The 139,981-nt window shown below is 47.2% G+C and overlaps 5 protein-coding genes across 14 annotated transcripts; 4 read left to right on the top strand and 1 right to left on the bottom strand.

The window, feature by feature from the left end:
* Window positions 1-7,748: 7,748 nt before the first annotated feature.
* On the bottom strand, window positions 7,749-10,317 carry CRYAA (crystallin alpha A). The gene is made up of 3 exons (XM_049834969.1): window positions 10,111-10,317; window positions 9,047-9,169; window positions 7,749-7,958 (listed from the first exon to the last, which is right to left on the bottom strand). Exons 1-3 carry the CDS (start codon window positions 10,297-10,299, stop codon window positions 7,749-7,751), a joined length of 522 nt encoding a protein of 173 aa, XP_049690926.1. The 5' UTR covers window positions 10,300-10,317.
* Window positions 10,318-34,262: 23,945 nt separating this feature from the next.
* Window positions 34,263-52,203, top strand: U2AF1 (U2 small nuclear RNA auxiliary factor 1). Of its 9 annotated transcripts, XM_049834772.1 has the most exons (11): window positions 34,277-34,359; window positions 35,357-35,901; window positions 36,998-37,085; window positions 37,295-37,351; window positions 39,257-39,287; window positions 39,874-39,940; window positions 44,151-44,200; window positions 44,822-44,920; window positions 46,015-46,148; window positions 46,482-46,574; window positions 49,162-52,203. In XM_049834772.1, the coding sequence occupies exons 3-11, from the start codon at window positions 37,039-37,041 to the stop codon at window positions 49,298-49,300; spliced, it is 717 nt and encodes a 238-aa protein (XP_049690729.1). In that variant the 5' UTR covers window positions 34,277-34,359; window positions 35,357-35,901; window positions 36,998-37,038; the 3' UTR covers window positions 49,301-52,203. The 9 variants fall into 9 exon arrangements, with proteins under 9 accessions (XP_049690732.1, XP_049690731.1, XP_049690730.1 ...); XM_049834773.1 differs by lacking the exon at window positions 35,357-35,901 and having other exon boundaries at window positions 34,264-34,359; XM_049834776.1 differs by lacking the exon at window positions 37,295-37,351.
* Window positions 52,204-60,982: 8,779 nt separating this feature from the next.
* On the top strand, window positions 60,983-91,774 carry LOC126053265 (cystathionine beta-synthase-like protein). Its single transcript, XM_049835234.1, has 17 exons — window positions 60,983-61,026; window positions 67,316-67,446; window positions 68,538-68,749; window positions 69,353-69,459; window positions 70,409-70,543; window positions 73,165-73,244; window positions 74,586-74,720; window positions 75,273-75,342; window positions 77,710-77,801; window positions 78,651-78,776; window positions 79,452-79,536; window positions 79,733-79,838; window positions 80,670-80,744; window positions 81,458-81,592; window positions 82,527-82,635; window positions 86,045-86,129; window positions 87,804-91,774. Exons 2-17 carry the CDS (start codon window positions 67,405-67,407, stop codon window positions 87,911-87,913), a joined length of 1,704 nt encoding a protein of 567 aa, XP_049691191.1. The 5' UTR covers window positions 60,983-61,026; window positions 67,316-67,404; the 3' UTR covers window positions 87,914-91,774.
* Window positions 91,775-100,974: 9,200 nt separating this feature from the next.
* Window positions 100,975-125,479, top strand: LOC126053264 (cystathionine beta-synthase-like). 2 transcript variants are annotated; one of them, XM_049835233.1, is made up of 16 exons: window positions 100,975-101,078; window positions 102,829-102,983; window positions 106,867-106,973; window positions 109,315-109,449; window positions 110,806-110,885; window positions 112,122-112,253; window positions 113,555-113,624; window positions 114,899-114,990; window positions 116,068-116,193; window positions 117,234-117,318; window positions 118,933-119,038; window positions 119,644-119,715; window positions 120,958-121,092; window positions 121,658-121,766; window positions 122,509-122,593; window positions 125,107-125,479. In XM_049835233.1, exons 1-16 carry the CDS (start codon window positions 101,067-101,069, stop codon window positions 125,202-125,204), a joined length of 1,599 nt encoding a protein of 532 aa, XP_049691190.1. In that variant the 5' UTR covers window positions 100,975-101,066; the 3' UTR covers window positions 125,205-125,479. The 2 variants fall into 2 exon arrangements, with proteins under 2 accessions (XP_049691190.1, XP_049691189.1); XM_049835232.1 differs by lacking the exon at window positions 100,975-101,078 and adding an exon at window positions 101,256-101,447.
* A 3,514-nt stretch (window positions 125,480-128,993) lies between these two features.
* LOC126053271 (fibulin-2-like) lies at window positions 128,994-132,710 on the top strand. The gene is made up of 2 exons (XM_049835253.1): window positions 128,994-129,532; window positions 131,281-132,710. Exon 2 carries the CDS (start codon window positions 131,285-131,287, stop codon window positions 131,783-131,785), a length of 501 nt encoding a protein of 166 aa, XP_049691210.1. The 5' UTR covers window positions 128,994-129,532; window positions 131,281-131,284; the 3' UTR covers window positions 131,786-132,710.
* The last annotated feature ends 7,271 nt before the right edge of the window (window positions 132,711-139,981 follow it).

Genomic DNA, 139,981 nt, shown 5'->3' with positions numbered 1-139,981 from the left:
AGCATCTTTGGGAAGGATTTGACACGCTTTGTTTACAGTGCGAGAGAGTTCAGCATACAAATCCTCTGAAACGCCCAAGGAGCCTTCCAGCAAAACCAGTGGAGACAAGGCTAGACATCCCAAATATTTCTCCTTAAGTAAAAACAAACAATCAAAAAGCAGGAAATTAAACCCCAGACCTTCCTTGGTCAGCACCAAAAACTATTAAGCAGGCTTCTTTTGAAGGTCTTTATAGCTCACCTCCGAGCTCTGGCGACAGACGCCTGGTGAGTTATCTCAATATAAACACCGTCGGAGCCAAATGTCGCTCCGGTGTGAGACCTCAGCCAGGCGTCCCAGGCTCATGCAGGGGACAAGGGAGGATGAGAAGGGACCCCTTTGACCTGAGCCCCCTGTATGGCAACAGCCTGCATGTGGGCAGGGCAAAACCGTTTGGGGGGCATTTTGCCCCTCAGCTTCCCCTTGTTTCCACCCCGGTGGCTCGGTGGCTCGGTGACATTGTGCGCCCCATCCTCCCCGTACTGGCACAGCTCAGTGTGGCTCAGCACCGGGAAGGCTCAACGGGGAGGAAAAGGGCTGTCAAAGGTGGGAGCGAGGCTTTGGCTCTAAGCAACTTGTCCAGCAGGGGAAAAAAAAAAAAAGGCGTTGCAATTAGTAATTTGGAGGGGAGACAGCAGTGCATTAAGTCCTGCGGCGAGGGGCTGACATCAGCCTGAGTGGGTGGAAAACTGAGCCAGCGTGGACAATGGTGCTGCTCTGCTTCCTTTTGAGCATATTGTCAAAGAGAAAAAGGAAAAAGAAAACTGAAATAATTGCTGCCGGGGAGGGGAGGAGGAGGAAAGAAAAAAAAAAAAAATTTTTCGGAGGAGCACAGAGGAGATGCTTAGCAAAATACCGAGCGTGATCTTTCAGTCGGGTGTTTCCTTCGACGCAGGGGAGGCCACTCGGTCCCAAAGACGAGGGGCTGCTGCCACCTCTCGGTTCTCCCGGCCGCGGGGGCTCCCGCAGCCCCGGGGTTGCGGAGCGGAGCGGTGCCGGGAACCGGCCGCCCCGCCGGGACGTGCCGGGAGCGGCCGCGGGGGTGTGGGAAGGGAAGGGAAGGGAAGGGAAGGGAAGGGAAGGGAAGGGAAGGGAAGGGAAAGGAAGGGAAGGGAAGGGAAGGGAAGGGAAGGGAAGGGAAGGGAAGGGAAGGGAAGGGAAGGGAAGGGAAGGGAAGGGAAGGGAAGGGAAGGGAAGGGAAGGGAAGGGAAGGGAAGGGAAGGGAAGGGAAGGGAAGGGAAGGGAAGGGAAGGGAAGGGAAGGGAAGGGAAGGGAAGGGAAGGGAAGGGAAGGGAAGGGAAGCATCAGCCCGCCGAGGAAGGGCCGAGGGGCCGTTTTTTTGGAAAGAAAGCAGGAATGGTTGGCTGAGTATGGAAAAATCCTTTGGTACGGCACCTCTGAGCACAGCATTTAAGGCACCAAGGAAATAGAAGTGCATGTTTGCAAACACTGTGTTAGATAGGCAACGTTTTGTGTACACTGAAATGCATAAGCATTCCGATCTTTACTACACTGATGTCCTTAAAGGCAGAGCAGAGACGCTGAATTAAGCTGTGTGCCTTTTTCCCTGATTAGCGGCTAATGAAATGATCAGCCAGCTATGAAATCTTGACAGAGAAAGCACTGCAAGCAAAGCATGGAAATTCCCTTTTTCCCAACAGGGACCCGGCTGCCAGCTGCATTGTTGGTTCCCCTGGGACATGCCAGTCCACCCCACGCTGTCCATGAGCCCCTCGAGAGGTCGTGTGCTGTACCTACCCCACGCTGGACCCTTACACAGGCTGAGTAGCCATCCCCAAATAGCTCCAGCAAGATGTGGCAGCACGCTCTGGAAGCAAGGAGTGCTTTAAGGAGGAGACTCCCTGCGCTGGTCTCCAGGGACTTGCAGATCAGGCTCTGCCTATACCCCGGTGTAGCTGTGTCTCTCCCATGAACCCAAAGCAGCCGATTGACATGGATGGGCCCGTGGCCATTGGACATCCTCATTACTGTCACTGCAGTTTAGGCAGATCACCTCTTTGCACGCTGTGGTTTGAGAGCGGGGAATGGGCACAGCAGGAGGCATTGCTCCTTTGTGTCAGGATCTCCAAGAGCTCCTGTGCTCAACCCCTGTCATCTTCTGTGCCTGCCCAGCCAAGGACACATATCTCCTAGAGCTGTATGCTCCACAGAAGGCTGAAGGTGGCAGCCACCCTGCCAAGGCGTGCCAGACATCTGCAGGTGGTGGCCGATGGCTCTCCCAGCAGCCCTGAGCTGGTGGGATGCCTGTGTCCCCCACTCTGCCCCTTCCCTCGGTGGCACCCCCCTGATTTACAGCTCCCCAGCACAGCAGTAGTGGCAGCACCCACCGGTGCCCCGTCCCCACAGCAGCCTGGGAGAACGTGGGCTGTGAAAGGGCAAGCTGGGCAGGACGTCAGGCAGAGCCACGGGATGATGCGCGGTGGCTGGCACGGATTTTTCCCCAGCAGCGCCGGGTTTTGCTGAGCCCCTGCCCAGCTGCCAGCACCTCTGCTGAGGCAGGGCAGCTTCTCCAGGCTGGGCTGAGCCCACTCTTGCTGAGTAGAAGGATGATTTTCTGAAGAGTTCAGGGCCCTCATGGGGGGTGGTAGGTCTCTGCAAGACAGCTGGAGGATGGCCTTCGAGGCATGGAAAGGTCTCCTGAGTTTTGGTCGACTTATATCACTCCATCTTGCCTCAGTCTCTCTGACCAAGATTTCATTTTTACTCTGCTTGTGCTACACTCTTAAGATACGCCACAAACATCTGCGCCACGTCCTAACCTTGCATTTTTCCTTAAAAGTGCCAGTTAATTGCAAGCTGAGCTCCAGCCACGTAACGCGGCTCCAGCTCTGCTGCGTGGGCAGTGTACGGACCCGACTGCACTTCCCCTGGGAAAGCCCCGCGGCTGGATCTGGAGCTGGGAAATGAGGGACTCGGCACTTACCTGCTCTTCTCATGTGAGCTGGTGTTTTTCCAGTCACATGCCAGTCCTGACAAGAGGTCACACCGGAGGGACAAAGTCTGGGTTGGGGGGGGCAGAGACCACGTCATCGCACGTCTGGCTGTGTCTCCCAAATCTACGTGCCTGACACAGCAGCGATAAACTGCAGAGGTGTGCCCAGTGTGTCCACGTTACGTGGTTTTGAGAGAATACTGGGATTTTTTGGATGAGTTTGGAGCCCTTTTTGTTGCCAACGGAAGCAGTTACTGCTTTTTTAACCTCAGATTGTAGAGACCTGTGTGGCAGAGCCCAAATCTTGATGACAGTGCCAAGGAGATGAGAGGTTATAGTGGTTGCATGCAACAGAATTTGCTTTAAAGAAAAAAAAAAAAGGGGGGAAATGCTGGAAAACTTTCAGACTATTCCAGATCTTTATGTAACACTGGCTAACTTGCAAATCAATCAGAAACCAAGAAACGCCGGAGTTGTGCAACCCTCGTTGGGTCCGTGTGCCTGCTAGCCTTGTGCCCTGGATTTCTGTCTCCCTGGGGAGATGCTGAAACCCGGGGCGGGGGAGGTGGGGGGCCAAAGGGAGCCCTTTGGAGTGCCAGAGCGCATGAAAGGTTGCCGCCCTGTGGGGACACAGCTTTGCCGGGAAATGCCTCTCTCTCCCCAGCTGTCCTTCTGCCAGAAGCCAGGAGACAAAAGTCCAAAACTAACGGATAAACCGGGGGCGAGATGGGGGGAATGCGGCATCTGCTGATTGCCCAAGCCCATGCAGAGAGGGCTGTGTGAACTCTGTGCGCCTTCTCCTGAAAAGGATGAGGAGGGTCCTCCTTATCCCCCTGCCAAGAGAGGCGATAAGGGGCGAGCCCTGGCCCGGGATGCTCAGGGACAGCTTCCCGGTGGGTGGCCTCCAGGTGGGATCCTGCCAACCCTTGCTCCCAGCTTTTTCTTAGAGGAAACGGGATGCTGGCAGAGGTGACGTACCCTGCCTGTGCCCTGCAGTGCTGAGGGAGGGGAGGGGGCAGGTACAGCAGCAGGAGCTGCTGCCGTCCCCCAGGTCACTGCCACCACCGCCGGGTCATTGGGGGCTGTGGGAGGAGGGAGAGTCACCTGGAGGAGGACGCATGCCCCTGGACCACCCTCTGGTGCATCCCCCTCAGGACCCTCAGGCTAACGCTTGAATGATTTCTCCAGAGGGGAAGCTAAAGTCATTTCTGCTTTGCTGTAGGCAAGCAAGGTTAGCATTCCGAGCAGAAACGGACAGCGGGTAATAAAAGCACGGTGCAATAAGGATGAATAATCACCCTGAGCAGAAACCCCTGGTTACAGGCCACCCTACACCAAACTGCTGGGACGCTGGAAGGTGCCATCAGTGCCCTGTGGGCAGGGACCTCCACTGCCTTTCTCTCTGTGATAAAATCATCAACTGAGTTTCTAACCAAAAAACTTCCAAGAAATTTTGTTAATCCTGGAAGAGAGTTAGCAACACCTTGTTAACAGGTAAATTTGTGTAAAAAGGTGTGGTGAAGAGCTCCTTCTTGAAACCATGATCATAGGTTATGAATGACAAGACTTTCTTTAAATGAAAATTAATTTCAGCAAAGGGAAAACAATAATTTTTACAGAGCCAAGTGCACAGAAGAGGAGGAGGCGGAGTATCCCGGAGTGATGTGACTAGGAAGACTTTGGGGTGAAAAATGTGAAATATTTTGAGTGATACATAGGCACTAGTAAGCAGGGAGGAATTATTGCCCATTCTCAAGCTCTTCTGTGGGCAAACAAACCCCTTGGGGCCAGGGGAGGGGGCTCTGGCCCTGGGGTCAGGCAGGGCAGCCTTCAGTGACACGTTCCCCCCTCCTCCACAAAACACCACCCGCCACGCGGCGTGTCCTCGCACAGAGGCTTTTAGCAGCCGCTCGTGTTTTTAATTAGCTGATGGATTGCAAAGGGCTTTAAAACCAGCCCTTCTCAGAGCGGTGGGACAGTCATGGTCTGGTGTCCCCAGGATTTGCCGCAAAAGCGAGGGGCTGCACGGGTCCCTCGGCACCCGCTGCGTTGCAGCACCAGAGCAGCTGCAAGAGCCGCTGCCCGCTCTGCACGGCTCCCGGCTTGCCCCAAACCTGCCCTGATTTCCTATCGTCAAAACTTTCACTTTCTGCCATCCAGACAGAAAAAGGGGCCCCAAAATGGTTCAAATGTCATTTCATGGGACAGGCAGAGACACATGCTGCTCAAACAGCTGCAGGTAACGTCTGCACGCAGATCACGCTCAAAATATGTTTCCCTGTTTTTACATCTCTGAGAGTTTTGAATGGGAGCTAAATGTTTGGGGCTGGGTTTTGGGTTGGGTTTTTTTTCCTCCTGGTTTTGCTGAGTTTGTGTCAGGAAGGAGAGAGATGTCAGCACACAGCGGGGAGGTGCGGAAGCTCTGGCGGGGAGATGCCTTCGAGGGGAAAGGAGCAGAGGCCAGGGCCCTGTTAGCGCCAGGCAAAGCAGTGAGAGGCAGTTTCTGCCAAAACGCCCTTTCTCTGCCGGTAGTAACAGCTCCCTCCTGGTATGAAATTGCCCTTTCCCCAAATGCGTCCATTCACGCCTTTCCCCTGGAGATGAAAATGCAACAGGCTGCACATTTTTTGGTAGAAAGCTTGGGGATTGCCCAATAATTAATCTCAGTAAAAAATAGGTTTAAAATAATGTCAGACACCGAGGGGATTCCTTGCTTTCTAATTACCAGACGGTAATCCCCCTCCTTTCCCTCTTGCCCCTGCTTCTGCAGCACTTCCCTCCTCCTGCACCTTGCCCCTCTCCCTGGCTCTCCCCCAGCCACCCCACGCAGGGCACAGTCACTTTCTCCGGATAAGGGGCAATGTCCTTGCTCCTGACTCCCAGCCGTCCCCGGGTTTTGGCCTAGATGTGGCAGAAGAACGTACTTTTTAATTTTAAATAGGCCCAGAGCTTCTGTATTTATGGCTCATATTAATATTTAAACCCATGCCATGAGGAAAAAAAAACCCCAGCTTATATTTTCTCTCTTTTTCACAGTTAATCAGCAGCAAAGGGGAGGAGGTTGGCGGGCTCATCTTTTTGGCAGAGCAACACTTTCTCCAGCTGTCCTCACCTCCCAGTGAGGGTATGGACCTGCGCTCTTTCCTGGGAAGAATGCTGTCACCCTGCCTTGTTTTGTAGGCGTGATCCGGGAGCACCCAGAGACATGTTGATCGAGACAAACTTGCGTCTGCTCCCGGGGAAGCAGTGACCTTCTCTACTTAGGAGCCGAGGTGGACCTCAGAAACTCCACCTCACGTTGGAGGTCTTGGATGTGAAGACCTCTACTACGAGAAAAAGCACTCACTGTCCAAGCTGATCTTACCTATGGGGTTAATTGTGGGGGTTGCGGGGTTATCAGTGATGCTATGCTTTTGCTAAACAGCCCAGATCTCTGTCTGCTTGGAAAGCTATTTGAGTCAAGCATGAGTGCTGAAACCTTCAGGCTTGAGCGCTCTCATCTACGCAGGCTTGGGAGCTATGGATTTCATGCGTGGCAATTGCAGGGAGAGACAGCACCTACGCCCTACCCACCCTGCCACCAAACAGCTTTAATCATTCATTTCAGATGAAATTCTTCACGTCGTATCACGGAAACAAGGTCTGCATTGCCGTCTTTACTGATGCAATGAACTTAAGAAATGGCATGGCTGTTGGGCTGTTGAATTTTGTTCTTTTCTTGATCCTTTTGTTTTGCTTGCATGAAGGATAACAGGAGCACGAAAGAAAGGGCAAGTCATCATCACAAAATGTACTTCCAGCGGTGGAAAGCGCGTCCTCAAAGCAGTGTTAGGCACCGCACTAGCCTTTCAATTTCAAAAGCCTTAGAAAGGAACAAACGAAACCCCAAAGCCAATTGCGTGTTTCCTATATCTCTTTATTGACCGCCACTGACCGCGTTCTCAGGTTGAGTGCCAGATACCAGTGGAAGAGGTGGAGCTACCCTAGAATTAACAGTGAGAGCAAGGGAGACGGTGTGTTACGCACAGGCTGGGGAGAGCTGGCTGGGGATGTGAAGCCTCTGCACAGCGGTGAGCCCCCCTCTCTCCCCCGAGGGCCTACTAAGACAGTGGAAAGACGTGCTTGTCCTCGTGTCAGTTGCCCCTAAGGGAAACGACAAGGTAGTGGTATGAACAGATACACTTAAACACTTTGCTGAATAAAAATACACGTTGCAACCCCCGAAGGTAGGATGTTATGATTTCTCCTGTGGTTGCAAGGAACTCCTGGCACATTCATCACATGTACGCAGGATCTCAGGTGTGGGGCTTGGCTCTGTTGCTTTTTTTAAGAGTAACCAGTTTAACTCTGCGTGGGGTAGAGCAAGTCTGCAGGGCTTTTCACCTGCTCCAAGCCTCACCTCAAGACTTGGTGCACCAGGAGCCAGTGTTACTTCTGCACTCCCTCCTACCTGATGGTGGTTATGGACTACAGCACTGGACGAAGACCCTTTCAGCAAGTACAACAGCGTGGCAGCACACGCCATCCATGCCATCCCCACAGCACAGCTCGCAGGTTTAAGCTTCAAAGTCCACCAGCCGCTCACCCAGCCCCTCGTCCCATCCAAGAGAAAGGGGGAGGGAAAAAAAGAAACACAGGGGAGGGGGGGGGAACCAACGAAAGAAACCCCTCTAGATATTCACTGATATCTATGCAATGGCTCTGGGAATGAGACCTGCAGACGGTGGCAGCCTGCATACCGCAGCGGCAGGCGGGTTTAGGAGGAAGGCGCGGAGGTGGGCTTCTCCTCCCGGGACACGGGGATGGGCCTCTCGCTGTGGCTGGCGTCCATGTTGGAGGGGACCTTGGGGCCCGAGAAGGTCAGCATGCCGTCGTTGGACAGGGAGCAGGTGATGGCAGCCTGGTCCACGTTGGCGGGCAGGCGGTACCGGCGGTGAAATTCGCGGGAGATATAGCCGTGGTCGTCCTGAGAGGCAGTGGGGAAAGGGGGCAAGGCCCGTCAGAAACCCCCCAGTACCACGCCGTGCCTCCCTCCGCCCGACCCCGTGGCTCCATAGGAGGGGGGTCCACATTTGGCCTGGCTTATCGTGACGCTGTACTGCTGGTATCGCCGGGCGATCTCCGCTCTTTACTCTATTTCACGGGTTTGTAGGGGCAGGTGTCCCCCCATGATGTCCCTGAAGCTGCAAGAGCTGAACAGAGCAGCAGGGTGTGATTTTGGCCATATTGCAGGTTGGGATCTGATCTGGACAGGGGCCCTGCCATAGTCTCCAATTTCAAAGGATGGTTGGAGAGAAAGTCTGGGGTTCTGTGAAGGTAAAAACAAGGCGCGCGTGTGCGGCCATGTATTTCCTTACTAGGCAGCAACGCTGTGTCAGCCAAAGTACACAACCCTGGCCCCCTTATTTTTGGCCAAAAGAATGAGAAATGCAAATTTTTTTTTTAAGTCAGCCGTGAAAATGGCTGCTCTTTTCCTCTGGAAAAAATAACTATATTAAAAAATACATACTGTTTCCAGGCTAGAGCTTTGTCTGGCCAAAAAAATGTATGAGAAGAATTAAACCCCTGCTGGTATAATTCACTTTTAGACCCCCACGGATATTTCCATGACATACGTGTTAAAAGTTTCCAAGCCTCAGGCATTTGGTTGTTTTTCTTTTGTTTTGTTTGCTCTTGCTTTTCTCTCCTAGATCAGCATATGAAAACTCTGTTTTCACTAATGATTCTGGCTTATGAAAACTCAGCCATGCTTTGGCAGCGCCAGATGATGTTCTTTGTCTGGTCCAATGTTATTAGTGAACAATGGACATCGTCATCTGACGGTTATGGAAGGTGATGATTGAAAATAAACAAAAGAGGAGTGGATCAGCTCATTATTGTCAGATATCTGGTTGGGGCTCTATGGGAATAGGCCATGCCAATAATGACAATCAATAAATAACTCCTTCTTCTGATATATTCTTTTTTTTTCTCCTTCAGCTGAGGACCATTGGAAAGAAAGAAAATGGACCTTTACTCCCTAGCTTCTCCGCCATCACCATCACTTCCACTTACCTGTCTTTCACTGTGCTTGCCATGGATTTCCACAAAGTCATCGATAATCTTCACACTCAGGTCTTCAGGAGAGAAGTGTTTTACATCCAGCATGATTGTAAACTTGTCCCGGTCAGACCTCACCTGCAACGAACATTGTTAGACAGTAAGACCCTAGCTCTAAGCACAGAGGTAGCACCAGCATCGTGACAGATTAAAAGGCAGAGAAGGGGTGGTCTGGTGGCGGCACGGTTTCTCTTTCTGTGACTATGGGCCTCAGTGGGGGTCTTCTTCCCATCACAGGGACCCGGTGACACTGGGAGGCCACGGTAGGCATCTGCACCATTGCTACTGCTCTGGGGCAGAGGCGTCACTTCTCACCGCTGTTCTTCTGCTGGGGACCCCTTTGCACTCGGCGATCTGCCAGATGCACCAGGCATTTGTACTCAGCAGCGAGAGAGGACAGAAACCAGTGCAATATTCTCTGATAGCACCCATTTCGTCCTTTCAGTGATTTATGGTTTCTTTGTGGTCTTAGCTCTGGGAGGAAACCAGTATGAGAGGGCTAGAGAAAGCACCAGTCCCTGAGCTTCGGAGCACAGCCCCCATGGCTACACACTCCTCCTACACGGAATTGCTCCTGGGTCTTCCAGCGTGGGCTTGCAACAACCACTGAGCTCCTGAGGTGGAGGAGGGGGCCGGAGGAAGCTCCCACTCACCGGCGTCCTCTCCCATGCCGAGCTGCCCTCGTGGGCGCTTACTCCGGGAGCAGCCTAGCTCTTCCCTCACCATATGGCTGGCGGGCGCGAGGGCAGCAAAGGCAGCCTTTTACGTGTTGGAAACAACCGTCAGGAGCCAGAATAGTTTCCGTTTCTCAAAGGGAAGCCTTCTCCCCAGCGAGGGTTTCCCTCCGTGCCCGAGAAGGGGCAAGCGGGCTGTGCTTGGCGGTGGGCCGGAGGTCCTCCTCGCCCCCCTCACACCCCAACATGGGGCTGCAGCCACCGGTGTGCCGCGGGTGGGGTGGAGCAGGCAGAGGCGTAAGGAGGGAGAGGAAGGAAAAGGAGAGGAAGCCGAAGGGCCCTTACCTCTGAAATGCCCGACTCCAGCACGCTGCGGAAGAGGGACTGCCTGTAGTAGGGGCTGATAGTGGAAGAGAACAAAGGCAGGAGGTCATACTCGAGGAGACCCTCTCCGAAAAACTGGTCGAACAAACGGCTTGGAATGAGGGGTCCCAGAGCACGCTTGAACCAGGGGTGCTGGATGGTAATGTCCATGCTTGCTGCTGCTGCGACCTGTGGCTGCAAGGGGAGAGCGGAGGGGGCAGTGCAGCTGCTGGGAAGACAGCGATGCCTTGGCTGGACTGCACACTGCAGCCCCAGGGAAGCTCCCCCTATATATACCGGTCTCGCAGAATGAAGGCATTAGCGGGATTTCTCTGGAAAGACATGATCTCATGATGGAGTCAACATGGTCAGCAGAAATGTGGAGACTGACCTGGAAATGACAGTCTGGTTGGAATCGGTGCCAGATCTCCCGGAGGGATGATGCCAGGCAGCAGGCTGTGAGACACGGGGTGCCCAAGGGTACTGGCAGGTCTTCTACGGGATCAAGCGGGCTAAACAGGACACCCTGGTGGGTGTCTCAAGGACGCTTCTGAAGGAGGTCTGCTCTGTAGGTCTTTGTAACCTGCCCTTGGCTTTTCATTAGTTTGCTTCCGTTTTTGCCCCTCCTTGAAACAGAGACACAAAGTCTCTTCCAAATAAATGAGACAACTTTCTTCCAAGCGAGGAAAAAGGGGTTGATTCAGGTTGAAGAAAAGGAAACTTTTTTTTGTGACATGCTATAAAGTGTCTCTGCCACTTGAGAGGGGCCTGACACCCCTGGCATGGGGATCCTGGCGGGGCTGGCAGGGAAGCAGGACTAATGCATGATGCAGAGCATGAACACAGGTTTGACTTAACAGAAACTTTTAACAAACAAATACTTTGCCAAAAGAAAGAAGGAAAAATACATTTGGTCACCCACCATAACAGCAGTCCCAAAGCTGCTCTTGAGAGTGTTGTGGGAGATTCATCTCCTGGTGTCACGACACAGATCTTGCTTAACATGTGTGTCTGGTTACGGCTGGTTTGCATTTCTGTTTCACTTAAAGCCACCTTTAAGGGGTCATCCACCATCCTGGACAGATTGGGGAAGGGGCACACAGACAGCCCACCGCGGGAGCAGCAAGCTCTGCCAGAGAGCTGAGGTGGCTAGCCGGCGTAATGGTGGCCAGTCTGCCCAGCTCCACAGCAAGGCTCGACACGAGGCTGTGGCGACAGCCAAAATCCCATTTCCACTGGAGCCAGCGGTGTAGTGATTGCATCCTAGAGGCCTTCTGGACAGCAGAAGCACCTACGTCAGGAGTCTTGTGCATCTTGGCATGTTTTGCAGTGAGCGGAGAGCGAGGGAGAGAGGAGAGGGCACTTCAGAGATGAGGGGTTGAATCATCCTCTCATGGTGCCAGGGACTAAAGAAACTGAGGGTGGTTGAGATCCTGGCATCAGTGCTTTGGGAGAAATGGGATCATTCCAGGCCAGAAGAGTTAAATTCAGAAAAGCATGGAGGCAAAGTGACATTCAGCTGTGCATCGCCTGCCATCTAGGTGCCACGTGGCCTTGGAAAGTCCTTGGCCTTGAGTCCCACACGTGACCCCTCCCCACACAGTGCATGGAGGCAAGTTGAGGAAAAGTAGGAGCCAGAATATCCCGTTACAGAGGCTTTCCTTCATGGAAAGCAAAAAGTGGAGCAGAAAAACACCCTAAAAGGCAGTAGAGACTGCTAAGAAGACAGACAAGAGTTTAAGTTCAACCTCACCTAGCTCCAGCAAGAAAAGGCCCTGTGGTCTGGCCATGGCTCTTGGGTATGAAGGCTTTTTTTAAATCAGGTGCCAAAATGAGCTCAAACCCTCTTCAAGACATGGAGGGAAAAAACCGCAATACACAGACCTAATCCCCCATTCAGTTCCATTGTCCCAAATCTGTCATTTTGCTTGAGAAAATGAAGGGAAAGCAAACGAGTCACAAAGCGCTACCAAGATTTTTCTTCAAGAGCTCTGTGAGATTTAGGTCTTTGTCCCAGGAGAAAAGAAAATCTCTCCTCAGCCACTCAGTACCAGAGAGCTGCTAACCTGTATTTAACCAAATGGCAGCAGTGACCTGATATATGCAGAATGAAAGGACAGATACAGGAACAGGTTCAAACCCCAAGCCACTCACTGGAGCGCACAAAGCAAATTATTTATTTGGCTGGTAGAGGAGCAGGTGGGAACTGTGCCCTGACACAGAAAGTGAGACAGATTTTCGAGTCTGACATACCGTTTGGGTCCCAGCCATGCATGAGGGGTGGATGCAATCCCTGCAGTGTGTTGGGAACATCCCCTTTGTGTTTCCCAAACCAGGGATTATAGCAGGAGCACAGGGAGCAACGCACACAATGGCAGGCTCCTCTCTGGGCATCTTTCAGTCCTTAAGAAACTGCCAAACCCTTGAGCTCTGACCTCCAGCATGTTCCCCATGCAGGAATGGGGGCGGATTATTGGGGCAGGGAGGAAGAAGGGAGCCCAGGTGGGCTGTACTTCTCTCAGCAACACCGACCAGCAGCACATCGGTGCTCTTAGTTAAGCACCAGGAAAGCAGCCGCTTGCCTACACACCACCACTTATCTCACAGGGAAGCCCAACAAAATCTATCATCTACCCACGGCTTGAAGCTTGCTCCACGATTGGAGCATGTGTGTGTTCAACATGTGATCGGAGCACCCCATATGTTCAGCGGGATGATGGGAATAGGCTGTTGAGAGAAAAATGACAAATATGTCTTCACCTAAATTTCATCTAAAATTATGTATTTTACCACACATTCAAATACTTGAAAAGTGGCAGCCAACTTTATGGTTTCATGTCATTAGTTTCTTCTGGACCCACATTTACATGGCTCTCCCTACAATTAATCGTATCCATTTTGTCTTTGACAAGCATTTTTGTCTTTTATGGGCAAAATATTTCACTGAAATGTAAATTTCATTTACAGAAGTTTTTCCTGATACAAACTTCATACTGCCTGCACACCTCTGGGCAGCAAGCAATCTCCTGAGGCTCATCACGTCTAACTTCCAACGGTCTAAAACTTAGGTGTCCAGTCCAAATGAGTTGTCCAGGCTCCCTGTCCAGTCAGTGCAGAGAAACAGATGCTTCCAGAAGGCTCACATTATAATGTAGGCGGGAAGGAAAGGTGAAATGAGACACCTTTCAGCAGTGCCTCCATCTCGACTGATAAGGAGGGAGCCTGGACAGCTGCCTTAGGGGAGGCACTTCTAATTTTAACCTCCTTCTGGACAAGCAGAGCTGGTGAGATGAATCCCATCCAGTGGGAATTTGGTATGAGAGGAGAAAGCAATCATTTTGCACCAGTTCAGGGGACCAGACTTCTCACAGAATGCACAACATTTGTTCCTATAAAAAGAAGAAAAACTAGTGCATGTGCTCATGAGTGCACCCAAAAGCAATGCATCAAAGGCAGATTTTCCCAAAGACTCGCTGCAAATTTAGAATGTGAGCCCAACTCAAAATGTCTAGCTTACCTTTGAAAGAATCCCTTCCTAAACTATCACACATAATTGCCAGCACACGAGACATTTAGTAAAAGATGTTGCCCAGGACAAACTGCAGAAATCCTAGACCACGTTTCTGAGTAAAGCAGGCATCAGTGATCAAGCACAGCCCTTGCTTGTTTTTAGCTGCTCTTAGTTTGTCCGCATGACTGACTCTCACCTGCCAACTTCTAGGTGAGTCGGGCACTGTTTCCAACCCCCAAGCCAAGCTCTGTACAAGCCCAATGTGAAGAGAAAAGCAAGTATTTATGTGGAGCAGTGACTGGTCAGGTGTAACTGTGGAGGGTTTGTATGTGGTTCTGTAGTGCTAATATAACAGGCATTACTGTTTCCAACCGTGTGTTGCAGCCCCAGGAGAGCCAAGGAAGGCAACCCCTCTGCTCTGATCTGCATGTCCTCTGTCAAGTGGTCTCTCTTAACCTGCAGAGGGTGCAACTCCACAGATAGTTCTTACAGAAAGCAGGAATGCGTTCCAGTGCTTTTTCTTTTGAATAGACCTGTCAACCCAAAAAAGGTATGACTGTACTCATTTAGATGGTCCTCTGCATTTAGACGTAAGCTGTTTAGTGACAATATAAGGGAGTGAATAATCTCTGCCAATATTTAATGATAAAATTGTTGCAGCATGCTAATCAAACTAAGTTTTCCCTTTGGAGGAATATTTCTATGAGGTACAAAAAGGAGTTCATGACAGCCACACAGGGCTAGGGCAGCTTGCAAGTTGATTGTAAGTTTTCTTCCTACCAGTCTCGATGTGGTGGAAAATACTACATAATGTGTGTGAAGGAGCTGGTGAGTGGGAAAAAACGACCATGCTTTTCTTAATCTTACATAGACCTAGCTTTGGAAATGTTGCAAGAAGTCAATAGAAGTCAGTATGCAAGCAGTCAAGCTAAAAGTGGAGGCTCACTAAGGAGCCAGCATCATCAGTTTTGGTTCATGAGCTGCTAAGCGCTTACTAAAAGCTCTCCCTGGAAATGAACACACCGCATTTCTTTCTAAGGGAAGAGTCCTTTCTTTAGAAGACCTATTTCCTGTTCCTCAAACATATGCATGCTACCCAGGGCAGTGCCATGATCAGGAGCTCCAAACCTTTCTACCATGTCTGACCTGGGATGCTGATGGAAGAAGGAGCAACTGATTATAACAGCAGCTAGGCTCCTTTTCCTCTGCACTCAACCCCCACCAAGTACCATGGAAAGCACTAAAGTAGCAATTTTGTTGAGTTTTGAATGCTGTTGATATCTCACTAAAGTTTAAAATGGATGGGAGGAGGTGAGGCCATGTTATCAGTGCAATTTGCACACCATGCTTAACTGTGGTTGGGGCTGCAGGGCTAATGCCATGGGAGGGCTGACATGGGAGAAGGCAGGTGTTATATTCTTTTTTATTAGATGAATAAGTGTTTCTTGTTAAAAGCAAAGAGAACACTTGAAAACCCCTCTGAGGATAGTTCATAGCAAGAAAGAAGCCAGTTAGTAGGAGGGTTGCGTCATGCTAAGCACCTTTGAAAATCAGGCCACGTATTAAGAAGTTTAAATACAGATCTAGGAGCCTAACTTTCTGCAAGTGTATTTAAATAAATAAATACAAACCCCCCCAAACTTGGCTTGTTTTTCTTTTAAAGAGAGATCAGTGTGTCCCTAGAGAACTCTGCAAATTCCCATGCTTCCCAAACAGCCATCAGCTGCCCAACTGGGACCAGGTGAGCAATGCCCTGCACTCCAGCAGCTTGGCTTAAAGAGTAAGGGGCTAAGCCTGTCCTGGTACAAATCATCATACTTCTTCCTTCCCTTGACTCTGCAACTCTTGCTTGATGAATGGCCAAGCCCTGTACCACAAGTTTTGTCCCAGGTGGTCTCCACTCCTAAGCACAATAGTTTTTGTCCCACAGGGACCATGGTTGCAAAGTTGCTGAACACCGCCACCAGGGAGAGCACAATAACTGAGGGACAACTCAGGTCTACAACCAACAAGTTGTGGAAGTGACATTTCTAGTTTTCTACCTAAAAAGAAATCTTTGTCTCACTGTTTTTAAGGCACAATCCTCTGTTTTATTGCTGGCCTTCAGGATTCTTTTTCCACTCCAACATCTGCTTCCTCCCTATTTTAGAGGGATGGGGCGATTTTTATTTCCTGGCTCATAGCGATCCACAGTCAGATCTACTATTCAGCTGTATACTGGAAAAGTTAAATATCCACTCTCCTCATACAAAGACTGATATTTATTTTATCTAAAGAATTTATATAATACCAACAGTCTGCCTTGGCGCAGCCAAAGAGGCTTAAAAAATTACTAGCAATCCCTTTTTTCCACCTCAGAGCCCACATCCTAAATACTGAACAAATCCCATCAGTGTTTAGGGCACATAACATCATTGTTGTCAAATCAATGGCGAATTTACGTGCTGTTAATCCTTGGCATTTATTCAAACAAGCTCAGCAAGTTTTAGCAGCACAATGCATTTTATGTTTTCATCAATGGATTTGCATAGGGAATGAGAGATGCTCTTTTCTTCCCAGTCTGCAGCAGCGCGCCCAGAGAGTGGGAGATGCGAAGAGAGCATCTAGCACGCCCAGAGAGCAGGAGAACTGGAACAGGAGCAGGTTTGGAAATTTACAGCTGCTAAGCAATGATGCTTCTCCCCATCTGTAGATCTCAGAGCACTTTCCCGAGGAGGTAAGTATCATCATGGTGACTGGGAACAACAAGTAAAATGACTTCTGACCCGGAAAGGCAGAGGTACAATTTGAGCCCTTTTCACTCGCCTAGTCTTTTCTGTTAATAAAACCGCCTCTCTTGCAGCTCCACAGAGCTTGCTGCTGAGAGTTCCTCTGCCTTGCAGCCAGATCTCATCTCCATGAGCCTTCCATGGCCCCTCTTCCTGCAGTATAAAATATTCCCTTTGCTCTAGAAATTACACCCACTTTTTTTCAGACCAGAGAATTTGAGAGTGTAGGGTTGTTTTGTGAAATGTTGTTTACTCATTGAAAGCAAATAATTATGCTAAGTCATATAACAGTTTTAGGAACTAAAAACTTGACTATTTTTCAGAGGAAAGGAGAAATTATGTCCATTGGTTTTTGGTATGAACCTCTACCAAATAATTAAATAACTAAATACATAAAAAAGATATATCTTCAGATTGAGACGTCTTCTAAGAAAAAAAAAAAAGAAAATCAAAATTTGCTATATGGTTCTTTGATTTTATAATTTTTTTTTCTTGCAGTGCTCTTGACAGTTTAGATGCGAGTTACTTCTGCATGGTCAACATGAGCATTCTTGCATTGAGCGGATCATCCTACAGAGCCTGTAGCAGAGCGATCCTATAGATTTTTTTTCTTCAAAGGATAGATATCCAGCCTCTGCACTGGGAAGATGGGGCATACAGGGAGGAGCAGGGGTATCACAGGGAATGTTCTACCACAGATATTTACTCAGCAAATAGGCAATGTGAAAAATTTGGGAAGCAGACGAGACTAGGGGCGGTGTCTGGAGAGGGAGAAAAGGGATTGCACGAGGGGTTAGCCAGAAAGAAAAGTGGCTTTATCTGCAGAGAGAGAGGGAAATTGAACGAGCGGTGCTGATGTAGTGGGGTAGGAGAGGCAGGAGGAGGAGGTCTGTAGGAGCACTGGAAGAAAACTGGAAGAGAAGAGATGATATCATGGAAGGAGGGTGGTCTGTCCGGGACGAGCAGCTCTGTAAAGGGCGTTCTGCAAACCTGCAGACACTTGGTAATCCTTCAGTGAGCCACACAGTCCTGATTTAAGTCTGCCTCTCAGTGTCTGAGCAGGGCTTGGAGGGAAAACACTAGACACTGAAGGTAGATGTCATTGCATGAATTGTTAAACCACCCAGTAAAGCTCCAAAAATTGCCTAGTCACAGGTGATGCTGCAGTAGGTTTTTTAGTACTCAGGTGTAACCTGGCACTGGGTGGGAATTGAGCTGTTTGTCGGTGCTAAAGGGACCGTGGAGATGGGCTTACAGAGAAGACAGGAGGTGGACAGGGCAAGAAGGCAGTATCAGATCTAAAAGGGACACTGATGTAAGGGGGTTTGGGCAGGCAAGTCTTATTATTGATTCAGGTTAGAGAGTGAGAGGCATTGAGAGACCTGTCGGTACTACAGAGGCTGAAACCAACACGATTCTCCATCAGGTACTGTGTGTTCACAGGCTGCGTGTATAATTAGGTTATTTAAAGTTAACCTAGATAACTTACCACGGTTGCACAATGCAAACAGCATCCAGACACTACTGCAGGGAGCACGTCCTTTAACAAGCAACCACGGGGCTGAACCTCTCTGAACCTCCACCAGGTTCAGAAGTATCTGTGCAGTGCCGTAGGATCTGCAAATCTCCCTGTGCTGAGGAGAAACACAAAATAATCACAGCTTTCATCTGGCTCAAAGGGATTCACTCTGTTCATCCAGCAGCCTAAGCGAGAGCAAAAAAGCTAACTCTTGATGGGATAACGATCCCCATCCCTTATGCCCGGATGCCAGACGAGTCTGTTACGGTGGCAGCTGTCTGGTGACTTGGAGAATTTATTTTTACAGTAGCTTGCTGATGGGAACCTTAGAAAAAAACATCACGTGGCAGAGAAAGACCCTAATGAACCGTTTGTCTAAGCTGCTCCCAAATCCTCTTGCTGGGTTTATGTGCACTCATGTGAGGATGAGCATTAGTATGAGGGTGGTGGAGGTTAGCGGCAAAAAGATTAGCGCGATCGGCTGGTGAACAAAATGCTGAGACCGGCTCTGCGTGCGTCACTGTGTGCGTGCACTAACAACGCCAAGGCCTGCTCTCAGCAGTTCTTCTCAGCTGTTACGCGCCGCAGGTTTACGGCTGCTTTGCATCACAGGAGGAGGGGAAGGAGTCAGTATGAGCCAGCGATCCCCTGGATGTCTCTTATGATCTTGCAAGGTAAATAGAGCACACAGGCCGGGGACTGGAGCACACTGCTGGGGGGAAGACCGCAAACTAAGGGATAATCAAGCCGATGAGCATCACATTTCCCAGACTTTAATGCACAGGAAAGTGTTACGCTCAGGCACTGCAGATGGGATAAGACTTCAGAGAGTTGATGCAACACCAAGGACCATGGCTCTTCTGTGCATAATTAAGGTTAAATGATAAAGATCATCACAGCATCTCCAGTCTAAAACAACCCTTCTTTTCCCTTTCCTGTTTTTTCTCCCCAGTTGCTTTACGCATTTTGTCAAAAGGTCATAGCCAGGGGACCAAACACAGTGAGGGAAAACAAGCAAACAGAAAAATCCCCACTGCAGCTGTTGAGTAAAAGAAATAAAGGAATTTTGTATGTTACAGCTGGGAAGAGCAGTGCAGAGGAGGGGAGTTGCAGCTGTGGGTGCAATAATAGGAGGGAAATTTAGAGCAATCATTTTTGAATGCAGGCCCCCAAATCTAAACTCACAGCACGCGAACACAAAAGTACTTGCGTAACATTTCTCACTTACAAGGGTGACACAATGACCTGTAGATCACAGAGGAGCTTTTCAGTGACCCAGTGAGGATGCTCTCAGTTATAAAGGTTTAAATAATGCACTTTATGAGCAGCTGTGGATGTAGGAGAGCAGTTCTGGAGGCTTCTGATAGCATTTGGGCAGATGAGCAAATAAAAATTTGTACTAAGTAATGTTGCCCAACACTTGGTGTTCTTTCTCCACCTACTGCATGACAAGAGGAATGCTCTACAGCCTCACTGAGCTACCTGAGAAGTGACTCTTCTAGTACCTTGCACTGTTTTGCCACTGAGTGCATCCCACCTTCCTTTCTCACTCCGAAGTCTTGTCCAGCTCTCCCCTCTGACTCCCCAATTTTATTCACCAGGATACCTCTTTGTATTTCTGTGCTGCTCTGTCAATGCTGTTCAGTCTTCCTCTGGGCCTGTGTTGCTTTACAGTTCTGTTCCAGAGTACCTAAAAAAGTTGTTGCTTCCAAAAAGCTGCTTGCTCTTCACAACCCCCCTGCAAAAAGCAGGCCATCATCCTCCAAAGGGCATGAAGATTTGACTGCTTTTATGGCCCTGTTGTGGCCATCCTCTTTCAGTGCTCCAGCCTATGTTAGAAGCTGGCTCCCACTGCAGGGATGACCTGAGGGGAAGTGGGTTAAGAGAAAGAGGCCAGCCACTAAGTCTTCCCTGTGGTAACAAAATGTGGTCCTGGGGGCTCCATCAGCTCTGCTCCTCTCTAGGATGGGCAGTACTTCCCAGCTGGGAAGGTCTTACCTCCAAGGAGACATTCAGACATTGGTACTAATTACCCTGGAAAGGGAAAAAAGGGAACTAGGCACGACCACATTGGCTATAGTACTGGACCTGCTTATTGCCCACTGTGCTCCCCCTAGGAGGGGTGTGAAGAAAGCATCCACAGAGGGCAAAGACATGTTTCCTGATGGGAAAAGTATTCCCAAGAGCCTCACAGCTCAGCCTTCAGCACATAGCACCCTTCCCCCTGCTCTTCCAACCCACACTGCTAACACCAGCCATCACGCCAGTCCCTGTGTATTCTGTTCCTCCTCTCTTGCACTACCTTCTTCTGGAATTTGGGATTTTCTTTTTTTCTGAAGACAAGAATTTCAAGAAGCTGCAACTGTGAATGGGCCAGTCCTTCAGCCACTGTGCACTGCTGTGGCTGTGCCCCTTCATTTCAATCCCCTGCCCTGATCCAGGGGGCTGGGTTATCTTGACCTGCAAGGATCCAGCTTGGTTAAAGAAGTAAACAATCAGCAAATGGAATACCTGTTGTAATCAATAAAAGCATGAAAAAAGATTGGTATATATCTCTGAGAAAATGAGGACAGCCCTCCTGAAAACTGCTCCCCTCCCTTTGGGATTCCTAGAGCCTGAGAATTTCAGGCCATGTAAGTAAAAGTGCAGCCCTTGTAACGCCATGTAATAAATGTCTTCATGCAAAGCAGAAGAGACGTTGCCCTGAAAAAAACTGCCCTTCTTCAGTGAATGTTATTGCAAGGGTTTTGACATGGCCGCTCCATGGTTTACCGCAGTTGGCAAGTGCTTTTTATATCCATAAACTGTAGCGCAGGCAATTATTCAAGCGTGTTCACAGCATTTCAGAAGCAATGTGTGGTCTTTGGTTGAGATCACAATATGCTCTACATCCATTTAGCATCTATTCCCATAGGTTGCCACACTGCAGAGTTGACTTTTCCTTTACAAAACACTTGGGCAAAACATGCTCTAGTGTCTGAAAATTTATGCAGCTCTGGAAGGGGTTGAGCAGGGTCTTTGTTACTGTTCCCAGTCACATGTAAAAGACTTTTTTGAACCTCTTAAAAGCACCAACAGCCAAACTGCCTACAAGACGACCTGAGTTAGTCAGGAATCTCATCCATCCCACCAGCTTGCTCTATCAACATTATTCTCTACATAAGGGACTGACATAAATGCTCATTTTCAAATGAGTTTAGCTTTCATTTTTACCCTTAAACCAGCATCTGATTTTCAAAGTGTTCATCTTCCAGCTCATTCTGGGCCACAGACAGCTAGATTTTCCCAAGCAGCCCCCAGGCAATGTGCCATATTCTTCTAATACCTGGCATAGATAGGCAAGAGGAGGGAAGCAGTGTTATCAGCCAAACAAAAGAAGGTGCAAAGGAAAGTGCTGAGGTTTCACAGGTGCTGCTGCCTAGTTTCACACCTCTTTAGCTCACTATCTTCCAGACCATAGTAGTCTTTGGAGGTAAGCGCTGGGTTTGACTTGCCCCTGCATGCTTACTTCTCAAGCTGAGTGCATTTCCATGACCCAAACAGGCAAAGCTAAACCCTTCCAACTGCAAAGGGAGGCTTGACTCCAGAGCAAAGCCAGTTTTATGTGACCCTCAGTCTAAAGGCATTGGACAAAATCCAGAGCTGAAATGTGTAGCTTGAGCCCTCCTCAGCTCTCTAAGCATGGCTGCTGCATCCATGGCCAGGGAGGCTCCTGTTCTCCCGCAAGTGGCATCTCCCGACCTTTGCACCAAGTCCTTTGCACCAGCCCAGAAGCAGCACACACACCCCATGCTACATCCAGCACTATGTCTTTGCACGAAAGGGGCAGAGACGGGAGCTCTTCTGCTGCTGCATGGACTTCTACTATCTGCAGGCAAGGAGTGCACTTTAGGGCAATGCCCCAGGGACTTGGTGCTGGAAGAGGGACTGGCACACCATCATCCCCCTAATCAGAGAGCCATATTTGCAAGCCTGCTCCACCCCCACTCAGTGATACATGCTGGAGATAGCATTCTGTGCTCAACTGGTCACAGTTAGCGATAGACTGAGGATGGGGAATCACCAGGAAAGATGAACTGAGCAGCTATTTCTTCTTCTTCCCCAACCCTTAGCTGGACTGTAGGAGTGCTCAGGACCAGACACACAGTGTCTACCACAACAGAGTGACGAATGACAGCTGTAAGATTTGACCTTGCTAATCCAGCTATTTAGTAGAATGTTTAAGTCAATAGCAGCTGTTAATGAGCCTGCATCAATATACCTGCTCAATAACCAAGCACTGCTAACAGGACATTTTTTGCAGCTGTGACTTTAAAACCACTTCTGGTCTAGAAACACACTACAGCAAAATTCCCATGACATTCCAGTGAAGACAACTGCTTAGGAAAGCAGTTCTATATGGGGCAAAAAACAAGCAGGCTCTTTTGTAGGCATTGGCATACTGATTAAAGTCCCACGTATCTTGCCTTAGGGTGCTCATTGTAGCTGCCGATTTGTTGAGAGAGACAAAGGGCAGAGAGAGCATGCGTGGAAAAGTGCACAGAAACGGACTTGGACGGGTATCTGCTGACGTTCAGCCATTGCAAAGATGGAAGTGGTCCGTTTTAATGACTGTTACAAAGGTAGACCAGCAATCCCTCTTCATCTCATGGAGATGCCTCCCTCAACATCCACTTCAAGGTGATGAACACCCTGATTATACACCACAAATGCCACTTGCTTCAAAAGAACTTTTTTCACACTGTTCTTTCAAAAACTGTAGCAAGTGCATGCACTGCTTGGGCAAACTCAGCCATTTTCAAATAATTTCAAATATCTCATGTCAGGTGGAGTTACAGCCAGCCACTTCCCACCTCTGGGTAATAACCTCTTCCCTAGAGGTGTGTCAGGTCCACCAAGGGGTCCCAGGCAGAGCCAAGGAGTCAGGTGGAGCCTGGGAGCCCCTTGTAGACGGCTTCCTCCAATCTAAGTGCATTTTCAAGTATAAGCAGTAATTGTAACTCTTGTTCTGTTAAGGAGAGTAAAGAAACACAATTCAGGCTTTTTTTGCGGTAGATGAGACCTGGGAAATCACTGGGACCTGTGAGGCCAGCTCATTGAGACTGCAACACCACGGGTGTAAAGCCTCCTGGCCGCTGCAGCGTGCTCCTGGCCCATCTTTGCCATCTCTCTGAGATCAGGCTGGAGGGTGTCTGCAGACTAGGAGCTGGGGGGGAGCGAGGCGTGGGCAGCTGAGGCGAGGGACCCCCAGGTCCCTTTGCAGCTGCCAGCCCACTGCTGGCAGCTGCCCAGGCTCCTCAGCCGGCTCCACAGGGAGGCTTTTAGCCGTTCAATACAACAAGAGGCAATATGGGCTAGAGAACCAAAATCAGCAGCGTGCATCTGAGCCTAATGAGTGCCAGGGGCTACAGAAAAGCTGTTCCAGGTGACAGGACATGCAATGGGAAAAAACCTTTCAGCAGCATCAGTGAAGGAGCAGGGAATCATCGTTAATTTAGGATCAGCTAAATACCTGAGTAGCCTCATGCCAGTTGCCGAGCTACTGAGCTATGCTGTGGCTTCAGCTGCCCTGTCCTAGCAGAGCTCAGGTTCCCTCTCCATGACACTGTCACCTTCCAGCTCTCTCACTACCTCATACCAACAAAGTTAGCAGAAACTAATGCTCTTGCTGTGGTTGTTTTAAATAGATTTTCACCTTGTGGGAAAATAGTTGTCTAGTATTACTCCAGCATTCAGTATTGCTCAGCTCTGAAAACTAACTCTAAAACCGGATTCCTGGGAAACTCCCTTTGCCTTTTGCTAATCTAGACAAGGCAGGTAGGTCCTTTCTGGGACCCTGGTTGTGCTACACCCAAAGGACATTTCAACAGCTATCCAGTGCTGCGTAGGTTTCCTGCAGATTTACACTCCTAGTGTTCCTTACTGAGCTAGGTTTATTTCAGGTACAGCTACTTTTCAGTGCTAAAACTAGCACTGTAAATACTATCAATCTTGGCCCTTTCTCTGAAAAAAACAGTCCTGCTGGATGTTGTGAACATTTATTTCTTGCTAAGCTCCAGGGAAATGCTTTAAGAGCATATAGCTTAGCATTAACAATACTGACCTTTTTTTTCCTAAGCCTCATCAGTTCCTTAGTCAGGTGGTAGCAGAGAAGTCTGTTGTTGCAGTTACTGCCCTGAAATTAAGGGCTAAAACAACAATGAGAAGAATTCACACGAGGCAACACAGCTCTTCAGCTGCGTCAAAGCCAGCAGCTTTGATGCTTGTGCTTTCACAGGACTGACTAAACAGATCGATTAGATCTGCATCAGCCATTCTGCAAGTCATAATTGGAAAATAATATTTTCACAGGATTAGAGCTTCTTGCTTTGAAAATAAGCAGCTTGGCTTTGGGTAAAATTTTCCAAGGCACTTCTGTGATGCAGAGGGCACAACCCAATTTCAGCATGGGTCATCAGACCTGTGGCAGCTTACCTGGCCTCTGTAGGCGATGGTGGCAGTGGAGAAATGATAGCTTGGGCTTGGGCTTCATCTCACGCTGCCCCTCTGAACATGCTTTCTGGCAGGTTTCTACTGCAAATTGCTTTTGCAGGGTGTATCTCCTCCTCTGCCTCTTTACCTATCATAACTAAGGCTCTCTGACAAAGGCCACAAACACAGCCCTGCGTGCAGTCTTGTCTGCCGTCCATATTATGTACCTGCGCATTCGCATTGCACAGCCTGAACAGGACTGGTCCCCGCCTCTTGCTCATGTTGGGGAACGATTTGTGTGGTGGCAGGATGAGCACACCAAAGTGTGACTACCCAGACAGTGCAGCTTCGTAGGGCAGGGCGAACCCCTGGGAGCTGAGCAAAACCCTGTGGCAAAACCGCAGCCTCCCTTGCCCAGCTCTGGCCCCCTGGGAAAGCGAGAGGGGCTGCAAGCAGGCTCCATTGCAGCCCACTGGGCTCTGGAAGGGCTGCCTGCTGCCGCAGGACTCTGCAGGGAGCTGGGAAAGTAGAGTTCACATGCCACAGCCTCTTTTGGCCAGGCGAACCACACAAGGCAAGGGGCTCCTGTTTTCCTCCCATGAGCTCCTGAGGTGTCACATACCCATTCCCTCTCAGGGCCTCCCTGCAACCGTCCTGCTCCTCTCCCTGCACCAGGAGTTTCCCCAGAGATGTCACCTCACAACTCGAGCTGGTCTGGTAACACTTTCCTCAGTGCTCCCATGCTGGTACAGGGTCAGTCAGCCTTTCCCTTTCCCTCCCTCCCCCAAAGCAGATCCCACATTTGAGTCCCCTCACGGGCATCTTCTGTCACCCCAAGATCTCCACATCTCCCAAATGATACAGCAGGCTCCCCCGGCATCACACAGCATCTATGTACCCAGGCGAATGCAGGCAGCACAACCCTCGGCGCCTTGTTTCACACGCCAGCAGACAGCCAGCACTGTAAGCTCCCCCGTGTGCTGCCGTGCATTGCTGGGGGCTCCCTGCTTCTCAGAGAGGGTCCCCGGGGAGGACGGGGCAGCAGCACCCGCATTGCAGCGGGGAGAGGCCACGCTGCGGAAGAGGGAGAGGCAGACTCCAAAGGAGCGAATTGCACGCTTAATGTACGAATACTGGAGCAGCACAGGGCTCCTGGCCGGGCTGCTGGGGCTCGCAGGAGGGGAGCCAAGGCCCACCACCGAGTTGAAGTGACCGTCCTGCTTCTGGAGCACAGGGGACACTCAGCACCCTGCGCTGGGCCACGCAACGTACTCTGCCGGCCCCTCGACGCCCATCCCGAGCACCGCATGCCGTCAGCAGGGTCATCGTAGGAAACACTGCCCTGGATTATGTCCAGCTCAATTTCTGCCAAGGATTTGCAGCATTGCCTTGGGTGAGCCCTTCTAGCTGAAGGCCACCGGAGGGAGCCCCAGCAAAGCAAATGAAGGCTCACGGGAGCTTCTGCATCCATCGTTTAGAGCAGCGGCTTTCACCGGGTCATTCCCAGGCCCTTCGAAGTCAGGGCATTATTTCGTGGGGAGGTCATGGAAAGCAAACCGAGAACAGCACGTCTGCTGTCAGCATGTGTCCATCACTGCACGTCAGTCTGCTTCTTTACTAAAGCACAGGGCACAGCGATGCGGAAAAGCTCTAGAGCACCCATTGAGTACATGTGCTGCAGGGTAATGGGAACAGCCTGTTCACCTGAGCTTCTTACCCACATCTGGCCCAGGAGAACTCCCGCCGGATTTGGTGGGAGGTTTGGCTGACGCAGGGAAGCAGCAAGAAGCTTGTTGCAGGTGTATGGTGCTTTGCCTTTCTGCAGGCTGTTATGACTGGGCTCTTTTCCTAAACAAAACATCTTCCGTAAAACGTATTTCAGGATAAATCCAACACACTCCTTTTTCATTAACGTGGAGCTGTGAGCAGAGTTCAACTGCAGACAGTAAAGGGAATGTGCAGGAGGGCCCCCCCGCCCCCAACAGCTTGCTCCGATATTCCTGCTCTAGTCCACTGGTGGAAATACCTGCTATTTTTAGGTCTAATATTCGCTGATAAAAAAGCTCCACTGTGAGGGTACAGCCCCATGATGGGCTTGAGCTGAACAACTTTGCTGCTACAGAAAGGGAGAAGCCTTACACTTTGCCTTGCTCCTTCTACCCTATCCTTCCTGCTTTCCCTCCCTCCTCCTGCCTTGTGCTCCCATCTGTGCAGTGCAGCCTCACTTCCCCCTATAAATTCTGATTGAAGATAAAATGATTCAGCTTATTAACCCAGCCATTTGAGCAAGTTCAATCCACTTACCATGCAGTCAGGCAAGTATGAGAGATGGAACAAAATAAGCACTGGGAGGGGTGGAGGGAAACTTGCCCCTTACACCGTGGCTGAGCTAATGTTAGCTAAGCGGTTGCTGTATCAGGAAACCATAACCAAACGAAGCCAGCTGGAGCCAGGCTGAAAACAAACAAAATGATGCTATGGGGATAGCAGATCTGCAAGCTGCTTTCCGGAGGATAGCGTATGCAAAGGACTTGCGTGGGCTCAAGGGGCACTAGACAAGTCCTTGGAGGAGAGCTATAATAAGGGGTACCAAACTGATGAACTACTAAAGGCTCAGGAGGTCCACTGAACTCAAAAAAGTTGGAGGCTGGGAGTGTACCTGGGCAGACAGGGCAGCTCATGTATGCATACCCTGCTCTTCCTCTCTCTCGGGGATATGCCTTTTCTTTCACCAGGCACACACACACACTAGCAATCTTCTGCCTCCTGCCAGAAGGCAGCGTGTCCTCCTCCAGACAGGGAGGGGTTTCTCAGTATTTCCAATGCAGACTGACCCATCCGTCCTGATAACCATGCAGTCATGGAAAAGCCTGCACCAGCCTGTGCTCCACCACCACGCTGCAACAGCTGCTGGCAGGAGCACCTGCAGACGTTTCACCGCTGCTGCCGGCACCTCCATGTGCAGTCACCTGCACTGAGCTGGAAAAAGTCTCTGAACATGTATGAATCAGTCCCCATAGCCTTATCAGCAAGCTCCTGCTGCACAGCCAGTGCCTCACCTTGGGGGACTGCTTCCAACAGTCAGGCAGCTCGGAGGGCCCCCAGCGCTCCGGCCAAGGCCAGATCAGACAACTGTTCTGATGGGCTCCCCACCACAGAAAACAGCAGTGTGACTGGCGGGGCTCCTTCTAATTTGCCAAGGTTTCCGCCGAACTCTGCTTTCACTGTCTTGCTGTCCTCTCAGTTCTACCTGGGGGCAGCAAGCAAGAAATACCTGGAGAAGTTTCCCAAGAGTACTCAGAAGGGTCCAAAGAGATCAGCTTCTCCCCACAAAATGCTCCATCCAAACTGCCCAGGACAGCACAGTGAGGAATTTCCCTCAAAGAAGCAGCTGGATTTGCTTGTCAGATGGACATTGATTACTTTCAAGTCAATCCTTTTGGCCCTTGGGACATGTGACAGGAGAGAGGTGAATCAGGTACAGCCCTGGGGCAGCACTTCACAAGGCTGGGAAAGGAGGCCTGAGACAGGAGAGCCAGGATTACACTCACAGGAGCAGGCACTGAGAGTGGATGAAAAAAAGGTTTTCCTCCTTTTTCTGGGGAACAACAGGGATGCCATCCCGCCATGGCCACAGCACAGTGCTGCTGCTGAGCTGCCCACATCTGGGAAAAGCACACGGGTCGGCACAGCCAGAGGGCAAGGGTTGAAGCTTACTTTGGAAAAACCACCTTCCTGGTCTTAGAACAGTCCTGCCAGGTTTGTATTGCTAATGTCTCTACTGACTTCTCTTCAGGATCATGCTAGCACACATCCTGAAGAAAACTTGAATCCCTGCCTAGCAAGGGGGGCTAGAGGGCTACAGAGAAAGAAAACAGAGAAAAACCAAGTGATCTGCACCCAGATAAGGTGATTGTAAACGATGGGGTGCCAAAAATCGAGCCTCAAAAAGTGGTTCTGGAAGAGCCAGAAGCAAGGCTGCAGTCTCGGGCACTGAACGTACTTGTGCACTGAGGTCTCCCTCTTGGCATGAATGGGGGGAGGCCACAAACACATCAGTGCTTACCATCGTGTGCATAATGTTCCCCCTTCTGTCCCCCCACCCGTAGGACCAGGTCTGCACCCCTTGGTGGGGTGCTTCACCCTCACTGCCAGCTAAGATGTCCTGCTGCTTTGTGTGTGAGTGAGGAGATGGAGCGAGTGCAGCGTGAGTGTGGAGATGTGCCTTCGCAGCACCATTTGGAGGTGGAGGGGCTGGATGTAAGACCTCCTTTCTTGTCAGCCTTGGCTAGGTGAACCCTCTGGCTGAACCGTCAAGGCTGTTCCTAAATTCTTATCCTGACTCCGAACATCTGTCCATCTTGCTTTTGGGAAAATCACCTGATTTGTATGCCTCCTCTGTAAAGGGAGGAGGATGGCGTTTCTGTCTAGCTTGTAAGCTCCTCTGGGCAGGGAGAGAGGGCCCTTTATATAAAGGAACCAGCATAATGAGGGTCTTGACTCCCGACTGCACAGCAGCTTGCTGGACCAAAGTGCTAAACACAACATCAAATAACATGTTGAACTTAAAAGTCCTGCAGCTTTATTAATTTTCCTGTTTTTCAGTTGCAAGGCACTATCTAATAGCAATAGTTAACAAATCAGCAGTGCTCCTAATCATGGGTTGGATCTCAAAAACTCTCCAAGGAAAAGTTTACATAAGACATTCAAACCTCTCAACCGTGCTCTGCAGTCTCTGCGCCATTGCTTCTCTAATATTGTTCTTTGACTCAGCATTTCCTCTCCTCTTCCTTGCCGTTCATCCTACCCCACTGACTGCCCCTCATACCTGACTAGCTAAATTTACCTTCACCCACAGCATCAAAGCAGTGCCCTTGCACCAGTGATGGCGATCAGCGCTCAGCTGTGAGCGACGTGGAGACCTCAGAGAGGGTCCATCCCCATGCGCTCTGTGGTACAGTCCTTTATGCCCATGTATGTCACCCCAACAGATGAAACAAAGACACAGCCAGTTTGCACCAGACATACTCCTCCCTCAGACTCTTATGGAGAACATAGCTACAGAGACCTCACCCTTTGCTGTGCTGTGTAGCATTTACTGGGGTTGCTATAATTAAGGATCTTTGATAAGATCTGCTTATATAACCATGGTGATTTGCGAAGTATAGGCATGGAAGTAGATTAGATGAGATTACTAGCTACAGCTCTGTTCTAATGTACACAAGTTGCCTTCTCTGATTAATTTTTTGATGTTACATCTTAAATTGGTTCTCTTTGCTCACGGTTGTGCCTTGTTCCAAGAGGTGTCAAGCAGAGAGCTGGTAAAATTGTTCAAAGGGTTTGCTGGCTGTGGATTACTAATTATCCCTACGCACGCACTGTTAGCAAAATCCTTTTAACCTGAGAAACCAAGTCCTGTGCACTGGCCTGGAACTCCAGGTACTTCTTTAATTAACACAGGGTTCTGAGCACCGGCAACAAGAAAATGCTATTTTCCAGTGAATGCATTAAGTACTTTATGTATGGACCCCCAGGATGTGTTTGTGTTTGTTTTAATCTCTTTTTTCTATATCCAAGCATTGCTGCCTTTTGTTCCACAAGCATTTTTTCTTCCCCTTTCCTCCTTGTCCTGCCTCTCTTAAAACTGGTTGCTTCCCTACCACCTTATTTTTATTCTCACCTCTTTATCTCCAAACCAAATCTGGGTGGCACCATTTTCTCCTCACCATGTGTTAGTTGGTATCCAGCAATGAGGTGGTATCCAGCAATGACACTGGGCTTAAGAAGGAAGACCAAAACAGAGGAAAGTTTGTGGCAGCATTTAACCCAATAGATTTAAGCAAGTTGGGATGAGGGAGTAACCTGCAGTAAGTCACTAACCTGAACAACCCTGTAGCAGTGGAGAGTATGTGCAAAGCCTGGGAACATATCCAAGCTGTGTTTCTCTCTCCTGAGTCCTGCAAATGTCCTCATTTAGATTTGGGAAAAATAAAATATGAAATAATGAGTAGTTATATGGAATTCTGCCTTTGATTCCTGCTTTTCTCTGGACACCCTTTCCTTCATGTCTCTTTTACTTTGCTGGCTCCTGTCTTCCCTCCCACCTTTCTAGCTGTGCTGTCAACATTAACTTCAAAGGGTCTTCTTCCCTCTCCCTCTCTTCTTACACTCCTTAGTTTCTGTCCCAGGTTCCCTTCTTTCTTCTAAGCTTGGCCCTGTATGCAAGGTGAAGTCACTGAAGGAAGCTGAGAAGGAACCTTTTATCCTCGCTGTGACACGTCCATGCGATGTTGCCTCCAGCGTTTGTTGGCTCTGTCCACACCGCTGCCCTTCTGTTAAGCAGATGCACTGCAGCATCTCTTTCTTCCAACAATGGTTCGGCTACAATGACACAAGGGAAGATATCCCACTTCTCAGATGATCAGTCACAAGACTGCTAACACCTCTTTGACACTGGATCAATTACAAGCTCATTGACATTGCATGAACTCGCACACAAAAAGATGTTTTGTTTCATTTCTTGATTCATTCTTAGATACCCTACAGAAGGAAGAAACATGCAAAAAGACTAGCTGCTATTACTGTACAAAGCACAAAGATATCTCCCCCTGACACACCACGGGTACCGTGCAGGCACAGCACCCTCCTGCTCTGGTGTGTCATGTTGACGGTCTTCTTGTCAGCATGTGCATGGCCAGGCTGAGCACAGGAGGAAAAGGGGGATGCCGAAAGAGGCAGAGGGTTATAAAGTTCTGGTGGGGGTGGACTCTGCTGCCCCCAGTGTAAGGGGCACCCCTGATACAGAGAACTGCTGAGAAAATGAAGAGCAAAATATGAGTAGGCTTATTTTTCAATAATTCTATGACCCGTAAGGTGTAGTCCTGGTCCTCGAACTACTGTCTCACAAAACTGAGAAAACATTAGTCAAGCACTCTCTACCCAGCCAACCATTACCAGCACCGTACCAATTCCACAAGCTACAAAGCAGAACTCTGTGCAATTTGCTCTTTCAGCTTGTACTCCTAACGAGTTATTTTAGGCACCTTCTTTCGCTGGAGGCATTGTAACACTTCTGCTTGTCAGGGACAAAGGCGTATTTCCAACACAGGAGCAGCTGTTTTGATTTGTTTTCTAATAGCATCCTCAGGTCAAGTTACGTGTCTGTGAAACATGGATCCCAGGGTCAGCAGACTTCAGCACAACAACTGACTTACAGAGTGTCCAAGTTAAAGACAGGCTTTGGAAAATGTTTCTTGCTCTCAGCAGTACACCACACAAGCTAGAGCAAAGGGAAATCTAAAGTGAATGGGGTCTTTACAAGATAAGGAGCGAGAACCCAGTGCATTTCAAGTAGTGAAAACAGATATTAATTCCTCAGGAAAAACATATTTCAACATGTTTTAGCTGAAGGCTTTAACAAAAACATTAAAGCAAAACCAGTGCAAGTTTGTTCTGCTTATTATGTAAAGTACATACTCCATGAACACACATTACAGGCTGCTTTCAGTTTATGAATGAAAATCATCAGGAACTTCTACTTTGTCAGAGCTCATTGCAGGCCACTGCAGTTGTAGTTCCCCTGACGGCTCAGGCTAGGTCAAGACTCACAGCAGGTTCCCACCAGGTGACTGAGCTGATCTAGCAGCACGCTGCTACTGAAAGGGGCTGTCCCACTCCTGCAGTCCTGATCCTCCCTCTCGCTAGCTCTGGCACTCACTGAACCGCTCAGTGAGCCAGTTCAGTTCACTACATGAACAGGAAATCACTCTTTTATTTGCAGGTTTGGCTTCTGCTGGTTTAGTGAGTTTAAACTGCAGTTGTAAGCCTAGGTGGGAGGCAGACCAACAGTGAGTAACGGAGGCAAAGAAAGTGCATCCTCTAACGCACTAACCTTATTGGGCATATACACTGCAAGGCAAAGCTAAGCAGCAGTACCTGTTCTCTGGCAACAAGATCTTCTGACTTTGCCAGGAATTTCTGCTTCTAACACCTGGATCACACCTGAATTTGAAGGGAAGCCGGGGAGTGCAGGAGGAAGGAGCGAAGGGAAGTTTGTCTGCACGCGGCAGAAGTTCTAGCGAAAAGCTTTTGTCATCTCAGTAAGGAGCAGTGGAGAGCAAGTGAACTTTACATCCCAAAAGAGTACGTACAGGAAGAACATGGCAGGACATACAGCGGTGCCACGAGGACTGTCCTTGTCCTGTGATGGGTCACAGCATCTTTGAATCAGCTCAAACCAATGGAGGAATTCCAGAGGATGTCACAGAAAGCAACTAAACTCCTTCATTGGGTGTAACTATTGTCGAAGTAGCGAAACGTCACTACAATTGCCATTCTATTTTTAAAGCAGATGCATTTTAAAATTTTTTTGTTGGAGTCAGACAGAAAAATAAACATTTAACTTACTTCCTCAGAATTGGACTTGCTGTTAAGTTTCAATTCTATTGTGTTATGGCACAACACAGCAAGCACTTGTGCTTGCGAATAGTCCTATGGACTACGACTGGGGCTGTGAACACTATGTGAAATAAAGCACATTTTTAAGTGTTTCAGGGAATTCCAAAATATCTAAGAGATGAATTTTACTTGTAATACACTGAGTTCTCAGTCTTGTTTTCTGCATCAAGAAAATGAGTAAGTTTGCTTTCCTGCCATGATTTTTAGACTGGAACACCACTTTTGTTGAAAATGCTTATCAGGCTGTATAGTATCAGTATCTTCCGTATGCGTTAGTATTCCACTTTCAATTTCAATTCGTTTGGTTCAAATTTGCAGGTTTTGGCCCACAATGAAGCTTCCCAAAATGATCAGGAAGAATTTGGTTCTACCCTCCACTCTGCTTTTAATTAAAATGCATGCTTTCTTTACAGCTTATCCAGCTTTTAAAGGCCTTCAGAGCCTGCACCTTCCTGCCCTTGAGCAATTACTTTATTCCAGCACTTGAAGTCACGGTAACAAAGGTCTAATTTGGATTTGTCAGAGTCCTTTGTACCGATGACTAATTGCGGGAAGACCCTTTAGCTCCTGAGCAGGATCCTTATTTTCTCTACAATCATACAAATGTCTCTTAATGCTGTGCCCCAGCAAGCCCTTCTTCCACGTCTGCCTTCAGTCATGTTTTTTTCAGACTGCCGCCTTTTGAGCTGTCACACCCTTTGGCCATGTGCTTCAGTATCCATCAGAGGCCTCTCAATTTCTTTGAACCATTGGCAAAGCTGTGCGTCTTTTGCTCTGAGCTTACCCTGGCAACATTCAGAACGAGCACAACACCCTGATGCCCACAGCACGCTGCGGAACGGGAGGAGTGCCTAACTAGGAAATCTGGGCACACATCTGGACACAGGGGCCCAGCACAATTCAGCAATTCCCCCGGCTGGACCACCGGGAGAGCAAAACGAGCGTTCCGACGGATACAACGCTCCCGACGAGATCCGTGCCAGTCTCCGGCGGGCACAACAGAGGCCTCCAGTTCCCGCAGGGCACTCCCCGTTCCGCCACAGGCCACTCGGTCCCCGGAGGGCAGCCGGCGCGCCTCTCCCGGACTCCCGGGGCGAACAGCACCGCATTTCCCCTCTGCTCTAGCGAAAGCAGGGCTCTAGGCCCGGCAGCAGCCGGACACCAGCCCGAAGGGCTCCCGCCGCCCCCGCTTCGCTCCGCTCCCAACGCGGCAACCCGGCCTCAGCCCCTGCGCATGCGCCGCAGCGGCAGCGCGCGCCCCGCCGGCGGGGGAGGGGAAGAGGCCCACCCCGCTCCCCCGATGAGGCGCTGGCGGCCCCGCGCGCATGCGCAAAGAGCCGTGCTCCCCCGCGCTCCCCCCTCCCCCCCCCGTGCAGCGCTCGGTAGAAGTGTTTCCGGCGCGGCGGCTGTGACGTGCGCGATCGGCGCCGGGCTGTCCGGCGGGCGGGCGGGCGGTGGGAGATGGCGGAGTATCTGGCCTCCATCTTCGGAACAGAGAAGGACAAGTGAGTGGCCCATCCCCGCTTCCAGCGCCGCTCCCGCCGCTTCGGCGCCCCCGGGGGGCTGGGGGGGGGGCGCCTCGAGGGAGGCCGGAGGCCGGCGGCGGGTTCCGCGGGGTGCGGGGAGGCGCAGCGCCCGCCTGGGCGGCCTGTTCCGACCGTGGCGGTCAGCCCCCCCCCTCCCCTCCTCCTTTCCCCCCCCCCCCCCCCCCGGTGGGGGACGCGGCCCGTTTCTTCCCCTCCCGCCTTAGGGGCCTGCGGCACCCGCGGGACCGGGGCGCGCGCCGGGGAGTTCCTCCCCTCCCCCACCCCTTCCCCGCCACCCCCGCGCGCTGGAACGTGGCGGCGCGCGGCCGCCGAGGGAAGAGGAAGCGAGGCGGGCGCGCTCCCCCCCCCCCCCCCCCGCAAGGCCCGCGGCGGCGGCCCCCTCCTCCCCTCCCCCTCCGCTGGAGCGCGCGTGCGCGCGCCGCCAGGGACGGGGAGGGAGGGAGGAGGAGGGGGGGCGCGCGCGCGCGCCCGCCCGCCCCCCTCTCTCTCTCTCTCTCTCTCCCCCCGCGTGGGGCCTGCGCGTGCCCGCGCCGCCGGCCCCGCCCATGCGCTTCCCTCTCCCCTCCCGGGCCGGGCTGGGTCCGTTCTCCTCGGGGACCTCCCTCCCCTCCTTCCTCCTCCTCCTCCTCCTCCCCCGGCCGCCATGCGGGTGTGCCCGCGCCTCGTGGCGCGTTGCCGTCCGTCCCCGTCCCCTCCCGTCCGTCCCCCCCCCCCCCCCGTCCTCCCTCTGCCCTCCCCCGCCCTCCCCTTCCCCCTCCTCCCGCGGCGGCTGCGCTTTTCTGGCGGCGGGCGGGAGCGGTCGGGGCCGCTGCGTGCCGAGCTTCCCGCCGCCACCGCCTCCTGCCAGAACGGGCCTCTTCTTCCCCTTTTGTTCGTGCCTCTGCGCCTCGCAGCAGCCCGAGAGCTTCCGCTCTGCTGCAAGGACAGCGACTGGTTATTTCTCCCCCCTCCCCAGGGTGCGGAGGATTTCCCCGACTGCTGCATCCTGATCCTCAGGCTTCTGCCTGCAGCCTTCCACGCGTCGGGAACGCCTCTAGTTTCTCTGGTTGTTGGAAGCATACTTAGAAAACCCTCCTAACGAAAATTTGGTCACCGTCGGCCTGACCAAACCAACGTGTTTTTCCACTCGTAAAAATGCAAGGGGGCATCGATGTGCTACTGGACTAAATTACTCTTGTCAGCCCCTGGCCGTGAGGCTTCTGTTTTCCTTCTACTTTGTAGTGCTACATGCCGGTTCCAATTCGCTCGTCTGTCAGAAAAGCAGCTTCTCTTGAGCTCTGCTACCGTAGATACATTAAGAACTACTCTCTGATATCATGCATTACCGTTTAACAGTATTAGTATATGCCCACACGGCAGGCATGAAACTCCTGTACTGGTTTTATTTTCTATTCAAAAAGCAAGCAGAACTCTCCAGAAAGTGTTGAAGGCGGAGGCACTATTGGAACTTTTATAGTTAGATTATTTTTTTTTTGTTTCAGGATAGAGTTCAGAAAGACAGTAAGTATATTGTAATGCTAAGTATGTATTCTCAAAAACATAATGAAGAGTAAGCATGTTACAGTTTTACAGTAGAATGTTTTGCTAGAGATCAGATATGCTTTAGTACTTTAATATTTCTCCCCGCTGTGAGTTGATGTTGGTTACACAGGATTGTGGAAAGAATTGGTGTTAACTATGAGCATGGGAATAATAATCTTTCTTCCAGGAGAATTCTTATGTTTCACTTACCCATGTATAGCCCATAATAGTGTTCTTGCCCTTCAGAATTTTGCATTCACTTTTCCCAGTCAAGGTAACTAAACTCCTTATGGTTTTCTTTCATCATTCCGTGTGAATTACAACAATATGTGAGAGTTTTACTGGCATTCCTAAATCAGCATAGTTTTGAAGGTGTCCTGAGATGACAGCTAATTCCAGAAAAGCTTGTGGTTTAAAAAAAATATTAAATGCTTCCTTTTAAAATTATTAACTACATTCATGGAAATGGCTTAAATAAAAGAATTTATTTTGCTTATGTGTAGTCTCTCTGTAACATGGTTTTTCTCTTACCTGAATTATTTCAAATATTGTGTTGGCAGCAGCCTGAGTTACCCTTAGAGTATAACTTTAAACAGGTGGTTTATAAAACATTAGGTAGGTGCAACTGTATCAGCTTTAAAGCAGGTATATTGCCTAGATTAGAGGGTTGCATGAACTAAGACACAACCATATAGCTCATAGTGTAACTTTTCAGACTGTTTTTCACATTATTTCCCATCCCATCACCCAGTGAAACCGATAGAAAGACAAGAATGGAAAACCAGAAGGGTAAAACAGGTGTGATCGCTTCTGTCTGCGGTGGTGTCATGAATGCGCTTTGGGTTTGAGTAGTGGGTGAAATCGATTAGATGACTTGCTGTTAAGTAGGGGTAAAGAGGAATGAATATAAACAGGCTTGCTGTAATACTTTCCTATGCTGTTTTGATTTATTGTTTTTCTATGTTATTTCTCCGCATCAAGATAAAGGCATTTAGGGCATATGTTTTGTTGGAATTGCATGTTAGTGTTTTCTATTCCAATATGTAACTACTTTGCTTTTTTTTTTTATTTGCAGAGTCAACTGTTCATTTTATTTCAAAATTGGAGCTTGTCGCCATGGAGACAGATGTTCTCGGTTGCACAACAAACCAACATTTAGCCAGGTTTGTTTTCCTTTTGTTTTCTTTCTTGTGGAAGTATATTCTTGCTTCTTTAAAATGTAGATTCTCAGATACAAGTGAATAATTACTGAGCTCCAGATTAACTAGTTCACTTTTGGCCCCAGTTTATACGGGTTTTTGGTTTTTGGGGGATATTCCATTTACTTCTCCCAGCATTTCTAATTATCTCCTGTCACCCTTAATGGCTGCAGGAAGCGATGCTGTTGTAAGCTTGCCTGTAGTAGAGACCAACCAGTGCTAACTTTCAGGTGAGTGTGCCTTCTCAGTGGTGTTTAGGCACTTAAACCATCCCAGGTCTTTTTAATCACAAACAATGTTCCACCTGTCTCAAAGGTGTGAACTTAAGTCTTTATGCATATAATAGAAGAAGACTAATTAATAAATAAAAGCAACTCGTCTGTCATTACATTCGCTCTCTGACCCAGGCTCTTAAGTTTCAAGAATAACTTGCATACTTCCTTTGAATGTGAAAGAATTGTTTCTTGAAAACAACTTGCCTGGTTGCTGAGGGTGTACATGTCAGTTGACTTGACAGATTATTTAATCTTTGGATATGTGAATATTGTTAGAGACATGATATGTGACTGCATGTCTGCCAGAAAAGGAAGGAAGAAAGAAAAAAAAAAGTGCAGTGGTGATAGGGTTTTTATTATTACGAGCTCTGTAGTTTTCAGAAATTATGTTCCTGGAGAACCGTATGCTTTGCCTCTTTCTATCACTGCTGATTGTCAAGGTATACAGGTAAATAGATTTCTTTGAGAATATTGTCTGTGATAAGTAGTGCCTACGAAAGTTGTTGCATTATCAGCAGTTTTACCTACAAAGCTAAAGTTTACGTAGCAGTGGAGTCCTCTGCAAGTTCATTTTAGCTGATATGGAGCAGAATTGATGAGAATGGTGGGCTGTTGTTGGTTTGGGGAGAATTAGGGAGGCAAGTACTATCTACATGACTGGAGTTCAGAGCGATGGTGCTCATGAAGTTAAACTTCACGAAGTGCGTGAGTGGGCAGGGGAAATTGTAGGGCAGACTGTCTAAGCTACTGATCGATAGGGACCATTGCTGGTACTTCATCTACAAAAACAGTCTTCCACTTCTGGGAATGTAATAATTTTTAGTGTAAGTATTGTATCGAAAAAAGAATAGTGTCCATTTTCAAAACTACTGTGTGTTGCTGACCTACGTGGAGAGCATGCTAAAATGTGATTGGTTGTTTAGAGACCTGAATTCAGGTCATTGGCTACTGGAAAAATTTCTAAATTAGACAACTTATACAGTAGTTGTCTTCAAGTTTAAAACAAACAAACAAAAAAACCCAAACAAACCAAAACAAACACAAGCTATGTCTTTTTTTACAATTTTTTTGTGCGCAACAAAGATTTCCTCTGTCAGTGCAGCCTTTAGAAACTGCAGCTAGCAAAGCTAGCTGAAGTGGGTCAGCAGGGCATGTCAAATTCATCCAGTGATGTCTGGGACTGCTACAGCATCACACCTGGCAGACGTGCTGTACTGTAACGTCTCTAACATACCTGGCAGACGTGTAGGGTTCACTACAGAAATCTTTATTTGTATGCAGATTGATAATCAGCTGTGATAGAAAATAGAACAGATACCTTACTAATGGGAAGTTACCGGCCCAGTATTTTTATCTTGTGTTGCTATTGCTGGTGCAGCTACTTTATAGAAGAGCTGTGTTACGAAAGGTCATGCAATCCCGGGTGATCAAATTACCACCAATCAGCAGAAACACTGTAACTATAAACATGTTTCTGGCTCTCTCCAATTGTAGGCTAAAACAGTTATTTTAAACCTGGGCCATGGAAGCACAAAGCTTTGGTTGGTATGATCATACCCATTGTAAAACAAGTGTGTGATTTTTAAATGTGATGTTACAGATTTTTTTACATGTTAAGTGGGCAGCTTATGTAGGTATGACATTGTTGGTCCTGTGACTTCTTTAAGCTCTGAATTCTTACTGTGACTAATAATAATGTGTAAGCTAAAATTATTTGGGGATTGCAATTCATACTAACTAACATTGAGCTTGTATTTTAAGTAATCAAATTTCAATTTTTGAGCTGCTTACAGTGATATGGACGTTTGGAATTTTTTTGTAATATTAGTTTACTAACTTAAACATGGTTTGTTTTTTCAGACAACTTGATTTTAAGAAGAACGGTACAAATGTAAGGTTTCAAGTCTGCCTGGGCTAATTCTTCAAGTAAAAAGCAGAAGGGCTAAAAGGATATTGTCCTTGTTTGAAGGATCGGAAACATGTGAACCTATGATGCTATTATATTATTTAAACAGAAATTCCACCAAGAAATTCCTGATGCACAAAACGAGACATAGCTCTTGCCTAAAAACCTTACTGTCTGGTGTAACTTTTTAGACTCTGTGGCATTATATATTACAAGCTGTGCACATAACGCTTTTTTTTTTTTCCCCCTAGACTTACAATAATGAATCTGGTCTTGAAAGTTAGGCATCTCCCTATCATGTAGTTTGATGTTTTAGGTTACTGTGCCTCACAACTCCCACTTTGAGGATAGCTATTGAGACAAATGCAGCTCTTTCTTGGTGGTTAATTAAAACTGTTTTCATAATATGATGGTCTGGATGCAATTTTGGAAGATATTCTGCAAATACAAAAGGAAGCCTTAAGAATAAAATATTACTTTTAGCTGTTTGCAAACAAGTTGTCTCTTTGCAATTGTCTATTATATGCACAGCAGCCAGTAGAATTCCCCTTTTTATTTTTTTTCCCCGCAGACCATCTTGATTCAAAACATCTATCGTAACCCCCAAAACAGTGCACAGACGGCTGACGGCTCACACTGTAAGTCCCACAGTTGGAGAAATTTTTTTAAAGAATGGTGTTAAAGAGCCCACTCCTAATTATGAGAAAATAATGTTGGCTTCTGAGCTGCTGACATAAAGCTGTTGCAAACAGGACAAGTGACGGAACTCTTCTTGCGCATAGATCAAGAACTTGTCAAATGTCTGCAATTCAGAATGCAGGATTGACTGCGTAAATTGGACTTGACGCAGATTCTCTTTTGCACTGCAGAGTGAAAGTTGATTGCTTAGTAACTGCATTTTTTAAAGGGTTAAACTGCAGACACTTCTCAAATTCTTGATTTAACAAAAAAAAAAAATAGGTGTATATATGATGTACGGTAAGTTTCCCAAAACTGTGGGTTTTCTTTCATCTTAACTTTTTTAGGAAAATGGAGATTTCATGTTATGCTGTAATTATTGTATTACTTCCTTTCCTGGGATTTTGCTACTTGGAAACCATTCAGTAAAACCAAATTCAAACAAATTATTATGCTTGTACTTTGAATACTGTTTGGATGCCATCTATTACATATCTGCCTGAAATCCTGCAAAACCCCTCTATAGTAATATGGGTGAATAAAAAAAAAAATACAATAATGGAGTATCATGAGATCTCTATTACTTACAGTGTTAGGTTGATTCAGAAAGGTCACCAGCTAAGTGAAAGTTCTCCTTTTTGGGAGAGAATAACCACCTCTCTTTCAGCACAGACTCGGCTAAAGCGACCCTAAAGGAAACCGGTTTCTTGTTAAAATTATTTTCCATAATATAAAGTTGTTGCGTTTTGTATTTCAGACCATTGCCCTCTTGAACATTTACCGTAACCCTCAAAACTCTTCCCAGTCTGCTGACGGTTTGCGCTGTAAGTTCATACAAGTTCCTTCACTGGTTCCCTGGGCTTGATTGTCAGAGCTCAGTGTCGACTTAAGCTGGTCTACCATTTTAGTTTAACAGATCAAACTGACCACGTTTCATTAAATGTGTCCAAAACAAACACACATGCACACAAAAAAAACCCAAACCCAACTTTTTTTGTCCCACTCACCTTCCTCCCTGCTCCCAAAACTATGAGGGGAATCTGAATACCATCTATTAAATCAAAAAGGGTTGAAATTGTACTTCCCCTGTAAAGCAGTCTTGGTTGCACTGCTTTCTTCCCTCTGCCTTTCTCCCTGCCAGTTGCCTGCATCCTAGGAATGCTTTTCTGTATGTTTTGTGCTATCCATTAGGTTCCACTTAAAAGAGCAGGACAATGACATGTTGACTTCATCCAGAACAAGTGTCCTGCTCTGTAGATGTTAGGAGAACTTGAATTTGAAACTTTTCAGACTGCATGCAGAAATTTATCCTAGGTTAATGCAGCTTCCATGTAGAGCCTACTTTGGAAGAAAACACTTTGACTGACAAACACTTCCCTGCTGGCAGCTATCCTTTTTGGATAGGTGCATGCTTAAAATTCTTTCCATGCTTTGAAAATTCAAATTCCAAAACCAAGTTGCATATTTACATAGGAAAATATATCTTTAAAAGTACTTTTGAGGAGGGGAAGGCATTTGGGTATGGTCATGAACAAATTTAATGACTCCTCATGAAGTAGGAATGGGCATAAGAAAACACACCTACTGTGAGACTGGCAGAAGTTAAATGACCAGGATTGTTGATCGGCGATTATTGATATATCATTGTGATTGAATTATCAATATTAGAATAAGATTTTTAAAAGAGAAAAAAAAAAGTTTTAGGACCAAAAAGGATTGGTGTTACTTTCTAACTAATATTTCTTGTTGAAGTGAATATTGACTGTGTGGTAATAAAGCTTTGTTTGGCTATTCCTTTTTTCGACTGTTGGATTATAGACTAGTTCAGATTAGTTACCAGCATTTGATTAGACATGCTTTGTAAAATCAGCCACTAACTTAAAAGTCAATGCTGTCTCTTCTGCTTCTAAAAGTAATAATGGCCCAATTAAGTAATTTGAGTTTTTTGTCACACAATTGAGCTAGATATGTAATGAGCTATGTAAGTTTGTCTAGATGCTTAAACAGTTCTATTGGTTTGTAGGCTTTCTTGTTGCGGATGCTTAGTAGTTAATGCTGTTTCAGTAAACCAAAAAATGTACAGTTGGGTATTTCCACTCTGCCCCTAAATTCTCAATGCGCTGGTAACTAATTTGCACAGAGTTACAGCAGTTTGGTCTGTGGAGCTGTTTAGATTGTACAGCTGCAAGAAAGAGTCTTGAACAGATTCTCTAGCGTTCTAAATGTTGGTATCCAACTCTAGTTTGTCTTGACAAGCGGGTAGCTATTTAACAGAGCCTAACTGTACCTTCTGTGGTAGAGCTGGAGCTCTGTTACCAGTAGGTTTGCTGAAACTCCTGGCTCCCTGGTTTTTCAATATTTGTCCCTACTTAAGTACTGCATGTATTTTAAATGGATAACTTGGGTAGCTATTTAATGCTTTTGTTGTTGTTGCTTAACTGTCTTCCTTTCTATTGCCGTCGTAGAGGATTAACCTTAGTTTTGAACAGCAATAGTTTTCCTGAGTATTTTAATTAGTAATTGGGCTTCTCAAGGTTCAGATACCAGTAGCCCTGGAATATGAATGTTTGTAAAGCCTGTGCATATGTATGCTTCCCACTTTAGAAGGACATTCAAGTAGTCTTTAACTAACTGTTGCTTATGATCTCCTAATTTGACAATGGAATCTCCTTATAAGTTTTTAGCACTTGTCCACCTGGTAAAAAGTAGTTATTCCCAGTATGGCTCACAGAGCCCCTGACATCTTTAAAAAAATATATCCTTAGGTATTAGTAAGCTGTTATCAGTGGTGTTGGCAGAACCTTGGGAATATAGTTAAGTATTAAACTGTCTAGAAATACTGGTTTAATGTTTGATATTCCTTAATCTGCTATATAACTGTGGGGAAGAAGAAAGTTCTTAAAAGCAAATGTTTCAAATGCAGAAACATCGTTAGCCTAAACTATATAACAAATGCCCCTTAGCCTTCTTCAGGAGGTGAGCTGGGTGGAAGAAAAGTAATTACAGTTCCAGAGAGTGTGGCTGGTTAATATTAGAGCCTTTGAAGAAAAATGTAAAGTTTGTCCAAATGGTAATATTAGCCAAATACAACTGAGCCCAAAGCATCTTTTTTTTTTTTTTTTTCATAGCAGCTAGAAGTGAATAAACTCAGCTTTGTTGGCTCAGTTTCTTGTCTTTCACGTTCTGTGAACTAGAACAGTAGTGTTTGTAATTTAAAGGCTAGAATATTTTTCTAGCATAAAATGCAGGGTTCATTTTAAAACTGCTCCGCTTGATCTTAATAAACCACGTAACTGCTGAAGAGCTAATACATTAGGCTTTAATGTATACAGCTTCATGTAGTTTAAAATGCTGTAGACTGGAAGAAATAAATGAAATTCATTTTTATATTCTTAATGCTTTGAAAAATCAGCCAAACTTACATTGTTTTTTATAGCAGCAGGCAAGCAGCGCTCATTTGTAAAGTCCAGCTTGGAGCATGAAAATAATCTAACCTGAATATATGGCTGGCTTGTCTTGCACTAAAAGGTGTTCTGCAGGACTACAGAAAAATTAAGTGACATTCAAAATTAAACTAGAAGATTGCTCTCTACTGCAAAGCACTATGGTACCCTTCTTTGAGGGCACTGAGAAAAGTGTGTCATTACAATAACTATTTTGAGCAGATTTAAAAAAAATATTCTGGGCTATGTTACATTGTGAACTCTCAAATTCTAGTGTATATGCTGGAGAGGTGGACATGTTAAAATGAAATTCTGCCTTTAGGGAGAGGAACACTAAATTGTAATAATGCTTTAAAATATGCGAATGTAACAAAGCACTTGCCTTCTGTTTAGGTAAAAATGTTGGCAGATAGAGGGTGGGACTGTACATTTAATTTAAGTGATATTTCAAAGTAATTCCTTTCCCCTTTCTTTAAATTTGTGGCATACAAGTTTGGCTCTGATTAAAACTTGTTTTGATTTGATCATGTCAATGTAATGTTTTGACATATACTTTGGGGACTCAAAGCTCTTCACACATAATTATTTTTAATATTCCTATTAGTTAGCTCCATGCTATATGGTGTCTTATGCTCCAGACGGCCTCTCTAGATTGTTTTGTAGTATGATCAAAATCTCTTCTTCCTTATTTGTAGGCTCTAATCGATATGACTCTTGATTTTTACAGGTGCTGTGAGCGATGTTGAGATGCAGGAACATTATGATGAATTCTTTGAGGTACGTAAAACATGTAAAAATGCATTAAAATGTTCGTGGATTTGTCAACACAAATAAGTTAGATGGATTCAGTGTACAGCACAATTAGATGGATTCAGAGAAAAGCGCTTGTTTCCTCAGGCGTTTGTATAAAACTTACAACTTTCAATGCTAAATATTTCCTGGTATAACCTTTATTTAGTTTGGCTTTAACTTTACTGTTTATAATAGGCTTTGTTTAAAAATCAGCAACTTAAGCAATGTAGCATTTTGATTCCATGATCCCCTCCTTTCCTGTAAATTTAAAATATACTTAATTATTTGTATAGATGCAAATTAAGTAAAACTATAGCATCAAGGCTTATATGTAGTGTTTTCAGTGCATCTTATGTATTCTGTAAAAACTGTATGCATAATGTTTTCCATAGCTTTTTATTGTATCTTGTTAGTGCTGTACTTACAGATGGACACAGTACAGGCCAAGCAAGTACTAATTTTAAAATCAGAAATGTAAAAAAAAAAGGGGGTTTGTTTTGCCTTTTTTTTAAGAAAGGCCTTTTGTGCTTACTAACAGCTAAATGCAGTACTTCCTTACTTACAACTAATGTGCTGCAAACTTTTAATTGGTTGCTTTGTGCTTAGGAGGTCTTCACAGAAATGGAAGAAAAATATGGTGAAGTTGAGGAGATGAATGTTTGTGATAACCTTGGTGATCATCTAGTTGGAAATGTATACGTAAAGGTAGGATAAAGAGAGACATGTTTATATAATCAATAGGGGTGGTATTGACTTATAATTTTAAAAGCTACTGTATGCTTGTAGATTTTGCAAGAGTAGCTCTTCAGGATACAAACTGCTCTCCAACTTCACAATATGAAGTAGAAAGTGTGAAAATGTGAATGGGATCTGAAAGAAATTTTACAGAGATGATGAGAAGCTTTCTTGATAGTGAAAATCTGTGTCATTTTCATAAAGATTAACACTTTTTTTTTTTACATTGTTATAAACAGTCACCACTGCTGGATTGTTTAGTTTGCCAGGATTAATTTGGGGTCTGTCTTCCCATCACACTGCCTTTTAAGCACTTCATTATGAGCAAAGGTTAATTTGCAACAGGTGTGTTTATTTTCAACAGGTGCATTTATTTTCTAACTTCCCAGTTAAAGAAAACATCTTGTAAACAAGTTAATTTGGCAGTAGCTGGGTGGTTTAAGGTGCAAACTGGAGCACTTAAGTTTAGCTCTTAAAAGTATTGGTATCTTTTGAATAATGAGTACAGAGTTGTCACCTGCAGAAATTATATTGTGTCTGCACAGTGTTGGAGAGGTGTGAGAGTCTGAATATTTTTACTGTACATTCCCTTAACTGCAAAGTATTTTCATACCTAAAATTCTCAGCTGTGTAGGTCATAATCAGAAATAAGTTGGTTTTAAATTTGAAATTCCTTTTCACAGTAAAACACCTGCAAATTTTTAAATTTTACATTCATCATAAAACAGGATCAGATTTTTGTAAATTCTAATCTAAATGAGAGCTTCAGTTCTTATGCAGATTTCTCTTAAATGTCATATCTTTTAATACAAGCCACAAAACTTGAAAGACCAAATAGAATAATAAAGAGAAGATGTCAATGTTTTGATTAGCTCTGAGACCTGATTAATGAAAAGCTAGCATCTTTACCCTTGATTTGATGGACTATCCCAAGAACTGTGAAGTAGCTTCTAGTTTGATTACTAGTCCTAAGCCTCAGATACTGCATAATTGATTTGATAGGAATCTTTGATCTACTTCTGTTGCTTCTCTGTAATGTGAGAAAATGTTAATTTTGCTTTTAGTTTCGCCGTGAAGAAGATGCGGAAAAGGCTGTGATTGACCTGAACAATCGCTGGTTTAATGGACAGCCCATTCATGCTGAGCTTTCACCTGTGACTGACTTCAGAGAGGCCTGTTGCCGTCAATATGAAATGGGGTAAAAAGTGACTCCCTCTTTGCCAATGACAGTATCTTTGAAATCGTTGCACTGACAGGGTGATTGCTTGGCTGTGGCTTTTATGTGTAGGAAGAAAACCACTTCAGACGATGTTAAGATGGAGGACCTGCAGTAAACCTCTTGGCTTTTGCCATCTTTTTAGGATTTTGATCTAGGGAGTCAGTGTCAGTAAATGATGCTTGCAATTAATGGGTTTTAATGCTAGATGTGATTAACTAACTTTTAGATGGCTAGATGTCCCCTAAGGCTTAGGGCAAACAGATACAGTGTAGAGCTGGGAATTTTAACTGTCTGTCTTGAATTCTGTTTCAGAGAGTGTACACGAGGAGGTTTCTGCAACTTTATGCATTTGAAGCCCATTTCTCGAGAGTTAAGACGTGAGTTGTATGGGCGGCGTCGTAAAAAGTAAGTTTGCTTTTAAACACGATTAAAACAGGTAAATTAAGGATCAGTTGCTGAAAATTCTGAAGGCTAATCTTTAAACTTAAGTCCTCTCTTGTTTTTTCTAATGCAGTTCTGACACATGCCAATGAAAGGGCATCATGTAAAGCTGGCAATTGGCCAGTTTAGAACAAAGGAATAGGTTTTTGTTAAAAAAAAAAAGTTAAGGTGCTTGCTCTGCAGTGCTGTGGGTGCTGAAGGGTGATGTGGCTTTAAGAGAAGGCAGGCTTCAAGAAGAATATTGATTTGGTTACTAAGTACATAGGACCTACCTGTGGTTCAAATCTCCAAACTGCGAACTTAGAGGCAGACATTATTTGGAAGAAGTATTGCTTTATGCCTTTTCTCTACTTTATTCTCTTCTAAATGTATTTGCTCATGACCTCTGTTAGAAGCAGGCTACTTGGCTAATGGGCATTTTGGCAGGATCAGATTGGCCACTTTCAGCATAATGCACAATCAAGCATATCTATAGATTATATTCAGGACTCAACCTTATTTAACAGTTAACAGCTAACTTTTCTAGCCTGTATTCATTCCTTAGTGTTAGTAATAGGCAGTCACTGTTAACACTAGCCTCACAGTGTGACCCTTCTTGATAGGAATTCTTAGTAAGCCAAAGGAATAGTGATATTGCTTAATGGCAAAAAAAAAAAAGATTGTAATAAATACATTTTATTTATTTATATTAAATTACTTATTAAGGTACCTTGTAGAAAGGCTTATACCACTGCTGTTACTATGATACCTGTCTTGTGGATGGTTCACTTTGAGCTGGATTCAATCTGCTTGCTTTTAGGACCTTGCTGTTTAGGATAGGCATATAACATTATCGAGTTTCTTTTTATCTAGAGCACAATTTTGTAGGTTTCCTTCAATCATAGAAGGAGCCTGGGATTATGAACATGTTTTTTCTATAAATGTCTCTAATTGGCAGTGTCTTAGAATTTGTGAGGATGAATTTAACTTTGGAAAATGCAGATTGTGTTGTTTAGGCATGTGTATTTGTGCCTAAATACTTACTAAAATATCCCAATTAAAACTAATTTAAACTGAAATGTAAGCTTTTAAGACATTTGATTAATGAAAAAGGCTCTTGTATTAGGCTTTTGGTCATTTTTATGACTCTGGATCTCTCAGATGTAGTAACACTAATTAAAAGGTATCACCTTTTATTGCAAGAAAGATCAGACTTGTGTGTTTGGCTTTGGAATATGATTGTTTTATCCATAGCCCAATTTCAGTCTGTGGTAAAACAGAATAGCTGAATCCTCCATCCAGTTTTGTCTTTATTGGCACTATTTAAATTCTTCGTGCAGCTAAAGCTGTCACAGGTTAGCAGTAAGGTTTGTTATAAAAAAATTGGTTCTTGTGTCGGTGGGGTTTCACAGGTAGATCGTATAAACTAGACTGACCTAAAAGTAGTTCTACACAGAATGAAATACATAAGGGCTTTTTTTAGTAGAGAAAAGGAGGGTAAACCAGAACTTTCGAATAACAGGTTAATTCTGGACAGCTTGGTGGTATGCAAGAGTTATGTCTGTGTGTCCGTCATAGTAAAATGCCCAGAGAAGTTGTGGATGCCCCATCCCTGGAAGCATTCAAGGCCAGGTTGGATGGGGCTTGGAGCAACCTGGTCTAGTGGAAGGTGTCCCTGCCCATGGCAGGGGGGTTGGAACTAGATGATCTTTAAGGTCCCTTCTGACCCAAACCATTCTACGATAAAATTTGTCACCACACACTTGCACCCCGAAACATCTCACTATGGAACAACATTCTGCAAACTTAAGACTTGTAAGCATTCATTTCCCAGAGCTTTTTAGTTCTGTAATTTTGACACCTATTTAAAACTGTACTGTTTACCTGTTTTATAAAATTGACTTTTCTAAAATGCTTAAAAACATTCAAACCACTCTTTTCCTTGACAAGTGCCATGTAAGCTGTAAATCCATGGTAGCTGTGTTAGCAATACATTCTGGGTGGTTTTAGCTTTCTTCCTGAATTTAAGTCATTGACCTGAGAGGCAGGGAAGATTATTTGCAAATGCTGGTGGCTTTTGGTGGGGGTGAGGGGCAGAAGGAAAACAACAAACCACAAAAGAAAAAAAAGAGCACCGAGTTGTAACTGCTAGTTAATGCCATTGATTTAATAGGAGTGGACTTACAGCTGTAGGCTTTTGGTGTGTGTTGTTAAGAGCTATTCATAACTGCAAAAGCAGGTGTCCCCTTCTCTTGCTTCTTTAATTAACAGCTGTGTAACAGTGCATTTGGTTCCTCTACATGCCTTCCCTTAAGTTTTGCACATCCATTGTAATGGATGACTGGCAGTGAACAGTGGAGTCTTTCAACAGTATGTGTTGACTCCTCAGTATTAAGTTTGTTCAGTTTGTAAATACATGGTTTCACAGCCTGAGTGCCAATTTACCAGTCCTTCTAATGCCACATCATCTTTCTTCTCCCTCATTACTTGTCCTTAAGTGTTCCACTGTGTGGTACTGCAAGTAAATTGCCGAATGTGATGAAACAATAAAGTGTTCAAACTTTCTTTGAAGGCATAGATCCAGGTCAAGGTCCCGTGAACGTCGGTCTAGATCCAGAGATCGTGGTCGTGGAGGTGGTGGTGGTGGAGGAGGAGGACGTGAACGTGATAGGAGGCGGTCAAGAGATCGTGAAAGATCTGGTCGATTCTGAGCCATGCCATTTTTACTGTATGTCTGCTAGAAAGTGTTGTAGTTTGACCAAACAAGTTCATAATGAGATTTTTTTTAAAGATGGGCTTCTGAATAAAAAATTTGTAGTGATACAGTATTCTTTGTGTAACTTGTTTCTTGTGGGGGGAGTCTTTTTAACTGTCATTCCTCTATCTTGACAAATACCTGGATTAACTATGCCTGAGGGAAAGGTGGTAAATGTATTGGAGAAGCGCCAGTTTTTGTTTTGGTTTTTTTTTTATTTGGGTATAATTTGAACTGTTGATGAAAATGTGTGTGTATATAATATAAAATATTATATACATAGTAAAAATAATATACTGCTTAAGAAACAGTTACATAAGTTTCCCTTTTCTGCTATGCTGTCTGCTTATTTAGGTTAGTTTAGGCACATTTAAAAGGAAGGCTGTGCGAAACGCATTTATTTACCAAGTAGAAATGCTTAGTTACAAAAATGTATGTTTGTTTGTTACCAGAAGTCTGTGCTCTGTCTTTCAATGTGACTGTGGCATTTACAATAAATCCAATTTCTTGGTGTAAAATCTAGAGCCTATTTTCTAAGCACTCTGGAGTAGTAGAGCTGCTACTCCTGGATGTGCCAGAGTTCATAGTTCAATTTTTTTTTTATGATTCCTGACTAAATTCCTTGTCTTTGGCTGGAAAGAAAGTTGCCTAGTGCAGTATGGAAAAAAAAGTAGTATTTTTATTGCGATGATTCATAATAGGCAGGTGAGGTTTTTAAAAAAACTCATGCTCCATGCAACATGATACATAAGATCTATTGAAGGAAATGCAAGGTCCTAAATACAAGGACCAAATTTCTTAACAGGCCGATTATTTTTTTTTTTTCACTCTATGTTCTCCTAGCTGTCATTTAATGAAAAGCATTTTGTTAACATTCAGGGCATAGGAAACTAATTGGATGCTAGTGGAAAAATATTTTTTTTCCACCTTTACTTGCTTTCTGATAGTCTGAAGGGCGATAAAGGCTGATGGATAGATGGCAGTTTTTCACAAACGACATCTTTCTTCTGTCTTGAGTTTTAATTGAATTGCACAGTAGCTATATATCACAGCTTGTGTATCTCATAAGGAGTTAAAGCTCAATTTGAAATATCGCTGGAACATCTTGAGAGAATTTGTACAACGGCTGACTTGCAGTTTAACTTCATTCATGTCTGCTTTTATTCAAAGTGTAATGTAGTAAGAAATTTTGGTCAGTGGTCATATTTCTGCAAGACACAACTTTATGTACGTGAAGCTACATAATACAATATAGCTTTCCAATGGGGGAGAGAATTTACTAGTGCTTTTTTAGTCATGAATCAGATAACTTGCTAAATGAGAAATCTGCTCTTTGATTATTATTATTAAAAAAAAAAAAGGAAATAAATAGAAATGATGTGGAAGCATTACATAGCCAGATTAACAAACCAGCTTCTCTCTGTCCCCAAAATAAGTATAAAGCCATTTTGCTCACTGGAACTTGGAGTTGGCAAACATAATATCGAAAAATGAGCTTTTCTAAATGAATCTGCTTTGCCTCTTACAACTAAATTCTTGCACCAATTCAGTTTGAATTTATTTTGTTCACATTGGATGTTTTGTCCAACCAGATTTTGGAACTTATTTTGCCAGTAACCTTTGTAAAGAAATGCATCACTCTATGTGAGGATGGCTTGACTGCTTATGTTTTGTTGCAAGTACATAAATTAAATTATGCTTTCTTTTCACTGGAAGAAATTGAGCAGTGCCTGGCAATAAATGGCTAAACTGAAACCTGTGGTATTTCTGCTAGGCATTAGGAATTTAACTATGATAATTTAGTTCTTGCAGTTCACAGGATATTAATCCAGTTCCATTTCCTCTTTAGTGAGATTAGGATTATTAGTGAGCTAATTTAAATCTCATGCTCAAGAAAGTGAGGATAGTATTTCTGGGGTTTTTTTAAAAACAGTGACTAGTATAATGTGGATACTATTTAAAAAGGCTTAAGATCATTTTTACACAGATTAATGATACAAGCAGATTTGCTCTATAAACAAGTTAGTTTTAAACTAGTGTAAATGTGTCCCTGTAACAACTTTCATCTGTTTTATCTAAACCCTCTTAAACTGCAGGTATATTTTTATGTGAACAGATAGCAGAAGGTGATTTCTCCCTCTCTCCCCAGTACAGTTTTTCTGAAGAAAGCACTCTTGAATTCCACCAAATGCATCATTTTATGGTCTGATTGCACAGCTACCCAAAAATTAACCATGTAACTGGAATATGTCAAAATGGGCACTAAAAGCAATGGATTTTACTGGATACTCGAAGGAAAAACTTGGTGCATTGATCATTACCTGATCGTGTAATGATTACCTAGTGACAGCATTCAACATACAAACTAAGCTCATGACATATCTTCAGTTAGGTTCACCAGTAGAATTCATCAAACTTGAAATGTAAACTGCACAAATTTGGCTGAACACTTCTACATGGTAGTCCAAACTATTGGTTTACCAATACAAACCAAGTGGTCATCCTACCTCCCCCTTTGATTGTTGCTCCCAATGTCTTAGAGTAAAATTTTTTTTTTCCCCTCCTTCCCAAAGGTACCTACTTCTCACAAATACTTCATTGTTGACTCTCCTGTTAAACAGTGGATCTTAATTTATGGAATTCCTTTACCTCAAATAAGTGACAGCATACAGTATTTTCTGAAGTCTGAGTCAATTAGGTTGAAACTGTTAATCCCAAGTGGCTTCCTCTTATTTGTATTTGGCTCTTATTCTGTGAAAATGCTGCTTGTCCATGAGTATGATGTATGTTGAGACTGTAAAACCAAATGGAGAAAACTTGTTCAAAATAAAGCCTTTTTTTATAAGAATCTGACAAAAATTATCCCTTTCTTTTAGATGGGATGCTGCTCCTTAAATGACTAATGAAGACATAGAGTACATGTTTCAAATTCTTAGCTCTTGTCTTGAGCTGTTTTTTTGAGTGACTCTTTGCCTTCTGTTTTTTAGAGCTGGTGGAGTGTGTCTTTAAAAAAAAAAACAAACAAACAAACAAAACCCCACCCTAAAGCAAAAAGACCCCCCAACCTTTCCATATTTAGTTGATAAAGTTGAAGTATCAAAAGCATGCAACTGGGGGTTAGGAGTTGGGGTTTTGTTTGGTGGGTTTTTTTAAATTTGTACGGGTTCTGGTTGAGAGATCCTACAAGTTTCTGCTGTGGTGGTCTGTAGAGAGCAAGAAGGCTCAGTTTTGACAGAAGGAGCATGTTTAATTGAAGAAATGAATAATTGAAAGGGGTTATGGCCTTTTAAAGATGATTCTTTCTAGTGTTGCATTGCTCAAGCTGCAAAACTTTGGGTGTTAATGACTGCGTCTATTGCCACTGTTGAACATCAGCACCTTAAATTGCATCTACTGTCTTTAAAAAATTAGAAGTGAGACTGCTTTCATAGCAGTTGGGGGGAGGGGGGGAATGTTAATCACACTGTTCTCTAGATGCTTGTAACTGCTGCTGCTGCACTGATGACTGCCCCAAAAATCAGTCCTGTTCAGGAATAGTCAGAGCTAAAAAATGGAACCGAGTTGGTGTGCACTTACTTCAGCTGGTAAGGAAGTTAATGCCTAACTGGTAAGGCTATCAGGGAAGAGAATATTTGTAGCTTTATTTGCCACTTATTGCAAGGTTGAAGCTGAGCTGTATTACTGTAGAGCACAATTTTACTTTGGAGTGCCTGAATTTCAATTTTTTTCAAATCAAAATTACAGCCAAATGTCTGTAGAATAAATCAAAATATCTTCATGTTGAATTGATACATGATGCATTCTAAAACTATGCACAAGTATTTCTGAATTAATCTGATTAGCCAATGTCCCCAAATTATTTTTCTTTTTGCAGTGTTCATTTTGTTAAATCCACATGTATGGAAAATGGAGCACGTCCCTGAACTATGTGGACAATCCTTCCTTGTCAGCAATGTGCTCATCAGTCATAAACATCTAATCCCCTGTTAATGCATGTCATGTTTTATTTATTATAAAATTGTAACCTTCAGCAAGAAGAACCGCTAGTGAAAGTACACTGCTATCCTATACCGCAGTCCCGTAGTACTTCCACACCAGCAGAGCTGCTTTAGAAGGTTCCCATTTTCCTGCTGGAGGTTATTGCCAAATAAGGTGTTAATTCAATTGATCTAAAGTTTCAACTGTAAATTGGATTTGTGGAATCGGGTTGAATGACAGAAACTAACAAACCAGATCTGCTGCCAACAGACTAGCTCTGGTAACCAGTGGATTCATTTCAGCATCTGCAAGGGAGGGGTGGGAGGGTGTGCTTATCTCACCTCTAACTGTCAAGATGCAAATACCTACTTGCTAGTAGTGCTCTGATAATTGCCGAGTTCAGTGCTTTTTCATAATTTCAGTTTTGGTGTTTGCTTTCTAACTAGATTGTTTTGACAGGACCAAAGGCAAGTTACATGCATTCGTACATCAGCAGAGCAGAAAGGTGCTAAATTCTGATGAAACAGCGGGATGTGAGTGAGGCTGGGGACAGCAACTCTGGTGAGCTGGAGCTGTGTAGCAGCTCGTGTGAGTAGGGTTGCCCCTTTGATCCAAGTACCTTAAAAACAGTCAGAGCTCTGCAAGCTGTTCCCACTAGGAAGAGAAAATTAGTATGATTCAGGTACACCTTTGGGACAAGCCCATGCGTTTTTGACAAAGGTATGCAGAGCGCTGTTTTCCCGAGTGCTGTGAAATCCATGTGCTGTAGGCCACTTCCAGCACTTAGTTTCCAAAACTGCATGTTTAGTTAGGTCTGGAGGAAAAAAAAAAATAGTTCGTGCTCTAATTTCCATGAGCCGCAGGACAAAGTGGGAAGAAAGGCAGCAATCAAGCCCATCTCCCTGCCTCTTTGTTTTTCACAGAAAAGCCTGTAGTCTACCAGGCTTAGGCCTGCTGTGCTTTTGCCAGCACCTGGCTTGATTTTGAGTCTTGCTACCTATGCAGCTGAATATTGGATGTGTTTCAGATCGTTCTCACTTTCTTTCTGGAGCTGTCTGGGATTCCGGCCAGGCGGAGGAAGGGAGGGAGCAGCTCCCACTGCAGCCCGTGCACCAGCCTGTCTCCTGGGCCCGAGAGCTGTGGGAAGAGCCAGGGGGAGCGACTGCTCCTCCCTTTTCTACCCACCCCCGTTTCCCTTGAGAGCTAATACTGCGCGCCTCTAAGGGAAAGATGAGAGCGAGCTTCATGGATCAAAACAGTCCTGCATCTTCTATCATTTCCTCTTCCTTCCTCTCTAGTGAACACGGAGGATGCTTCCTCTCTGCTTCCTCTTGTGCTGGTGGAGAAAAAGGTCCTCAGGCTGCAGGAGGAAGAGACTTGATAAAGGGACTCTAAGGCAGGACGTAAAGAACTGATTTCTGGACAAAGCACAAGTGGCAAGTGAGCAGACGGCCTTACTGACTTTGGGATTGCACGCAACATTCATTGTTGTGTTGCTGGACTGGGGATGGGCAAGGGAAATTCCAGAGCCAAAGACAGGCCAAAATCCAACCAAGTAATAGTCTCATTAATGTCTGGGCCAGTCTTTTCATTCTGGAGGGATTTGACTCATGATTTCTGACCCTTTCATGTGACTGTGTTAACCACAACAAAGAGACATTTAATTGCCCTCTTGCTCAGCCTTCAAGGAGGCAAGCCTTTGGTCTTTTGGACAACTCTGTGATTCTCAAACACACATGGTGGCAGTTGTAACACTTTACAGAAAGACCATCTTCAGCAAAGGGAATAGATCTGTAGGTGAAGAGACCGCAGCAGGTTATGTCCTCTTTGTAGTACTAGTACATAATTTGAGCAAGGTTTCTGACAGTCTTCTGCTCCGACCTGGTACCCAAGCTGGGTTACTGCAGTCTGCATAGGTGGCTTGCCAGACGAGAGAAAAACTGGCTGAGTCATTGGGCTTAGAGTGCAGCGATAAATAGTTCATACTCTCCCTGGAGACCAGTTATGAGTACGGTATGGGTCTGTGCTGGTATCTGTCCTGTTTTACTGTTTTTATCAGTGACTTAGAGCAGAAAGTAAGTGCATCCTCATCTGGTTTGTGGATGTCACCAAACGGATGGTGCAGCTGACACACGAGAGGGCAAGGCAGTCATCCACAAGGAATTCAGCAAGGACACAGACAAAGTCCTACCCCTTGGGTGGACCAACCCCCGGCAGGGCACAGGCTGGGGACTGCTTGGCAGGGGAGCAGCTCTGCAGGTAAGGCCCTGGGGGTCACAGTGGGCAGCAAGCTGGACGTGAGGCTGCAGTGTGTCCTGGCAGCAGCAGACCAACTGCATCCTTGGTGGGATGAACAGCGACAGTCAACAGGGTGAGGGAAGCGATTATCCCCCTCTACTTGGCACCCGTTAGACCCACATCTAATACTGTCTTATCGTTTTGGGTCCCCACTATGGAAAAGACATCAGTAAGTCGAAGTGAGTTAGGGGTGGGGGAGAGGACTTCCAAGACGGGCAGGGGCTGGAGTGGCGGCCCTCTGAAGGCAGGCCAGGTGAGCAGGGCTTGCTTAGCCTGGGGGAAGGATGGCTGTGGGGCAACCTAACAGCAACCTCCCTGTGCCTACAGGGAGGTCAGCAAGAGGAAAAGTCAGGGTCTTTACTGAAGTCATAAACTGAAAGAGGGGAGGTTCCAGCTGGGTGTAGGGAAAACATTTTCCCTACAAGGATAGTTAGGCACTGGACTGGCTGTGCAGTCTCTGTGCTGGGGGGCCTTCGAGACCTGACTGGACAAGGCCTGTGCAACTGAGGTTGATCTCTAGATAGAGCCTGCTTTGAGTGGGAGGCTGGACTGCAGATGTTCTGAGGTCCCGTCCAGCCTGAGCAATGCTGTGGTTTGGATGTTCAACCTAAAACCTCATTGCTGTAACTTGGACCTCTTCCACTTTCTCCTACTCTGAAGGAACACGAAAAATGGTTTATCTCCTTCCTTGTTCCCCTTTAGCTAAATGAAGGCAGTTCTCTCTTTTCAGTTTTATCTTCTCTGAACTCTATTTATTTCAGTCTTTACTCCTGGGCCATGCTCCTCTCTACACCTTGTTTGGCTCCTCAGGCCATGTCCCACATGGGCTGTACCTTTTTTGAAATGCAGCACTCCGGACGGGACATGGTACCTCAACAAAGCGCACCTAGTGCTGAGAGTGCCATGTGTCCTGCAGACTATATTCCTGTTTGCATAACCCTGTATGATGTTTGCTTTTTTCACAACAGCGGGGCCTTGTTGACTCACATTGAGTTTGCATGGCACTATAGTCATACTTTCCACTCTACACAACTGCTGTCCCAGATAGTGGCTACTCGAGCAGTTGATTGCTCCTACCTGGCTCTAAAATTTTGCATTTGTCCTTATTGGCCAACTTCCTATTTTACTTTCTCATCTCATTTCTCCAGTTTGTCAAAGATCATCTTGAACTATGATTCTGTCCTCCAAACTGTTCACGGCCTCTCCCATGCAGTTAAATATGGAGTGGCTTTTCTTGGGCTGCTTTTTTCTCTCTTTCTGTAGAAACATTTCCATGAGCTTGTGCGGTAGCCTTGTGCTCTGCCTTCCTAAAAGGGCTCTGGGTACCACCAAAGCACCATTGGTTCTTTGGGTGACTTGTTTAATCGCTCACAAAAAGCCGCCTCCACCTGATGTTCCTCCTTCAGTGATCCTACCACAACAGCATGTACCTTTTTCCCACCCTTCCTTTGATCACTGATTGCATTTGTCCAAGGGATCTCTCTCCTTGACCTTTCAGTCTTCAGCATGTGTACTCATCATGGATACAAGAAACAACATTGCTTGCCGTTCCTAAACAAGCTTTTTATTTCTACGCTAATATTCCAGTCAGTGTCACATCGCCACTATGCTGATCAAATCATAATTTTGATTACATACCAACCCTCATCACAATTCCTTTTGTTCCTTGGGAGAAAAATAATCCTAAGTGTTGCCAGATCTCAGGAAATGGCTTAAGTGGCTCCCACTTATGAAATCTGTAGTGACCTGCTGATTTGTGGGAGTTATTTACAAGGCTGGGTTGGAGTAAGCGTCCCACTGATTGGGCTCAGCCATAATGGGTCTAATTAGCAGGCAGTGGGGTGGAGAAGAGTTTTGTGTATTTGTTCCCAGGCACCGTGACTGATTTTAATGCCGCTAATGCCAATGGCACATTGTGGGTCGGTGTTGCTCTGGATATCTTTTAAGTCAGGCGTTTTTTAAGTCAAAACTCCCATTTTCTTGTAAGTGTTGCCAGTTTACCTTCAGCTGGCTGCTGCCACGGTGAAGGAGATTGAGTTTTGAGCGCAGAGCTGCAGTGCAATTACAAATCCCTCTCATTAGCCTCGCACATTATGTTCGGATAGTTTCCAACACGCCTAGCGCTGTCACTTGGTCTTACAAGTCTCCTCTGAGGTATCTGTTTTACATTTTACAGGATCTGGCAAATCCATCTGTGCTGCCGATTTCATATCTCGACATCCATCTGCCTGAAGTTGCAGTGGTTGCTGTGAGGCTGACGCTTTTTCAGACAGAACAGCTGACTCAGTGCCTCTTCCCTCAGTCCCTCCTGGAAGGCATTAAAAGGTATGGTTCTCTCTCCTTGGCTACCCTCTGTGGGTACGACTGCAGTCTTCAAATATTTGCACCCATTCTGTTCCAAATATTAATGGATTTTTGCTTCCCTGTGCTTTGCAATTGGGCCTTATGTGTGCCCTGGTGTCTCACGGGTTTTCTAATACCCATTTCAAGGGCCAGACGTTCTTAACATCACTGATTTCACACTCTGCATTCCTCTTGTGCCATTCTGTAATTTAGCTGCATCAGATACAAGCTAGAATCTGATTCCACATGCTTTTCCAATTGATGTTTTTCCAATGGGGCTAATGGTTACTTCTGCAAACCTCACTTTACATGCATGTTTCAGACATAATTAGCTGGCAGACTGCGATTTAAAGTAAATAATTGTCCTGTTTAACAGCAGTATTTTCTAGTAAATCTTTCTTCAGGAAAATGAGAATAACAATGTGGAATTGAAACTAGGTTTACATCTACTTTGATCCAGAAAGGGGCAGGGGAAAAGCCATGTAATTTGTCATCAACATGGATTTTCTCTCTAATTTGTGTGGATTTTTAGCCTATGTAATTTAACAGCTGCCTCAGTGTTGCTGTTTATTTAAGGCCAATATAAAATACCTGGCTCTTCTCTTGATTTGTTTTTAACTGCTCGGTGGTTTTCCTGTGGTTTTTTCCTAAATTTCACCCCACATTCTAGTCATGGTCCATTTTCTTACCAGAGAGACTGTCCACTTTGTAACCCTAAGACTGGTCATTCAGCTTCAGACCAGTCACATCCAGTTGTAAAGACTCTTCTGTCATTTTTACCACTTAAAACATCCTGTTCCTTTTTATTTTTATACAGCATGCAATACTGTCCAAATAGCTATACTACATAGTATCTATACTGTGCTGGTTGCAGCTGGGATAGAGTTAACTGTCTTCCTAGTAGCTGGTACAGTGCTGTGTTTTGAGTTCAGTATGCGAAGAATGTTGATAACACTGATGTTTTCAGTTGTTGCTCAGTTTTGTTTAGACTATAGTGGAGGATTTTTCAGCTTCTCATGCCCAGCCAGCGAGAAAGCTGGATGAACACAAGAAGTTGGCACAGGACACAGCCAGGGCAGCTGACCCGAAGTGGCCAATGGGGTATTTCATACCATGTGACGTCCCAACTAGTATAGGAACTGGGGGGAGTGGGGGCGAGGGATCGTCGCTCAGGCACTAGCTGGGTGTCGGTCGGTGGGTGGTGAGCAATTGCCCTGCGCATCATTTGTACATTCCAATCCTTTTATTACTACTGTTGTCATTTTATTAGTGTTATCATTATCATTATTAGTTTCTTCTTTTCTGTTCTATTAAACCGTTCTTATCTCAACCCATGAGTTTTACTTCTTTTTTCCGATTTTCTCCCCCATCCCACTGGATGGGGGGGGGAGTGAGTGAGCGGCTGCGTGGTGCTTAGTTGCTGGCTGGGGTTAAACCACGACATATATGTACAGAGGGAGACATACAGTTGTCTCCATTCCATTACCTAAAACACATGGAACACTTCAGGGTAAATCATATTCTAAAAGAAAGCTACCTTGAATTGCTTTTCTCTTTACTGGTATTTTTTATAGATACAGAAGAAATTGCTGCTTGGACTTTGTAGACCAACAAGCTATGTTCTCGAGACGTTTCACTCTGGTAAGCCTCTTCTGTATCTCATGCTTTCATGCAAGGATTTCGGTTTCGTTTTTTAACTTTTCACAGCAGTGTGGATGCAGCCATTGTGACACCAAACAATTTCCCAGGCAAATACCTCATCATCACATTCTCAGACGCTATCAGAAGTGTAGTAATTACATCAGAGCATAATGACTCTCCGTTGCGTTGGTGCCGTACGGACTCACGGATATGAAGCCAATTCGACTAGGACGCAGCCCTCCACGAGGCTCGAGATGGCTGCTCCTTCTTCACAAGCAGCGCGCAGCCTGCCCCTCTGCCAGCAAGCGCACCAGCAGACGAGTGCCGAACTGTAGGCAACACAGGAGCTTAAAACAGAGAAAGTGTTTAGGTGTTTTCCAGAGTCACGTGTAGGGCTTGGCACCTTTTGGGATAGACCCATTTCCTGATTTGTGGCACAACTACCGCTAGTGAAATGGCCAGCGTGGGTTCTTTTCAGCGAGGCACTTGCCACTTACTTTCTGTGGCACCATCTCCAGCCTGTAGCTCCCAGCTAGGGAATTCCCCAGCTCTTCCCTGCCCCGGGCTGGACATTTCCAGGCTTTGGCAGGAGATGGAGACACGCCTGGGCCCTCTCTCTCCCCGTGGCTGATCTGGGTGACCCGAGATGAGGCAGCAGCGCCGGCGGGTGCCCTGACGCAGCGCAAGCCTGAGGCCTTCCCTTCCCAGGGGGTTCAGGTGCCAGGGGCAGTGCCTGGCTGCGGGCCCAACCGCGAAACTCCCCTCACAGCAGCCCCCTCTGATGCGGTGGGTTATTATTTTTATTCCCCCCCCCCCCCAGATCGGAGCGGTGACCAGTAACACCCGCAGCCCTCCCTCGGGAGTCAGAAGCAGTCCATGGGCCTGCTTCCTCCCTACGGCCCGTGCCCACAGGCGGACGATGAAACGTCGCCTTCGAAGGCCGGCGCCTGGGCACGCCCCGGCCCGTCCTGCGCCCCCGGCGCCGGCAGAGTCCTCGCCCCGGGCTCGGCGAAGGCCGTTTGGAGAAACCCACGCCTTTTGCCCCCGGTTTCCCCTCACGGCCCCGGCTGCGCAGCGCCGGGCACCCCCCCCGCCCCGCCCCGCCCCGCCCCGCCACACGGCTGCAGGCGGCACTGCCCCGTGGGCCGCGCGCCGCCTCCCCATTGGCTCTCTCTGCCACGCCAACGCCCCCGTGGAGCCCAATGGCGGGCTGGGGGCGGGGCCGGCGTGAGGCGGGGCGGGGCCCCCGCGGCTCGCGGGCTCTTCTTAACCCCCGCGCACCGGCCGCACGCGGCTGCGTCGCTTCCTCCCCCTCCTCCTCCTCCTCCTCCTCCTCCTCCTCCTCCTCCTCCTCCTCCTCCTCCTCCTCGCCGGTGCAGGGCGGGCGGCAGCAGCGTCCTGGGGAGCGCCCGGCTGGCGTGGGTGAGGTGACGGCCGTATAGCGGGGGTGCCTGTGCGTGTGGAGCGGCTGCATCGCTCTCGCCGCCCGTTGCATCATCCGCGGGCGGGGGAGGAGAGCCGGGGGTGGCCGTGCCCTTTTTCATTCCCGGGTCGCCTGGGGTGGGCTGCGCCGCGCTTCGCCTCAGCGGGGGCGGCCGTTAAACGGTCACTGTGGCGGGGCGGGGGGGAGCCGGGGGGAGACGAAGGGGATAGGGCTGCGGGCTGGTGGGCGAATGTGGTTGTGCTGCGCGGTTGGGCTTTTGTCTGATTTTTTGTGATTAAGGAAGGGGGTAAGAACGGGCAGCTTCGGAGCTGTTCTGGGCGAGCGGAGCCCCTGCAGCCAGCCCTGGTGTGCCCGCGGGGAGGATGGGAGCGCAGGCCTCGGGAGGGTCCAGGCCGGAGGGTGCCTGCCGAGTGCCCCCTCCGAGCAGGGGGAGGAAAGATTGGCGTTCTGCTGCTTATACGGGCTCGCAAGATGACGTTGTGCCTTTTGGTTTTTTCTCTCTGGGTTTGCTACCGGCTCTTCGGCCATTCTTGGCCTGTCATCCGTTGTTCTCATGGGTACCGTGAGGGTCTCTTGGCAGTGGTTTTGGCAAGTCTGGCTAATGTGGTGGACCAAGAAGCTTCTCTTCTTATATTTTATTTCATACATTGCCCTTCCCCTATCGGGAAGGGTCTGAACTTGACTGAAACTTGAGAGAGCAGCGTTATTAATGCTGCTGGCCTGTTATTGAACCAGCCATGACCTGAAAGACAAGTGATTCTTCTGTTCCTGTTTGATTATTTATTCTTCTGTGTATCTCTCTAATGCTGAAGCCTTTGACTATGGAGGTTTTGGAGTGCTGGGCCCTGTTCCAGCAAATTTGCTCAAACTGTTTACCCTTTCAATGAGTCTGTTTGCTGATTTGAGGCATGAGAGCTCCACGTTCTGCAAAACTTGTGCTGCAGAAAGGAGGGAAAACTCATCTAGTACGGAGATAGGTGAAATCTGGGGATTTTACATCAGAGAGAAACAGTGTTTCCTGGGAAGCTGCGACCTGCTCAGAACGTGGTATTTCTCGGCAGGAGAACAGCTGTAGTGAGATCAGTACTAATAAAGCACGGTTTAGGTGCTAGGTTAGGTCCAGTACTTTGGCCGTTTGGGTAGGTCATCCCTTTTGGTACTAGTTGGTGGCTCTTTAGTATCCTATCATGACACTGTGTGTGGGTAAACCTGCCTGCTTCCCTGAAGCCAGAGCAGGACTTCTAAAAATTGTGGTTGGTAGCCAGGGTCATGAGGGGTCCATGTCCTGGAGTGTGCATGCTGGCTCAGGTATGTCACTAATCTGGCACTGGCAGCATAGCAGGCTGCCAGGACGACTGGCCGCTGGCTATTGGCAGGTGCATGCTGTCTGTATGTTGGGATCCATAGGAACTAGGCAGACAGCAGGGTGTACCGTGCTCATGGTTGTACTGTGGATGCCCGCCAAAAGCTCTACAGATGTAGCCAGGGTGGGTGGCAGCTGGTCTTTCCCACAAAACATGCATCAGCCAAAAAGCTGGCTTCTCGCCCAGGCAGTGGTGACCAGGGGTTCTCTGCCAGCCTTTATCAGAGGTCCCTGGGCTAACAAAAGATGTGATGTCTTGGCGGGGGGGGGCACCATAATGCTGGGGAAGGGGAGCTGTGCTTCCACCTGTTTTATAGACCTGGTCAGAAATGGAGACCACAGCTCCAACTCCCTCTTTTTGTCATGCTGGGCAACTTGCCTAATCTCTTGAGTCTCTATTACCCTACCTGTAATGCTTCTCTCCCTGTACGTGGTGAGCTTGGCAGATCAAGAGCACTACAGGCTGTAGTGTTGTTCTGTCTTTGTGCACTGACTAAGGAGAGAGAACTAGAAGCGGGGAAAGAAATAATGAAAGCTTCTGACTGCAGCAGGTAAAAATGCAGATAAAGCATTCTCCAGTCTTTTCTGTAATGCTGTTTTGCTTCTTGAAGACATCAGTCAGAATATTTGTCAGATGAGTCTGGACAGGGTTGGAGTGAACTCAGGAAATGGAGATGTCAGAAGACACCTGCATTAAGGCTGCATGCAGAGCTTCCCTTCTGTGGTGGGAAGGCAGACTGAACGCTTTCATGTTTTCACTGGCTGATCTCTAGCATAACAATTGCCATAGCAGTGGAAGTTGCTTTGCTGTTGAAGTTTTAAAATCTTTGCAGTGTTACAGAGGTGGGGGCATTAAAGAACTACCCATGTTCTATCAGGAAGGTTATGGGTATGCTAGTCTGGCCTTGAAAGAAAGAGTGATTATTGAGAGGACACGCATATGCTCATCTGCTCTATAGAAGAAAATGAAAATAAGACTTTTGATTCTTGAAGGATCTCCTCCTAGAGCCACAGTGTTGTTAATTCATACCCCAGTTACTTCAGGTCACTTGATGTTTCCTGACACAAGAGCGATGGCTGCCTGCTACTGAGGAAGTAGCAAGGGGACACGCACACACAAAAAAAACCCTGAATGGCTGACTGCCTCCTGAATCACTTATAGCTGTCGTGTTTCCAAACAGCTTCCAAAGGCTGGATGGGTATTGCTACATCTGGTAACCTGTAAAGATCTAAAGGCTTTCTAAGACCCTGTGATACTCAGAGTGAGTAGAACAACTGGTTTGTAGTGGTTTACTTGTTCACAGCGTAAAGTACTTAATGTTAAAGTAAGTACTTTGCTTAACGTCAAAGTTTCCCATTCTCAGGCCGCAGCATAATGGAATCCTGTATCTCATCTCTTGCTGAGTAGTCAGCCCTTGGGGCATCTCTCTCTGATCTGCCTCTTACACCTGCCTTTTAGACAGCTTCGTTTCTGCTTCAGACAAGACTCAAGTTAATTAGGTTCTTGCATACATGATACTCTTTAAATATCTACATTAGTGTTGACATCATATACTGTAAACAGCCCTAGAAACTGTAGCTCCTAACATATCTATAAAGTGAGTTCAGCTCAGGCTGTTTGGGGATTAATTTCACTTACTGGCCTTCAATCCTGTTCTGTAGGAGTTGAGAAATAGTTTAGGTCTTGGATTCCCTGTGGAGATAGATCGAGAGTTGTGAGCCTTGCCCATGAGGCTTTCTGGGTCTCATATCTCTGTCTATGTCCCAATCTCCTTTGTGACTTAGTTTTAAGTGACTCTGTAAATTGTCTTTCTGACTTTTCTTTCGCCTGCTCTGCAGATATAATGGCAGAAGTTAGTCAGGCTTTTCTAGTTAGACTCTGCCCACACCTCCAGCTAGTTATGGGACTGTTCACTTTTACAGCAAGCTTAAGTTCAGGCTGACAGAATTTCTTTTATGAAGATGGGCAAATCTCCCTCAGACTCTCCTGTGCAGTGTTCAATTGCAGTTAGAGAAGCAGGAGTTGCCATTCTCCTGTCCTGTCTCCCCAGTCTGCATTCCCAGAAGAAAGACTAAGAGGGTCAGGCTAGAGAAAAAGTTGTTGTCATCCTCTGTTTTGGTGATTTCTGCTCACCCCCTTTTATTTGTTCCCTAAAGATCTCTCCAGTAGAAAGATGCACCAGCTTCCTATGGCCTGATTCGGGCCTGTAGGCAGGATCGTGAGGGGAATTTGGATATCCTAGGCTGACCATCTCTGCCCCCTATTTTGCTGAAGTTGCATCATGTAGGACCGTAAGCACCAGTTGGGTGTTCTGGGTGGTGTGTCAGGAAGCTCATCAGTAGCACTGAAGGGCCTCGAAGATCTGAGGTCTTCCTGTTGGTTCTGAACATGACAAGTCGCTCTTGGGCTCTTGACCTGTTTCTTAGGTATAACTGTAGCCATTGCAGGTGTGTATATGTCTCCATTGAGTGCTGTGGTAAGAATTACCCTTGGAGAATGACCAAGTCTGTCCTAGGAATTGTCCTCCTTCACAACCATAAGGTATTAGGTTGACCATAGCTGGGACTGGTTCTCTGGCATGATTAGAATTTGACTCTATAAATTTATATATGCATACCTATTTACTTTAGGCTGCGTGGGTGGGGGGATATTTAAAATAAAGCCTAATAACATGATTTGAAGGGATTTATTGAACAGGAGCTTGTGTTCCTTCCAATGAATGATGTTGCTTAAGGTTAGTATGTGGGGACAGGATTTTTGTTGGCAATGCTTGTGGTTAGCTTTTTCTCTCTCTCCTTGTTTTTGTTCAGAGTTTTAGTCCCATTATTGATGTTTGATCAAACATCAGAATATTGCCATTCTAAACACATGAGGAAATCTCACAGCATAGTTGAAGGCAATAAGTGTAGCTTTTCCTCCATTTCTGCTGTTTCTAGTTCAAAAGATGACGGGTGTTGCTGTTGGTGGATTGTGGATTTTTTTGCCTTGCAATAGAGGAAATAAGATGGTATTGTCTTGGCCAACTTGGAGGGAGTCCTCCCAAAGGCAGTTTTTTGAAGAGACCCATGTTCGTTTCTTTCCTGCCATCAATACAAAGAACAAGTACTTCTTTTTTGAAACCTCTGAAACTTCTACTGCAACAAATTTTTCTCCCCTTCTCCTCAATTTTTGGACCCTCTTGAAGGACACTGAGGATTGGTAATTTAAAGTTTTTAAAGGTTTTGTACTTCTATTTTATGAGAACCTAGAAGATGAACAAAATCTGCTGTTCCCTGTCTATAACCCTTTGCTGCTTTCTTCCTGCATGTTGAAACAGTTTGATTCTTTGGCAGCAAGGTACCCTTTTTAGATGGACTTTGTAGATATTGTCACTCTTACCTGTGAGCAGAGGCAGTTGGTGTCTATGTCCAGTATTGCATGCCAGCTGTCTGAAGGAGCATGTGGATGTGTCTTGTTGGAAGCCTTGAAACTTCTCCAGTATATTTTCTTTACTGAAAAAAGCGCTGACGTTCTGAACTGTGAACCAGGCACCTTCTAGAAATAGAAGTGAAGGCTGGGTTTCCCTCTGGAACTGGAAGTAAGCTAATTTCTGGTTACAAAGACTGGTTGGTGTTAGATATGTATATTTATGGGATGTTAGCTTTCTGGGACTGGTGTCTGTCAGCCAGTGGTCTAGGACAGGATATAGTCCATCTTGGCTCTTGGGCATGTATTAACCTAAATAAAGTAGAATTATATCATTTTGGCAGCATGGAAATCTTTATATCCAGAAGGGAAATTATTTCAAACCTTAGTCTGGAAAGATGGCACTCTCAGAGGCTTTTTTTCCTAAAGGAGAGCAGTTTAAATGCCTTAGGCATTTTCTTCAAATCAGCATGCAAGAAAGAAATTGGTGTGCATAAGGCGGTCGTGGTTAGTGGTGCATGTTAACTTGCAGGATCAAATGCTAAAGTTCACTGGTCCTGTGAGTCCAATCTTTTTCCAGTGTGTCACCAGACCATCAACTCTGGCTGATCTAAGCTGTATCTGTTTTGTGTGCATTTCTCAGAAGGAGGATGAGGCCAGGGACCCTTTCCAGGCCTAGTACAATTTGGTAATGGAATAAGCTGAATCATGCTGCAGAATGGTGACAGGAAAAACAGATGTTGGGAAAAAAACCCACGCTTTCCAAGACTTCAGCCAGATTTTTGTCTTCAATGGAAAAGAAGCAGACAGGGTCTGTGAACAACTGGCTAGAGTAGGAGAAATGAACTTACTGCTTCCATTTTATATTTACTAATTTCTGAAACAAAAAGCCTGCTAGAAAGCTTCCTTGCTTCCTTGTGGTTGAATTGTTTGCTGTGTGTGTTATATCCAGCATCACTATAGTTGTGCATGCAACACGAATTCAGTTTGGGTAGAAACTTGTGAGATTTTGGTCTCCTCAGGGGTAGAGAGGCCCCTGTAAGTGTTCTTGTATAAAGCCTTTTTCTTAAGTTGTGTACAGGGTCTTTTGGTGATGGCACCATGAAGCCCTTTCACCCTTGGTGTCTCTAGAAGTATATATCCTGTGAACTGGAGTATTTTCTATTACTTTGTGTGGCTTTCAGGCTAATGAAATTGCAGACAGTCCAGTACAGATGTTTTCTGCCTACTTTACTGGACCTGAGCTGTGGAGGGCAGGGCAGAGGTGAGATTAGGTTATGTGGGAAGAACAGGGTCAGGAGACCCACCGTTGGTCTTGCACAATACCTCTGCTGCATGGTGGGGGTTTTTTTGTTTTAATACTGTTTATACGAGTCATCTTCACTTTGTTTTGCAGCTTCTTTTTTTCCCTATGAAAGTGGGATGTCTGTCTTGCCCTATGAGAGACTGTTTGCTGATAGCTTGGTTTTGGTTTTTTTCTAACTTGCATGATCTGCAGCTTTGAAGAGGATTCCAGTCTTGTGACCTCCAGTACTCAGTCTCCTGAAGAAAGTCCAGTCTACTGTGCCATCACTTTCACCAAAGAACATGGAGAAGTTGATATTGGAAAGGCCTGTTTCTGCACCTAAGGTACTCGTTGGTTTTTGGGGAATACTGTTTGCCTGTCTTTCTGTCTCCAGAATTTGAGAAAGCCCTATCTGTTTGTTTTCAGAAGGCTTTCTAGGTTTTTTGTTGGAATGCTGTGGAAGTAGGTGCTATTGAAACCAGTGGCCTTTCTGGAAGAGTTTTCCTTCGTGACCACAAGTAGCAATGCAGAGTCTTTCGGCATCATTTTCCAATTAGTCACCAAGTAGTCTTACTCTGTTTCTCTCTTCTTGGAATGGGGAGGCTTTATTTTAGAGAGATGTTTTTTTGGTGTGGGAGGGGTGTCTCCCATGAGATTAAATCATGTTTTCTCGATATTTACAGAGGCTAGTTACAGTAATTACATGCTTCAGTGTGTTTTAAGTTATCTTCGTGTAGGGCACTGTATTGAGCTTTTGCACTCAGTGTTGCAGTGCAAGGTTCTTGTTTTAGTGATAAGGATTTAGCAGATCAAAATTATGCTGAAGGGCTTTCCCATCTTCGCAGTACTACGGAAACATCAACTGACCATTAAAATACCCATTTGTTGTGACCTTTTTCATAGCAGGGAAAAACAAGAGTGGGAAACTTGAGGATGGGATTTATCTGAGACATGCTGTGTTCTCTCACCTGGGTCTTGGGTATAGCGACAGGATCTCTTGTAGTCAGTGGCAGAACCTGTTCTTGGTTGTTAAAAGCTACTTGTTGCCATTGCCCCTTTTGGCTTATAGTCAATACCGCTTTCTTGAAAATTGCCACCAGGGTAGTTTCTGTTCAGGCTTCCCTCCAAAGAACTGCATGCTGAAGCACTAGACTTGAAATAGATATGTTGGTGAAGGGACAGATAAGAATAAGGACTCCTTGTTACTAACATAATTTTTAGCTAATGTAGAGGGGCAATGATGTGAATGGGTGGTTTCCCCATGGTGCAAGACTTGAGTAACTGTCTCAAAAGATGCTCTGACCTTGTTAACAGCAGGGCATACAAATCACTCTCACTTGTTTGTTTGGGGGTTTTTTAACCTCTTTTTTCCCCTCATTTTTCTTTTTTTTTTTTCTTTTTTCTTTTTTTTTTTTTCCCTTCCCCCTCCTCCAAGGGTGAAATGCCTACACTTCCTTCCCAGGAGAAGCCAGATACGAACTCATGCCCTCATACACCTGGCAAGTATTTTCTCCCTGGTGGGACGGACAATGGGAACTGCAAGGCTAATGAGAAGGAAAGGGAGTGGATCCGCCCTGATACACCTAGTAAATGCACATGGAAGCTTGGGAAACCCCTCTCTGCCTCCCCCCATCGTCATACCACTCTGTAAGTATTGCTCTTATTTGTTGATTTTCAGTACAGCACTAATCCAGGTCTCCTCAGAGCCATGTGGATTTAACAAAAGATGACTGATTTAAATTGATGCTGTTTAACATGTAGATATGCTGGTGCTTCTTAATTTCCACATATAAGCAAAGCTAAGAAGCCAGATTAAGCATATAAGGGACCTTGCACCAAAGACATGAAACTACGTGGACTGGAACTAACTTATTTTAAATAACCTGGCAAGCATTTCCCTGGAAGATTAGATGGAAGATTGCACTGTTAATGCCTTTTGCTTTTAAAGTAGCTGACTCTGAGCACTGCTAAGCTACTTTGTGCCAGGAGGAAGTGCAGAGCACTTCATTCTTGCCTCAGCATTTGGCTTGATGTCTGATTAATCCTTGTTTTGGATCAAGGACTTGATATTTTGTGAATTTGTATCCAATGGACATTCTTTTAAACCAAAATATCTAAAATAACTAGCTTGATAAAGGGGAGGGAGAAAGCTGGTTGAGATAAAAAGCTTCAGAAATGCTGTGTTGCTTTTGAGTGACCTGCCTGTGGCCCCTTCTGTGAATACACTGACTTTTTTTGTATGTGTACCAGGCCAGAGCCTCTGAAAATCATGCCAAGCATCCTGAATAAAGTTGGCAATACACCCATGGTGAGAATCAACAAGATTGGGAAGCAGTATGGGCTCAAGTGTGAACTCTGTGAGTACTGCTGCAGACAGAAAATCAAAATAAGAAACACTGTTTCAGAAACTTGGGTACTTCTGGTTAGTAGTGTCATGTAACCTGGGCGTAGGAGGAGTGCAGGTACCCTGCAGAAAATGGTGAGAAAAATTCCTCTTTTTCTTTGGCAGATTTTCAGGTTTTTAGGATTTGGTCATCTAAAACACTTTCAGTTTGTACTTCATGAGGACATTTCCTGCAGCTTTTCCATTTTTGTAGAAAAAGTGAAACTTTTCTCATAGAAAATGTTTTTTTTAATTTTAAAAAAGTTGTATGAAATATGTGCTTCTCATATTCATCAGTGTGTGTAAAATGCTGATCTGCAGTTACCACTGAAGTTCACTGAAAACGAGGAAAGGGATCAAACTGTCAATGAATGTGGGATTTTTTGTTCATTTGGGTTTTTTTAAACCCAACCATAGTAGAGATATCTGGAGGCTCTTATCAGTCCTGAAAGGTGGTGTTTAACCATTGAAGGGATTAATGCTGGGAGTACTGAAGTGAAAGTGTAGGCTGAATGACGGGAGAAACTTCCAGTTTGATCAGAAACTGGCTGGAGAATGTAGCAGGAAAAAGGCTGTTGGTAGAGTTCTCTTCCCCTGTGCTATGGTGCTGGAAGAGCCCTGGGGCTTTTTATACTAATGACTGGGCTGTAATAAAGAGGAAAGATGAAAGGAGGGGTCATACTTTGAGGAGACTGACAAGAGTTCTGGCTTCTGTGGCCAGCATCAAGTACCAAGCTTGCTGTGTTGTTGTGACCTGTAACAGTGGAGATGCTGTGAACTGAATCCCCGCCTCTGGTGTTGTAAAGTAGGGAGGTGAATTGGGCAGACATGTAACAGTTGCTTTTGCAGATACCTTAGGGATGAGCAGCCTGTTCAGCAAATGACTGCTGTTTAAGAACTCTGCTTGGTTTCTTTGTTTCCAGTGGCAAAATGTGAGTTCTTCAATGCTGGGGGCAGTGTGAAGGACCGCATCAGCCTAAGGATGGTAGAGGATGCTGAGAAGGCTGGGATCCTGAAGCCTGGGGACACAATCATAGAGCCAACCTCTGGAAACACAGGTAGGGGGTGGAGAAGACCCTAGTAAAGTGTGGGGGAAAATGTTGTGGTGGTTTTCCTGGAGAGGCAGACTTGAGATTGGAGCATGGAAGCTACCTGTGCAAGGAAGAAAGGGGATCTCTTGCTGCCTGCAAGGTGTAGGAAGAAGTGCCTTTTCCATCTTGCACAAGGAACAATTCTGCAGTGTCCTTTGCTGACCAGAACAGCTGGGAAGGAGGTCTGCTAAATTTGCAGAGGCCTTTACTTTAAAAGAAAAGAAGTGTTAGGCCAGGTTTTTAGGTCCTATTCAGGAATTAAAGTCTGACTGAAATTATTGGAAATCAAGCACCAAAAGACTGGTGTGAACCTGGATCTTCCCCTTCTGTTTGGGAAGTCCCATGGTCCTCATTCCCTACACTCTGTCAGGTGAGATGGGCCTGGTTTGAGGAACAGCCTTTCCCACGTGGTGCAGCTGAGATGGGAGATAAGCTGCATCCCTACAGCACTATCTGCTAACACAGCCCTTGCAGATTTTAACAGATTCCACTTGGGTCAGCGTCTCTTCCTTGGAGGGCTGGAGGAAGGAACAGGCCTGCTAGTCAGGGGCCAGGGCAGAGCATCTGATGATCCGAGCAAACTGGAGGTAACTCTGGGCTCCTGCGTCACAGCTGTTGTACTTCTGTTAAGCTGCTCTACTGGTGGGGAGTAAATGTACCTGGAATGTTCACCCTTTAGCTAGTTAAATATAAAATACGCTGCCTCCTCTGAGGAGGTTCCTGAGCTGAGCTGCAAGCTACTTCCTTGCCTGATGTGTTCTGGAGAGGTGCCCTGTCCTGTTCTTAAACATTTCCCTGGGCATCCATCCACTGTTGCCTTCTAATAGACACAGGCCAGGCAGATCTTTCTGTTGTTCTTTTGATCCAGTCCAGCATTTGTTAATGGAGGGACTGGGGTGATGAGCTGACCTGTGACCAGTTCCCCTGACTTCAGCAGAAAACTGGGAAGTCATATCTGTTGCCATTTGTTCAGCAGGTGCTCCGTGGGGGGAGCAGTGCAATTGAAACCCTTGTGACTATGTCTATACCTCTTGCCTGAACAATGGCAAGAAGTGGAAAACATCCATATATTGCATTCCTCCAGTATCTGAGGTCATAGTATGACATCCTGCTTTCTGGGTCAGTACCTGATAAATGGTTCTCCTTGCCACAGAATTCAAAAGATAGAAAGGAGGCAGAGCTGAAGGACGCACAGGACAATTGGTTCAGAAAGCTCTTTTTTCATTTAAAATTGAAGACCAGGGCAGACAGTAACCTGAGAGAATTGGCTTTTACTCTAGGCTACTGCTCAGAGCTCCTGAGTATCTTGAATCTGAGGGCTAATGTGTTACATTTTTGTCCTTTCTGCATCCCACTTCTCCCTCAGCCAAAGTCCTGTTTTGATGTTTGCTGCATTTCCAGGTGAATGGTAGCAGAAAGTACAAAGTGTTAGAGTTCGAGTCTTGAAATGCTTTCTTCATCACAGACCATAAGGGAGGATGCTGGATGGCTTGTCTTCTGTCTTTGGCCTTAGTGAGGCCTTTGCCATCTTTTTCTTTTTTTTTTTTTTTACATCTGTATTTATCTATAATATACTGGAAAAAGTCATTGTATCATGTTGTGTTTCCCCTCACCCCCCACTATATTTAAACACTACTTGAATTGTGAGTTATGCTTCTCTTATGGGAATAGTTAAAGTTGGTTTTTTTTCCCCACCCCTACACAATCCAGCACCATGTAGAAACAGAGCCAGCTTTTAATAAGCAAGTCTTTGTGTAGGGTAAACTGCCTGTGAGGCATTGTCATATGCATGTGTTGGTATTGTGCCTGGTACCCAAAAGAGCAGGGGAGGTGCCATGCAGCCTGACCTCAGACACATAGGAACTAACTTTATCTGTTTAGCTTATGCAGCAGAGAGGTGATCTGATAACAGGTGTAAGCTTCTCTGCTATGGGGAAGACACTTCTGAGCTTAGCTCTTCAGGTAGGCAGACAATGACAAGCTGGAAGGCAGAAATCAGGCTGGAGGTGCAGATTTTTAAAGTAGAAATGAGGTGTCTGTCTCTTAACAGTCAAGGTACTTCACTGTGGTGGCAAGTTGACAATAGTGCATTAGAACCTCGATCATGTACAGCATCTAAATCATGCCTTTTTAGAAAGGACTTAGTTTTGGCACATTGCAAACTAGGGATTTAGTACAGAATTGAGTCAACAGAGGGTCTAATACTCTTCTGACAGTATCAAAATGATTGCTCTAGTTGTCTTTACCTTAAAGCTCATTCCTTTCCCAAATTACTTCTGTAAAAATGAAGTGGGTGAGACAGGAGGAAGGTGATGTGCATGTGGTAAAGCTAGCAGTTTGCACATGTCAAGCTTTCCCACTGTTGGCTAAACTTTCTGTTGGCTGTGATCCTCAAAGAACTAGCAGCAGCTGTAAATCCAGTTCTCCCCAGTAGCCAGAAACATTCCCTTTGCCACCCCTCTAGAGACACTGTACTTAAGCCTCTGGTGAAAATCTGATTAAAGCCAGGGCATGCCAAAGCTAGCGTTGTGGGTTTTGTTATTTGCTGCTCCTCACTGTATGCCCTACATGTCTTTTCTTGCTTCCAGGAATTGGGCTGGCCTTGGCTGCAGCAGTGAAGGGTTACCGCTGTATCATTGTGATGCCAGAGAAAATGAGTATGGAAAAGGTCTGATCTGCTTTTATTTTCAAGAATTAAAAAAATAAGCACATTTGCACTTGCAGACTTCCTGGTGTAGAGGAGTGCTGTGGCTTTAGCAGCAAAGGTGTAGGCTTGTGGCCTCCAAGTCACTGGCTAGGCTGTACTCTGCTGAGGGCCTATTGCCAGCGCCAAGAGAAAGCCAGGCTGGCTAGCCATGGACAGAAATGTGCTTAAGACCCATCCCCACAGCGTTGTCACTTGGAAAACTGTCATAACTGTTTTAAATACAAATGTCAAGGGAACGCGAGATTTACCTAGCCCATTGAAGTAACTACCTGCTCCTGGGTTAGCTGTAGCTCGTTGAGCAAAGGAGTACAGAGGACAAAGTAAGGCAATGCTGAAGTTTCGAATATTCTTCTGTTCTGCACTGGGCTGAGCAAGGCCATGAGGGAGCCTTGCTGAGCTCCTCAGGTTACACTGGTGGGTACTGGCAAGCATCTGAGTTGTCACCACAGCAACAAAGGGGAAGGAAAAGCCACCTGGGTAATATCCCCTTACCTTTACTGTGGAAAGCACAAAACATCTGGCTCTAGAGCAAGCCCTGTTGTGTGCTCCACTGGGGTGGTTGCTGCACCTGCAGCCAGAAGAAAAGAGATCCCCTGTGTCTCACAGCTGAGAGAGGAAATAGCTGTCAGCAAAACTACTTACCTCAATTCAAACCATTCCAGTGTTCCAGCTGAAGGCAGCGGCACAAATGAGAACAATGTCACCTGAAGGCATATACCCATTGCTTGCTCTTACCTGCTCTGGAGGGAGAGGTACCACATGGCCATTGCCATGCACCATGCAGCACCAAAGGCCTCCCCTCTGAAGACAGGCCTTGCTGTAGCTCAATGTCATAAACTTTCTTGCCCTCATAGCAGTTGAGTGGTGCATAGGGCCTTGGAAGATCTCCTTTGCTGCCTGTGTCTAAAGCAGGAGGTAAATAAACATAATTTGCACTTAAACATAAAATACTGGGCTATAGCACTGTTGGAGTGCAGGCCGTATGTGACTGGTATGAAAGGAGATGGTGTTTTGCCTGAATGAGGCTTCTCAATATGTAGTAATAGTCCCTACAGGCCTGAAGGCCTAGAATAGAAACAGGAATTTGACATCTAGCTCCCAAGTAAAGCTTAGTTGAGACCAAATTCCATTAAAGATCTGGACCCGTGGCTTAGTGATGCTGTGAGGCTGGGGTGTAGAACTGCTAAGGAGGCTATTGCAGACCAGGTAAAAGGGAAGATGTTTTCTTTTCCCTGCATCTCAATGAAGTCTCTGTGCTGGGAGAGCAGTTTTGGGTTTTGTGACCATATTTATTTGCTATAGGTGGATGTCCTGAGAGCTCTGGGTGCTGAGATTGTGAGGACCCCAACTACTGCAAGATTCGATTCTCCCGAATCTCACGTGGGAGTAGCATGGAGACTGAAAAATGAAATCCCCAATGCCCATATACTAGACCAGGTAAGAGCCAAAGTCTCAGAGGTGCAGGTGTAGTGTGGGAGGAGGTATTACAGCCTTGTTCCTTAGTGTCCTTGGTTGACTGTTCAACAGCCTTGGTGTGTCTCTGGAGGAAAAGATGTCCCAGGTCTGGAACGGTAGTTGAGCCATCACCATGCTGTAGGGTAGCGAACTTTTATAGTCACTAGAGGGCAGCAACGAGCCTATGTTTGCAGAGACTGCAACACATGGGTTTCTTTCCACTGAACTGGCAGTCCTGCACGGAAGAATAGGTACAAGGGTCATGTTCTTAAAAGAAACTGCCCCACAGACAGGACAGGTCTTGGCATTGGAGGGCTGGCACCTTAGAGCTCCTCTGAAATTAGGTCACTTAGGAAGGTTGTACTTCCCCTTGGACATTCTGCCTAGCTCCAGCTATCAAGGAAACAGCCTGGAAAGCGTATATGTAGCTGTTGTGGGGCTTGGATAATGTTTGTCGTGTTCTTGAAATGCCTCACAATGTCAATTTTGTTGTCTTTCTTGTCTACTTAATGGCTTTTCTATCTTTCAATATAGTACCGTAATGCCAGCAACCCCCTGACGCACTATGACACCACAGCTGAAGAGATCCTGCAGCAGTGTGAAGGTATGTTTGCTCTACTACTATCCCCTTCCTCAGTGAGTCCTTAGTATTCTCTTATTGTTAGGTACTTGGAGAATGGGACCTGAGGTGGTTGAGAAATGCATGGATTTTGATACAGCAAATCCCATACATAGGCTGTGTGTCACTAGAGAATTATTTTATTTCAGTAGTCATAGTAATGAATTCCGCCGCCCCCCCCCCGTTAAAGAGGGGTGCTTTGGTTTTTAGATTCCTCTGCTTGTGACCAGGTGGAGAAAGCAGTGATGCTTACGTTATCTTTAAAAAAACCCAAAACCCAACAACAAAAAAAAACCCATAGCTAGAGTGGCATGAAAGAACAGCATCGCTTTCTCTGATCACAAATGCAGAATCATAGACTCACAAAATTGTTTAGGTTGGAAATGACCTTTAAGATCGAGTCCAACCACAAACCTAACACTGCCAAGTCCACCGCTAAACCATGTACCTAAGTGCCATGTCTATATGTCTTTTAAATACCTCCAGCGATGGTGACTCAACCACTTCCCTGGGCAGCCTGTTCCAATACTTGATAACCCTTTCAGTGAAGAAGTATTTCCTAATATCCAGTCTAAACCTCCCCAATACAACTTGAGGCCGTTTCCTCTTGTCCTATCACTTGTTACTTGGGAGAAGAGACCGACACCTTGCTACAACCTTCTTTCAGGTAGTTGTAGAGAGTGGTAAGGCCTCCCCTGAGCCTCCTTTTCTCCAGACTGAACAACATCAGTTCCCTCAGCCACTCCTCATGAGACTTGTTCTCTAGACCCTTCACTGGCTTCATTGCTCTTCTTTGGATGTGCTCCAGCACCTCAGTGTCTTTCTTGTAATGAGGGGCCCCAAACTGAACACAGTATTCGAGGTGCAGCATCACCAGTGCCGAGTACAGGGGAACAATCACTTCCCTAGTCCTGCTGGCCACACTATTTCTGATACAAGCCAGGATGCCTTCTTGGCCACCTGGGCACACTGCCGGCTCATGTTCAGGCAGCTGTTGACCAACATCCCCAGGTCCTTTTCTGCCGGGCAGGTTTCTAGCCACTTCCCCAAGCCTGTGGTGTTGCATGGGGTTGTTATGACCCAAGTGCAGGACCTGGCACTTAGGTATTTTTACATTCTCAGACCAAATACTCCATTACACTGGAAGCTTCTTCACTTCGGAGTTCTCGGGAGTACAGACTGCTCTGTGTTGCAGTTGTTGCCAGTAAGACCCGTTTATTCTGCAGGGGTTGCTTTCATGTTAGCTCTAGGCAGCCAGGTTGGAGTACCAGAAGTGATTGTGCTGTGGCAGCAGAGCGCTTTAGCTGGGCTATCTCACCTAGCAGAGGAATTGGTTTGACAGCTATTGAAGGCATTCAGTGTGATGCTGCAGCTTACCGTGTAGGCATTTGCCATAGGTGGTAGAAGGAAGTCTTATAGGAGGCTATTGACCTGCCTTATAAGACAGTACAGTTTCTGATGGGACTCTCTAATAAGAAAATTGGCTATTAAATTCCTTCTCATTAAGGTGAGGACCATGTGAAGGGTTCTCTTCTTTGGCCCCCCCCCCACCCCAAAAGTAACTCTAGCTGTTCAGAGGATTTGGCATGTCTTTCTGTGGCAATCTTTCTTTAAGTCTCAGTTAAAATGAGTATACTTTAACAAACTGCCATCCCACAAACTGAGTCTAGATGAGTTCTAGCTTTAAGCTTCTTGTTTGTATTTACTTTGCCACGTAGGCCAGTCGCTGTTCAGTTATTACTGAGCTTATATCCCTGCTTGGCAGGATGTTGTTCTTTTGACTGGTAAGCATTTTTTTTGTGTGTGTGTATTTTTTATTAACAAAGCTATCATGTGGATGCACCATGGAAACTGTAGGAGGTGGCAAAAGAATGAACTGTCATACCTGCACTTACTCTGAGTGCTTATGACCAAAATAGTATTTTTCACATGGAAATGAGAGAGTAGTTGTGTTAACAGTTCTCTCAGTGGGTACCTATCCTGTGCTCTTGGCACTCATTCAGTAAATTAAGTAATACAATGGGCTGCTCATTCTAAGTTAAAGAATGAATTATCTACATCAGCAAATACAGTAACAAGAAAACTACAGGTGTCAGCTGTATGGGCCACCTCGAGCTCTGTCCACAGTACAACAAATTGGTGTCTTGCCAGGCCACTGGATGGACATTTCAAAGCCATTGTTGAAGTAAATGGGGATTGAGCAAGGTGGTCTCAACACAGCTCTTGGGAAGCAAAGATCCTTATCTTGCCCATTTTTGTTAAAGAAAGTCCATACTTAGGTTTAAGTGGGGTTTTAATCCATCATTCTGGGGGAGATTTCACCACTGCCTTCTGTCCCTCATCTTTAAACAGGAAAAATAGACATGCTGGTGGCTGCAGCTGGCACAGGAGGTACTATCACTGGCATCTCCAGAAAGCTAAAGGAGAAGTGTCCAGGTTGTAAGGTAAGTGGCAAGCCTAAAGGATTTCTCTCTAGCAAGGTGAACCTCAAACTGCTCCACTTGGCACATTCCATTCCTTGAAAGCCTGCCCTGGGTCTCTATGGGAAGCTCTTGAGTGTTCTCAGTTAGAAGATAGTTCCAAGCAGCAAAGAAGTGTTTTCAGACTGAAATCATCATGTGCTGGTCTCACTGGTGACCAGAGTTCACGTTTGGCTCAGCAGATGAAAACTGGCCCTCAGATCCCTTCATGGGGTGTCTGAGAAACTTCCTTCTCTGGTGTGTACTGCAGTCTTCTGTTTCCTCTCTGGCTGTGCCTTCACTAGCTTGTCTCGAGCTGCTGAGGTTTTACCAAGTTAAATTTTCTCTGCACACACCAACCTGTGTGTCTACCTTTGTGCTGTGTTAGATTTCCTCACAGAAGTTGGTATTGTGTTTCAATCGTGAATATTTTCCTACGTAGGCAGGGAGTGGTAAAAAAAATGAAACTTACCTGTTTACAGTTGGCAAAAAATGTATTGGCTGTAACAATGTCTGACACGTGAGTGAGGACAATCTTGTCTCGGGGAAACCAAGCAAAACCCATGTAGAACAAGTGGTGCCTCTCACTTAGTGTCCACAGCCCAAGGAGACAGGATGGGTTGCCAAGGGGCCAAAAGCAGCACAGCTTTTTCCTCACAGGGGAGGTGAGTGTTGCCAGGATGAAATGAATAGGAAACTAGGTTGCTGTTAGCTTGCCTGTGTGTGCAGCCAGTGTGACACCAACAGCTGTAATGAGGCCAGCGCTCATGTGTAAATAGCCGTGTTCTCAAAAGCAGTGTGTCATGGTAGCCAAAGTGGAAACTGCTTCTCCAGATTATAGGTGTTGATCCTGAAGGCTCCATCCTTGCTACACCAGAAGAACTGAACGAGACTGACAAGACAATGTATGAAGTCGAAGGAATCGGATATGATTTTGTCCCCACAGTGTTGGATAGATCTGTAAGTCATGCTTCTTGGTTTACTGCCATTTGCCCTCTGTTGGGATGTAGAAGTGAGGTGAAAGATGGAGGAAAAACTTGGGGAAGTATTTCTTTGAGCTGAAAGGAGAAGGCTACCAGACAGAACTGTTCCCGTTCTTTCCATCAGCAAAAGCAGTCCTTGGAAGGCTTCTGCACTGGCCACGTTTGTTTCACTACACCAGGTCGAAATGCTGTGAACAGATAACATTTTCCTAGAATATAGTACCTTTTTTTTTTTTAAAAAAAAAAAAAGACACCCCCCCCAACAAAACCCAACAACTAACCAATTGAAAAAAAAAAACAAACAACAAAGCACCAACCCCCACAGCCAAAAGTGGTATGACTATGTCCTGAGTAGAGCCTGTGTCCCTGGGAAGTGCTCCAAGAGGGGAGGAAACTGGTGCTCTCTGTGGCTGTCTCACAACAGCCTGTTCTTACAGTGAGGTTTCAATAAGGAGCCTGTTGTGCTAATATGATCGTCTTACCTTGGCAAAAAAACCCCACTTGGCATTTGGAGGATGGAAACCCAGGCACATGGCTCAGTAGGGCAGCTGTTACCTCAGACAGCATGGGTTAAATTCACACAAGTTGTGTAGCTCCCCTAGCCCTCCTCACTTAAATAGACCCTTGTTTCTGTCTTCCTGCCCCTCCCCAGACAGTGGACCAGTGGTACAAGAGCAATGATGAGGAGTCGTTTGCTTTAGCACGCATGCTGATTCGAGAGGAAGGACTGCTGTGTGGTAAGAGCGGATGTGAATCCTTTGGGTTTCTCTGAATAGTATGTGGGAGGCTGAAGCCTTCTGCAGGTCAGGGAGACCTCCTTCCACTTCAGAAGCTGTCCTCCTCACTCTGGGCTCCTCTGCTGCCTCTTCTCTTTCATTCTTTCTCATTTCACTTACGGTTTGACAGTTTTGCCTCTGATCTGCGTTTTGGCAGGTGGCAGCTCAGGCAGTGCCATGTCTGTAGCTGTGAAGGCAGCCAAAGAGCTGAAGGAAGGTCAGCGCTGTGTTGTTATCCTCCCTGACTCTATCAGGAACTACATGTAAGAACCTGCTTGTTTTCTCTCTGGGAAAAGGGTGAGGCAGTCCCTCAGACCTCCTTACAGCAGTGGCAAGTTGAATACATATTTCCTATAGCACCCAGTTACTGAAGCAAGGAATGTGTTTGGGGCACAGCTGCTGAGGTATCTAGAAAGGCTCTGACATGGAGTAGAAAGAAGCCTTTGAAAGCTGAGCTCCTCCTTGTGTCTGACTTCAGTATATAACCATCACTGGTTAGCATCTTTCACAGGAAAAGACTTGCTTTTGCTGTTTTATTTATTGGGGACCATTGGTGGTATCCCATTCCTGGAAGGGTCCCTGTAAGGCTGTCTGCTCTCTCTGCCTGTGTCCACAGCAGAACACAGCACTCCTGTAGCAGTAGTCAGTGTTGGGGCGAGTTTACAGGTGGAAGTGTGAGGACTTTCAGCTGTGCTGAGAAGTTTCTCACCTGCTTCAATGAAGCATATCCCAGAACATGATGTTTTCAGCTGCGTTTTCTGACTTCTGTTGCATTCAGTGCAATACTAGACAACTAGAGACTGCAAACAGACCTTGCCTGATTACAGTCTGGCAGTTTTCCATTCCAGGCTCTGTCTCTATGGTATTGCAAGAGACTGTAGTTGAAACTTTGTTTCCTATGGGATTCCTTTTTCTTCCTAGGAGTATTTCTTCTCAATGTTCCTGGCTGGTAATGGCAGTATGGCAAAAGGCAGTATATTTTCAATTACGCTTTAGCTGGTAGTGAGCTGTAAACAGTTGCCTCTGTGTGCTATTAGGTTTGCTGTCAGATGTTCAGCCTGCTAATGAGCTTTTCACTTCCTGATGCTTTCCAGGTCCAAGTTCTTGAGTGACAAATGGATGATTCAGAAAGGGTTCATGAAAGATGATGACCTTGTCAAAAAACCTTGGTAAGTATGTCAGATCCATTTGGATTTTCATGAGTCTATTCAATTGGCTTTATGGCAGTTGCTAATTTAAAGCTCATTTCAATTTACGCTACTTCCTTTGATTTAGCTAATCTTTCATGCTATTGTGTTGGTGTATAATTGCAGCTATTAATCAAATCTGCTTAAATTACTTGATTTCCTCCTTTAAGTTGCATGGCAGCAGAAGAAAACTTGGTACTTAATGATTTTTAATTTTTTTTATGAAAAGAGTTATACCTGAAGTGAAAAAGTAGTATATAGAGAACCCTTCTGAGATCAGAGTTCTTGAGTGCAAAGCACTGCAAGTCTATATAGGTGGAGGGGGAGCCTGCCTAAATTGCTACCTATAATGACTGTAAATATGGCTAGCTCTCTGGGTAGGAGCACAACATTTTCTGTGTAAGATACAAATAATGAAACTAGGGAGATTAGTACTCTCCACTATCTGTAATCCTAGAAAGTAGATTAAATGAGGAAAAGAGTTTTGGTCTTAAAGCCTTCTCATGCCTCTATGACTTTCTGATATTGGGGAGAAAAACTTGAAAGCCTTGAAGCTTTACTGACTCTGGCTGAATCCTAACTCTTCCTTGCAGACTTTTGTCATTCCTGTAGTGTTGAAGGCCACTGTACATGAACAACTGGTTCTCTTCTCTCCATAAGACTTGCACGGGTTTTGGTTTTTATTTCATCCCCAGGTGGTGGAACATCAGTGTTCAGGAGCTAAGCCTCTCTGCTCCTCTGACTGTGCTTCCAACTGTTACCTGTGCAAAGACTGTTGAAATTCTCCGGGAGAAGGGATTCGACCAGGTACCAGTTGTTGATGAATCTGGGTATGTCCACATATATCGCTATTCATCCATATGTATTGCTTCCGTCACCAGCTCCCAGGGGATGTCTTTTAAATGCTTACTAGAAGTATAATACCCTTTCACTCATCTTCCTTCAGCTGTAGTAACACAGTTCAGAAATGCTAGACTTAATATGTTGTCATGCCAGGACTGTACTGCCCTTCACATAATAAGTGTCTAATGATTATTATGGTATACTTAGTGTGTCTCTGCAGGATAATTTCACTGGTTTTTATAATAGCTGTTTAACTTAACAAAGCAAAAATACATATTTAAAACAAACAACCCCAAATCTACCCATCTTCACCACAGCTTTCACCCACTTTCTTCAGAACACTGCATTATAGTGCAATGCTGGAGTGACCCTTCCCCAGGGTGTCCCCAGCAAGCTGGTATGCCTTATTACACTGTAGGTCTCCTGTAGGACAGGCTGAATAATGAAGAGTTACTCAGTTACTCTCTGGTTACAGTGCTAACTCAAGGGATTAATTGTTGCAGGTCCTTGCAACATCCTTGCAGGGAGAAGGGGAATGAGTAAAATTGAGGCAAGCATGTCTCTGGTCCTGTGAGAACTTTCAAAAGGACAGATGAGGGTGTAAAACAAGTTGTGCTTTTCAAAAGCCCTCTCAGATTACAAGCTCTCCAACTCCAAGACTTAGAGATACAAAGAGCCTAATGCTCAGAAGGGCCAGGCACCCACAGCACCTGTTGACTTCTGCGTGAGAACTTCTGAGAACTGGATTCTGTCTCCTGCAGAGACACGGAATCCAAGTATACCGTTAATAATGTTGCTTTATACCATGAAGCAGTTGAAATGACTTCTCCAGGCTGGCTGAGAGTGGATGCTTTTACCTACAGGAACACCTAAGGCTTTTGTGTTGTTGTTTAGCCCTATCTTCTCTCTGTCCTTCCCCAGGGTGATTTTGGGCATGGTTACCCTGGGTAACATGCTTTCTTCACTACTTGCTGGAAAAGTTCAGCCTTCTGATGAAGTCAGCAAAGTAATCTACAAGCAATTTAAACAGGTAAGCAGGTATATTCTACAACTCCTAGTTCTCTGGTTTAAAGGACTACTGTAGGTGTCCTAACACTACAGTGGCATCCAGTTGGGCAAGATTTACCTGGGACCATACAGAGCAGCCGTTACTGAGCACAGACATAGTCTGAACTCTGTCCTAGGTCACTCAATAGCTCCCAGGTTTGTGTTGTGGCTCTATATTGCACTGTTTGATTACTTTAACAGGCTTTCTTCTAGCATGCTTGTCCTTTCCTCCTTTCCCAAAAACTCCAGCACAGATCTGGGCAATATAACTGTCCAGGGGAAGAGACAGGAAGATGTTGAAACAGCTCTTCTAAATAATTTTTGTATCGGCTAAAAACAAGCAACCATTTGCCTTTTGTATTAGATGCCTTGCTGAAACAGGGGGATGGCTGCTGAAAGCTGATGTTGTCAAGACATGAATTTTTATGTTAGCCAGTTTCACCTGTCTGTCCAATGTAGCATGCCAAGATACCCCAACTTCACAGCTGTGTGGGTGCTCTTCTAAAATATATAAGTATTGTTGTTGCTGGTTTGCTTCGTTTTCAGAAAGAGGATTTTGTTTTTAACATGGAATACTTGACCTAGTTTTTACCAGGCTTTTAGTTTCAACACTGTCTCATAGTAGATGATGTGCTGTATGCCAGAAGTATGTGTAATGCTTCAGTTCAGTCTACAACCTACCAAGTCTCTGAGGTTGAGAAAGGATGCTAGTTCTTTATGGACAAATGTAAATGTATTTTTTCCTTCCCAGACAGATAATCAAGCGTCAGGTGGAAATGTGGTGCGTAACAAAACTGCTTAGTTCATGTTCTCCCTCACTTTGCCTTAAGAGTTTCTGGGGCTGGTGGTGTGCAATCATTTCTGTAGCTACACTGGTGTTAGCTGTAGTAGCCAATTCCCTGCGCTTCTGAGGTTGTGGCTTTTTTCCATGGGCAGCTTGGAGTTTCTCATGCTTCTTCAGTAAAGAACAGCTTAACCGTTTCTTTTCTCTTTAGTTCTGAATTTTTTTCTTGGCGGAGGATGAAAGAGGAGTGACACAAGTGGTGGTATTGCTAACATGCTAACTAAAAGCATCATTCATTGGTTCTTCTCCATTTAGATTGGTGATTTAATGGAGAAACATGGTTATATGCACATAACCTCAGAAGTATTGTGGATTTTGCTTTTTCTTAGCACTTCAGTCAAGCTTACTTGGCTTGTTTACTGGTGAAATTGGGAAAACGGATCATCTGTGTCACTGAAATGACTTAGAATATCCTACAGTTAGGATGTGTACCACAGCATGCATCAATAAGAGGTCAGCTTAGTCTGTGACTACCAAGGCAAAGCTATCTTTTTGGTAACACAGGAAGCTTTCTTTGATCACCACAATTATTTTGTGGTGATCTCTTAGAATAGAAGAGTAATGGTTACAGCTTTTTTTAGAGTCTCCAGTAGGATAACACTCTAGGGCTTTGAAACTCTAGTCACAGGATAATTTGCCAATCCAAACAAGTGCTGAGTGGTAGTGGGGAGGAGGGCCATTCTTGTGGAGTCAGATGTTGGTTCCAGTGGTTTGGGGTCTCTTCACCTCCTCTTCCTCAAACGATCTTTGCATCAAATACTAACATGTGTTAGGTGTGGTGCAGACATAGCCTTAGCAGACTTCTTGTCTGCCTTTACCAGAAAATAGGGCTGGGCCATGGTCTCTGAGGCTTTCTTGTTACTATACCTAGTGTTTAATTGTTACCCTGTTCCCTTGTGTGATTTTGGTTAGTGTCCTAAACCATTCAGCACTCTGCTAAACAATGCAAGGCCTGGTGTCCCCAGCATCCCTGGAGGACCAGAGCCTGCTTCTGGGGAAGGAGAGAATTTAGTTGTAAGGCCATGAGTACTGCCATGTCACTTGCCCTTAGAGCCAAACAAGCAGTCCCAGTCATGTGCAGTGTAGTAGTATGTGCATAGGCTAATTGTCTTAAAGACTTAGTAGGTTTTAAAAAAAATATGCCTAAATGTGGGAAAAATTTCTAGGGAGGTTGAATGAGCAGTAGTGAGACAGGTGAAAACTCCGTGGGAGTTCTGTTAAATTTCCATTAAGCATTTCAAAACATGTTTAGGTCTTCACAGTTGTCTCAGTGCTGCCCATGGGCTGCCTGTCCTGGTTATCTTTAGCCTACCCAGTCCCTGAAAACGGGTCTATTGATTATACAGAATCAGATGACAAGGGGCTCTACCCCTTTGGTGAGCTTTGAACTTAGGTTCAAAAGTTAGGTTTTGCACGTACATTTGCATAAAACTGCTTGTCAGTGGTGGTGACTATAGTTGTGTCGATGTGGCAGTAAGTCTAGATTTCCCCCCACCCCTTGTTTGGCCCACAAACTTAAGGATTGATGCTTCAGTATGCACTATAGCCTGCTGGTCCCTTAAACACAGGCTGCTGGGAATCCTTTTGATCTCTTCTAACTCACAGTATGGAGAGCAGAGCTCTGTGTTCCAGTGCAGCAAAACTGTTCATGCTGTGGCATTTATTCCTCAGCCACAAGCTGAGCTCACTGCAGGATAAAGGCTTTTTCAATCTGCAGTACAAGACTTTTCTTTGCTGTAAATTCCTTTGATCCCCTTTAATGAAAGTGTCAAATGGTGGGTGCTGCTGTTACCTGGGGAGAGTCACCTGGGTAATAGACCTATTGCTGCTGCTTAATATATGTTAAAGCATGTAGGAAGAACAGTTTTACGCATTCTTTCAAATGGTTCCAGCAGGTGATTAGCTAAGTGTTCCAGAAGGATCTGTATTCTTTCTGCAGAGTCAAAACAGGGTCCTTCCTGGTCTAGTCTTAGCAACGTTGAACTTCACTAAAAATGAATTCTTAATTCTCAGTTCCTTGATGTGCACCTAAGTATAGTGTTAGCTGAGCAATCTTCACCTTTGGTTTTGTTTTTGGTTTGTTTGGGCTTTTCTTTTCCCCTGCTGTCTTTGCAGATAGTATTCACTTCCACAATGATTTGCGGCCTGATTCATTCACTTTTTCCCAGTCTTGCTAGAGAAAAACCACCAAGTATAATGAGTTTTATGGTAACTTCTTTTGTTAAATACACAGAACACTTGACCTTCTTCCATTATTAATGTTTTTTAGATATTCAGTATGTTCAGTATACTCATGATGTTTACAGAATCAGAATGAATACCTTCATGTAGTGCTTCATTTTCATGTTTTGTTTTCTTGGAAATCAGAAACAAAGAAAACTCATCTTCTAAGTTGGCTTTGATTTGTTAGCGTTTTACAATACTTCAGATGGGAGCAGTGTATAAATGCTGATGTATTATTTTTAATGCTGCACGAAGTGTATGGGAATTATTGACCACTAAACATGTAAAGGACCATTTTATTTAAGTTTTGTAACTCTCTCCTCAGATTAACCTGAAAGACAACTTGGGGAAACTCTCTCATATTCTGGAAATAGACCACTTCGCTCTAGTGGTTCATGAACAAATTCAATGTGAGTATGATGTACTGCACTTTGTGAGAGGTAATCTTTGAGTGGTAACAAGAAACAAGTACAAGCATGAGTGTGTAAGAAAGCTTTGAAGAACCCAAATCCTCTTCCTGCATATGTAACTATGTGCTACTAATGCTTCATAAGACTCTAGCACTTTAATACTTGAGGAGTAAATGTTAAATCCATTAATAACTTCACATACTGTAATGTACCTGCTTTTGGAGCAGGTTACTGCGCAGAACCAAATGCCTGAGTCTACTTCACTGTACAGTGGCTTTGTTAGTAGCATTAAGCCAATGAATAAGCTTCTGCAGTTCAACTGATTTTTGCTTCTTCCTACTCGTGTCATGCAACTTCCAGTAGTTCCATCGCAGTGCGTGTCCCAGGTTAACTACGCTTCAATTTTTTGCCTTTCTAAAGCAAAACCTTTATTACCGCTAAATAAAGTTTAGTAAGATCTAGATGTCAGCACTGAGATCACCATCTCGAGACAGCTTAATATTTTTTTCCTGTTTTTTTTTTTAAACTAACTTACTCCCCTTTACTTGATATTTTTCTGCCAAACTCTACTTTTCTTCATTCTTCTCAAAACTCTTTACACTGCCTTCTTTATGAACTGGAAATGACTAAATAAATCTTCAAAGCTAGGGTATGTCACTGTTATATGTGAATAATTATTTTTTCCTGTTTTATCTTCCTTATAGCAGGCAACTTGCAAAATTACAAAACACTGAGAAACTAGACTAAAACCAGAAATAAGACGCACTAGATAAATTTATCTGACAGCTAGCTGAATTATAACTAAATGAAAAATAGTAATCAAATTTGGGCTTGTTCCCTGATAACCTCCATAAGGATGTGCTTTTGAGTCTGTGCTGACTATTTATAAACCTGGAATCTCACTGAAGCCTGCAGTGGAACAAAGATTGAGTAAATGAAAAGTCCAGGACAATCCAGCTGGCTGAACAAACTGAGTATATAAGTAGGCTAAACGTCTTAGTACAGCCAGACTTTAGGAACAAGGAACTTAGACCATGGATAAAGGGCCAGAGGTCACTTGGCCACTTGGTTCTCAGGTCAAAGGCTTAGGCTCACAGTGAAAAATCCCTTGAACCTGTGCTCCCAATTCAGCAATGATTAGATGGTTAATAAGTTTTTTGGGTATACATGGGAAAATGTTGTATTGTGATTTTTACACTAATTCTGTATTTGACAGTGGTGTAGGAAGGTGGTAGTGTTGCATGTCCTTCTCTAGTGGCCCCCGGATAATATCAGTTTGCAGCTGTTTCAAGTAGAGTCACCGAAACTAATGTATGGGGAAAATATGTTTTATAACAGGAGGATTTGATTTGAATTTTCATGTCAAGAAAAGTAAATCTGATGGACCCTTATCCTTCATTCCATAATGTTTCAGTTTCTATATCCCTGTTGTTGAGGAGCCTTTTTAAAATGAAAATTCTTGCCACTTGCTGTGTGACTGTTCGTCAAGATGCCGTTTGGGTTCCCCCTCAATGTACAAGGGTCATCAGTGATAACCAGCTCCACCAACAGGCCCTGACAAGTGGAGCTGGGTTGACTTGGCACCTGCCTTTACAAACAGTGCGGTTAAAACCAAGTGGGATGATGTGGTTTTTTGCCTCCTAAAGCCAGAAACCCTTCTCTGTTTCTGTGCAGATCACACTGATGGTTCCTCCAGTAAGCGGCAAATGGTGTTTGGCATCGTTACAGCCATTGACCTGCTTAACTTTGTGACTGTGCGAGAACGGGAAAGGAAGTCCAGCTAAAGTCGAGTAGCAATGTGGAGCCTCTTCAACAACATTTTGCAATCTCCAACAAAGAATCAGGTTTATTTCTTAGGTAGAATGGTCTGTTCTTAGGGTGTTGGTTTTTTTTTAAATTCTGAAAATAAGCAGTTAGCTATCCTGGTGTCAGCTATACAACCAGTGCATTTTGCTGTATCGCACAGCTTCTGGGGACTTGTTTCTTAATCAGGTTACATGATATTTCTTATCAAGACAATTTATTTTTTTACCTATATATATGTAAAAATATTGCCTAAATTAACTGGTATGTTCCTTCTTGTTATGTCTAAAGTCCGGCTTTCCAAAACATTGTTTTGGATTCATAAACTGTGTTGAAATAAAGAGTTACATAAGCAGAGGCCCAAGAGAGCTCTGGAAAGTTTTGGAATTTTTTTTTTGTGCAGGGGTGTTAAGTTAGGTAATACCTGTATGGAGACAAAAATGGGACTGGGGCATGGGGAGAAGAAAGGGGGATTTCCCTTTGGTGACATCAGTATAAAGCAAGAGGAAGTCCTGAGAGCTGGAGTTGAGGCTTGTTTCAACCAGCTGCTCTGAGGAAAAACTGACTTGAGTGGAAGCCTGACAGTGAAGTGACAAACATGAATGAGTGGCTTTGTTCTACACGGTGCACTGGCTTTCACTGTGAAGACAGACCTTTCTTTTTTTCCAATTTTACCCTGTTAAGTAAGCACAAGTGAAAAGATTAAAAGGCAAGATCAAGCTTCTTGCCTGAAGGTTTTTGAAAATCACACTTTCATCTAGTACCTTCCCCTTACCTCCCCACCCTCTTATTTATCTTAAAGTGCTTCTTCTTATGCCTGTTTTAGAAGAGCCAAAGGTAAACTGTCAAGAGGTGTAAACTCTTTCAAGTCCTGCTCAAGTGCTCCTACGCTGTGTAGCACCTTATTCCAGGACAGAAACCCTACTAATAATTGAATTCACTGTAGGCAAGCTTGGAAGTAACTGGCAAACAGGGTGTGGACTGGTAATGTCAAGAGTACACAAGAGTAACATGCAGTAGGTCTGTGCAGCTACAACTTTTCGCCACTTCTATAACTCTGGCTTCTTCAGTAATGTTTGACTTGCATAGCCATGGCACAGTTTGGCACTAGCAGTCCTGTCCATACGCTGCTGTGCTATTAGTGGTAATAAGTGAAATCACACTGTGGTTACAGGAGAAAAGTAGCTGGTTTTCTTCTTCATAAAGACTGCTCTAATCCTCTTCTGACTGGTCTTTTGCCAAGAATAAAGTTTTTGATCAGCAAGAGTGGCACTTTTCTTAGTTTGTGTCTCTTTCCACTGAAGTAGAAGAATACTATTTAGGCTGGGGTTATTGCTGGTAGGATAGCAAAGTTTTGGGGTTTGTTTTTTCTTTAAAAAAAAAAAAAAAAAAGGCTGAAAGAAGTTGTGAGTCAGCTAAGAGAAAACAAAGGGGTTATTTAAAAATCACAGTTACTACTTCCTGTATATAGATTTATTTCTACCTTGCTGGCCTCCCTATGGCAGTGGAATTTGCTGCACATTTTGCAAGGGTGTGCCCAGAGGAGAGAGGTGGTGGAAGCCGCCCTGTCCCATGTCAGTGCTGAGCAAAGAACATCAAACAGAGCCCATGCAGTTGTGCCTTGGGTGATGCTGGCCTGAGAAGGGAGGCAAGAGCTCAAAGCCAAAGAAGTGACACCAGTGACAGTGTCTGCCTGCCAGCAGTGTGACAGCCTGGTTTGTTTTCTGACTGCTTCTCTCTCACCTTAAATCTGTGAATGTTAAGTACTTTGTTGTAATAATAAAAAACCCAGCTTGGGTGCTCTGACTAGTAGAAAGCTGAACTAGCGTGAGTATCAGATGTTTGTACCTGTGCATTAAAGACATTGTTTTCAAATCTGGATTAGCTTTTCTAGGCTGAACAGCTCTGTCTTACCTCTTGCTGCTTGGCAGAGCCTAATAATTCATCTTTCAAACTATTTTTTAGCTACTTCCCAAGGACTCATAAATAACTTAGCACAGTTAAGGGCAGGGTCTTTGATCTTAGCACTTTTAACATCCTTCATGTTTCTCAGTGTAGAGACAGTCTGTGAATGGTCAGTTGTATCCCTTGAGACATTAGTATTTCAGCCAAGTTTCTAAACTCCTTTCTCAATTATTTCAAATACTGTTGTCAGATATATTTTCAGATCTATTCTTAATTTACAGGGAAGGCTGAGGGACTTATTTCTTTGATTATTTGTATTTTCACTGTATCCATTGATTCCCACACTGTTAAAAGAACCTGTGTACTTCACTAGCTGCTGCTAACTGAAGGATTTGTTGCAATCGTAGCTGCCACTGTTGCTAAATTTTGGCGTTACTGTTGCCCTTGAAAATTTACTTCACTTGCTTTTATCTGATTTTTCCCATTTTCCATCTGACCTTTGGTGTCAGTGGTGGTGGTGGGGGTGCTTAAGTGTTTGGGGTTTTTTTTTCGTTTTATTTTTGTGCCTGTAAAAGTTCCATGTCCCAACCTAACTGAATTCAGCAAAAAATAGGAGGGTAGAAGGAGATTCCCAAAGTTGCTTTCCGAACAGCAGTACAGGAGAGAAGTTAGAGTTGGGGCAGCAGCAGATTAATGGGTAGCTTCACTTGTGACACAGAAAAAAGTGTGAAGATTTTTATTTGCTTTTTCAGTTTACCAATTCATCTGTAGCATCATGAAATCAGGTGGTACTGCTGACTAAGAAAGAAGGAGTGGTTAGAGTCTGAAGCAATCCAAGTAAGCCAAAGTATCCAAGACATCCACCTGTGCCGCTCTGCCTATGTGGTTTGGTAAGAGCAGGAGCTGTCTCCTCTTCTACGCTGGCACAAGGAGGAAACAGTGGCCACCAGCCACTCTTATTCACAGCGGCAACCCTGTTTGACCAGAAGAAATAAATGGAGTTGCTGAATGACTGCAAAACTTTCCAGAGCTCTTCCCTATAGTAGGGATGAAGGCAGCAAAGAGAAGGGGACAGAGTCTCCTGCAAAGTTGAAGTTTCTCTGATGCAGAAGCTCATGAGCGTGATGCTTTTTTGTTTGCGTGAGAATTTTGTTACTAGCCTGGTCCTGGTTAGTAGTGGTAAGGCTGGATTAATGCTTTACTCATCTGTTTCAAATACTATGAGGACCAAGAGAGATATTGCAGTTTGTTTGTTCGGTCTTTAACCTGAAGTTCAAGTCCAGAGCTTGAACAGAACTGTATTTTTTTCTGAAGCGGGTGTCTGCATCTTCTGTTTACCTGTGCTGATTATGCAATTGCTGACTCAACCTGAAAACTATTTTGCACATGGATGTTTGTATCCACAATTTATGCTGTATTTGTTTGTCACTGTAAGAGAATATCAGTCCTTTTGGTCTAATGTTAGCTCAGCAAAAATACTTTCATTTTCTAACCTGAAGACAATTATCCAGTAAAATCTGTATAATATTTTGCAAGCAGTTACCAGGCACTGACTTAAGGATCATTTTGAAGTCATTGTATCCAATATTATTTCCCGCTTCTTCCACAAGCTGTGGCTGACTCCAGAAGTTTGTCTAACTGAGGTTCCTCTAAGCAGCCAGGCCAGTCTCATTCGCTCACCAAGCTCGTCGCTAAATGGTTTTTGAAAATGTCTGCTTGCCGTTATGAATTTCACACAACGTGCTCACTGTCAGGAGTTGCCTACCATTGCCACTGTCATCCAACAGCCTTTCTTACTGCATAGTGTCAACATGCCACCATCACAAAGGAAGGAGTTCTTGTGCTTTAAGGAGCCCAGAAAAATCAATACTGTGCACTGTATTTATTGCACAAATGTTCAATATAAAGAGTTCAATAAAAGCTGTTTGATTGCAGAATGACGCTGGGGTTTTTAATGGCAGTTCAAGTTGAAAGTGTATTGGACGGTAGACTGTAGGAAATTTCTATTGGCTGCAGAGGACCTCTTGCTTTCAGTGTGTGGACTGCAATGCTCTGCAGTTCTTTTCTTCTGTCTCCAGAGAGCTGCTGATGTGGCAGTACTGTTGGTGAGCCAGCCCATGGTCTGCTTCTCGCAGCTGGCTTTACTACAATCCTGGTGTTTCTGTACAGGGTAGGAAAGGAAAGATGTAGAGCTAGGGCTCCGATGCCACTGGTGAAGTTCCTAGAGCAACAGGTGCCTGTGTGGTCAATTGGATAGATATTTCTGAATAAATGCAAGGGGTATGGGCCAGCCTTTGTGGCTGTGGAAGGCAATGTCTTTTGGGAATTATGGTGAAGCTGTAATGTTAAAAAGTGCGTGAATTCAAGGGAAGCGCGTGGGTGGTGTTCTGTGGCTAAGGAGCAGCTGGGAGAAACCGAAGGGACTGGCTGTGCTAGTTCAGAGCTATTTATTTGTGCTGCCACTCAGCATCTTGGTCGATTGTGCAAGTTAAACCAGGGTGAAGGTGGTTTATATCTGCTAGGCAAGTGAGTAAACCCCTCATCCCTTGGGTTTTTGGTCCCCATTTCCTTACGTGGTCAGTCCTTGCTCAACCCCATTCAAATAGCTTGAGACCCTGTCAGCCGATCTCACTGGGACGTTGTTCCGTCTCGCAGAGACACAGGGGAAGGCCGGTGGGTGAAGTGCGGGGAGGTCCTCTGCCTGCCTTGGGTGCCAGGGCCAGTCCTGCGGACGTGCGGCATGAACTTGCTGACTCACTCGCCTGCATGCCAGGTTTTCTTTTATGGGACTCACACAGAGTGCTCTGTCCTCAGCGTTATCTTCTCACTCCTGATCCAGCGTGCTCTCCAGCAGTGTGGGGTGACTCACAACAGACAAATGATACACTAAACTTTCTTTACCTTACACATCCTTTTCATGTGATCAGCTGAAATGCTGTTGTTGCTGGCAGCAATTGCAGATCACTGCCTTACCTTTACCGTTTGGCAGTCTACTCGGAGGCAAAAAGGATCCTGATCTTGCAGTCTGACAAGCAGAAGGCTGACGTCGCTCCCAGGCTCACCCGTGCAGGGAAAAGAGTATTTCAGCAGAAAGGCCAAAGGCTAACAGAGCAGCAGGCAGCAGACGGGGATCAAGTTCCACCTGCCAGCAGGCTAAAGGCATGCCTACCCCAGCCACAGCCCCGGCTCTGTGCTGCTGCTCCTGCCACTGGTCACAAACGGGAGCCGAACCAGTTAAATAACACCCTGGCAAGGTAGATCAGGGGCAGTTTTAGCCAGTGCAGCCATTGAGAGAAACATCCAGGGCTCCTTGGCATGCCCCAAGGGCGTCCCGTTAGCAGCAGCCCCAAGGTTGGAGTGTTGTGCACAGGGAACCGCACTTACCCCGTTTTTGCGGGAGGCAAGACCTTTCCCGACTGCTGAGGCACTGCCTCATGGCACTGCTAGGACTGAGCTGGCCCCGGGTCCGGAGGTGCCCCTCCTTACGGGTCCCCGATGCAGGGAAAATTACTGAGTACAATCTGCTGTACTGGCTCTGGAGATAAACGGAGGACTTCAGTCTGGAAAACTACTGTACAGAAGCAATAAATTCCCTTTGGGAAAAAAAATAAGCACCACCAATTCACACTTGAGTTGCCGATGGAAGTGCCACTACCTTTTGCCACCGTAAAGGCAGACGTGTTTGAGCTTTGCTCATGAAATATTCCTAAAGGTGTTCCTCACCAATACGGGCTTATCAGAAGAGGAGCTGTGGAGAGGGAAGTGGTTGCGCGCAGGCGTGCGGAGGCTCAGCCCCTGGCAGGGCACAAGGAGCCCGGCTCGCACCAGGCTGCTGGTCCCGCTTGCTGTGGGGTTAAATGCATACAGCGGGGATGCTCTGTGTGCTTGTGGGTCCCACAGAGCCCGGGGCCTCTCCCTCAGTCCCTGCCTAAGCTGTGCTGCAGCCGTGCCCGTGCCCAGCCTTGCACCCTGCCACCCATGCTGCCATCTCCCCTGCCGGCGCCCCGGCTTGTCCTCAAAGCTGCCCTAGCGCCGCACAGTGAACTGTGTTGCAAACCATATCGAGCTGAAATGCAGCTTCCCCGCCCCCCCCCCCCCCCCCCCCCCCGTTACCTCGTAAGTGCAATCGGTTTTCTGGTTTGTTTTTCTAGGTGTCCGTAATGGAAAGGGCAATATATGATAGGGATGTCAGGAAGGAGGATGGGAAGGAGGACTGCAGGCAAGGGTTGCTCAGCTGGGTACCCCTGGTGCATCAAACAGTGGCTCCTGCAAAGCAGGACCATCCCTGTGCCTTCCCTAAGGTCGGGAGGAACGATGGAAGAGAGCCACGTGCCGTGGCTATGTCCAACCACTGCTTTGTTTGGTGCCAAATGCCGAGAGTCACCCGGCTGCTGGAGGACGGTGAGCAAGGGGAGAGCCTGCAGGACCTGACCTGTGGCGTGGCAGTAAGAAGAACAGCCAATTCATCTGCCACCACCTTGCTTTAGTTTTAAGAAGAAGCTTACCCCTAGTTAGGGGAAAAGCTAAGTGCTGTTTACACTGCAGGTTGCACTACTCTTTTGGTAGCTAAAAATATACTATAGTTTCTGCAAACAAATAAACCTTCTTTCACACCTGCCCACTCCCAGGCTTTGGAAAGTTGCTGGCCCTTCAAGTGGTAACCAGCTGGATTTGTATGCCCAAACAAACAGAGCAAGTGGCCTGCATGCACCAACCACCCCTATATTCCCCGCATAGTGTGGTATGTAACAGTTCGCGTCCATTGGGAAATTGGAGTGAAGGCAATGTGCTGATTCACAGTGAGACTGCTGCCTTTTGGACCCATCAGGGTACGGGAATGTGCTGATCAGCCCCACGGGACAAGCACAGCGGGTCTGACCTGCGAAGGGTGGGAAACCCAGCGTGTTTGGAGCTGCTCATGCCTTGGGTTCCTTCCAGCGTCCTGCTAAGAAAAACCATCAGGTCTGCTCTTCCCCTGCCTGTCTCTGGAGCATAGCTCTCCCTACAGCCGACCAGCAGTAGATGCACCATCAAAGGAGGCACATCAGATGCACTGAAAACATCTGTGGGTTGTACAAACATGCTGACCTCTCCTGAAACAGGTGGGTGGGAATGGCTTCTTCAACGCAGTTAACAAAAATGTAACTTTTCTAACCCATTTCTGCCTTGGACTGTGACAAACTTGGGCTAGTGCACCCTACACCGAGTACCTCGCTCTGTCATACTCATCCCTCATCCCTACCGAGGTGAGGGAGGCTAGTCAAAAAACACGGTGCTGCTCAGCAGTGTCAGTGGGGTCTAGCCACAGGCAATTAAATTCTTTATCTGTTTTTGGTAAGACTTAAATCATGGGGAGGAGGGCTTAATAAAATCCATATTTTGGACAGATGGCACATGTCATGTTTCAGCTGGAATAGTTTTACACTAAAATAAGGCTTTTACATCAGGTGTGCTGAACAGGTGAAAAATATATTTAACAGCAAATCACATCCTCCTTTTTTCCCAGTTTACCCATGTAATTCAGATAGCGGGTATTATAATTGATATTGCAACTCACAGTCCCATTCAGCTTGACCAGCAGTGCTTTTGACCCCATGTCCTCAGAGCAAAACGGCTTTCTCTGATGGCCAAAGATAAGACAAGAGCCAAGGAAAGCCTGTTCTGCCCTGAATTATCTTCTGGGCCTTCCCAGAACGTTGCTAACCCTTCTTCTGCTGATACCCTATCAAGCCCTACCATGGAGCTTCAACTGCTTTGATGAAGCCATTTTGATTATTAAATTATATGGGAGGGGGGAAAAAAAATGTGGATTTCTTCCCACTTGGTATAGCGGAATCAGGAACATTTTAAAACCGCACTGTCTCCTCTAGGAGAAAAAATCACAGGGGGTAGGGAGTGGATCTGTGGTCACGAAAGATCTCTCCTTCCAAGCGCCCAGAAGTAAAGCCTGAGTGCCGCACCCCTTCTGACGCCGCCGAGATGAGTACTATGAAATTACCTCTGCAGAGTCTTTTTGACGATGCTTTAAAAGCAGAGGCCCTTTCCCGTTACATCTTCGAGTGAGAGCCAGGAGCCGTCCCGGTGCTCTCAGCCGCCTCCATCCTTCCCTGCGCCTCCCTCTCTTTTTATGGCCGCCTGGCCAGTTCTCTCCAGTTGTTGCTTCCCAGCCTGAGGACGCTGCCGTGTAATCAGCGGGATCCTGCAAGGTAAAAGCTGCAAGGTAACCGCTCAGATAAAGGACAGGGTGGTGCGAGCCTGCTGTGGAATAAACAGCTGCGCGACGTCCTCATGTGTTTTTTCAACTTGGTAACGCTTAAGCACAAGCACCGCAGAACGGCAAGGTAAGATTAGGTATCCAAGATTAGGTATCCAAGATTAGGTATCCAAGATTAGGTATCCAAGGGCCACGATTTTATTAGGTGCACAGGCTGTGAAGTGCCTGGTGTGTCTGTGTGGAGTGGAAGAGGGTTTTAAAATGTTCCTGATTCTGCTATACCAAGCGGGAAGAATTCCACATTTTTCCCCCTCCCATATAATTTAATAATCAAAATGGCTTCATCAAAGCAGTTGAAGCTCCATGGTAGGGCTTGATAGGGTATCAGCAGAAGAAGGGTTAGCCAGCCCCCCACGGACCAGCTCCTCCTCTGCCCTTCACTCAGGCACAGGAAAAGCAGGAAAACCCACGTCAAAACGCTCGCCGTCCTCACCCGCCGGGGGTAAAACCGGCTGCCTGCACGCCCGTACGGCTGATGATGCCAGAGACAGACGGCATAGCAGTTCTGGGGATGGTGGTGGTGGGCAAATTGCTTGAGCATTTTCATCAAATTTAGCTAACAGCCCAAAAAAAGGGCATGGGGAAATTTGACATTTAGATCTTTTCGGAAGAAAATGTTTCATTAAAAAAATAATTTGTTAAACCCAGTATTTTATTTCAAAATTATCTTCTGTCTCTCCAAATGCCCATCCATATCTCTATATCATTTTAGGCTGAAAAGGTCTCCATTTCTTGCAGTTTGGTCACTGAAAGGAAGAACCTTATTTTTTACTGTGGCTTCACTTCAAGCAGTCATTGCTTCGGGAGGTAGCCAGGAAGGGATGGCTGGGTTATTCTGTAACTGCAATGCCCAGAAAACACAATTCTTGCCGGGTTTAGGGTTATTTGCAGCCCCTTTGCGAGAGACCTGCATGCTCTGCGTCACATCAGATAGCCCACAAGATTTTTCTACAATGGATTACCTCTGGCAATGTTTTCCAGAGAGTTCATTTATTGCAAAAAGACCAAAGGTAATGTCAATCCTGTGCTAATACCTACAGCAGTCGCATCTTTGAAAGGTTTAATTCCCAAATAACCATTCCAATAAGCCTTATTCTCACCAGATCATCTCAACAGCAGTGAAGTCTCCTTCGCGACTCTGTTTTGGGGGAGCATGGCCCCAGTCTGGGCCCGATGGCTCCATGCACTGCCCCGGCCGTGGGAAGGAGCAGGGAAAGGAGGGACTGAAATTTCTGTGGGCTTCCCTTCTTCCAGTAAATCTGCACCCAGATAATTTCCTAATTGCCCAGCCAGCGTTTGGGAATCACCGTGGAGCAGAAGGCGTTTGCTGCTTTCAGCTGATTTAATAGTAAAGCAGTTGCATGAGGAGCGGGAGCTAGCATGAGAAAGAACGAGGTTTAGGGCTGGAAGTGGTGCGGAGACTAACCCTAGGTTCCCAGTGGACACAGAGAATCCATATCAGACGGCACCTAATGTAGTATGTCATTTCTGTCATTGCTTATGCCCGATCCAGCAAGGCACATGCTGACACAGGCGAGCCGGGTTTAAGCAGCAGGTTAAGTACAAGACATGAAATCAGATCAGAAACAAAATTCTAAAACCGCCACAAAATTGCTGGGGGGTGGGTTGAGAGCACTTCTGAAGAGAAGTATGAATTAAAATGAACAATGACTTGCTTATCTCTTTTTTATATCCCAATCATTTACACTCCGAGAGCAATCAGGTGCTGGGCATAATTAGGTGTGGGGCAGGACCCAATCAGCGTCCCTCCGCAGAGCACTTACCGCCACTCATTGGTGTCCCCTGCCACCGGGCACATATAAGCTCAGCGCTGGAGTGCAGCAAAGGCACTCAGCTGATACACTGAAGGTGGTAAGTATGGCTTATCTATTACTGAACGTGCTGCTTTTCTAATGGCAGATGCATGGGAGCCATGCCTACTAACCAGATAACTTTGTTGTCGTGGAGAGGCTTGAAAAGAGGAGGAATCTGGTAGCCTCTGCTTCTCAGCCTGTTCAAAGGTTGACTCTGCTCCGGGGAGTGTCTGTGCTTTCAGCAAGATCTGAATAAATCTGAAAAACGGGGAGGTTCTGGCTTTATGCTACAAGGTCAGTTGGGCGGTGGAGTGGGTTGCCTGGAGAGCTTGTGCAGTCTCCATCCTTGGAGGGTTTCAAGACCCAGGAGGACAAAGCCCTGAGCAACCTGGTCTGAACTTAGTGCCGACCCAGCTTTGAGCAGGAGGCTGGACTGGGGACCCCCCGAGGTCCCTTCCAGCCTGGGTCACTCTGTGATTCTGTTAAACTGATGTCGCATTTGCCTTACTCGGTGACAGCAATACCATTTCTTTAAAATAAAGCAATAAAATGGCATTTTGTTTTGAATGGGGCAGGTTCACACATAACTCTCTCTGCCCTGCTGAGTTCATCTTATTTTCCCTCAGTCTCTTTAATGAGTGTCCTGATTTTCTTCCTTTTGAAGTTGTCAGTGCAGTCTGATAACCTAATAATTGCAACCTCCTACCTGCAAAGTACTCCATAAACATTAGCCTATGCTCTTTGTTATATATTTTCAGTAAATGGCAGCAGCTGCAGAACTGTGTGTTAGCGTGCTGGGTCTCTTGGCTTGCCTCCCAGCTCCAGTGGATATTTCCATTTATCCTTTGTCCAGTCTTGTGCTGTGTCAAGCTTCTCTATTTAGAAGAGAGTAACGGGGCCATCGCAGGACACCTACAATAGGTCAGACGTATTTGATGGCTGAGCAGACGATAGCTGAAGCTTCAGGCAGGGCTTAGGAGGAGTATTGGGACATAAGTAACAGTTGTGGTAATGAAGAGAGGATGTATCTTCACTTTGTGATATAAGGTGACTTAAAACTGCACTGGAGGCAGTGTGGGGACATGTTTGCACTGGGCATTACTCCTCCCAGCCATCCTTGGCTGTAGTCAGACTGTCCGCTGGCCCCATGCCTCTTTCTGCCCACACTGCCCACCCAGCCTGCGTGTTCATGGGATGTGACTGCTGAGACCGTCAGCAGGGGAGCAGCTCGCTGGTGTCATCTCAAGGCCTCCAGAGGGTACAGGAAGGTCAGATTCTTCCCATCCTGTGGTACCATTACAGGTCATCTGTCGTCTCGCATAGATGATATTGGGGTTCAGGCAATTTTTTAAGGTAACCTTCAGAACCACAGTGGGTTTAGACCTATCGTAATTTAAATATGAATCCAGACCCTGGGCACAGTGATGCAGAGATTTTAGAGTGATTCATAACTGGAGGGACATCTGTGCAGTCCTGCAGCACGATGCCAGGAATTCACCAGCCTTAAGGAGATACGTGAGAAATCCTCCAGCAGAGAGGAACGTAGGTGTTGACCTAGTTGAGGACCAGGTCTTGTTTTTGTTCTCTGGGCATCTAGAAAATACGCCTGTATCCACTTTGGGTGAGTGAACAAATGAAAGCCTCATTCTTGCTCTTTTTTTATATGAGTTGTTAAGGGAACTGAACACAACGAGCAGAAAGCAACCTTATTTTAGAAGGTGGAAAGCCAGTAATGCTCTTCCTTCCATGAAGTCCTCCTGCACCAGCCACCTCAGCAGGGCATGCTGCCTCCCACCCTTGGCTTTAGGGCCAGGCTGGTGGCTCCTGGCAGGGGTGACACGGGGGCCTCTGGCACTCCTCGGCGGTGGCAAGGGAGGTGCTCGGATGCTCCCATTCCCAGGCGTGTGCCCGAGGCGCATCAGGTTCCTCCTGAGCCCCCCGGGGAGGTCGCCCACCCTCACCCAGGGCTCGCAGGCGGCTGTCCCTGCAGCCGAACGTGTGGTGTTGGCTTCCCTTGTGCTCGGCTGAAACGTGAAGCGGGTCTGGGGCCAGGCCCTCTCCGGCGATCCCCGCAGCTTGATGTCGCTCCTGCAGCTCCGCCGAGCTGCCCCATGGGGAAAGATGGGGCACAGGCAGCAGCCGGGGCTGGAGGGAAGAGGGGGATTGCACAGGGTCCCGCAGCCGATGCCGACCTCCCTCGGGGCTGGCACCCACCGCGGCAGGGAGCCATGGGCCGGCAAAGAGGGAAAAGACGCGCAAAAGCAGCCCTAATAATTTCAGCCCCCTGCCTCTCCTCTCTTTCCAAAATGGTTGAGATGGGGATCACCAGAAAAAAAAAAAAAAGTAAAAAAAATACTCGTAAAATCTAGTTTGCCAGCATTTTGGTTGGTAACCAGTGACCTCAGTTGTGAAAGCGTGATAACTGCCTCTGATACACTGCGGCTTATCTCTTCTTTACCCACAAGTGACTTTTGCTCCTTCCCAGTTAATTCATCAGGTAAACAAGGATTTGCTTGGGGAGATACACTCAAGGCCGACACAAATCCTGGCTTGCAAGGAAACGAACATTATTTTTTTTTCCTTTAATCCCTCCCAAGAAGCAACCAGTTTGGGGGTCGGGTGGGAAGAGCACTGGGAGGCAAAGTTTGCCGAGAGATTTTTTTGTCAGCTGCTGGGTCCAAGCTGTTTTGGCATGACCGCCCTGCATCCTCATGGTCTCTAGCTGATTTGTGAGTCTGGGGTCAGTGTGTCTGGAGGAGAAAAGGCAGCTCAGCGCCTGATGTGGAGGTGTCCCGGTGTCCCCTGCCTGCCATCCTGCTTCAGGCTTCGGTCGTGGGGCCAAGTGGAGACACAAGGTTGTTGACCTCCATCTTTGGAGATGCCCTAGGGCTTCTGGCTGAGAAGAAAGCTCGGCCGTGTGCCGTGGGCCATTTCAGTCCTCTGCTATTGCCAGAACAACGGTGTGGTGTATTTCTGTGTTTCAGGGACAGCTCAACAGTCAGGGAGCGAACCAGAGCCCCGTCCGCCCAGCCGGTGGGGAAACAACCGGGAAAGCACGGTGCCGACCCCAGGTAGTGCCGCCGTTCTGCTTCAAAGAAGCTCCTGCCAAGTGGGTGAAAAGAGCAAGCGAGCGGAAGAAGGATGGCAGAAATGGTAATTAAGGCTGCCCTTGGGCTCACATGTCGAGCCACAAATTAATTAGCTAATCAGGACCCAGCCATAACAGCCTGCTGGCTGCTTGCCTGGCCGTTGTGAGTCAGCTGGGCTTCGCCAGCACTGCAGGCAGCCCGGGTGTCCGGGAGGGGCAGAGCGGTGGCTTTATGGCCTGGGATGAAGACGATGCTCCACAGACCTGTTGGCCTCCGCTACCTGTGCTGTGCACCTTGGCTCCAGCATCCTCCTGTCAGCGGCCTGAATTCCCTCCCCGGGGCAGGAGCTAGAGCGGATTTCCCACATCCCCTCCCCTCCACGTGGCAGCAGGCCTGGTCCTTCTGCAGGCAGTCCTCTGCGTTTAGAAACGGGGTATTTCTTTGTGTCACTGGTTTGGTTCTACCGAATTTCAAAATTACGTCTTTGTTCTCGATCTGAAGTTAAATGTGGAAGGAAGGTCCAACATCGCGATCATGCCCTGGAGAAGTTCTACCACAGTAAAGTTTACGAGAGCATTACACTTGCAAAATGCACCACCACAGTAGTGTAGGAAGACGGGGCAGGCTATGCTACAACAAGCAGGTCAACGCCAACTTTCACCCTCAACTGAAGTAAGACACAAGTCTCTAACCATGACCCTACTGAGCTGGAAGATCCCTGTATTCAACAAAGGCTGAATCAAGGCAAATTCATTCTGTGAACAAGCCAGAAAAGAAACTTCCAGTTACCAAAATCATGTGTCTTTTCTCCATGCAGCTGGTTCCATTAGCACAAAAGGGTGGCTGATGAATTGCAGAGAGGGTCACACAAAACCTCCATGTAACCTTTGTTTCTGCTATTGGTCAGTAGCAAATGCTGAGAATAAACTATAAAACCAGCCTCCTTTTCTCTGTATATGCACCAGCAACCCAGAGAAACCAGCACAGCAAATTACCATGTTCACAGAGCGCAGGTACCATTAGAGCCAGTGTGTTTAAAAGTCACTAAAGAACTCGACCTTTGCAAACCTGTTTAACCCTTTTATGGTTCCACTTTTACCTGCTCTGCTCCTATAGCTGTTCCCAATAATTTCATTTTGCCTTATTATTTGGTGCCGAGAAACAGAAAAAGTGTTTCTCAGTCACCTTCTCCAGATCCCCCAGGATTTACAGCCCACTGTCACTACCAGCCACCTGTCTCATTTCCAGTCTGATGATTCCTCCTCTATTTAAGTTGTTTTACTGTGGAACTTGCTCTGTACCCCTTTGCTGCCCTTTCCTGATGTTTTGTTTCTATCGATTCTCTTTTTTCACTTTTAATAAACTCAGATGCCAGAGCAGGGGTGTCCTCAGGCCCTTTGAGGCCCGCTACCACCATACAAGTATTCTCAAATTATTGCTGGGTAGACTTACCTGCAGTTTCTTCACTGCTAGGGTGAAAAATAGTGCTCTTGACCAAATAATTAAATACAGAGCACTAAATTTTCTAGTGGAGGGGATGCTTCAATGTACATTAGAGCAGGGGAAGATTTACTAGAGATGGTGGCCAGATGGTGGTTTACCATGTACGTTCTCCAGTATACCACTCCGAAAGAGCAATTTTATGCATCTGTTAGAACTGGGTTTTTGAAATGCCGGTAGGGATGCCCCATGCAGGCTGGCCACCCTGTCTTCACACCCAAATGTAGTTTCTTGCCTTTGACAGCTATTGCTCAGGTGCCTGCCTGCCCGCTTTTCCTCCCAGGTGACTGTAGGTCTCTATTTCCACAACACAGGAGCTGACCAAGACATGCCTGCTCATGAACAGCAGTTGCATGGGGAGTCAGGAAAGCAAAGCCGACAGCACGTGGATTCTTCCCAACTTGCCCAGTAAGTGCACATGGACAGCTGCAACACCTGCCACCAAGTCTCCACACTCCTGCATGTCCTTGTAAGTAATTCCTTCATGCTGGTTATTTCAGAGTACAGACAGCTCAGTGTCTTTTTCTGAAGAAGAAGTATTATTGTTACACCAGGATGGTCATGACCAGAAGTCAGTAGTTTGACAAGATGTTATGTTGATGATGGTTTATTTTCCAGAAGGCAAACCCTGCCTAGTATCTCCTCTCCAGGAAGAACTTTCTCACTCCCTTTAATCTTGCAGAAAGATGTGGCTGGCTCAGTTCTGTGTTTTCCAGCACATGTTTGAAAACATCTGCTAGTTTGTTGCCTCTTATTTTAGAAGTCTGAAGATGAACATATGTCAGAGGTGGATTTCAACCAGGGACTTGTACGCTTCTGCAGAGTGAACTCCGTGAGGTCTGGTGTTGCACAGCAGAAGTGAAGGCACTCCCAACTGCTAGGGACTCGAGGAGGTGCAGGAACGGCTCTCCTGGCTGTAGCGCGATGCATGCCTATACCCCAAAGCTGTTGCACCCATCCCATTGTACAGCACGGTCAGTAACGGCCATACAGTAATCAGTAAAAGGGCTGCAGTTTGGCTGCCTTTGTTCATTCAAACAGTCTGAAGCTGTGTGTAAGAAGATTTCAGTGTACTAGCAATGTCTTTACTGATGGCTAGGACACCTTCACGAAAATGGATTGCCAAGGCCCGGGCTTTTAAATAAGTAGAAAATGGCCCACACAGAGGTTGCCTACTCTGGGTAAGCAACCCAAGAGTGCAGTGCAAAGCAAAGTGATCGCTATGAGCAGTTCTTGTCCTCCCAGCAGTGGGTTACCTCCCAGGGCGAGGTAAGCCTGCCAAAGCGCCCAGGCTAGACTTGAAGAGAGGTGCTTTAATGGCCCAGCAAACCAGACCCAGCCAAGCTATTAAAGATAAGGCTGTCCTATAAACGTCAGGGGAACTGAGGACACGTTCCTGCTGTGCCAGAGATGTAAAACATGAATTCAGCTCCATCATGTGAGGAACTGGAGCCCATGGGAGGTGCGGCACTGCTCCGCATGGACGCCTGCCAGCCGGGAGCCGGCTGGGGGAGCTTCATACGGCCTGCCAGGCAGGACACGGCCAGAGCAGAGCCACCGGCATCTGTGAAGTCCAGGACAGCCTCTGGGTCTGGCGGATGAAGGAGGGAGGAGCGGGGTCCACAGCCCCAGAGCTGGTCCAGCAAACGCGCATCCAGGCACTCACCCAGTGCAATCCCTGCAGCTAGCACCTGAGGATAGGATCAGCTCTTTTCAGTCAACCTGTTTTGGTTTGGTTTTTCTCAGTTATGCTGAGCAGGATAACATTTTTGGGTCCTAGCAATTTAGCATCTGGGTACCACAGGGCAGCAAGGTGGAGGCCCATCCCACCCCCCAGCCAGGAGGTGGGCAGCCTGGGGGGGGGCACCAGGGCAGCCCCAGCCCCAGGGAACTGGGCAGCAACCTGGGGATGGGGTCTGGCTGCAGCATCTCTGGGGCAGGGACTGAAACATAACCCACCGTATAGCAGTGAAGAAAACACACTGGGACACATCACATCATCTCTTTTACTTTGCAGAAATGCATGGAGGGGGTTGGTTGTTTTGCTCTGCTCCGGGTAAACCACAGATGGCGGCCGAGGTAGCAAAAACCTCTGGACTTTCTGAGATTCCCATGTGAAACCTGATTGAGTTTTGGAGATAGAAGCAGAGAATGGCGGGGGAGGGAGAACACAAGATGTTATTTTAATTAAGAATATTAATTATTTAAATTTTGCCAAAGATACAGAGGTAGACTGGTTCTGATATCCCTTGAGCCAATTCTGGCCTGCTATACCCTCAGCAAGAATCACTTGGCTTGCCAGGACTGTTTTTTCCCTGCACACCTTCTAGAATAACATGCCATGAGCAAAAGCAGAAATCTTGGAGAAAAACCGTCCTCGTCTGCTGCGATCCTGAACTGATACCAGCAGCTGCAGGACTAGACTGTCCCCACCACATCCTTTAGGAGCACCAAAGGCATTTGCCACAGATCCTTGTATCCCCATAGACCTGCTGCCTTTAAGCACACAGGCGCAGAGCTCACGCAGCTGGGGAAGGGAGCTGACCATGTGGCTATTATTCTTGTAGTAAAATATGGTAGTGATTAGGAAAGGAATTTGATAGGAACTGCAGAAAATTTGCCCCAGAGTGAGAGAAAAGCTAGTCTTTTTAGGGGAGGGTAGCTGGTAGCAGTGCAAAAGAGCAGTCCGGTTTCTGGTTCCCACCTTTGCCCTCCCAGCAAGGCTCGCCCCGGCACAGAAAGCAGCACAGGTTGCCTTCCCCTGCCCTGTCCCCTCGCCAGGCTCCACCACTGCAGACCCCAGGGCTGCACAGCACCTCATCACGCCACATCACGCCTCGCTGCGGTTCAAAGGGCACGGTAGCATCTCGTTTACCACAATTACAGTTACTAGCTGAAGGTAAATAAATGGCCTATCTTTCTTCTCTCAAGCTGACTTCCCGCAATCTAGATGTGTACCGTAATACACAGGTCACCCTCTGGAAAGCCAGGCTCTAGTTAAATGCTGCCTGAAGGAGCTGAAGTCTCTTCGTGCCATGGCTTAGCGCCACTGAGGGTTTTGGTGGCTTCTAGAGCAGATGGAAAATGACTGCAGCTGTGGAGGAAGCTCATTTATTGAGTTAATGCCTCACATTTACCAGCACTCAATAGAGATTGCAATGTGTGCAGTAACACTTTCCGTGGAGGGAGAGGTAACAGCACGCGTGTAATACTCCATCACTTCTGGGCTTGAGATGTAAGGAGGCTGGCTCCTTTTGGTAGTTAAGACCTGCACTAAACCACTACCCCCATACTCTTGCAAAGCAAGAAGTGTTTATATCACGCTTGCAAAACCTGGAGGGAGGTGTGTGTGTCTTTAACTAAATCAGCATGTCATCCCTGCAACATATGGACTTTCTGTCAGCAGACAGCCATCTGCCTAGCTGCGATAGCAGACAAGGATAACTTGGGTTCAAGGTTCAAAGGATGATAGTAGGGGAGAGCTGTGCAAAGGAGAGCTGAGCAGTGAGGGAGTGGGGCTTTTTCACCCCACTCAGAGAGAGACATCCTGGCTATCAACCAGGGGCAATATGTTTCTGGCCCCAATAAACACAGCCCTCATCACTCTTTTCCCTCTGTCCTTTAAAAAGATCAAGGACACGAGTTCCCTGGCTGCGTGGCAAGATGCGTTCAGTTGCATGTCAGGCAAACAAGCCTTTCTATTCTGGTTGCAATTGCTGTGACGTGGTTCTTGGCTTCAGCCAGAGCCTGACAAAGACTAGCAAAACTGGGAGGCTGGATTGCGTTGATCAAAGAGCTCAGTTTAATTATTTGCAAAAACCCTCCAGAGTCCTCTGTGGCTTGGGCCTTTCTGATGGCTTGGAGCCACCCTTGCAAGTCTAGGAGTCCTGGCCACGCAAGAAGGAGTTGGCCCAGAGACAGCTGATAATGCAAAAAGCAGAGGTGGTGCTGGGTAGGATGGAGGAAAGAAGAGCTTTGTATTGTGCACAGCTTTCTGGCTTTCTCACCCACTGCGTAGAATCCCAAGGCTTGTGAGCTCTTCTCATTTCACTTAGTTACAGGCCTGGCCTAGGGCCTTGCAGAACAAGACATTTCAGAACAGCCCTGAAAATTAATTACCTTATTTTTTATGCAAAAGAACTAATAACTCATTGTAAAAGTGATGGAAAAACATAACTAGTTCCTGTTGCCATTAATTGTCGATGGGGACCTTTACTCTTGGGGTTGGGGTGTCCCTTGGTGGCCTTTCTAAAGTTGCTGAAACCTCACTTAGATTTTATCTTGGTTCGTGTTGCATAACAGTTGCTTTGATGTGACATATTTCTTTTTTTCCCCCCCCTGCATTATTTCAGGCCAGAAGAAACAAAGATCTTGCCCAACATCCTGAAGAAAATTGGATGCACCCCAATGGTCCGAGTCAACAAGATTGGGAAGTCCTATGGGCTCAAGTGTGAGCTCTGTGAGTGTCCCCTTTCCACCAGGTTTTTCCATGCCACGAGGTGAGGGTGAGGGGCGGTGCTGGAGGGGGGCTTCAGAAGAGGCTCTGTGGAGAGCAAGCACAGTTGGGGAGGGCCAGATGCGGCAACGTGTTGGGTACTCCCGCTTATTAGGCTACACCACAGCCATTTGTCAGACCAAACAGGATGGTTTCAAGCTGCAGCGAGCAGGGGCGGAATGGTGGTGGAGGCGTCTCTCTTCCCAAATAACTGCGGCATAAGCTCAGACCAGAGCTGGGCTGAATTTGGAGATGGGTGGATGGCATCACGGCAACGGGCAGGGATGCTGCAGCACCCGGGGTACCACGTGGCGTGTGCAGGAGAGACCAGCCGAGCCTTCCCGAAACGTGGTGGCTGGGATGGGGCGAAGGGCATGGTGGGGCTTTTCCCACAGCCTGCCCGGGCAGAGGGAGCAGCTTGGGCTGCAGGGGACACGCACCAGCGCAGCCCCTGGCCACCAGGCAGAGCTCCCACGCAGGGAGGACTCTGCTCTGCCATGGCCATCACCTCCGCCAGGTCGGCTGGAGCTGGGCCAGGCGCTCAGCATCACTGCCCCGGGTGCAGCGATAGTTTCTTTTGGGGACCTTCCCAAAACGCAGCCCCGGGCAGAGCAGCAGGGGCTGCAGGCGGCTGGGTTTGTCAGCGGCACGCGTGCCAGGCCCTGGTGCTAAAAGCCAGACCGAGGCGCTGGCTGCAGGGTCAGGTTTTCCAGCAGGACCCAAGTCCTCCCCCCTGAGGGGATGTCAGCGTAGGGCTGATGCTATCTCCTGTAAGAATTGCTTTTAGCCTGGTCCCCTACGGACATAAGGATGATAAGATTAGGATATCTTTGTGCATATGGAGTTTTCAGTCTCCTTTCCTTTAACTTTTAACAGTATTAACTAATTTCAGCCAAATTGGGCGGAAGGACAGATGTCTCAGAGGCAGTAAGAGGCAGGATTGTCACATAGCTGGGTAAGAAGGAGCGACTTGAGCGCTCACCCTGCAACCTCTACGTTGCACCGCTTGTCTCTTCCCAGAATGAGACCTCGGGGGACGGTGGGGCTCCGTGGAACAGAGGTGGCGGAGGCAGGAGGACAGGTCTGCAATGTCTGGTCCACCTCTGAAGCAGTCTGTCCCTTGGAGGATGTCTCGCTTCGGCAAGCGCCTTAGGATTTGGTGGAACCAGCAGCGGGGAAGCTGGGGAGACCCAGTTTGCTGGGATGGTGTCTCCCTCCCCTGGTGCAGGAGGGGAAGGGGAGCAGGACAGGCAGAGCAGCTACATGGTCCTCTCTGAGCTGCAGGTCAGCATGAAGCCTCTTACGGAGCAAATGTAGGAATGCTGGCAGCACTGCTGTGTCAAGGAAGCAGTTATGGTTGGATGCGATTACCTCATAACCTCTGTGCCTCCAGGGTTGTCTGTGTAGCTGAATTTTTGGCACTTTGCATTATGAAATGTAATGATGAGCACAAGATTTTTTTTCCCCCCGTTCTGGCTGCTCAAGTATCAGGTTGATTTCTCAGCCTCAAGTAGCTGTCTCTGCTAAGATGAAGGGAATGACACCCCAAAAGTACCCATTTCTCCCTGTTGTCCATAAAACAGAGCTCAGTACCATCAGTTCAGATGTAGATGTTCATCAAAACCTCGGTAAGAAGAGTCCTGCCCCGAGTGTTGGTGGTGTGGAGGACCTGATAAGGAACTGAGGTGTGCCTTGCAGTTTGAGCATGCCTTGGGAAGTCTCCATTACTTGTTCTTTTGGTAGCTCAGTGAAGAAATTACAATTTTGGCTGACTTGAAAGTGCTTTTTTTATTGTTTGTTTTTCTTTATGGTACCCCGTTCAGGACTACAGAGCCATGCTACAGAAGGGACCCTTTTTAGATACCTGTTACTAACTGCCATGCCCCAGGAAAGACCGTGACATCTCGTTGTTAACCCTGTCAGTGCCTTGCTCAGAAAAGAGTCCTCAAGGCAGGGCAGCAAGGTGTATTGTACCAGGGTTGGACCTTCCACCTAGCAATCACTGTACATCCAGTTGATTTTAAACACATCCTGGACTAACCAGGCCTGCCCGCTGCCTTCAGGGTGCTGCAGGTAGATGAAACGTGGGGGAAAGATGGACTATGGGCAGGTATGCTGATGGGAAATCCCATGACAAGCTGTGGCACCCTGTAAGCAGGTGGTGGATTTGGTCCCCTGAGCAAAGGACCATCCTGCAGCGGAGGAATGGGTGTCCTCGAATGACTGCAAAGAGGGCTGGGGGAGCAAAGAGCTGGTGCTCCCAGCTGTAGCTTGTGCCTGACAGAGCCTCCCCTTTCATTTCCAGTGGCAAAATGTGAGTACTTCAACGCAGGGGGAAGCGTGAAGGACCGCATCAGCCTGAGGATGGTGGAAGATGCAGAGAGAGCTGGGGTTATAAAACCAGGAGACACACTGATTGAACCCACTTCAGGAAACACAGGTGGGAAGGGCAGGGATGCTCCCCCCGCGTGGGTACTGGGCAGGGTGGCATTTCTGAGGGGCTGCAGGAGGGGGCAGTTACAAGGTCAGCTGTGGGCCCCACGGCTCTGGTTCTGTCCTCCCCTTGGCTCCCCTCCTGGTGGCCATGGGCATCCTGGGGTGTTGAGGTGCCTCGTTGCTGCAATTTCGGGGGGCCTGTGAGGGTCCCACGCCTGCATGGGTGTGCATGGCAGGTTGCCTTGTGGCAAGGCGAACAGCCTCAGGAGCTGGAGGAGCTGGGGCAACCCCAGGTGTTTTCAGGCTGGGAAGCTCTTGAATATTAAGAGCTTCCCAGAGGGGTTTTCCCTGACAGGCTGGAAGATAAATCATCTGGGGTTTTTTCTTGTTGCTGTCATCCTGCTCAGGCATTAGATTATGGTGGGGTACAAGATGAGAGGGGACAACAGAGGAGCCCCCCTGCTATTTTGCAGCCTGCACAGGACCATCAGCACAAGTTTCCATGTCCCTTTACTGCTCCCCGCACCAGCATCCCCACCACGGCAGGGACACACCTGTATGCGCATAGTGTGCTTTCCTGCAAAAAGGCACAAGAGAGGCTGTTGGGGTGCTCTGGACGGAGTTGAGGCCATGTCCCTCGGGGTGCTCCCCACACAGAGTGGGGCTCAACTCCAGGAATTTTGCTCCTTACTGACTCATTGCTGCAGGCACCTCAGAGCCAGCCCACCCCCCCCCCCCCCCACCTTTTCCTGGCCACCCCTCAGACACTGGAGCGAGGGGACCTGTGTGTCCCCAGGGGCTGTTCCCCAGGTGGCTCGTGCTTGCTGCCAGCCCACCTGGGGCACTACCATCCTCCCTACAGCCTCTCGCAGGGACACACTGCTCCAGCCTCACCTTCCTCCTCTAGCTGGGGAGCAGCTGGCTCCATCCATCACCCCCAGTGAAATTGGAGCAGACGTCTCCTTTGTCTGCTCGTCACGGGGTGACATGTGCAGCTTCGTGGGTGTCCCGTCCCCCCCGCCATCCACTGACATCATTTGAGGGGGAGGGGAAGGCACTCCTGAAGCAAAATCACCTCTCTCCTGTGTTTTGGAAAACAAAGGAAGAGGAACACTAATAGATTCCTGCGAGCAAGAGGGATACTGCAGCTCGGCTCCCCTGTTACCGCATCCTCCCACGCTCCCTGGCACTCCCGGCTCATCACGAGACGCTCGCGGAGGATGCCCTCGCCTGTAGCTCGTCGGTGAACAGTTCTAGGTTACGTTCACTGGTGGGAGAGAGGACCGTAGGAAGCAACGCATGTCAGTTGGCCTTGCCAAATGCTGTTGTCAACCAATTCCCTTTCCTCCCCACCACCTAGGAATCGGGCTGGCACTGGTAGCTGCAGTGAAAGGTTACCGCTGCATCATTGTCTTGCCGGAGAAAATGAGCATGGAGAAGGTCAGAGCTCTGTACGGTATTACCCCACAGCCGGGGAACATCTCCTTCCCTGTCTCTCTCTGCCTCTCCCTTTCCAGAGATGGACTGCCCTCTCCTTTAAAGGGTAACGAGCCTTGCCGCGCACACTGACATAGCTCTGTAGTTATTCAGAAGATGTCCTTTTGACGAAAAAAAAGCACACTGTGATGGCCTGGCTGATTATCTAGTGTCAGCGGTGCAGCTGGGGTGATGTGTTAGCAAACACAGGGCATGGCTGCAGAGAGATGGAGCACGATCTGCTGTCAGTGAGGGCAAAGGCTGGATGGAGTGGAGGAGAGGCAGGCAGGTGCCTGTCCTGCTAAATTCCTCTCTGACATCCGATGTGTCACTTGGTCTCCCTGTGTCTCTACGGTTTTCTTTAACCTGGAGACACTTAACGGTTGTCTGAGCTGCTTTCTTGAGATGGTGGAAGTCAAGTCACTTGCACAAGAGCTGATGATCAGGTAAAACTGCTGTCCTGGAGATGGCAGAAATCTCTGCCCTGGGGAGCCAAAAGTCTCACAAACTGCTCAGCTGAAGTCATGCCGGTGAAGCCAGACCTGGACCCTGACTTGGCTCAGAACGGAGCCCTTCTCCAAAGCACCACTCTCGTTTCAACCTAAATCTCACTTAAGCTCAGTCTGGATCAAATGCCACCTCCAGCTGCTATGGGCTTCATCTCCAGCCACCCCAACGCTCACCCACCCTTCTCTTTTGACCCCCTCTCCCCCAAAAAACTGCATCTCCCAGTGGATTAATACCAAGGCTGATTTGTAGTTGCTCCTTCCCTGTGCTTGGAGAGGGGAGAGAAGAGACTTGGGGCAAAGACAGCTTTAAGACCTCCTCCTTGCACGTGGGAACTCAGACCACAGCATGCAGGAGACCTGCTCCCTACCCCGGTTCTCTCTGCCCTTTCCCCAAGCACGAAGGAGCAGCGCAGTGTTACCTACCTCCGCCGTGTCCCCAGCTTGCCCTCCGAGTAGGACAGGGCACGAGGCCAGGTTAGAATCTGTGTGCCAGCTTCAGGCAGGAGGCCCCGGGTGCCAGGAGGATGTCAGAGATAGTAAAACTGAGAATCAGACATTGTATCTCCAAATGCTAAATGTCTCCCGCATGCAAAGCTCCTCTGGCATCTGACACTGCCATGAGCCCGCAGGTTCGGATTACCATCGCTACATGGGATCAGTTGCGTTACATCTACTCTCTTGCCTCCCAAAGGTCGATATTCTGAAGGCGCTGGGTGTTGAAATCGTGAGGACCCCGTGCACCCGCTTTGATGCCCCGGAGTCTAACATTCGTGTTGCCTGGAAGCTGAAAAGTGAAATCCCAAACTCTCACATCCTGGACCAGGTAAATGCCGTTCCTCCACTGACTCTCTTTCCAGTTTATAGCAAGTGCTCCAAGTGTGCCTGTGTTTGGGGGCTTCGTTCAGACTGGCAACGGAGGCAGATTTCGTCAGCATTTTATGGCGTTTGAAACTTAATCTCCCCTCTCTAAAGCACGGCGTGGCAGAAACAAAATAAGGGACACTTCCAAACCTGTAGTACTTCTGCCAAAGCCTGGATGTGGGCGAGGCTGGGTTTTGTTGCACAATTCAAAGACTCCTCAAATTGCTTCAGATTTAACTCTGACCTAAAATAAAATCACTTTTTATGCCTGGCTAGCAGCCTCTGCTCTGCCTCAAAAATATGCCTCACGCTGTAAAGGGCAAACACCGATGATTCATGCCAGCAGTTCTGCAGCACTGGGTCTTGTACAGGAGGGCACTTCTCCCTTCGGTCTGACCCCGCTGCAGAAAGGCATCCCTATAGCGAGTTGGGAGCCCCTATAGTGCAGAAAAGTCAGGGAAGCTCCTTCCTTTTAAGAAAAAGGGAGCTCAATGGCTGAATACACTTTTCAGAAGCAGCCTGGCCTTCAGGTGTGAATGCGGGGCTGCACACATTTCAGTGCTGTACCTGTGTACCCCCCGTGGTAAACCCTTCTGGACAGGTAGGACAACTACTCTGGCCCAGAGTTCCCAGCCACCTAACATGCTGCACTGCCAACCACAAATGCCCCTAAATGACAAAGCAGCTCTCAAAATTATATATATATATAACATATATATATATATCATATATATATGATACTTGAAAAGTTTTCTAATACGGCTTTTGAGGAGGTTTGTTTTGTTTTGTTTTCTGAGCTTTTTAGGAGCATTGTGGGGCTGTGTTTTCAACTTTTTAGAGGCAACAGAAAAGGTTAAAATGCTTCTATCTAAGCAATAGCTAAAATACAGAGGCAATCCTCTCCCTCTGGCAGCTAGGGCTTTAACAAAACCACCAGATCCCACAAAACCTGGCAATGCAGCCTATGGGACAGCCACACCATCCCCACACTGAAAGGGGACCAAGTGCCACAGAGTGAGTGTTTGTGGGCACATCTAATCTTCCAGTGTGGACAAATCCCAAGTGTCCTTGGAATTCTGTCCCAAAGTGACAACCAGGAGGAATGCCTCTGACCTGGCCTGGCCGGGTTGCAGTCCACCCCTCACTGGGAGAGGAGGGGGCAGTTGCGTGCTTTGGGTAAAGTTTGTCAGGAGCTACTGCTAGTTTGGTATTTGACCGAAACTTCACACAGTAACTCATGCTGTTCTCTGTTGAAATAAACAGTACCGAAATCCAAGCAACCCCCTGGCTCATTACGACACCACAGCTGAGGAGATCCTGGAGCAGTGTGAAGGTACCGTCTGCGCTGTTGTTTCTACGTGCCGAGAGTGCGCAGAGGGCTATAGCCCTCTCCGAGAGGTTTATTTTACATCATTTATTGACCTAAATGTCTAGAAAGGGCCGAAAGGGCCTCTGTAGGTGAAGGCACCCTTGATAATACTGACACGCAGAGTGTAGCGACTTCTCATGATCCACTCCAGAAACACCTGAGCCTGCAGGGCTTCCCTGCCATGGCCTCCCATTTCAAAAGCCTGAGGGAGGAGACCAGAGGCTTAACGAATTCAGGCTGTACCGGAGGAGGAAGAACCCATCTCTCGGTGGCTACAACGTCTCTGCGACCTGTCAGCTGGGAAAGCAAAATTGCCCAAGAGGCCTCACTGGGGAACATAAATCCATCAGGGCATGGCAGGCCGTGTCTGATCCAGCGCACTCATTTGCAAATCAAAACAGACTGAAACTTCACAGCCTAATGACATTTGATGTGACAGCTGGGGGAGGATAAAGGACTATCCCAGTCCATGTCTGTGCAGATAGAAGTGAAATTTATTGCCAGTACTGGGAGCACTGCAAAATGTAAACAGGACTCAAGGGTTTTAACTGGAGAGCAGTTATCATAACAGTAAAGCAGTTGGGTAGCAACAGGAACAAGAGAGTCCCAGCCTTCCCTCCACTACAATGTTTAGCTTTGCTCCTGCTGGCTGCCAGCAGTGACTTACAAGTCCCCTTTTCCCAATGCAGTTGCAGCATAAGGCTCTGAAGGCCTGACTGATTCTGCTCCTACCAGTCCTCAATCAGTATAATTTCACTGATGCCGGTGGGACTACATCTGACCAACACGGGCGCCAGGGCAGAGCTCTGCCACCTCTCCACGGTGGATGCTAACACTAGCTGAAAAGTTGTGCCTGTTATTGACACGTGCTGCTATTCGTGTGCGTGCTTTCCTTCGACGTGGTGCGGTTTGAAAGGGCTGGAAGGGCTGAGATACTCCCTCCCCCTTAAGCCAGTAGATGCCAAAGATGCAGAAATCGTGGAGACCAGTGGGAGACCTGGAGGTCACCTCCAGCCCCCTGCACTGAGGCAGGATCAGTTGTGCTCTGATCCTGCAAGATCACCTGAGCTTCTTCACAGGACCACACTTTGGCTGCTAGCATGACCTCTGCCTGGGGTTCTAGCAGCCGAGGGACACGGGACAGGAGCTCTGCATCTGCGCAGGGTCCTGAATAGAGGGGAGACCGTGATGGAGACCGTGCTGAGTCCCCGCAAGCCTCTCTCTTCCCTGACCTGCAGGCAAGGTCCACATGGTGGTGATTGGGTCCGGCACAGGAGGGACCATCACTGGCATCGCCAGGAAGCTGAAGGAGAAGTGCCCAGAGTGCAAGGTAAGCCGGGAGGCAGGGCTGCCTGCTGGGAGCCGTGGTCCCCCTGGGTTTTTCTGTCTGTGCTTTTGATCAAGCCTAATTGGAAGCAATGTGGTGTCATGCTCACCTTGACCTAGATCCATCCGAGTGCCTTAGAAGTCAAAGGCTGCATAGCCCCACCGCTATCCTCACCCCGCCTGGTGCCCTGCCCTTGGCAGGACGCTGTCAGACATCCACTGCAGAAGTGGCTGGCCCAGCTGATGGCATTACTGCTCCTGGCTAACCCGCCTGCAGAAAGGTTCTGTTCTGGCAGCTCTGCAAATGGTGCAGACTGCGTGCAAGTGTTTCTCATCTGTCGTTGCAAAAGCCTCCGTGCTTTATGGTTGACACCAGTCATAGATGCTTGTTCTGCAGAGCTTGTGCTTCAAGGCAGACTGGAGGCCTGACAGTTACTGCCTCTCTGGCGTGGTCAGTGTGTGAGCGATCCCTGATCCACCAGAGGCAAACTGAGACGGTGAGGACCCAGGCACTGGAGGACCTGGGCATGAGATTACCTCCCTGACTGCTTGAAGCTGTGTGTGGAGCAGTGTCACCATCCCTTCTCAAGCTGTGTGCTGAGGGAGGCAACCTCGGCCCAGACATAAAGCTATAAGCAACCAGGGAGGTGCCACTGTCAGCCAGCATGACTAGATCCAGAAAGGATGTCTGTACCTACGGGTTTCCACAGGTTTGAGCTAGCTGGCTGGCTTTGCACTGGAGCAGATTAAGGAGCACTCATTCACTATCCTAAGGGCTGAGCTCTGGCAGTAGCAGGCTCTGCCAAAGGGGTGATGACAAACACCTTGAGAGTGATAACATTTTAAGCCACCAGTCAATTCTGCAGCAGCTGAACACTGCCTAAGATCTATTTAAAAGGCCAGCAGGAAACAGTACCCTTTTACCCTGGAAGGTCTCCATGCCACCAGTGGATAGGCATATTAATGAATATCATGGGAAGGAAAACTTGCTGATAAGGCGTGGGTAATTTTTCCTTTGAGTTGTGTATTTGACTATTTCTGAACTCCCTTTGTGGTTTAATAAATCTTCCTTCCCTCAAAGATCATTGGTGTAGATCCCGACGGCTCCATCGTCGCTCTGCCCAGTGAGATGAACAGGACGAACACCACAACGATCGAAGTGGAGGGCATTGGGCATGACTTTATCCCTACTGTCCTTGACAGATCAGTAAGTAGCCATGTGATGACAGGCGTCTGTCTGTTCTTTGGCATTGCATCCAGCCTACTCCCAAGTTCAGATGTAGCCGGCTCTGGCACCCGGCTATGGCCCAGCTCTAAGGCTTACTTGTGTACCTTCCCAGCGCAGAACAAGCTGCTGGGGGGGGGATTGGGACCCCAGCACTAAAGCGTCTCTCTGAGTAAACTTGATTATAACTGACCTACAAGGAGAAGGCAAATACAGGGGCAAACAAGGAGTATGCCACGGTACCAGCCTCCTCAGCTCAGCCTCACCAACGTTCAGAGGGTGCCCCTCTCACTACGATCACACAGAAGCGGTCAGCGCTGAGGCTGCTCTTCATCACACTAGCGTTTTCTGAGCCTTCACTGTCATAGGCACCACACTCACACAGCAGAAAGCTTGCACCATTTATGGGCTGGAAGACAAGATCCAAGCCATTTAAGACAACAGATCATGAACCTTGTACCGCTTCTTGTCAAGTCTCTTCTCCGTGTATCAGTTGCCACCAGGCACAGAGCTTTAAAGCCCTAATTCAAGCTGCGTGCGTTCCCCTGGCCTCATTCTTAGAAAGGTCCCCCACAGCCTCAGATCCCAGATTCTCTCTGCTTTCAGATGTTAACTACATCTCTGCTGTCGGCACATGGCTTTAGAGCTATGACCTGTAATAACCCAAAACTCTTTTTGTATTTGGATCTGACTTTCCCTGGAAAAATCTTGGCCATTAGTGTAGCCTAGCCTGGGACGTCGTGAACACGACTCCCTCTTCCACATCCTGACTCCGGACCTGTCAGACATCCCTAACTCTCCAAGGAAAGGGTGCTGGCTGGAAAAGCTAGAGTGGGTGCCTGCAAGCAAGGACACACACTCCGGACCAAGGATGCCCTGACAAATGCATTTCCTTTCAACAAGTGTGGAAAGCAGCTCAAAGCTGCCAGGTGTTATAGGCATCAGCACCACGGCATGCCTCAGAGGGTCGGGACAGCCTGAAAAAGCACCGCCAAGACCCAACCTTCTTGCTTTCTCTTCAGGTGGTTGATCAGTGGTATAAATGCAATGACAGAGACTCGTTCCTCATGTCTCGCAGGCTGATCAGAGAGGAGGGATTATTGTGCGGTAAGCACCAATGACAACAGTTCCTTCTCTTAACAAACTTTCTGAACCTTATCCTTTCAGGACCAAAATGCTTTGGGGTCGGTGTTCTCTGCATTTTGTGTCTGCTAGGCTAGCAGGGCTGAATGGCTGAACCCCGAGCTGGTGTGCAGGTCTCTGTAGAATTCAGAGGTGTGGCAGTGAGTCCGTGATCTGGGATCTGACTCATCGGCCACAATAATTATAGAAGCAATAACTCTCCTCTTACCGGAGCACTTTTGCACATGGAACTGGATCTTCAGACCTAACTGTGTGTGGTGTAGTGTTACACGGGCTGAAGAGAGGATTAATGGGACTCGGGGCAGAACAGGTGGGCTAAAACTGTCGCTCCGCTAACAACTCTGCGAGGCTGTACTCTGTCGTTGAACGGTTGCCACACTAGAGGTGCCAGGTTTGGACCAGGAAAGTTTGAAAGTAAAGAAAGTGTAAGATGTTCTTACTGAGTATTTCTCCCTGTGCCAACAAGCTGTAAGTGATCCCACCAGCTTTCCAAAATGAACAGGTGCCCTCAGACAAACCCTGCCTGTACCCTAAGAGCCTCTACACAGCATCAGCGGTTTTTCAGCCTTCCTTGCCACCGAGCAGATAGCTATATATTTGCATCCAGGACCAGACAATATGTAGGCTTGTAGTTACAGCTGATAAAAGTCCTGAGCGCTCACATCCAGGGAGTTTTGAAAAAGATTGGGCCAGTTGTAATGAAACGCTTAAATGTTGATTTAACCTAGCAGGCACAGAGTCACTGTGTTTCAACAGAAACCACTCGCTGAACTCAACTATAATTTGTGAATAGCTTCGTGTTCCCTGAACTGCATTTTTCAGGGCCTTGCCTCATTTGTTTGAAAAATGTGACCCAGTGCTAATTAACCTGCTGTAAAATACGTGCTGCCTTGAATGCAGTGTGTAATTGGCACACAGATAGTGGAATGTGTTTGACTTCCAGTACTCAAACTATTGCTGGAAGAATTGCCTCTGTAAAGCAGGGACCTGCTTTTCCTACGTGCAGCAAACCACATGCGTGCACACGGACACAGGGAGCGTTTAAGTCTTCCCATCACGTTGGCCTGGTATTCCAAGCATGAATGTAATGTTTATGGTTTTTTCAGTCTTTACAGTGTATTTAAAGCCAATCTTTGACTGCCAAATATGTCAGCCAGAAGCTCTAGATTTGGCATGGTCTTCTCCTCACCCAAAGGAAGGGTGAGGTGTGGTATGAATGTCCCTGTATTTCAGCCTTTGGTCTGCCTGCGGACTCACCGCAAGAAGTGGTTCCTGAAGTTCGTAAGGTGACTCTTACGCTGCCTCAAAAGCCCCATTGCCAAGAGCCACCGTATGAACACGTCCCTTCAGTCCCTACCTCTTCCTGACCCTAAAACCTACAAGGCTGTGGGACCGATTGTCCTCCCACTCCCAGTGTCCTGAGCTGCCCTGGCGCACGAGACGCCACCTCTGCTACGGCTTTGCCTGGGTGACTCTGCGCCGTTAGCTGGGGCAGTTCGGTGACCCACACACTGGGACTGTGGCCCTACACCCTGGGCAGCCCCAACGCTTGTCTCTCTCTTCTTGGTATCTGTCCAGGAGGCAGCTCGGGCAGTGCCATGTCCGTCGCCATGCGGGCTGCCAAGGACCTGAAGGAAGGTCAGCGCTGCGTCGTCATCCTGCCCGACTCCGTCAGGAACTACATGTGAGTTTCTCGCATCCTCACCTGCTTTCCAGCATTGGGGTGGGAGATCCCATAGCCTTCTCCCTCACTCTCTGCATATGGCCAGGGTTGGGGCTATGGGACCCTTCGGTGACACGAGCTTAGCACTGCTGAGCCCAGGTGGTGTGGGTTGCTGGACAGACATCCCAATAACTCTGACTGCATGGCAACTGGAGCGAGCCCAGAGCTGGGAGTTTCCCTCAAGCAGCTCACAGGAAAAAAAAAAAAACCAAAACAAAACCAACAAAACAACAGGGAGAAACGGCATACTACCATAGCAAGCACCAGGGGCTGGGTGCTGGGGCACTTGGGGTTTATTTCCTCTTGTCACCGACTTACTGCACGGAGCAGGAATCAGTCAAGCTACAGTTTTTGAACTCGCATGCCTAAAGTTAGGAAGGCAAATAGCTGGCATGCTTCTAAGAGTTACTGAGCACCCGCAGCTCCCGTTGACCTTAAAAGGGTCTAAGAGCAGCCAGCTGCAAAAATCATGGGAGCCCTGGGGCAGTGCTATGGTCTAGTGCATGAAACAAAGCACGACTTCTTCTGGAAGGCTCACAGACTCACTCTTTGTTGGTGATTTCTAGGTCCAAATTTTTGAATGATAAGTGGATGATAAAAAATGGTTTCCTAAATGACGTCCAGGAGCACAAGCCGTGGTAAGACAACTTCCGCCAATATAAACTGTGCTAAAGGAATCCGCTTTCTGGGTCTGGAAATTATTATCTTCAAAGGAATATATTAGCTTTTAGTATTTAGAAAAAAATGCAGTTAAGTCCAGATCCCTCCGGGGAGGCTGTAATGTCAGCTCCTCTCCTTTGAGTGGTTAGATATCCCAGTTCTTCAATCAAAGTCTACAAAGGAGCTGTTTCTGTACCAAAGGTGTCAATCCACTCCCATGAGGCAGTCATTGTCCAGGCCACCTAAACCCTGCTGAACAGAGGGGCTGAGGTGGACACCTAGGTCCACTCAAAACCTTCTCTCTCTACTCCACAGCTGATGTTCAAAGGACCATCGGGCCAGCAGGGAGATGGGCCCTGCTGCAGCAAGCACCCTTTCAAACAGCTCTGGAGGTCTTTTTGGGCAGGGAACAGTAAATTTTCACTTTCCAGAGCTCCGAGCCAGAAAAGATGACCAACTCAGCTGTCTCTTGGACACCATGGGTCCCCTCAAGGCAGGGAATCACAGACAAACTGTTAACGCCAGTTGACATGTTGCTGGGCAAATGCCAGTTGTTTAGAAAGTGCTTAGTCTCACTTTAAAGACAGCAGGTATTATTGATGTCACCTGCTCGTTTGGGTTACTATAACCAAAGGTTGTTGCAAAATATTTCCTAAAAACTTAATACATTTCCAAAGCCTCTCGTGCCTGGTTAGAATTCCTCTTGGCCCTTGCAGCCTCTAGCATTGCCCTGCCTTTGCAAGGACAAAGGGCTGAGATGAGTGGTCCTCAGCAAACAAGCGCAGCTTGTCCCTCGTAAGTCACACGAGCATCTGTGCCAGGCTGTCTCCTGGAGGAGCTGCAAATGCTGCATTTTGAGGACCAAACATACAAACCGAAGGAGTAAAACTGGTAGGCCTCCCCACTCGTGAGCCTGAGGTGAAGCCCTGAGTAACTTCCTTGGATTCAGGACAGCTCAGCACCTTGCCAACTGTTGGCCTCAGCCCTGCCTCTGGCATTGTATGAACACCGGGCATAGGGAAATCTTGGCTTCAACAAGACCTGGCCACGGTGGACTTGGAGCATTATTTCTTTGGGGATAGGAGTGGGGCGAGCTTTGCAGGCAGGCAGAATGTCTCTGCGTGGTTGGTCTCATCTCTACTGGCCTTGCCTCCCTGAGCAAGGCCCAGAGCCATGCAGCAGAGAGGAACAGCTTGGTGCTGCCGTTTGTCTTCCAACAGGTGGTGGAACATCAAGGTGCAGAAACTGAATCTCTCAGCCCCTCTCATTCTCCTCCCAGAGGTCAGCTGTCAAAAGGCAATTGAGATCCTCCAGGAGAAGGGATATGACCAAGCTCCTGTTGTTGCTGAATCAGGGTAACTACTTTTGCTCCTTACAGAGATGCCCATTCACGTAGGAAAAGCACCTATGATGAAGCTAAAGAGAAAGTCCCATTTACTGATTCAGCGATGGGGCTCTTGCGTTGGATTCTGTTGTGCGTATTTTTAACATGTCACCTGCCTCCTTGTGAAGATTCATCAAGAAAAATCCCTGTAAAGGAGCTAGTTAAAGTCAAAGCCAAATCCAGTGCCCACCAGACTCAGCAGAGGTTGGATCAGTGCACAGGCAAGGGAAGGCCAGAGGAGAGGGGAGGGCTGGGTGGGAAATGCAGACAAATAAGCAACTGGAGAGTCCACAAGTTTTCCTTCTCCCAGTTGCTGAGTCCTGCACTGCAACAGCAGACTTTAACTACTGTTAAACCAACAGCTTGGTGAGGACAAGGATCTTCTTGTCCTGCTCACATGAGGAGAAACCTGGTGCCTCCCACTGACAGCAGCAGCAATTTAGTCACTGACTTCAAGGGGAGCAGTTCAGCCCCTACATAAAACACGTGCCCTACCTCAGGTCAGACCTTTTGGAAAACTCCCTGTTCCCTTACAGGCTTATTTTGGGAATGGTGACCCTCAGCAACACCCTCACCTCAGTGCTGGCTGGAAACGCACAGTTCTCGGACCCTGTTACGAAGGTCATCTACGACCAGTTCTCAAAGGTACCGCTAAGGCTGTGGCTGGTGTCAACTGCTCTCCGGGGATGGGGAGAGGGGGAGAGGTGCACCACCACCCTGAGGTAGGAGAGGAGCTGGGAGAAGAGGTTAATGAAAAGACAGAGAGAGGAAGGTAGAGAGAGGTGGGGAGGGTGATGGCAGCATCATGGAGGCGAGAGTAAGGACAGGCACCTGCAAAAATGCTGCTGAGCCTGTGACGTTCAGACATGGGAGCTTTTACACCAGGAGAAGTGTTTGGATGTCCGCTCCCAATCTTAAATTTTCAGTGGATTTCATCCAGCTGGGGAATCAGCACCTTCTGAAATCAGAGCCCAGCCATTGCCAGGGCTCAGCAGGGCTGGGGCAACAGGCACGTGCTCTGACGGGACGCAGGGCAGGTCCTGTGGGTGTGCAGGGGAGGGATGCCTGGTCTGATGGCCATCGATGGTCCAGAGACGGAGTGAGGTAAACGGATGGTGCTTTAGGGCAGCTGGAGCCATCACCTCATGCTGGCCCATGGAGGCCCTTTGGGCTGATTGGAGACAGTGCTGTATTTCAGCTACAGCAAAGCCAGGTTTGCAGGTTGCCTGCATCCCCTCCCATCACTCCAAAACAGTGCCGGGTGGGTGAGGTGCACCTGATCTTGGTCCAGCTGGCCCACTCATGGCCACAGTCAGAGGCAGGAGTCAGGCTCCACGCCACTGTCCTTTAAAGTGAAACGTAAAATGTCTCTTTTTGTCCTGTTTAGATTGGCCTGGAGGACAGCCTCGGGAAGCTTTCCTGCATCCTGGAGAACGACCATTTTGCTATTGTTGTACACGAGCAAATGCAGTGTAGGTATCTGCAGAAGCACTGCACGGGCTTTGCATGAATGTTTGAGAGGGGAAAGGGAAATTCTCAAACTGAGCTTGGTAGGTATCGGCGCAGCTGCTCCACATGTGCAGCCCCTGAGCCTTTGCAGGAAGGATTCCTGCCTGTGGCTCTGCAAAGCCCTGGAACTGCCGACTGTTCGCCCATTTCTTTTCCTGACACCACAGGGATGAGGGCAGAGGGGGAAGCCTTAACTACAGGAGCCTGGGACCAGCACACTACTGGGTGTGTGTCCTACAGGAGCACTTCCCAGATCCTGGCCATGGGAGCTGTGTTGTCCCCCCACGCAGGGGTGACGCTGAAGCACCCATCAACTCCATCCCCGCCCCTCATGTCGTGGTTTCCCATGGAAACCCACTTTGGGGGAATGGGAAGGTATTCATTATGGGATTTCATTTGGTCCCCTCTGACAGCCAAGGTGGACTGTAGGTAGCAGTTTGGGGTGCAGTGCTTTTGCTGCACAGCTGTAGGCTCAGGCTTCAAGCACTCATTTAGTCTCTTGACCCTGAATTCAAATCACTGCCTTGCTGGCTGTGGGCAACAGAGGAAACAAGGGGAAAGTTAGGGCTCTCTGTAGACTTAGTACCCCAAGGGCAAGGTCGAAAGGAGCATTTGGGCATATTAGATAAAGCTTAGGTGGAATTCAGGCATGTAAGCGCAAGGGAACAAAATACACAGTCTGCATCCCACTGCTTAAAGACCTTCTGCTGTGCGTGCCCAGAGGCTGTGCCATCTTCTCCGAACACCCCTGTTCCCACTTGCCACCCCTGGATTGGCAGCCAAGAGGTGTCCTTATGCCTGGGCGCCCCAAGGGGGCTGGGTAAATTGATACATCAAGGGGCCTTGCGTGCTGGGTGCTATCAGACACCTACCCTGGAGGTCCAGGGTAAGTCGAGAAAGCTGAAAACAAATGCGTTGGACCGTGAGTAAGCCCTGTGGCAGGGGCACGTGAGTTGGGAGTCAGGAGGCACAACGCACACCGATGCGTGCAGCCTGAGGCATCTGTGTATGAGCCTTACCTGGACCATGGCTGGGTACAAGGATGCTCTGCCAATTCGGGAGCACCATTAGACTAGTCCAATAAAGCAGCCGTACCAGTAGCTTTGGTTTATTCTCAACCCACTGTGCAGCCACCCCCTCCCTGCTGAAGTAAACCTGCTCAGTAGAGTCACGTGCAGTTGGACCACGTCAGCGCAAGGGCTGCTGACACATCGATGGCGGCAGGGATCACACCTTGTTGCTCCCCTGACCCAAAGAGGTGTGGTGGCAGGTGCTGTTCTGCAAACCTGACTTAACACATCTTTCCAGCATAATTATACCGTAAAACTTCTAGAAGTACAAATTTGGCCTTATCTCAAGGGAGTTGCTTTGTTTAAAATGTTAGCAACGTGAAAAAGCAGTCAGAAGACCCATGTTTAGGTCTTCTAAATTGGAGCTGAAGGGTGTAATTACACTGATTTTATGGGTTTACACATTGAACATGCAAAGCATTCCTACGGTGAGCAGCATGCAATAGTGCACCGTATCAACTGCCAGCAAAGGGCTGCCTGCTGAACTCGGGGCCTCCAAAACCCACCGTGTGCAAACATCCAAACCCCTCTGCTTGTATCTCTGTGGCCTGCTGCCCCAAAACCCCATCAGCTCTAAGGCTGGCTTGCAAGTCCAGCTATGTTTCCACAAAATGTTGCAAACAAAAGTCTCTCACTCAAAACTGCCTTTGATGCACATTTCCAATTCTCTCTCCAAAAATGTCAGGCAGAATTTCCTTTCTCAGCTATGTTGTCATAAAATAATGAGAATTTATTTGTATCACATTTTGATATAAATTATATGGTATCTGCAAATTAAATGGTACCCACCAAAAAATATCAGCCAGCTGTACACGGTGCCTCTTGCTCTGGTTTTCAAACAAGACTCGTTTTCTTTTCCAGAGCTGCTGTTTTAATGCCATCACAGTGACTCCCTTATTTATTACTTTCTTCCCACACCTTTGGAGCTTGCATTTTATCTCGTGTTTGGACTCTGGTGGCTAGTTTTATTTTTATTTAAGAAAACATTTCTCAGATAGCTAAAGCAATTGTTGCAATGCTGTTTCATTAATGGTGGTGTAGGACCTTATGAGAACAGAGCAGAAAGTTCTGCTCTTAAAGAGTCCCATTACTTTGCCCTGAAAAGTTTTGTGGTGATAGAAGCAGGACTGGAACAGAGGTTGGGTAAAAACAACTGGGAAACTAAGTTTCCTGCTCTGGTAAGGAGTGCATTACCTGCAGCTGAAACCTCCCTGACATTATCCCAGTAAAGCAAATGAGGCTGCATCAGTCATTTCTGCTGAGGCAGAGCAGAGCGAACTGCTGTCCCTATTAAAGTTTTCTCTTCATAAGCGAATAGCAGCCCCTGCACAGCTCGGGGGGGGGAGAGGGGAGTTTCTTCTTTTTTTTTTTTTTTCCTGCTAAACTGGCATTTTCTGTGCTTACAGTCAATGGCAATGGCAGTTCCTTCATGAAGCAGATGGTATTTGGTGTGGTCACAGCGATGGACCTCCTCACCTTTGTCAGCAGAAATGACAAGAAGTAGCACAGCAGTTTGGCTGCACCCACCTCCGCTCCTCCGGCAGGGCCAGCTGCTCCCCCTGAGCCTGAACCACCCGGGCGAGGGTGCTTTCTGGTCCAACCCAGCTGATAGTTTCTCAAAATGACTAGGTGAAAATTGTAATGTAATAACCGCTTGTCCAGTAAATGCCACCCAGAATATCACTAAAGAGAAGATAACTAAAGAAATTGCGTTTAATAGCCATGTTTGCTTACATGGAGCTACCCAGGGCTGGAGAGGTAACGCAGTGGGAGGGATGAGAAGGGCACCCAGTTTTTAGCAGGCGTGGGGTTTGGTGTGTTTGCTCGCGGTAGCTACACACGCACTGCCGGTGTTGTAGTTTCCGCAAGTTGTCCTGGTCCCACCGGGGCTGGAGCCTGTCTCCTCCGTGAGAAGATCCAGCCCTCTTGAGGGCTGGGGGCAGCGGCACCCTCCTGCTCCTCTCCGCCCCTCGCAGGGAGGGCTGCAGGCACCCCCCCAGAGACCTTCTTTCTCACCCCCCGGGTCCATTTGGGGGCCAAGGGGGGGCAGCTTTGTCCTCCCTTCCCTAGGGGTGAGTGGGAGAGGCAGAGTCCTGGAGGAGCCACGAGGAGGGGAGCGGGTGGGACATGGCACCCTGGTACGCGAAAGGTGGGGAGGTGGGCAGGAGGGGCGGGCAGGGACCGCCGAGGGCTGAGATGGGCAGGGGGACGAGGTGCTGGGCAGGTGGGGAACGATCGCTCCTGCAGCAGCAGCTCGCCTTTGGAAAGCACCTTCCTCACCTCTGGGGGAACGGGTGGCACCGGGTGCCTTGAGTATGGTCCCATGGGAGGGGGCAGTGAACCGAACCCCTTCCAGACGTAAAGACTCATTCTCATGACACAGTAAGCGGGAGAGGGGATACAGCTTCATCCCTGTGTCCCGTAGCAGTCATCTCATGAATATGCATCCTGAGAGCTCGTTATGGAGGAGTAGAGGGGAAGGAGAGGTTGACCTTAATTTTGCTGTCAGAGTATTATGTTCCAGGAACTGATAACGAAGGTCAGAAGAGCCATTTGCCGTGGCTGCAAAAAACATAAATGAAAGCAAATGTGAAAGGAGGGCTGTGGGACTAAACTGAAGTGCTGTTGAAACATGGTTTGGGGGAGTTGCCTTAAAAAGACACAAAGAGCTTTACAACCTTTCCATAAGTTTTGGGAGCTGCTCCAAGGGGACAACAACCAGTTCTGATTTTGGCTTGCTGCTAAGTGGCTAGTCCATACGTTCAATCTAACCTGGTCTGTACAAGACTTTTATTAAATTATAAGATGCTGAAGTATTTATATTTAGGAAGAGTGCCTCCACTGCTTTTTGTTTCCTGGGTGACACAAGCTATATCAGATCTTCTGCGAGTTTTTGCTTGAGTAATAACCATATTTGTCCAGAAAAAGTAAAAACTTACTGGCTCAACCTCATTGTACTGTATTTATTTTAGCAACTCTGTTGCAAACTGAAGGGTATTAGTCCATGCATGTATGCCAAACCCACATGAGTAAGTCTTGAAGTGCCCCGTAACTCCATGAAGCCCAGAACTGAATCTGAATCTGGATCACTTCGCAGCCTGGCACATGCCAGACCCTTCCTGATGCCCCTAACTGCAGTATGCCCTCCAGTGCAGCAGACCTGGCTGCAAGAGAAGTAGCAGAGATTTGCCTCCACCTGATAGCCAGGGGCACGTCTCTCTTTGCGGGGAGCTCCCCTTCACTGGGAGTTGGGACCCTGCCTTCCAACCCCCGGATCACACACCTCCTATGCGAGTACCCCAATGAGACGGCTCTTGTCCCAAAGGCAGCTCACGAGTTTTAAGGCGAGAGACAGCTCCTTGGGCTGCTCCGGAGACATGGGCACCTCCGAAGGGGTGACCTGCCCGTGCCTGGGGACCGCTGCCACCCAGCCCCAGAGAGACCCCCTCCAAGTGCACATGGATATAAGACCCTGTACCCTGGGCAGGACTCTCCCAAGGGGTTAGGGAAGCTTTAGGATGCCTGGGTCGCACCCAAGAGCTTTGCAGCAGGAATGAGAGCTCCAGGCTGCTGCTGCATGTGTGTGCAAACAAGAGCTTAAAGACAGCTCTCCGTTTGCTCTACCAGTGCCCAAGGCTGTGGGGGACAAGCCATGCTAATGGGTTGCCTTCTCGGAAATTGCATATGTTTATGCCAAAGATGTTCCATTACTGTGAGTTTGAACAGAAATGGATATGATGCATTTGAACTGAAGGCTTGCAGAGCAGGCTGCTGCCTGGCGCGCTGAGCATGCAGCGTGTGGGGGCTGTGCGCTCACCTGGGCGCGCAAAATGTGGCAGCTCTGAAAAAAACCCAACCAGATGACAGGCTAGCAGCACGTAACGACTGCCCAGACTTCTGCTGCTCTGAAGCTCCTCTCATTCCGCATGGCGCCTATGGCTCAGTCCGAACCCCAGCGCTCCCAGCAGCAGCGCTGCGGGGCAGTGGCTGCCAGCTGCAGGCAGGCTATGGGACAGGCAGCTCCACTTCATCAGAGGGTGAAGTAACTGCTGAATACTAACCACGAATAATTTACAGCAGCTTCTGTATGTTAACTATGAGTATGGGAACTTACAAAGTTGGGTGCAAGCTCCACCTGGGCTGCAGCCAGCCTCACCAAGGTGCTCCCAGGGCCCCTGTCCCCCGGGCTGTCCCCAGCAGGCACATCTGATGGTGGCATTGCCCCAGCCAGGGATGTCGGCATTGCATCTGCTGTAGTTTGCCACACGTTGTGAGCTTGAGGATGCAAACGCGCCCCGTAGCACATGCCCAGGGCAGAGCACTGCCCCGCTGGCACCCTGGGGTGCTGGCTTGGGTATGTGGGGTGGTAAGAGGTACCGGCTGGTGTTATCCTGCCTGCCACACCTCTGGGGTGGAAACAGCCTCAGGAAGCAGGGGAGGAGTTTTCATTTGCCTTGTGTCTGCAGAAGTCCCTGCAGGACCTGTAAACACGTGCCTGCACAGAGTGTCGGTGGCAGCAGCGAGACCAAGAGCCGAGTGTTTCACCCACCACCCACCCTCCCTTCTCCCCGCATGCCCAGGGCTGCCCTCCGACAGTGACAGCCCCTTCCAGATAACTGGTCTTTCGAGTTCATTTCCCTTCCCTCGCCACCGAGGCCCTATCAGTATTTTATATACCCAGTGAGAGATGGCTGCCCAACTTGGCACAGCTCAGTGCTCTCGGGCTCTGGGGTGCACGGGGGTCCCACATACCTACCAGAGGAATGGGGATTTTCAGGCTTAAGGACCTGTGAGAGGGCAACACGAGGAGGGCAAGGGCCGGGCAGCGTCCCATCCCACTGCCCGGACCTCAGCACCCAGCTCCAGCACAGGAGACGGACCCTGGTCCTGCAGCAGCAGCTCATGCTCTTCTCCCAACACCTCCTGCTCTGAGGGGTGAGCGTGTACGTGTGCATGGGGAATGTGTGCTCCCGAAACTCTTGCTGCTCTCCACAGTCCCGTCTGCTGCAAGATGTCTCTGCTCTTCATCCCATTGCTCTGCAAGGTTAGGGGGCACTTTTCCAAAGAGCTCATTAGTACATTAGGTTAAGAGGTTTTTCACACCAGGGAGCAAATGGGCCAGAGGGACAGGGCACATGGGTTATGCCTGCACTTGAAACTCATGCATACCTCCTCCGCTGAGATACACGGCCTTGGCTCCCTGCAGCTTAATCCAGAGGAAAACAGCCACGCAGGGTCTAAAGCGCTTTAAATGGTATGTGTCAAGCGTGTGGTGCGGGAGGGCTGCCCTGTCTCGGGAAACTGTGTGGAGACAAGGATAAACCGAGAAGGTCCTTGCCCCACTCTGGCTCCTGAAGGGGAGCGTTGTGGGGTGCATCACCCCAGAGCTGGCTGCCTTCCGCGTGTGCTGCCTCACTAGAGCTTTTAAATCATTTTGCTTCACCTCTGGACACCGGCATCTGCGCCCCCGGCAGCCTGCGAAGCTCAGGGTGATGCTGACTCTTCAGAAACCCTGGCTGAAATCTGCAAAGTGGGGCATGGGGAGAGATGACAGACCTGCTGGGAGATGCCGGATTAGTCTGCGGTCAGACGGACTAAACCAACACCACTAGCAAGATAAGCATCTTGCTGGCCCTGCCCAGCCACCTTTTGTATTACGGAGGAGGCTTCCCCGCCTCCCCTGTCTCCCCCCACCAGTGTTTCATCGTGGGGCCACCACCGGCGCCACATAAATAGAGGGCCCGGGCGGGCTGCGGGGCGAAGACCGGAGACGCCGCTCAGGGTCCCGCACCGCACCCCAGCACCCATCCCGCCTGGCCGGCCACCCCGCAGGTAACCAGCACCGCACGGTCCCTCGCCGGCACGGCCACGGCCAGAACCTGCAGGGACGTGGCACGGGGCAGGAGGGGAGCTCCTCGGCCAGCCTGCAGCCTGGTTTGCCGAAACTAAGGGGGAGGATGAAAATGTGGTTTTGCTGGAAACTGGCTCTGATGAAGAAGCCCGACTTCACTGCTAGGTGGGGTCAGAGGTTTCGGCAGTGAATGGGACTGCCGGGGTTGGGCAGAGGTTTGGGTGTGCAAAACCTTTGACTCAATGGTGTCTGGCGGCGTTGCCCTGCTCTGTCTCTGTGTGAAGCCCAGAGGAACCAGGCTCTCGGCATGGGGCTGTGGAAAGGAGATCCTCGCCGAGCGGCAGCAGGTCTGGGCTCTGTGCTGCCCGGCACAGCGATCGCTCCGCTGGGAATGATGATAAAGTAACCAGTAGATTAAAATGTGTGAATGAAACGGTGGGGCAGAACAGTAACTTACAGCAAGGATGAAGCAGTTCCCAGTAACTTAAACAAGCAAGAGTTTGCTTTGAAAATGGGAAAGCGTTAAAGTCTTTCCTTTTCAAATTGAAGATGGATGGAGTTCATGCTTTCAAGTTTTTTCTTTATAGTTATGCAATTTGGAAATACTTTTGTTTAAAGAAATGTTAAGAAGTAATTGCAAGTAGTTGCATGTTTGCGAGAGTAGGAAATTGGGGCTATCAAATGCACAGCATGAAGGTAATGATATAACTGTAATCAAAGGTAGCACTGGGGCAACCGGAGAAGAGACCCAACCTGGAAGGACCCAGTGCGGGAGGGAAGCAAGGGTATTTAATACATGTAAGGTCACTCAGACGGGGGAAGGGATCCAAAAGTGAGGGCTGCACTTAAGGAAATGTTGGGTCTTGGAAAGGTCTGAAAAATTCCACAGCCTTAAAACGGAGAAGGGAGTCAGCATGAGCTGCCAGGCGGTGCTGTGCAGCGCAGGAGGTGTGAGCGGAGGAGAAGGGAGCAGGCACAGGGAGGGGATTTCATGTCCGTGAATGGATCTCAGCTTGAAAACCAGCTGGCCGAAAAACTGAAGGCGGCAGAGTCACACAGGAGTTCCCACCATTGGAAACATCTTCCTTACAAAGCAAAGGCTTCACAAGTTGAGACAAGGACGAGGTGACCCTCTTGGCTTCCCATGAGGGAGTGAGGTGGCTGGAAAAAGCAGGCAGCGAGCTGCCAGGTGGCAAGTGGCCCAACCTGAGGGGCTGGGAGCTGACAGCCAGACCTAGTCCACGGACAAGCAGGGTCCCAACTTGCAGTGGTAGCCGCAGGGTGAGCCACCAAAGCAGACAACGCTTCTTTGAGCCCTTCGTGTGTCCGTGCCTGAACGCCTCCCAGGAACAATTAGTCGCTGAAATGTAAATTATAAGCATCAGTACGGGGTTGAACAAGTGCTCTTTGCTGGCCAGGGCAACCGTGCCAGAGCTCAGCGCGTGCTGCAACGTGGACTTTGCTAAGCCAGTGCCCACGTTGCAGCCGTCTGAGCACCTGGCGGGTGGAGGACACCTCGGTCGAGCCAGGATGAGCTTTTGGGCACAAAACGTTTTGTTTTAGAGCAAACCACCCCGGTCCCAGCAAGCTGCAGGTGAGCAGAACTACGGCTAAAGGGCCTGTCGGGCAGAGGCAGCTGCGTCTCACTCTCTTTAAACCTCGGGGGGGGGTCCAGACCTTGGGGTTTTGGGTGTGACGCCTGCACCTATCTCCCCCTTTCTCTCCCCAGAAGCATGGCTCTTGCCGGCGCCCTTCGCCTGTCACTCGCCTGCCTCTTGCTCCGCGCCGCGGCCCCGAAACCCACGTGTGACCCCGGCGCCTGCGCCCCGTGCCCCGAGAGGGACGTGGAGGAGACGACCGCCGCCGGGACCTGCTGCCCCCCTTGCCCCCCACCCTGCGCCTGCCCCCCTTACCTGGCGAGCGACTGCGAGATGCAAGGCTTCGCCAGCGGCCGCGTCCCCGCCGGCCGCTCCTTCTACATCGATTTTGCCCGCAAGCTCTGCACCTGCCAGCCCGGCGGGGACATCACCTGCGTCCCGCTGTGCCCCCGCCTGCCCCCCACCTGCCAAGCCGTGGGCAGCCCCGTGGCCGACGGCTGCCCCCGCTGCGTCTGCTACGACGAGGAGGAGCTGGCTGTGCCCGCCGGCACCGTCACCGCCCGGGGTGCCCAGATTTGCACCTGCCCCCCCCAGGGGGGCCGGCTGCAGTGCAGCGGTGGCCAGAGCAAGGATTGAACCTCTCGTCTCAGCCGGCCGAGGGCAGGAGGACGGGGAAGGCTCTCGGGCAGCAGAAGGCTTTCTGCACCGCGGGGCATCCTCGCTGAAAAGGGTTAAATGCTTCAGACTGTCCTAGAAGACTTGGCGATGAATATGGCCGTGCCACGGAGCGCTGGGGAGATGCCGCATTGTATGTCATTTATACGCCAGGGCAAAGTGTCTGTAGCGGGTGAGCTTGCTTTGTTGTAAGGTTTGTTCCATGGCGGTGGGCTGTGAGAGGTTAGATTGCTGCTAGCATGTAACTGAAACGACGCAGTTATTTATTTATTTGTAAGACGGTTGGGCTTTCCTACGTGTTTATGTTTATGTAGTGCGTTTATATAACTTGCTGGATAAACTTCCTCCCGGGAGCGAGGTTTTCGCTTCCTATAATTCCATCAAGTTCAAAGTGGTGGCACCAAAACCAGAAGATTGGCTGACATCCCATAATCAGGCTTTTTTTGAGGTGGGAGGAGTAGGTGGGTTAGCCCATGGCTGTGTTCTGAGGAGGAGGCAAGCCCCTCTCGCACCTCCATCCTCCAGAGCAAAGCCTTGAAGACTCACGTAAGGATGTTGGCAGCCAAAGCTCGACCCTTCACAGCCACCTCGATGAATCAGTTACCCAGGGCTGACCCTGTTGTCGGTCCCTGCTGTGTCCCGGTTCAGCAGGAATGCCCCAAATTGCCTGTCAGTGACTCTGTCCTCCTCACTCTTGCTCTCCCCTTACCACTGCTGGAGACATAGGATATGGCTGAACTGCATCTTCTGAATGCTTTGACATTAATATAGATATATACACACATATACATATATGTACAGGGAGACTGCAGTAAAAAAACACAGCTTCATCAGGCCGAGATGTTAACAAATGTTAATTGTGTTCCTTCAAGGTGTTGAATAAAATCAATTTTACCAATAAACTTCTGAAAACTTTACTGATAAGCACACATATACTTTCCTCACGCGTTATTTGGTGTTACTGGGGCCAGGCAAGCCTCTCTCCAGCCGCCTTGGCCCTGGGTATACCTGGAAACATTAAACGTGGCCCCTGGCTGCTTTTCACATTCCTCTCTACCGCTCTGTCGGATGCCATTTCACTGCAAAAAACCAGTGAGCTCGAGGTGACCCTCGTCCAGAGACGTGAGAGATCGGTGTGTCTGAATATCGGCTGCACCCCAAAGCCGAGCCTGGGGAATAAGGGCATCCGAGTGACTGCACCGTCCCCCTCGGCACGGCCGCCCCACCGATGGCCCTCGGCCGGTAGCTGCAGGGTGGGAGCAGGCTGGGACCCCCAACCCGGCCTTTTCCCGAGGCTGGGGGGCTCTCGGGGACTCACAGGGCTGGTTCGGGGCCTCGCACCGGGCAGTTTGAGAGCACGTGCTCTGTGTGGAGATAACTCCACCGTCCTGCACCGGCGGCTGCGGGGATGGGGGAAGCAAGGGAGCAGGAGAGAAGGATGTCTTTATCAGGGAAAACGTGCCCCCTCAGGCACCCGACCGTGCCCGGCAAGCTCCCCAGCAGACGGGACGACCCTTGCAGCCATCGCCCACCCCGCAGAGCCGAAGCGCTCGGCAGTTTCGCCTCCTGCCTGCGTGATTTGCAGAAAGCCACAGTGAACCTGAGGGCTGGTCGGGGTGAGGAAGAGCGCTCGCTGCAAATCGAGATGTGACGGGCCCTCACAAAAGCCGCCACAGGGTGCCCGTGCCTCCGCGTCCTCCGGGTCCAGCCGGCTGCCGGGGGTCCCCAGCTCCAGCACAACCTGAGCCCCCGACCTCGTGCACGTCCCTGCCCTCTTCCCAGAGGACGCGTTTCTGTCAGGGGGAAAGGGGTTTTACCCAGCGTCCCTTCCCCCACCACTCTTCTCCGTTTGGTTGAAAAAAATCTCTTCGTTTTTAAGAAAGTTACAGCTCCCTGTCACCTTACAGACCAGACACCAGGCATCCCGTGCTGCTACTAAAGCCAGCAGTGCAAGAAATTCCTCCCATTACCAAGGCTTTTAATTATGTGCTGTGCAGGTATTTACAAACAGCGGAATAAATTCACATCCTGTATATGCTTGCAAGTATTTTAGTCCGTGGGGTTACCTCCCATTCGTGTTTGCCAAGCATTTAAGGAAACCAGTTTGCAAGCATAGTGGTTGGTTTTACAAGTGTAGCGACTGTTCAGAGGGAGTCACGAGTGATTTGGGCAGACTCCTTGTCCCCTGGGGAGGGTGGTGGTCAGCTGAGGCTGTTTATTCTTTGTCACGCATCTTATCTGTCCCACCGCTCCCCCACCCTCCCCCACCTTGCGTGACTGATAACCTTTGAACAAGAGAGAATGCCCGACAGACAGGCCGATCCCTGAATAATACTGGGTTTGTGTGAATGCTCTTTACGCAGGGTCAGCATAGGAACAATGAGGAGTTAATTCTTCAAACATCTGTGCAAAAAGTCCCCTGCCAGCTCCTTTGCAAGCCACCCATTGTAGGTGGTGAAGAGTTGCGTTGCTCTGCCACCATCGCCGATTTGAGGATAGCTTGCATCTCCAGCCTGTGCCTGGATGTCTCTCAGGAGCTGTGTCTACATTTCATCACCCTGAAATAAGTAGCTGCGTTATGCTACTTTTTCCATCAACAGCTGCACTAGCACAGGGAGAAAAGAGAAAAAAAACCAAACCCGTTCAAAGATGACACACCATTCAGTTGTCAGAATTTATTCACTTCGATTTAACGTCTTGGTTTTTAGCATGCTTTATTTGAAGGGGTGTTTTCCTGAATTCTCCAACATGAATCACCCGTGTGCTTGTCTACATTTTGGACAAAGTATTACTGGTATTGTTATTTATTCCAGCTCAGATTTTCTCCATGGTCTGGACATCAGCGTAGTTTTGTGACTACCCATTCGCACGGTCACTGTAATTTTGCGTCACGGCTAGGCACACGTTTGCAGGTAAGGAGCCATACATGTTTCTTAAGTACAAAGCAGCATACAAACTCCCGTACCTCCCTAAATGAGCCCTGAAAATTGAGTCAAAAGCTGAAATCTGCAACTCCTAAAAAGAACTCGTTTCACATATAGCCCAATCACGTTTGGAGGTGTTGTGTTCTTTGGTGTCCCATAACTTTGTAAAAGATCATTACTGCTGCTGTGGAACTGACCGGGCCTTTCTTCATTGTATTAATGATTTAATCATTGATTTAAACAGAACCAGCTTTTGGGCATCAGTCCTTTTAACATGTCCTCTCAGTTCCTGCCTCAGGAGGCTGTAAAATATTAGGGTAAAATATTAACGAGTGATAGCCCATTAGGAGATGTCCTTTTGGCAGAACTATATCCAGTGCCAAGAAGTTAAAAGTATTTGCCCAAGCCCTTCTACCTTTCCTGACACCCTGCCAGAAGTGAATTCCTTCTGGGTGGCTCACCAAACAACTTTAGCATCCCTGCTGCTCTGCTCCCCCAGACTGCATCTGCAAAGCCTGGGTGTAGGCGGACAGCCATCTGTCATTTTGTTTGGAAATTATGCTCTTAAATTGTCAGAAAACCTGATCCTGTGGCAGGTTCTGAGCTCTTGGTTCCTGATCAGGATGAGAACAACGTGACAGAGGTTTCCTAGAGGATCCCCCAATTTAACTACACCATACCCACTCAGTGTTGGTAACGGACTGACTCCATCCCCCTAGAAATAATTTTTCTTTAAAATTTGGGGGCAGGGAGAGAGGTAGCATTTGACACTATCTTTTGAATGTGTTCCTTATAGGAAATTTTCAGTGTATACGGTTGCCCTGACGTGCCTGCTGGCATGCCAGTGATGCAACGTACTGACCCACAGCACAAGGAGGAGAACTAAACTCACACACGCAAATGTGATTGGGTCAACATAAAAAGAAAAATATTATCAGGACATTAAGCTGAAACAGATTTTTTAAATATGACTTCTTCCCCTGTCCCTTTGGTTCAGTATCACAGTGAAAAATCATGGACATATTTTATAGGAGAAACTGCAAACAATAGCGCATGGTATTAAGAGAAGTGTCGACTGTTAGACGTTCTCTGCATTACAAATAACAACCTTTCCTTCTTCCGTGTGGGTGGGCAGGGGGGACCAAAAATGTAGATTTGGCATTTAAAACAGATGTCTGCTGGGAAAAGCGGAGAAGCCGACACCTGGGTTACCTTAGTCAAAATTACAGAACAGCAATCAGGGGGCTGTATAAGAAAAGGGATTTACTGGTCAGGAGTTTCAGGGCAAACTCGATATATGCACAATTGATGCAGTATCTATTTTGCTTCTGAAATTTAAAACAGAAGTGGATTTTTCTGACCATTTATTAAGTGTAATTTCTTTAAATTAAGGATTTGCATGATTTAATAGGGAGGGGTTTTGCATGTTTCCCTAAGATGTGCATATTTTGTGATGCAGAGTATTAAAATATGCATTTCTAACCCTAAGACCTTTTACTAGAGCAAACACGAACATAAAAAAAGCACATACGTAACAGAAATGACACACATTCATTTGGGAAAATAATGTACAAATTGCTTTAGGCCTAAAGCGATTTAGCTTTAGTGCATCTACGCTAAAAGACAGCTTATTTTTAGTTATCATTCCAGTACTGCATTCATAGCAGCATCCACAACTCGGTTCTGTAAAGTTGTTGGGCTTTTTCCAGCAAAGCTGCCTTTGAACCTTGGAGTGATTTGCAGAGTCATTATTCAACGCTTTTCACAGTTCAAAAGCTCAAGAGACACAGGAAAAGTCTAGGGCATGTAATCAAGGATTAATTGTTGCCAGCTTTCAAAGAAAGGAAGGGGGGAGAAAAAAAAAAAGAACAGGAATACAAAAACAGTTGTTTAAAAGCAGAATGGAGGATTGTAGAGGAAAATTATTATTTCTGTAGCTGCTCAAAGTGTCACTGCGTTTACAAGTGGCTCAGGAGTATTGTTTCGCCCAGCATCTGAAAAGCTGAAAAGGCAGCATAGGTATTATCTAACAAATGCCAACCCACTTCCTCAAAATTTGAGTTTCATTTGATGATGCTTCTCAAAATTTTCAAGAGCTTTCAAAGTCTCAATCCAGCTATAGTACTGAGTTAATCAGAATCAGCTGTGCTAAACGGTCCTGTGTAAAAAAAAAAACAACCCCACAAACAAAACACCAAACCAAACAACACCACACAAAAAAACCCCTAAAAAACCCCAAACCACCCTCTTGTTCCAATATAAAAATAGTGAGACAACAGTAACAGAAATATTCTTCTCTGTGCTGCCTGGCTTTAATTTGGATCTCACCCATGGAACCATACATACTCCTAAGTCTCTTAGAAAAATCAGTACCTGCACAGAAATTGATTTTGCTTATGTAATGGCAGGTAAAAATAAGACCCCTTGTCTTTTCTCTGTGCTAGCCTCTGCTGAAAGTAAGCGGTCTAAATCTTAAAGACCAAATAACGTTATAAACTGAGCTACGCAGAAATGTGTAGTAAACATAATCTGATGAATGTTAATACATTAAGGAGAGTCTCTGCAGTTTGTAGCTCGTAGTGAAAGGTTGCAGGGGGGCACTGCAAAAACGGCATAAAAGTCAATCACTAGTTTCTTAAGCGTGATCTGGGTATTTTTCATGACTGTTAAAAATCTAAGTTTAAAAATGCTTGGCTCTTAACAAAAATGTCTCTAAATTAAATTTTCATTCACATTTAGTATATGAATCAGTTTATATTTCGGATTCAGTGATCAATTTAACAAAAAGAGTGCTAGGAATTAAGTGTCAGGAGTAGGTCCAAGGGCCTGATCTTCTGACTTGTGCTAGTAGTGACACAAAAGTCCAAGGACCAACAGGAAAGATAAATATCTGTAAGAGATTTTCCCTGGTGACTTCATAAGCTCTAGATCACACCTTAGTTGCATCAGGAAGACAAACCAAACCTGACCTACAAAGGTCACATTATTTTCAGGTTTTAGTAGGATATCTAAATGGTGGTTTGTCATTTTGTTTTCCAAATACACCACAGGCTTATTCCTGCATAGCTTGCACACTCTGAACTTGCACAAATTTAAATAGGCATTTAAAGTAAATACAGTACCTAGTATGTGTCCCAGCCTTATCTGTTACTTTTTGCAGAATCCTCATTATTCCCTCATTTTAGGACTGAGGATATTGCTCTGGCTTTCTACAAAGAGGTATATTTAGAAACAGCCCTAAGTTGCATAGTAAAGGCTTACTGTTTTGTCAACAGGTGCTCCACAAAAGCAAACTGCTCATCAGTTACTTATGACTATGCTTCTAATTCCTACAACGCCTTCTCAAAGAGGGGATTCATCTTTCGGGGAATTTGAAACGAACAGACAAGAAATACTAGACATAATTTAGGTGAAATAATCTGCTTTGCAGGTTTTGGTTGGTTGGTTTTTAAATTCTCTTCAGATTAGGAAAAAACCGGTCCCTGGTAGCAGTGGAGTTAAAACTATTTCCAGTGCTATCACCAGGAGTTACTCGCACTACTCTCAGGCACTCTTCTAACCTCAGACAAAGAAATGATCAAATACTCCCGGCGTCTAGAACACATACTGCTCAGCTAATCACAGCTTAACCCTTTAAAAACAGAACACGATCCAAAATCCTTGGGGACATGTTCTGGAGTAAATAAACCGCTACAAAAAGATAATTTTCTAAGAAAATGGTCAATTATGCTTGCAACTGCAGTTTCTCCAGGGTAACAGGAAATCCGCCGTACAGTCGGTCAGAAAGCCGACCGAGACCCCGGCCCGGTCACCTGAATGGTTCTGACAGAGCCCACGAAATTCGGAGGAAGGTGCCCGCTCCCCGTCCAGCCGTTAGTCCCGGGGACGTGTCTGCCAAGCAAGGCAGGGCACCACGGGGCTGCGCCAGCTCCAGCCGGCGCAGCCCCACACCAGCCCTCCAGCCCCGTGTACGGGGCTCGGGGCTCTGCTGTTTGGGGATCACACGTGGATGTCACCGTGCCAGAGGCTGGGGAAGCAAGAGTCGGAATAAATGATGCTCCAGCGCTCAGCAGAAGTCCCTCTTCTCTTCAGGGCACCCACGCCTGTCTGCATCTTTGCTGAGTTAAGACTCACACACGCTGGATGAATTGAAGTTTGAGTTTTGTGCTAGAGAGGAATCGCTATCTTGTGATAAAAAGGCTGCTTGTTTCCTAAAGGTTTCTCATTGAGTAGAGCATGGTAATTTTAAAAATGCATTACGATCTATCTGGCTGAACGAGTTAACACATGGGACTTGCACGGGAGAAGTCTTTCCAAATACATCGGTACCATATACGCTTGGAACCATTACTGAAAGTTTGATGTCCATGCCATTTTAATTAACAATTTTGAAACAATGACAAAAAAACCCCAAAGTCACACACATTATGGACTATTTACCTGCTAATTCTTTCTTTCATCAAAGCTGCTCCTGCATACAAAAGCATAATAAAAATCCCCATACTGCTAAGAACTAGTAAACAGTTTTCTTCATTTGCATAAACAAGAAAACTCAAACAAATAAAAAGGCCAAGGATTGTCCCTAGCCAAGAACTGGTTAACTAGTTTGAAACTACGCTCAAGACTTTTTGAAAACATATTTGTCTTTCAGCCAAACAATACTGTTAAAGTAACGCAAATGCTTTGCTTTAAAAATGTGCTTTTTCTGTTCACAGAGAAACAGTAGTGTAAAAATAAATCATCCATGAAGCATATTTTCATTTTTAATTTTTTCCTCTGATAGATCAGTCGCTTCAAAATCCCTTAACAACCAAGGAACAACAAAAAAAAAAGTTACAGGGTTCACATTTTAAAGATTGTCGATTGTATAGACCAAATGTTGCTAACCCACGGAAAGATTTACGGGCCAGTTCTGTCACGACCCAAACCCACTGGATTCTATTAACGTGAAGTAAATATCTTTATAGTAGTCTACAAGGTTGGTAAGGCATTTCACTGCTTTCTCACACCTTGCTTTTCTCTGGCAAAACCAGCTGTGATCACTCAGCAGGTCCTAAAGAACTAAGTCACAGAAAAGGAACAGGTTTTATATTGCCAGGTGACAAGAATGAACAAATAACATGATTTGGGCAATCACTTAAAAGCACATTAGTGCCAATTTTACTACGTTTTACACTGGATGATCAAGTTACTTTAGGACTTAAAAATTAAACAACCCAAAACCTATTTGAAG

The sequence above is a fragment of the Accipiter gentilis genome, chromosome 32, assembly GCF_929443795.1.
Source record: "Accipiter gentilis chromosome 32, bAccGen1.1, whole genome shotgun sequence".
NCBI lineage: Eukaryota > Metazoa > Chordata > Aves > Accipitriformes > Accipitridae > Astur > Astur gentilis.
This window is presented reverse-complemented; position numbering and strand designations above follow the sequence as displayed.

What these genes read in the sequence shown, in the direction of transcription:
- CRYAA (XM_049834969.1), bottom strand. Translation starts at nt 10,299, where the DNA reads ATGGACATTACCATCCAGCACCCCTGGTTCAAGCGTGCTCTGGGACCC. An exon ending in TGGAGTCGGGCATTTCAGAG is followed by an intron (nt 9,170 to 10,110) that starts GTAAGGGCCCTT and finishes TGTTCGTTGCAG; the next exon opens with GTGAGGTCTGACCGGGACAA. An exon ending in GCAAGCACAGTGAAAGACAG is followed by an intron (nt 7,959 to 9,046) that starts GTAAGTGGAAGT and finishes ACTGCCTCTCAG; the next exon opens with GACGACCACGGCTATATCTC.
- U2AF1 (XM_049834773.1), top strand. Translation starts at nt 37,039, where the DNA reads ATGGAGACAGATGTTCTCGGTTGCACAACAAACCAACATTTAGCCAG. An exon ending in TTAAGAAGAACGGTACAAAT is followed by an intron (nt 39,288 to 39,873) that starts GTAAGGTTTCAA and finishes TTTTCCCCGCAG; the next exon opens with ACCATCTTGATTCAAAACAT. An exon ending in TGCCGTCAATATGAAATGGG is followed by an intron (nt 46,149 to 46,481) that starts GTAAAAAGTGAC and finishes ATTCTGTTTCAG; the next exon opens with AGAGTGTACACGAGGAGGTT.
- LOC126053265 (XM_049835234.1), top strand. Translation starts at nt 67,405, where the DNA reads ATGGAGAAGTTGATATTGGAAAGGCCTGTTTCTGCACCTAAG. An exon ending in AGAGGAAGGACTGCTGTGTG is followed by an intron (nt 79,537 to 79,732) that starts GTAAGAGCGGAT and finishes GCGTTTTGGCAG; the next exon opens with GTGGCAGCTCAGGCAGTGCC. An exon ending in GGTTCATGAACAAATTCAAT is followed by an intron (nt 86,130 to 87,803) that starts GTGAGTATGATG and finishes GTTTCTGTGCAG; the next exon opens with ATCACACTGATGGTTCCTCC.
- LOC126053264 (XM_049835232.1), top strand. Translation starts at nt 101,256, where the DNA reads ATGAAGACGATGCTCCACAGACCTGTTGGCCTCCGCTACCTGTGCTGT. An exon ending in CCACACTCCTGCATGTCCTT is followed by an intron (nt 102,984 to 106,866) that starts GTAAGTAATTCC and finishes GCATTATTTCAG; the next exon opens with GCCAGAAGAAACAAAGATCT. An exon ending in CCTGTTGTTGCTGAATCAGG is followed by an intron (nt 121,093 to 121,657) that starts GTAACTACTTTT and finishes GTTCCCTTACAG; the next exon opens with GCTTATTTTGGGAATGGTGA.
- LOC126053271 (XM_049835253.1), top strand. Translation starts at nt 131,285, where the DNA reads ATGGCTCTTGCCGGCGCCCTTCGCCTGTCACTCGCCTGCCTCTTGCTC.